Source organism: Cydia pomonella, chromosome 3, assembly GCF_033807575.1.
Source record: "Cydia pomonella isolate Wapato2018A chromosome 3, ilCydPomo1, whole genome shotgun sequence".
Taxonomy (NCBI): Eukaryota; Metazoa; Arthropoda; class Insecta; order Lepidoptera; family Tortricidae; genus Cydia; species Cydia pomonella.
The window spans coordinates 6,850,097-6,994,275 of NC_084705.1; the positions used below are offsets into that span (position 1 = coordinate 6,850,097).

General features: G+C 37.3%; 10 protein-coding genes across 13 annotated transcripts; 2 read left to right on the forward strand and 8 right to left on the reverse strand.

The window, feature by feature from the left end:
* Window positions 1–660: 660 nt before the first annotated feature.
* On the reverse strand, window positions 661–21,069 carry LOC133515944 (tetraspanin-5). Of its 4 annotated transcripts, XM_061848593.1 has the most exons (9): window positions 20,626–21,065; window positions 18,241–18,361; window positions 16,984–17,057; window positions 16,415–16,489; window positions 15,676–15,774; window positions 9,152–9,331; window positions 7,521–7,634; window positions 6,099–6,215; window positions 661–4,440 (listed from the first exon to the last, which is right to left on the reverse strand). In XM_061848593.1, the coding sequence occupies exons 1-9, from the start codon at window positions 20,713–20,715 to the stop codon at window positions 4,372–4,374; spliced, it is 939 nt and encodes a 312-aa protein (XP_061704577.1). In that variant the 5' UTR covers window positions 20,716–21,065; the 3' UTR covers window positions 661–4,371. The 4 variants fall into 4 exon arrangements, 2 of the variants coding, with proteins under 2 accessions (XP_061704577.1, XP_061704578.1); XR_009799142.1 differs by lacking the exon at window positions 7,521–7,634 and having other exon boundaries at window positions 8,352–9,331; window positions 20,626–21,069; XR_009799143.1 differs by lacking the exons at window positions 7,521–7,634; window positions 20,626–21,065 and adding an exon at window positions 18,438–19,481 and having other exon boundaries at window positions 8,352–9,331.
* A 2,091-nt stretch (window positions 21,070–23,160) lies between these two features.
* Window positions 23,161–38,841, reverse strand: LOC133515952 (plasminogen-like). The gene is made up of 13 exons (XM_061848603.1): window positions 38,621–38,841; window positions 38,305–38,335; window positions 37,435–37,600; window positions 35,648–35,853; window positions 34,568–34,770; window positions 33,804–33,870; window positions 33,365–33,409; window positions 30,921–31,092; window positions 25,475–25,683; window positions 24,466–24,659; window positions 23,876–23,933; window positions 23,345–23,389; window positions 23,161–23,271 (listed from the first exon to the last, which is right to left on the reverse strand). Exons 1-13 carry the CDS (start codon window positions 38,663–38,665, stop codon window positions 23,198–23,200), a joined length of 1,515 nt encoding a protein of 504 aa, XP_061704587.1. The 5' UTR covers window positions 38,666–38,841; the 3' UTR covers window positions 23,161–23,197.
* A 3,098-nt stretch (window positions 38,842–41,939) lies between these two features.
* On the forward strand, window positions 41,940–45,521 carry LOC133515940 (acyl-CoA Delta-9 desaturase-like). Its single transcript, XM_061848588.1, has 6 exons — window positions 41,940–42,641; window positions 42,845–42,975; window positions 43,337–43,542; window positions 44,023–44,208; window positions 44,617–44,812; window positions 45,180–45,521. The coding sequence occupies exons 1-6, from the start codon at window positions 42,368–42,370 to the stop codon at window positions 45,408–45,410; spliced, it is 1,224 nt and encodes a 407-aa protein (XP_061704572.1). The 5' UTR covers window positions 41,940–42,367; the 3' UTR covers window positions 45,411–45,521.
* Window positions 45,522–45,725: 204 nt separating this feature from the next.
* Window positions 45,726–48,441, reverse strand: LOC133516620 (chymotrypsin-like protease CTRL-1). The gene is made up of 5 exons (XM_061849633.1): window positions 48,276–48,441; window positions 48,050–48,230; window positions 47,261–47,469; window positions 46,841–47,037; window positions 45,726–46,294 (listed from the first exon to the last, which is right to left on the reverse strand). The coding sequence occupies exons 1-5, from the start codon at window positions 48,439–48,441 to the stop codon at window positions 46,124–46,126; spliced, it is 924 nt and encodes a 307-aa protein (XP_061705617.1). The 3' UTR covers window positions 45,726–46,123.
* A 634-nt stretch (window positions 48,442–49,075) lies between these two features.
* On the reverse strand, window positions 49,076–91,544 carry LOC133516621 (vitamin K-dependent protein C-like). The gene is made up of 15 exons (XM_061849635.1): window positions 88,501–91,544; window positions 70,885–71,047; window positions 64,680–64,885; window positions 63,992–64,197; window positions 59,876–59,933; window positions 59,412–59,532; window positions 57,960–58,297; window positions 57,191–57,198; window positions 56,230–56,271; window positions 55,417–55,492; window positions 54,067–54,229; window positions 52,456–52,661; window positions 51,674–51,879; window positions 50,939–50,996; window positions 49,076–49,414 (listed from the first exon to the last, which is right to left on the reverse strand). Exons 2-15 carry the CDS (start codon window positions 70,992–70,994, stop codon window positions 49,293–49,295), a joined length of 1,920 nt encoding a protein of 639 aa, XP_061705619.1. The 5' UTR covers window positions 70,995–71,047; window positions 88,501–91,544; the 3' UTR covers window positions 49,076–49,292.
* LOC133515942 (uncharacterized) lies at window positions 68,545–70,328 on the reverse strand. Its single transcript, XM_061848590.1, has one exon. The coding sequence runs from the start codon at window positions 69,873–69,875 to the stop codon at window positions 68,850–68,852; it is 1,026 nt and encodes a 341-aa protein (XP_061704574.1). The 5' UTR covers window positions 69,876–70,328; the 3' UTR covers window positions 68,545–68,849.
* Window positions 72,561–77,704, reverse strand: LOC133515951 (uncharacterized). Its single transcript, XM_061848601.1, has 2 exons — window positions 77,078–77,704; window positions 72,561–72,724 (listed from the first exon to the last, which is right to left on the reverse strand). The coding sequence occupies exons 1-2, from the start codon at window positions 77,562–77,564 to the stop codon at window positions 72,681–72,683; spliced, it is 531 nt and encodes a 176-aa protein (XP_061704585.1). The 5' UTR covers window positions 77,565–77,704; the 3' UTR covers window positions 72,561–72,680.
* Window positions 80,095–82,495, reverse strand: LOC133515947 (15-hydroxyprostaglandin dehydrogenase [NAD(+)]-like). The gene has a single exon (XM_061848598.1). It carries the CDS (start codon window positions 81,785–81,787, stop codon window positions 81,038–81,040), a length of 750 nt encoding a protein of 249 aa, XP_061704582.1. The 5' UTR covers window positions 81,788–82,495; the 3' UTR covers window positions 80,095–81,037.
* On the forward strand, window positions 84,186–85,703 carry LOC133515949 (15-hydroxyprostaglandin dehydrogenase [NAD(+)]-like). Its single transcript, XM_061848599.1, has one exon. It carries the CDS (start codon window positions 84,906–84,908, stop codon window positions 85,653–85,655), a length of 750 nt encoding a protein of 249 aa, XP_061704583.1. The 5' UTR covers window positions 84,186–84,905; the 3' UTR covers window positions 85,656–85,703.
* Window positions 91,545–93,461: 1,917 nt separating the features above from the next.
* LOC133516622 (transmembrane protease serine 9-like) lies at window positions 93,462–140,425 on the reverse strand. The gene is made up of 15 exons (XM_061849636.1): window positions 134,616–140,425; window positions 123,396–123,522; window positions 122,598–122,633; window positions 115,587–115,749; window positions 111,637–111,845; window positions 110,380–110,540; window positions 109,797–109,887; window positions 109,506–109,624; window positions 103,856–104,089; window positions 103,043–103,157; window positions 102,349–102,505; window positions 97,992–98,197; window positions 97,257–97,462; window positions 96,776–96,845; window positions 93,462–96,361 (listed from the first exon to the last, which is right to left on the reverse strand). The coding sequence occupies exons 1-15, from the start codon at window positions 134,712–134,714 to the stop codon at window positions 96,240–96,242; spliced, it is 2,115 nt and encodes a 704-aa protein (XP_061705620.1). The 5' UTR covers window positions 134,715–140,425; the 3' UTR covers window positions 93,462–96,239.
* Between the last annotated feature and the right edge of the window lie 3,754 nt (window positions 140,426–144,179).

Genomic DNA, 144,179 nt, shown 5'->3' on the forward strand with positions numbered 1-144,179 from the left:
CCCCTCGTTGCACAATGTACTATTGGTTTACAAGGGGGTAAAATTTTTGTTTAACCGCTCGTGCTCATATTGATACCATTTGTTTGAAGACACGAGGGTTAAACAAACTTTGCCTCCGAGCGAAACAAAAAATTTCCCCACACCAACGCGAGGAAAATACTAACTATGAAATACCAAACAAATCAGATCCAAATAACGTAATATAAAAATTATCATTCAAAATCACCATTTGAATTAAATTCTACCGGCTAACATAGGAAACAACTCAAAATTTGCATCTGATTACTTTGCCCCACATGTGGATAAAACGCAACTTATTCGTTTCTTCGCTATATAATATAAGCAAATTTTCATGTCCAAGTTGATACAAACAAACTTGCAAGTTTTTAATATTATTAGATTCTATGTTACTTAGTTAATTTACGCATGTAAAAACTATCCATGTAAGATAGATAGATAGATAGAATACTCTTTATTGGCACACCTCAGTAAAAATATACAAGAAAAATAAACAATTGATTAAATTTAGAGGCAGACAACAGGCGGTCTTATCGCTAAAAAGAGATCTCTTCCAGACAACCTTTGGGTAGCGGAAATAGAGAAGTTAATCGAAAAAGTAGGTGTTGCTGTAAGTATGTAGGTAAGGATAAATGAAACATGTTTGTCATTCATAATAATAAACACTATATTTGCGTATAAAATATTTAACATTACTGTACGTCTTTGAAAAGCAATATAAAATCCTACATCTACATACAAATACTGTTATATTTAGCTGCCTAATTATCAATTCATCATTTTTTGTTTGATTTCAGTAAAATTATGAGGTATGTACCTAGATTTTTTGATTTTGAAACAGGAAAAATAATATTTATCAGGAAGTAAATAATTTCGATTAATAAATCCCAAAGCGATGAATTATGCAACATAAAATCATTGATGCACAGCAAATTGTCAGTCGATTGCCAAGAGCATGGAATTCCGAAAATTCTTCGAAGAAGAATATCTTCGTTGTTGACTTACGTTAATAGGAATGTCAGACTTAGACATACAAGAATTTAGATAGTTGAAGCTCTCGGTAGACCCGCGTTTTCATGTTGTGTACAATGTACAACTTTTGCATAATTATACTCAAGGCATAATTGTTTAGACCAGCTAATAAGTTAACCTAGTTGACTTCAATAAAATATTACTTTCGATCTTTAGGACGAGAAATTAGATAGTTAACACTATAAAGTTTATGGTCCTGAAGGGTCCTTTTCTATTAGAAATACATATTTGTTTAGCGTTTCACAAACGAATACTTGGCGGTCTTGGTGGATCTGTCAACTAGGCGATTTTACTTTTTAGTTTTATAATTATCAGTAATTAATTACAACACTAAAGCATAAACAAATATTTAGATTATATAGCATGCACCTTACTATTTACAATATACTGAATTAATGTACTGTACCTATTTATCAAATATATAAGTTTGTCAATAACGGCAATTAGGAAGCAAATGTACGGAGATCAGATAGCACAAGTCGCTTATCTTATTGAACTTTATTCGTAATTCAGGCACGCACATCACTATTGGTAAGCATTGAGAAGGGGTCAAATTAAATAATTAATATGCTAATTCATACAATATTAAACACTTTGTTATAAATCTTCATTGAAAGTATGAGTCATTTTAAAATTTATGGTGTGTTATTAACAAATGAAATTTAATGTACACACCGTGTATATTTTATATCATCACAAATTGCAAGGAAAATTTGTTGAAACTAATGGACAGTATAATTTCATGATATAATAATAAGAAACTACTTTTTTTCCTTAAAAAATTATAAGTATTTTCTGACGCGACGTCAAATCTCACACATATATTTCCGCTCAAACAAAAAAAATACGCCTAGGGACTCTTCTAATCAAATCAAAATATATCGAATTTTGTACAAAATATGATACATGACATGAAATACGTCTTGTGAAAATTTGTGGTTACCTATGTCAAAAATACACGCTGAATTAATAATACGAGAATCAAACAACACTAGAAATATCTTGTAGGTACCTACTGCTCATTATGCATGTCCAAGGTAAAACATAATTGTAAACTCCTAGTTTAAATGTACAACAAAACCACTACAGAAATCCTACCACTAGACACTACTACAATACAATAATAAATATTTTGTGCAAAAAATTGAGATTTTTTGTCAAGATCGAATCACAACATATTGTCTTAAATATAATACTATTTTTGAGATATAACAAAAAAAATTAAAATGAATTTAAATACTTATAAAATCGTTTGTTAACTTAAAGCAATGAGTATTACTTATCCTAAGATTCGTCAGTTAATCTTATAAATGTATAGATAAGTCCTCTAATTCTTATAATACTAGTTTCAGCCATTATTCTCCTGGGCCTCCTCTGACCCCATGCACCGACGACAGGTCACCTAAAGCACTTTATAAAGCATTTTACAAGGCAATTACAATATTATGCGATCTCATGTAAAGTATTACCCACTAATACTATCAATATAAACGAAAATTACACTTGTTAAAAATATGTCATTAAAATTTTAGTCGAAAATTACTGATGTATTTATCAGAGCCCGGAACCGGAATTGAAATACCTGTTAATATCGTTCCAAAACCGTTATATTATTTTGTTTAATAAAAACCGGTTGATTGATGGAACGTGAACTAATAAATTACGTTCTCTCTCCTAACAATTTTATGGTTCGCGGGGAACGATATAATATAATACTGGTTATTTCCGGCTTTCAGGGACCCTCGGTTAAACTCGTTGTCATTCTTAAAAGAGGCAACAATACTTTACTCGTTCCATCTCGATATTCAATTAAATTTAACCGGATAATTTCGTTCCATAAAACGGAGGGCGAACGAATTTGGCATAAACCGGTATCTCAATAGAACAGTTCTTTAACCGGTAACTGTAACCGTTAACGAAATCCTTTTCGTTCCTGGGTCAATAACGAAACCGGTTTGAAAAATAAAACGGTTTCCGAGCCCTGCTATTTATTATAATTGATGAATACATTTCGCAACATATCATATCTGTATACTACATAACTTCCGCGAATACTTTTCACTTTCACTCTAAAATTATTTCGATACTTATATTTTCACAGCTCTTTTAAGGCTAGTACAGTACAGTTGGCCAATATGAACACATCTTTAGAGTGCAGACAATTTCCTATCTAGTTTATTCTCAAATTATAAGATCTTTTGTAATGATATTCAATGGTTATATGGCATGCTACTAGATAAACCTTATGGAGTAATATAAAGTAATGCTGTATTCGATGGTTAGATGCCTTAATTACATTGATTTCAACGCAATCTAGTGTGACCGTTATTGTGATATGTCACGGTGTTGCCAGATCATGTATTTTGGTTAGTTATCTCTGTAGAAGCTGTCTGCACTTTGAACTTAGGTCAATTACACACTGGATAATTCTTATGACGACATCAACATTTATTTATAAACTTTATCACCGTCGAGATAACTTGAACATTCAGGAAAGAAGTGAAAGTGAGTGATTTAAGGATTCGTTGTGAAAAGCTGTTAAGTAAGAGTTTGGGAAAAGCTACGTCAATACGATAGTACATAGGTAAGGTAGTAACTATTAGGTGTTAACAAAAGATTTAGAGCAAAAAGATCGTTATATATTATAGCCAGACAATATTGTCAGTAGCGCCATGCAAATCATACCCTGGTAAACCTCAAAGAAATAGTCAAGTCTATATTAAATACCAGATTTTATTAATTGACGAGTAGTATCAAAATAAAAAGATACTCTTTAGCGGGAAAAAACTTTGATAATATTTAGGTTAAACAGTTAAGCGGTAAAGCTTCACCCAAAGTAAGAACTCAATTCGCTGGGTGTAAAAACAACAAGGAACAATATAACCCTCGTTATCATTAGGTTCTTGCCTATCTACATATAATTCGTTCTACTTAAAACATTTAGTGTTTGATTTTCGCTTCATTCTCTACTGACACTATTGGCTGACTATTGAATACATACAACAATGCATTCACAAGTCTTATATTAATTCTAAATCCGATTTAAGTGAACAACAGCGCCATCTATCCTAACCTTAGGTAAGTAGCAAGCATCGGCGACGTGGTCCCTGCGGGGCTACAACCGCGAAAATCGAAGTTTGTCAATTGCGGGCATTTTTCTCTGTCACTCTAATTACGTCTTAATGCGAGTAAAAGAGAAATATCCCCGCAATTTGCGAAATTCGGTTTTATCGGTAGGCCCCCAGGCGCGGGCGGCGCTAGGGGCCGGGCGCGCGGCGCGCGGCGCGGGGCGCGTCACACGGCCGCAGGAGGGGCTGATTGTCAGTGCCATTTCGCTTTCTGGGCGAATATGTCCGCGCGCAGGTTTTGGGCGAAACATATTCCGAGGATCTATTGGGAAAATAAAAGGTTAATAAGTAAATTCATAAATTGTTTTCTTTCGTGTTTGTTCGTCAATGGAATAAAGGCTTCCATAGTAACGCAATTAGTTTAAATTACAACGCCATCTAGCGACTTACTGAAGGTAGGTAGCCTCGTAAGCGGAAGAGCTTCTATAGAACACCTTGAAAAGTACACGGGATAGAATTTTTACGAGCATTTAAAGCAAATTCTTAAAGTATATGCAAATAACAGGACTGACGAATCAGATCGTAAATCATTGGAATCATGATATTTCTTTCTCACTTGCAAGGTCCCGCCACAGTAGTTCAGGTTTCGTTTTTTAGCATTAGAAAAAAGGTAAACAATCTTGACGCGACTTTTTAATTTATTTATTTTTGTTTTTCAAAAGTGGATTTCAATAAAAATACACGTCAAAGTCGCTTATCATCTTTCTAATGCTAAAAAACGAAGTAATCCGCATGAATGGTATGCACGGTACCTGATTTCAATTGCCCAACTCATCACATGGTACTGCGGCAAGTATAGAATATTAACGTCAATGCGTATAGTTCGTGTCACCCACGATGACGCGCAGATTTGTCAAATCTAACCTTTAATAACATGACAATACGAGTCAAGCCACGCGTCGTCGTGAATGACACGATCCATAATAGTGCGTCCCAATCGAGCGAATGTGTCACGAGTGCGCACGCTGGTTATCTATGGATAGCCCGCATTATTTGAGCATTGCGCCAATTACGCACTCAATCTGAAGTACACATTCGCTTGATCTGGACACACTTTAATCATAAATCAAGACGATGTATGATTATTTAATAGTAACAGATTTCAGTTAAAACTGAGTCGACCGTCCAGTGGCCTCATAAGGGGATTATGTTTTCTACTCTTCTTCTTAGTCGTATACTCTTGTCAGAGTAGTCGTGGTGATTGCGGTCGTTGTATGACCTTTTTCGCTGTTTCCCGCCATGATTCTCTATTTATTGCCTGCCGCACGCACAGATTCAAAGGTGACCCGGCAAGAGCTTTTACTTGGTCGGTCCATCGCACTGAGGGCCGCAATCTGGGTCTTGTGCCATGCACTCTGCCCTGAACAACCAGCCTCTCCATGGCGTCGTCTTCCCTGCGCGTGACGTGACCGTAGTAGCTAAGGATGCGAGACTGAACGATTGTCGAAAGTCTTTGTGTAACCTTGAGCTCCTGGAGAATTTATATATTAGTGTGACGCTGAGTCCACGATATCCGCAGCATCCTTCTCCAGCACCACATTTCCAAAGCATCAACGCGTTTTCGTTCGCTCTCTCTTACTGTCCACGTTTCAATGTGGGCGCCACTGGACGGTCGACTCAGCCTTAAGAAAAATAACTAAATGCAAGCCATTATATACGTTCGCAAAACTACTACAAATTCATGCCAAAAGTCAAACAATGCGCTTTGGATCTACTACCAAACTCAGGCGGTAGGTAAGGTGTACTCAGTGCGTATCCCAGTAGAATGTAGCATAGTTACGAAATAAATCTAATTCAAATATTTTATTTTTATTTAATCGAATAAATATTACCAATCCTTAGTCAAACCAACGCCACAAGTTAAGTGGTAGATCTATAGTAACAGACAATATGCAAGTGCACCAACATACAAACACTTACGTGTGCAAAAGTAGTACAAACAGCGGTCGTAGCGACCACCAGCAAGTTACGGTCAAACCACTCCTCGGCCGCCTCTAGGCAGCCTTTCTCATGTATTATCTTAGCAATATCATAATTCTAGAAAGAAAGAGAAAAAAAATAAAACAAATGCAAACACAAACTCCTTTACACTAATATAAAATGAAAAAAAGATAGTAGCTTGCACTGATTATCAAATTGGAAATCGAATTTAAAATTAATCAGCTTTCAAGCAACTATCTTGTTATAGTTAACATGAACACTTAAGAAATGCAAACTTGTCACTAACAACTTTTTACTTTAGTAGTATTAGTTCTGTAAATATTATGGGACAAACTTTTGCATTCCTCGTCTAAACATGAGTAAGCATAGCTAACTCCATACATCAGTTTTTTTTACCAAAACGCGAGTTATTTCGCAATCGACTTCTATCGTCAAGTAGTGGATTTATCCGTATTGCTACTTGAAAATAGATGTCGCGACGAAAGAAAAGTCTAATGCAAAACAATTTTCAGGTAATATTAATATTACAGCCGGATTAACCGGAACTCTATTTTCAACTCCTGCTTGTAATATTAGTTGTAAATTGTAGAGATAATACATTTTTAGTCAGTCGCGACACTCTTGCGTGACATCTAGTGTCAAGTAGCGGTACTGATACATGTCGACTTTGAAATAACCCACGTTTTGGCAAACAAAAAACTGATGTAGGTATGGAGTTAGCACTCAATGCTTGCTTATTTTTCTAAGGTCTAAAGTCTAAACATAACAAACGTAGGTTCGTTACGAATATTCTACCATGCGATAAATGCCACGCTCTATATATCCTTTATACATATATATATCTACTCCTATTGTAAAAGCTAAATTAACAATAAAGTTTATATGCAGACTTCATTCGTTTGTGTAAATGCAATAGAATTCTACTCAACGCCAGATTTATCAAACCAAACAAACTTTTTGAAGGCACTTCGTGCAAGTATCCGTTGACGTAGTTTTAGCGCCTTTGCGATCCTAGTTTTGTGTTGTATCTTTTAAGTTTTTGTGTCGTTTTAAGTGATACATTTCCATATCGGTCAATGAGGAATTTGCTCGTTTGAAATAAGCGAGTAATTTGCTCGCTTGAAATAAGCGAGCAAATTAATCATCTAAATCTTTTGTAACTATGCCGCTCGGTAAGTATCCACGATTTTACTAGTCACGATTTCATTGCAACTTTTCTTTTAATTTAGATCACGAAAAAAGTAACACACTAATGGTAAATCCAGTTACTCTTACCGTGGAATGACTCCACAGACAAAAGATTGTGATCACACTCAAGCCTCTGAATCCTCTAAAATAATGTAACTGGAGCTTAAAGGAACGTCAACGGAGACTAGCCCCGTCCCTCAGTAGGGTTAGAACCTTGAGCGCGATGGGCCCCAGGAAGGCGGCGGCCACGGCGGCGAAGCGCCGCTGCAGCCAGTCCTCGCCCGCCGCCAGGCAGCCGCGCTCGTGGATCACGCGCTCGCTCATTTGCTGCCGTTTGTAACAACAATTTACTTCTTTCTATATAACTTTCCCATTACGTACCTATACTCACAATATTATTGTATTATTCATAACTGATATCGCAATCATATTGTACGCAGATTTATAGGAAACGCGCGTCCTTTTGACCAATTCATTCCCGTAGTTCGCATGGTATCAATTCAGCATTGTCAACTGGACTGTTTCGAGTGGAAACTGTCAGAGAGCGAGCGAGGGAAAAATTTACCAACTTGCAGTTTTGTGATTGCACGATCGAGCGATTGCATAAGTAGTTCCAGTAATCTCTTTGAGCACTGATGTAGTAAGTAAAATATCATCAGTACGCCCGAGTCGACAGCGCCGCTGCAGCAGTTGAAGTAGCGTCGTAGACAAGACAAGTCCTCATATAGGTCGGCTTGCGGACGTCGTAGCCGCAGTGCTTATTGCGGATTATGTCCTGCGGCTTGTTGCGGCAGCAGCTGAATGGGACTCCGCACGCCTCTAGTGAACCAACGGCGTCGCTCGAACAGTTGAAGTAACGTTGTGGTCTCGGTACAAGTACTCACATAGGTCGGCTTGCGGACGTCGTAGCCGCACTGCTTGTTGTGGATGATGTCCTGCGGCTTGTTGCGGCAGCAGCTGAATGGGACTCCGCAGGTCTCGCGTGAACCGACGGCGTCGCTCGAACAGTTGAAGTAACGTTGTGGTCTCGGTACAAGTACTCACATAGGTCGGCTTGCGGACGTCGTAGCCGCACTGCTTGTTGCGGATGATGTCCTGCGGCTTGTTGCGGCAGCAGCTGAATGGGACTCCGCAGGCCTCGCGTGAACCGACGGCGTCGCTCGAACAGTTGAAGTAACGTTATGGTCTCGGTACAAGTACTCACATAGGTCGGCTTGCGGACGTCGTAGCCGCACTGCTTGTTGCGGATGATGTCCTGCGGCTTGTTGCGGCAGCAGCTGAATGGGACTCCGCAGGCCTCGCGTGAACCGACGGCGTCGCTCGAACAGTTGAAGTAACGTTATGGTCTCGGTACAAGTACTCACATAGGTCGGCTTGCGGACGTCGTAGCCGCACTGCTTGTTGCGGATGATGTCCTGCGGCTTGTTGCGGCAGCAGCTGAATGGGACTCCGCAGGCCTCGCGTGAACCGACGGCGTCGCTCGAACAGTTGAAGTAACGTTATGGTCTCGGTACAAGTACTCACATAGGTCGGCTTGCGGACGTCGTAGCCGCACTGCTTGTTGCGGATGATGTCCTGCGGCTTGTTGCGGCAGCAGCTGAATGGGACTCCGCAGGCCTCGCGTGAACCGACGGCGTCGCTCGAACAGTTGAAGTAACGTTATGGTCTCGGTACAAGTACTCACATAGGTCGGCTTGCGGACGTCGTAGCCGCACTGCTTGTTGCGGATGATGTCCTGCGGCTTGTTGCGGCAGCAGCTGAATGGGACTCCGCAGGCCTCGCGTGAACCGACGGCGTCGCTCGAACAGTTGAAGTAACGTTATGGTCTCGGTACAAGTACTCACATAGGTCGGCTTGCGGACGTCGTAGCCGCACTGCTTGTTGCGGATGATGTCCTGCGGCTTGTTGCGGCAGCAGCTGAATGGGACTCCGCAGGCCTCGCGTGAACCGACGGCGCCACTCGAACAGTTGAAGTATGCGTTGCGGTCCCAGTCACGGGGGCCTTCTACTCCGCAGCATTGGAGCTGGAAAGATATAGAGTTCAATAATAGTTTATGTGACTGAAATGAGGGCTACCATTTTTGTGTTCGCCAGTTGGGTAAGGTCCGAAGTATAAATGTCAGTCATTGTTATTATGGGCGCGACAAAGTTTTTAATTTCAAATCATATATTACATATATATTACCTACATACATACCATAGCACCATACTAACTACTATAAGTTGCTCCTTCGACCCTGCTTAGTCTTGCACCTTTTTTTTGTTAACTCTGCTTTTAAGTACTGACACTCCTCATTGAGCTGTAACTCATATTTTCAATAAATGATCCGAGACATATCAAAAAGTTCACAAAACCATTATAAATGTAATAAACGCGCTTAACCTACCTAGAAACAGTGACAATTGACATTTCTGAGACCTTAAGAGCCCTTATTCCTTGGAGCGTTCTCCGATTTCACGAAATAACGCTCGATAGATGGCGTTGGCGCTCGGTACGCGAGCGCCGGCAACGCGACGCGCGTTTCAATGCAGGCTAGAATAATCTTGATAGTTTTCAATATAATGTCAAGCAACATTAATTTTAGTGTTATATGATATCATATGGGCACACTTTATTTTATTTTATATGCACAGTAGTTTTTTTTTATGTACACTACTACTAAGTGTACAGACTACAGAGTGTACTATAACCCTTGCTCTTTATTCTGTCTCTTTCACACCAATGGAAAATGAAAAAGTTAGTAAATAACTGCAGGTATAAATAAAGTATATTAGTGCGATAGAGAGACAGTGTTTCGTTGTCGTGACGTAAAAGATTGTCATGTTGGCTATGCACCCATGGCGCCTAGCCAACATGACAATCGTTTGCGCATGTTAGTGCTATAGAGAGACAGTAGTGTTTCGTTGTCGTATCATAAACGATTGGCATGTTGGCTACGCACCCATGATACCTAGCCAAGAAGCCAATCGATTGCACATATTAGTGCGATAGAGAGACAGATAGTGTTTCCTTGTCGTATCGTAAACGTTTGGCATGGTGGCTACGCACCCATGCTGCCTAGTCAAGATGCCAATCGTTTGCGCACATTAGTGCTATAGAGTTTCAGTTTTATTTGAAATCACGTTAGGGTTTGTATTATTATTTTTGACCCGAATGAAGTCCATCCAGGTTCTCATGATGGAGTCAGGAGTTGGTCACCAGGAGGCCTACCGCGAACCACGTTCGACGTGTTGCCTCTCTGTCGCACTTGTAAATTCGTACGTAAGTGTGATAGGGAGGTAACTTGTCGAACGTGGTTCGCGGTAGGCCCTCTGAACTCCTAATCTATTCATTATAATTCCATCGTGTTTGGGCTCAAAAGATTTGCCCTGACGAACACCATCGATCTAGATGAGGTCCAGGGTCACATGACGGAGTCAGGAGTTGGTCACCAGAACTCCCCAGAACTCCTAATCTACTCATCATAACTCCATCGTGTTTGGGCTCAATAGATTTGCCCTGATGAGCACCATCAATCTAGATGAAGTTCAGGGTCTCATGATGGAGTCAGGAGTTGATCACTAGAACTCCTAATCTACTAATTATAATTCCATCGTGTTTGGGCTCAATAGATTTACCCTGACGAGTACCATCGATCTAAATGAAGTCCAGGGTCTCATGATGGAGTCAGGAGTTGGTCACCAGAACTCCTAATGTTCTCATTATAATTCCATCGTGTTTGGGCTCAATAGATTTGCCCTGACGAGTACCATCGATCTAAATGAGGTTCAGGGTCTTATGATGGAGTCAGGAGTTGGTCACCATAATTCCTAATCTACTCATCATAACTCCATCGTGTTTGGGCTCAATAGAGTTGCCCTGACGAGCACCATCAATCTAGATGAGGTCCAGGGTCTCATGATGGAGTCAGGAGTTGGTACTAGAACTCCTAATCTACTCATTATAATTCCATCGTGTTTGGGCTCCATAGATTTGCCCTGACAAGCACTATCGACCTATCTTCGATCTATCGAAATCTTTTGAGCCCAAACACGATGTAATTATAATGAGTAGATTAGGAGTTCTGGTGACCAACTCCTGACTCCATCATGAGACCCTGGACCTCATCTAGGTCGATGGTGTTCGTCAGGGCAAATCTTTTGAGCCCAAACACGACGGAGTTATGATGAGTAGATTAGGAGTTCTGGTGACCAACTCCTGACTCCAGCATGAGACCCCGGACCTCATCTAGATCGATGGTGCTCGTCAGGGCAAATCTTTTGAGCCCAAACACGATGGAATTATAATGAGTAGATTAGGAGTTCTAGTGACCAACTCCTGACTCCATCATGAGACCCTGGACTTTATCTAGATTGATGGTGCTCGTCAGGGCAAATCTATTGAGCCCAAACACGATGTAATTATAATGAGTAGATTAGGAGTTCTGGTGACCAACTCCTGACTCCATCATGAGACCCTGGACCTCATCTAGGTCGATGGTGTTCGTCAGGGCAAATCTTTTGAGCCCAAACACGATGGAGTTATGATGAGTAGATTAGGAGTTCTGGTGACCAACTCCTGACTCCAGCATGAGACCCCGGACCTCATCTAGATCGATGGTGCTCGTCAGGGCAAATCTTTTGAGCCCAAACACGATGGAATTATAATGAGTAGATTAGGAGTTCTAGTGACCAACTCCTGACTCCATCATGAGACCCTGGACTTTATCTAGATTGATGGTGCTCGTCAGGGCAAATCTATTGAGCCCAAACACGATGAGGTTATGATGAGTAGTTTAGGAGTTCTGATGACCAACTCCTGACTCCATCATGAGACCCTGGACCTCATCTAGGTTGATGGTGTTCGTCAGGGCAAATCTTTTGAGCCCAAACACGATGGAGTTATGATGAGTAGATTAGGAGTTCTGGTGACCAACTCCTGACTCCAGCATGAGACCCCGGACCTCATCTAGATCGATGGTGCTCGTCAAGGCAAATCTTTTGAGCCCAAACACGATGGAATTATAATGAGTAGATTAGGAGTTCTAGTGACCAACTCCTGACTCCATCATGAGACCCTGGACTTTATCTAGATTGATGGTGCTCGTCAGGGCAAATCTATTGAGCCCAAACACGATGAGGTTATGATGAGTAGTTTAGTAGTTCTGGTGACCAACTCCTGACTCCATCATGAGACCCTGGACCTCATCTAGATCTATGGTGCTCGTCAGGGCAAATATTTTGAGCCCAAACACGATGGAATTATAATGAGTAGATTAGGAGTTCTAGTGACCAACTCCTTACTCCATCATGAGACCCTGGACTTTTGATGGTGCTCGTCAGGGCAAATCTATTGAGCCCAAACACGATGGAGTTATGATAAGTAGATTAAGAGTCCTGGTGACCAACTCCTGACTCCATCATGAGACCCTGGACCTCATCTAGATCGATGGTGTTCGTCAGGGCAAATCTTTTGAGCCCAAACACGATGGGATTATAATGAGTAGATTAGGAGTTCTGGTGAGTGGTGACCAACTCCTGACTCCATCATGAGAACTTGGACTTCATCCGGGTCAAAAATAATAATGCAAACCCTAACGTAATTTCAAGTAAAATTGCGTTTTTTCAGAATATCGCCGCCAAATAACACTAGACCCTACTCATAGTGTTGTGTTCCTGCCGGTGAGTAAGGTTGCCAGAGCTCAACGAGGGTCGGGAGGGGGTTAGGGTCGGCAACGCGCATGTAACTCCTCTGGAGTTGCAGGCATACATAGGCTACGGATACTGCTTACCATCAGGCGGGCCGTAAGCTTGTTTGCCACCGACGTAGTATAAATAAAAGGACCACTGAAAATCCATCGATAAGCGAGAGTCTGTTGTTAAGCATAGTGTAAAAAATGAACTTTTATTAAGATTTTCTAATCGCAGTATATAGCACTTCTCGGAACTCCGTAGCTGATTACGAACGTAACGAATGCCTTACAATCGAGCACAGGTCCGTCCTCTAAGCGCGCTCCGCGCAGAATGAGAGCGTGGCGTCAATGCTGCGTGATTTATACGTGTTTTAAAAAAATATAAATTTACGGCAATGTAGGTCCCATAGTTATGATTTTTTTTTTTATAGGTTAACATAAAGTTACAGTTTGCTATAATATTATTTTTAAAGCAAAATATGCGTACAATTTGCGGAAAAAATATATAATAAAACCCTGTTTTCGCCAAAAAAATGAAGAAAACTCGGAAGGTATTTTATCAGTTTTTTCAAATGAATCTTCGATTGTTCATCATTCCAGCCCCTCGTACGAGATATGTTGAATCAAATTGTAGTCATTCATGTACCAAATGATTCTTGTTTACAGCAAAATTGAGAACCGAAACGCCACATCTCACTGCAAAATTTGGAAAAGACTCCCAAAAAAACTCATTAAAAAAGAGGTTTAAAAGAGAAAATGAAAATTTGAACTGTTGGAGCCGCTAGTTTAGGAAACGATTATTTAAGTACGTTACCAGTTTTTGAATAAATACTAATAGTTACGTCGTAATCTTGAATGAAAAAGGAACCATTTTACAAAATACGCTCATCTGTAGGAATAAGGACTCTTAAGCTACACTAGCGCCTCTAGCGACGAATTCATATACGGTAGCCCTCTTTGGTGCTTTAGTAACTTTAGTTTATAAACAATAAAACAAACTAATTAAAACATAAACTGAACGTTAAACGGCGGTTAATGAAAACTTTTTCACGCAAGTCACGCAATCGGTTTTTTTTTAATGCAGATACAAACTGTCTGCCCCAACTGTCAAATAAATTTGTTTGCAACTGAAGCGCTGGTGGCCTAGCGGTAAGAGCGTGCGACTTGCAATCCGAAGGTCGCAGGTTCAAACCCCGGCTCGTACCAATGAGTTTTTCGGAACTTATGTACGAAATATCATTTGATATTTACCAGTCGCTTTTCGGTGAAGGAAAACATCATGAGGAAACCGGACTAATCCCAACAAGGCTTAGTTTACCCTCTGGGTTGGAAGGTCAGATGGCAGTCGCTTTCGTAAAAACTAGTGCCTACACCAAAATCTTGGGATTAGTTGTCAAGCGGACCCCAGGCTCCTATGAGCCGTGGCAAAATGCCAGGACAACGCGAGGAAGAAGAAGAGAAATTTGTTTTGTTTGCAACTGTCACTATTTTTGCAATTTGTACACGAAAGGTAGTTGATGTGGCATAGATACAGCCATAGAAAGCAAAAGCGGAACTAAAATGGCAACCGTACGAAAGTTAGCCCACTTTCCGTACACCTAAACCAGTTTTCATTGAAGTGCCAACGTTTGACTTCAACTAGCTACAAAACAAGATTTATTAGAAGTTAAAACCTAGCATTAAACTATTATTATTAGATTCAATTTTTCAACTTGTTATCCATATAACTCAATGAAACCTAGTATAAATTTAGTGCATTTACTTCGTAACCAACCATGCACCATGTTTAAGATTTTAGAACTTTTTACCTTTATATCAAATGAAAATGACACATGCCTAAAGCAATTTAGAATAAAGGACCATGGGAAACTTTGTATGGAGCCAAATCCAAAACAAATGAGAGTTAGGTAATTAGATAGGTATTACTATGTACTTCATTTCGTTCTCGCACCAACCGGAATTGCATTGCAGAACTGCGATATTGGCATTTTTGTCAAAATGTCATCACCCTTATTACCTACGCAATAAAGTCGAAGTAAGTAAATGAATTGCTACAGGACAGACGTTCGCGCATTAAAACTTGATCATTTGATTTATGCTGTCCATATAATTATGTGTAGATAGATAAAGACCCATTAAATGTGATAACTCGGAACTCTGTAGGTTTTTGGACCCTTTTGATGCATAGTCCCTTGTAACTTTTTATTAATTGACGTAGGTTGATTTTGAATTTCACAGTGGTATAATTTTCTTCTACATTCCAAGTACATTTAACTCATTTTTAACGGATATTAGATTACTAATAAGCGCCACAAAGAAACAAACTCTTCTTCCTCGCGTTGTCCCGGCATTTTGCCACGGCTCATGGGAGCCTGGGGTCCGCTTGACAACTAATCCCAAGATTTGGCGTATGCGCTAGTTTTTACGAAAACGACTGCCATCTGACCTTCCAACCCAGAGGGTAAACTAGGCCTTGTTGGGATTAGTCCGGCTTCCTCTCGATGTTTTCCTTCACCGAAAAGCGACTGGTAAATATCAAATGATATTTCGTACATAAGTTGTGAAAAACTCATTGGCACGAGCCGGTTTGAACCCGCGACCTCCGGATTAAAAGTCACACGCTCTTACCGCCAGACCACCAGCGCTTCCACAAAAAAACAAACTAAAACAGTTAATAACAATAAGTGCATATTTACCCATTCTTCTTGAATCCAGTCGATCAGGTTCTGCTGGTCTGGGTCTTCTCTGTAATGCGTAATGAAGGTCTGGAAACCAGTCGTCGCCTGCTGTTTTATCTGTAAGTTGCATTATAATGGTTACATTAGTTACTTGGATTAACGACGACAGTTTTTATTGTATACAACTAAACCCGCTCCAAAAAGCAGATCTGAAGTTACGCTCCTATTACGGGTGCATCGTAAAAATTAGCTTTTGAAAGACGCGAATAAGTTAACCATACAATAATAACTGTTCTAAATTTTAAGTATCTACGTCATACGGTCTCTGAGAAACACGCATTTAACCGATTTGCGAGACCGAAGTGATTCCATAAGAGCTCCGTCAACAAAGTTTTGTACGGAGCACTATAAATTGACCCCATAAACATCTTACCTATTAATTAAGCCATTTTAATGTACTATTGACGCTACCTGTTGCAAACACTTCAAATATTTACATTATTGGCAGCACTATAACGGCTTGTTGTTGTTATTGCGAAACATTGTTATTATTAAGTAGGAATGAGTAAAAAAGATAGAAGTTGCCAAACCTATCTTCACCCACTCACCGACCTATAATTGATTATGACTGTCGAAACGACAGGTCAACCGTAAAATAATTGACCGATCGACGATGATCGACCGTTATCAGATTCGATCCGCGAGAGGAGATATTTCCAAAATGAATAATTTTGAGAATTAATAAAGTTTAACCTACCCAGTCTTTGAACACAAAGAACAGGATTCCTGTCGTCATCTCAGACAGCAACAACAGCGCCAAAAACACCGCATACTGAAACAAACACAATTAACATCTTTATTGGCCAAAGCAAATAAATATACTAAGCAGTTTTATAATTACTGATTTCGATCATTGTGTGAAATATCAGGCCAAACACTTTACACAGCTCATTAAGAACTATAATCAATTAGATCAACAACAAAGCAAGTACCTATACTTTAAAGATATATTTCAAAATTAGGACCTTATTACATTGGAATAAGGTAAAAAGTACATTGTATCTTTGACACCGACTGTACAATCGGAGCGGCAAAGGTGTTCTCAAATATCTGAACAAAGCCTCTATTATCAAGACCTTAAAGTGCATGTTCAGATATTTTTGAGCAATTTAGTCTTTCCAATATATCTAATGGTGACTGTGCCAACTATAGACTTATGTAAGCGACCATTGAGAAACCTTAACCCTTTGCAATAAGGTTTAAGACTGATCTGTTGACTGCATCATAGTGCGATTGTTTAAATTGATGTTAGCGTTAATTACTCACGCAGGCCAGTAAGCAGGTGTTCTCACGCAACGCTCCGACGCAGCCCGTGAAGCCTATTATAAATGTGATAGCACCTGAAACGAGGACCATTTAAATATGATTAGACGAAATAATTTGATTGAGAGAGGCATTCTAGAATCAAACCAAAATAAGTTGGTAGCGATTTTGATAGCCCATACGGTGCACGGGTTATTTTAAACAGTTCTATGAAATTATGACGTTTACTTGACGTTTATCTGACTATATCTTCCTGGATCAAAGGGTTGTTTAGTGACAGTTAAAAATCGCCAGGTGACAAGCAAAACTCGCTATTTGGAATTTGTCCTTTATAAGGACCTTTGGGACTCAGGACGATATTCGCTCCATGCATGACTGTGGCGCCACGGCGCCCTAGTGGGCGTGAGACATGTTGCTTGTTTGACAGTTGGCAGCTGCCAAACAGTATGAAGATGTCGTCCCACGAAGGTTCATATTTTCACCACGTCCTGCGTTGGCGTCGCTTGTATAACCCCCACCACCAACTTCGCACATAGCCAATAGGTTTTTTCACGAAAGCTGGCGCAGTTATTATATGAGAATTAAAACAGTTCAGTACAAATATTGCGTAAGCTCTTATGAATCAAGTTTTAAGTCATTAAAAAAAATCCTTAAACAATAGTGCTTTTAAGGGGCCCACTGATTACCAGTTCACCGGATGATATCGGCCTGTCAGCTATTCGCAAAAACGGACATTCGCGAATAACTGACAGGCGATATCGCGAACTGGTAATCAGTGGGCCCCTTTAAAATATTACAACAGCACAGATTTTTAGAACTGTATCTTAGTATCATATATACACAACAATCTAAGAACAAATATTATGACAACAATACTCTTTTAATAGATAACAAAAACAAACAATGCCATTATGTAGGTGTATGATAGTATTGATAGTCATTAAAGCACCTGATTAATCGTAACATTGTTTAACATAATGACATTTTGTGCACTTCATACAAAAACATGATACAAAGATATTTATAATTAAATAGCGGTACTTATTTTAAAAAATTGTAACACAGATGTCACATAGACAAGAAAAAAGCAAAATGAAAAAATACATATATTACCATTGCTGCACTTGTAAATTCTGACAAATGCAACCCGGAATACATTACATATGGTTTTCTTTCCTAAAAAACTGAAAGATGACATACTTAATGGAATTTACAAACGCAACAACATTATCTAGTTTACATGTATGTTTGCCCACTTACCAGCACACATCAATATGAAAGCTGGATCCAGTGCTATATTGGTCAGCTGCGATAGGTTGTTGAAGGTGTCCTTTTCCGTCCATGCCCACACACCCACAGCCAGAACTATAAGACCCAAGAACTGCAAAAAGAAAAAAAGTGAACAGGCTGCCAGTAATAAATCCCTAGACAAATATAAGTGCCTTAAAAATTTCTACCTTCTTTTTTCTTATTCATTGTTTCCTCATGACTAAGGGTCGCGACCACAGGTGGTTATTGTTTTGTGCACTTAGGCTCTCCATTCTGCATGATTTTCCACCTAATACTAGGCACCAGTGGAGATCTCTGACAGGCCTTCTTTAGTATATATCTACCTGGGTAGTAGTACTGGCACTACTTTTATTATTTTGCTATATCTACTTTTATTATTTTGCTATACACTTTGAATGCAGGATAGGCATGATATTTTAATCTAAATCAGTTCAGCGGTTATTGATTCCCAATCAAAACTTCCACCCCACTTTTCACCCCCCTAAGGGATGATGATGATAAAAAGTACCATACATCAAATTTCAAGTAAATCCACCAATTTCAATCAACCGATGAACCCATCGGTTTGGTGTCAAGAGGTGACAGACAGACAGACACACTTTCGTTTTTTAGGGTTCCGTAGTCAACTAGGAACCCTTATAGTTTCGCCATGTCCGTCTGTCTGTCTGTCTGTCTGTCCGAGGCTTTGCTCCGTGGTCGTTAGTGCTAGAAAGCTGAAATTTGGCATGGATATATAAATCAATAAAGCCGACAAAGTCGTACAATAAAATCTAAAAATTTAATTTTTTTTAGGGTACCTCCCCTACACGTAAAGTGGGGTGAATTTTTTTTTTCGCTTCAACCCTAGAGTGTGGGATATCGTTGGAAAGGTCTTTCAAAACTAATAGGGGTTTTCAAGAAACATTTTTTGATAAAGTGAATATATTCGGAGATAATCGCTCCGAAAGAAAAAAACATGTGTCCCCCCCTCTAACTTTTGAACCATAGGTCCAAAAAATATGAAAAAAATCGTGGAAGTAGAGCTTAAGAAAGACATTAAATGAAAACTATAGCGGACATGATCAGTTTAGCTGTTTTTGAGTTATCGCAAAAAGTTTTCCCTTCATAGTAAAAAGACTTACTTTAATTAGGTACTGATTATGCAAATTTGCCTATTTGTTTAACTCGGGTGAAAGGTACCGTTTCATCCCTTGGTTAACAATTTACTATACCTTAAGCTCCAGTTTAGCTTATTGTGACGGAAGAATAACTACGGAAACCTACACTGAGCGTGGCCCGACATGCTCTTGGCCGGTTATTTAAATATTAGTATAGATTTCTGACTGATCTAAATATATTTGTAAAATAACTTTAACTTTAAAAATAAGGAAAGTTTAAACTGGTCTACAGGAAGAAAGCTTTATCAAAATTCATGATTCATACAACAACCTGCCAGAAACTAGTTCCTTACAGTAATACTTTGTGTTATTTAATGTACATGTGTAATATATAGTTTTAAAATATTCTATTATCTTAGCTTTGCTTGGGCAGCTAAACTTATTTGAAATCTCTGAGAACCATAGCTTATCCTTGGTCAGAAAACTTTGCAGCCTTTAAATCTAAATTATTTTTAGTGGTGCTCAGGTGTAGTTTTTTTACTTGTTATTGTAGGTATCTTTGTTTAAAGATAAATGTCTGATAATAAAACCCCATTTAATCACTCTTTATACAGGTAATGATAATGACAAGTATTAGAAAAATTTTGCTAAATATATAAGTAATAATATACAAGCATTGTAATTTTATACATTTCCAGAGGAAGTCACATAGTCATTGCCAAGTTCACTGTACAATCTACACCAATCTTGTTTGATTAGCACAACACATTTCTGACATCATGGCAGGATCATACCTATTGTTTTCAATTGACATAAATTTTGCTAAAACACATACTTTAAAGCATATTTTTCCAGATTCTTCCAGACAATCATTAGTCAAAAATCAGTTTTAATACCCTACACTCATATTCAAATTCGCGATCGTAAAGAGGATGTGTAATGTCAAGTACTGTTACAATAAATTGAGGTGGCCTCAATTTAATACACCTAAACAAATGAAAATACTGACACACTGGTTGGCTAATATTTTCGTAAATATGGAAATTCAGCTGTTCCAAATACGTAAGAATGGCTAACTCGTTTGTTTTTTGTTTATTCTAGCCTTGAACTGCACTTGTTTGTAAGGCGTTTACACTAACACTAAGAAAAGTAATGTAACTACGTTACTTTTACTTGGTCAAACGGATACTTATCAGTTATTCAAACAATTTTAACTTACCTGGAGTCTTTTTAATTAAATATGATGAAGAGTACTTACCCAAAACAACACATTTACACCAAAAATAACATATTTCAAACAACAGCTGACTTCGCTAGTATCGCGTCGATATTTTCTTATTCCAGGCATTTTGATTGTACAAAATTAATTCGTGTCACTTAAATAAAATTACTTAATTAATTGTCACATAGAAATAACTTAATTCGACCTACATTTAGATAGAAAACTAAATATCTGAAGATTTAACTAAATTATCGAGCGCAACCAAGCGCATTCTACTCTACACCACAACGAAACGAACAACGAAACAAATCACAACGGGAACGGGTGGGGGAAGCACGACTCAATGACAGCAGGATAGCAATATAGCATTAACTAAGGTGAAACAGAGATGTTATGAAAGGGAAAGAAAATGACGCCCTCGGAGCAATTTCGGAAAGTTCGGAAGCGCTTCGGCTTCGGCTTTAAAGGGCGCAAACGATTTTGATTCATTGTGGCATTTGATCATGAATCTAGTATAACTGGATCAGGCGTGAGCGGAGAGGGGAATGGCTGAACGGGATAGTTTTATGAATCTTTCAATAAGAGTAGCAGAGAAAGCTGTATTATTGTTTGTCATTGTCAGTTTTGTTTTTTTTTCCTCACCGTAAATTTTAGTATGGTTTATGGTGGGCAACAAATAACCCGACCAAATTACGTAGGTTGTTTTGGTATGTTTACAGGAATGTTAAAACGTGTTTTTAATTTTAATGGCGTATGTTCTTTCCCTCACGGGTTGTATGCGGTATAGCACATTTATCTATACGATCCTACCATCTATCTATGATAGGATCCTACCATCTATGCATTTGAATCAAGTTTGAATCGATGAAATGGGGGCCAGCGTATTTTCCCACCGTGAGGTCACGTCAATATTCAACAGTAAGGAGTTTGTATGGCACGAAACCAATTAAGCCTCAATTACATTCACACTTCCCGATAACGGGCCCGAAATCAGAGGGACTACCGCGAAAACTGAAATTCGCAAATAGCGGGGATCTTTCTCTTTTACTCCCACTAAGACGTAATTAAAGTGACAGAGAAAAATGCCCGCAATTGACGAACTTAGATTTTCGCGGTTATAGCCCAGTCCCGATTTCGGCCCTGATAATCGTTTTCCGTTTCACGGACAGTACAAACAATATTTGAAATGTAACAAACACCTTCTCTAATTGCCAAAAATGTTCAATTTTAGATATTTTCATGCATATGAACAATTTTTTTTACATTGTAAATATTTTAAACGATGTGCTGATATTTGGTGAAACGAAAAAATATTATTTCTCGGGCCCTAAATCGGGTCTGATATCTGGCCCATAACCGCGAAAATCGAATTTCGTCAATTGCGGGCATTTTTCTCTGTCACTCTAATTACGTCTTAGTGAGAGTAAAAGAGAGAGATCCCCGCAATTTGCGAATTTCGAGTTTCGCGGTAGGCCCCCAGGCCTGATAAAGTGTGAATGTAATTGGCACTTTAGCATGAATGAATTAAGAATTTTTTTTTTTACTAAATATTTTTCAATGTAATGTAGACTTCGTAAAAAAGATATACAATGGATTTCTGAAAGATGAACCGTACCTAAAATAATTAAGTAGTATTATTATATGGTCTGTGTTGATAATTATACGTAATTATTAATATTAACTTTAGCGCCAATTACATCCACACTTCCCGATAACGGGCCCGAAATTAGTCCCGATTTTGGGCCTTATAATCGTTTTCCGTTTCACGGAATATCAGCACATCGTTAACAATATTTGAAATGTAAAAAAATACTTTGTCTCTAATTGCCAAAACTGTTCAATGTTTGATATTATTGCATATGAACTATTTTTTTACATTTCAAATATTGTAAACGATGTGCTGATATTTGGTAAAACGGAAAAATATTATTACTCGGGCCCGAAATCGGGTCTGATATCAGGCCTGATAAAGTGTGGATGTAATAGGCACTTTTCCCGTAAAATCCCATTGAAAAATATAATGATGTTAGACAATAATACGTTCAGTTATCACAAACGATCGATGGCCACGACGATGGCAACGGGAAACGGCCGACTCCGGCCGGATTAAAAATCAGTCCGGTTTGCAATCCCTCACTATGGACAATGGTATTTCACCGTATCGTTCTATTCTTTGAGTAGGTACGTATATTTTGTTGTACTACTATCTATTCTTTACTATTCGAGAGATTCGTGAGCCGATACTTACCACCACTTACAACAATCTTGAAAGGAAACTCCATGGAAATCATGGTACCTATGTCACCTATATGCGTTCCTTGTTTTATATTACGAGTACCTAAATTAACGCTTGCAAGTTGAACTTGAAATTTATAGCAATCATTCTACAAATAAGTAAGAATATATTATAGCCGTTCAAACAAATTTGTCAGTAGAAGGCGCGAATTTCAAATCATCCATGGAACGATAGCCCTTCGCGCCTACATGTTCTAAATTTGCTGCTTTCATCTACTGACGGAAATGGCTTGGCAGACTATACTTATCATAGTGTCAAGAATATGCAATAAAACATTGTTAAAATTGTATACTAGGTATTATTTATAATTATTTATTTGCACGTTTTTCCATCTTCAGAGTTTTTCTGTATCCAGTCAATATAGTTGCTAACCTTCGTGTAGACTCCTAAAACAAAATTATGTTAAATTGAAATCATATTTAAAAAGCTTTTTTGCAGTACAGTTCATAGTTCCATTACCTGGGTATCGTGGATCAGCACATCCAATGCCCCAAGATACAACGCCTGAAAAAGGTCAAAATACCCACGGTTAAGTAGCATTGAGGATAATATTGCTTTGCTACTATTTTTTTTATCAGGCGTATATAGCTGTTTTTTCATTAAACAGGTGTCGCGTTCAATACGATGGATCAAACGAAGGCCCATGATATATGATATGCATGACATTCAAAATAATTTTTACCCAAGACGAAGACGCTTTGCTTCCGCTTCGCACTCGTTTGGTCAATAAGTGGGTAGTAGGTAGTACGATTTAACTGAAAACTGTTCAACGAATACAGCCTAATTTCGATAATTTCTTTAAAATTATTAATTTTCTTTCAGATTGCATGGTGGACAAATGACATTCTTCTTAAGGAGCTCTATCATTGGCCATCCTTTGATTCGTTATTGAATGTGGCACCGTGTATTTAGATACGCTTTGCTTTGCTTATTTAATTTTTGCAACAATTTTGTGGAACATCATGAAAAAAATGTTTTGTTGTAACTCGCCTGCTTGTACGTATCTTCCTGAAGTTTCAAATACCAGAAATGGCCCGCCGCTGTCACCCTGAAATGTAAGTAATAGGTACACTGAGTTTCTTTTAAAATTTGTACCACGGGGTAGGGTTATTTGACTTATTTGGAATCTTGCTTTGCTCTTTGGGTTGCTCTGATTGCACATTATATTTAAAAAAAAACAAACTCATATGTTACGATGATTGATAGATCGACTTAAGTTTTAGATTTTGAATGATTATCGACACTATGATTGTCTAAATTCCAAATAAGCCTAGGAGATAGTGTTTGCTACCGATTATCGTTGATGAGTTAAAACCAAACGCATGAACGCTTTGCTTCCAACTTTGTTATGCGAACGGCTAAGGGGTGGAACTTACTTCCTGCTTATCAATTCCCGGCCCACTATAACTTGGGAGTTTTTCAAATCGTGAGTGAATAGAAATCTCTTAGGTAAGTACCTATGCTTCATTAAAGAACACAGCGGCGGCACTTACCATCAAGTGTGATTGTGGTCAAATGCTTGCCTTTTTCCAATACAAAAAATCGTTAAAATCTGCTAAATTCAACCATTTTGATCATACCTGACAGCCATCCTTTCCCTTTGAGAAAGCGCACATCATAGTCGGCTTCAGATGTTGCGACAGCTTGGAATGCATGCACTCCTCGTCGCTCAGGATCTTGAGGGTGGCCTTCAGGAGGACTTTAGATGCCGAGGCCTCTGGTGCAATCCGCCCCCATCCCACTATGGTGCCCACTCGGTGGCTGAAATCTTTTCCTGTAAGTAGATATATAGGTTTAAATAAGTCTGAGCTATACTTCAAAGACATTTATATATACCTATATATAACTAAATTTTGACCAAAGTGTCGCTTGACGGGCTTTGCCTTCCACCGATATTACTTATACTTAGAGAATTTAATGAAAAATGTATTGTTTGATTGAAGTTATTGGCAGTTTGCCTTGAGAAATAGATCTGTTGTTGAGTTGATCGCGTGGTGGAATCAGTTATACCAAGTCTCTTATGCAAGTATAATGCTTTAATTATTATAACATTTTTTTTTAATATTAACAAGAATCTTGGTATTCTGAAGCGTATATTACACCAAGGTACACATAATCAAAGCACACAACATAGCACACTTTCATAGGTTATATAAAAAAATTACGACTTTTATTTTTTCATACAAAATAATGCAGCAAGCAATGTATGTAATGTACTTTGTTTTAACTCAAATCGTCTCATTAATGACGCGAGGTCACAACTGTCACAAGTGATCATGATATTCATAAAATGAATTATTCTCTGGTAGTGAAAGCTAGACTAGACAAATCTTTCAGAATTGTTTTACTGCACTAAAACCGACGTCTAGTTTAAGTTTGAGGTTATATCAAAAATGCACACTGTATATCCACGCCGCGATCAGCATCAGCAACCAGTACCCTAGCTAGTTGTGAGCGTGAGCTGTGGGGATAATGGCTCGCAAAGCCAAAATACTTGAACTTAATTCTTGAACACTTGATTGTATGAGCTTTAACAAAACAAGTACCTAAGTTTTTCCCTAAGTACTCCAGGTATCGACTGTTTCTTACCAGGTTCCGGCAAGCATATAGGAATGATGGTAGGTCCAAAGGTCACGGGTGAGTTAAGCGTAGCGATCGCGATGTCGTTTTCGTCCCTCACTGCAGTCGAAGTGAAGTTCTCGTGAATGTTCACTCGGGAAATGTTCCTCTTCTCCACTTGTTTTAAGTCGTCTAAGTTGTCCAAGCCGATGAGGACGTGCATGTCTTTGTGGTCGTCCCTTAATGAAATATTGTATATTTTTAGTTTAGTTAAAACCATCAGCCGCGGCCGCGATACCTGTTACCTATGTGTGATGTGATGGTGGATCGAAAAGCGTACAATCTGCTTGAATTCTGTAGGCCCAATTTTTTTACAGATATCAAATATACCTACTTGTTGAGTATGAAAATGTAAGTTACATTTTATACACTCACTGAAAGTAACATTTTTGCCACACCGAGTGCAATTGTCGCATTTATTAGTTTCCCTAACACTTTCTTCGCGCATTATAGGCAATAAGTAAGTACGTATTTGCAGGCGTAGTAATGTAAAATATGTAACCAATTTAATTTTACGCGTTTACTGAGGTTATTTTCAGATTTTAGATAATGGATCCTGCACTTTTACTATGGTATCTTCTACATTGGCCATTTTTCCCAACTACTTTTTTTAGGTTTGGTAATTTGTATGTTGTTTCTACTCAGAATCACGAGCTTTTTCTTTCCTATGATTTTGGAGAAAAAAGTTCTAAGATTATTGTTCTCATTCCAATACCACCTCATAGATTTTATATGACGGTAGGTAACGGAATGGAAGGAACGAAACATGTATGGACATTTTGGAATCCTTTCTTTCTCCTATTAAAAGGAAAGGGGACAGCCGTTTTTCCATACAAACCAGTCCCCATTTTCCTCTCTAAATATTGGCCTTGTGGAGAATATATTAACATAATTTGATGTACTTATATTAACCATAGCTATGCCCCTATGTGTGACTTTTTTAGATTTTTTTTATTCAAAAAATTAGGAGCGAAAAGCACATTTCATACAAATTTTTAATTATTATATATGCTTCTAAATCTTTTAATAATTAAACATTGGAAAGAAAATCAAACGTAGCTGTGGTTGATATACAACAAATTGTGACAAACTAATATTACAATAATGTTAATATCCAGAGAGGAAAATGAGGACTACATTTGTATGAAAAGGAGATTTCGCGCGGGTCCTCCACATGTCGGGCCATGCTCAAAGTAGGGTTCCGTAGTTACTCTTCCGTCACAATAAGCTAAACTGGAGCTTAAAGTATGGTAGATTGTTAACCAAGGTATGAACTGTGGGTGTATGTCTTTTTACTATAAAGGGGAAACTTTTTGCGATAACTCAAAAACAGCTAAACTGATCATATCTTCTATAGTTTTCATTTAATGTCTTTCTTAAGCTCTACTTCCAAGATTATTTTCATATTTTTTAGACCTATGGTTCAAAAGTTAGAGGGGGGGACACATTTTTTTTTTCTTTCGGAGCAATTATCTCCGAATATATTCACTTTATCAAGAAATGTTTGTTGAAGACCCCTATTAGTTTTGAAAGACCTTTCCAACGATATCCCACACTGTAGGTTTGAAGCAAACAAAAAAATTCACCCCCACTTTACGTGTAGGGGAGGTACCCTAAAAAAATTAAATTTTTAGATTTTATTGTACGACTTTGTCGGCTTTATTGATTTATATATCCATGCCAAATTTCAGCTTTCTAGCACTAACGACCACAGAGCAAAGCCTCGGACAGACAGACAGACAGACGGACATGGCGCAACTATAAGGGTTCCTCGTTGACTACGGAACCCTAAAAAAGGTGATGATTCTGGATAGAAATAATATACGTATTTCCAAATCTAAAATAAAAGCAGTACTGTAGTGCACTTTAAATAAAAGCAAGGTACCTATCCAAGAGGGATGCACTGAGTACCTATTATTTATGAAATGTTGATATATTATATATGGTATTATTAGAAATATGGTAGGTACGCCTCCCATATAGGTAACTGTATAGTTTCATAAGATACTGTGCGGTGAGTTCACAATAGTAGTTTATGTGACTGCTACATAATGAAAGGCATTATGTGAATTAATTATGTACAGTTACATACACTGTTTTATCTACATCAATATCATAAGCTTCAACAATAGTTATTTGTTTAACAAGGGGGCAAAGTTGTTTTTTTAACCGCTCATGCTAGAGTCGGGGCCGACTGCCATATCGTTCAAGTAACATGCGAAATTTGTCAAAATGGTTTGCAACGGACACTTCGTTTCTAATAAAACGTCATCTCGACTGATGTTAGATTAGAGGCCACATTTCTTTGTTTTCCCAAAGATGTTCTAAATTTGAATCTAATTATGGTATCGGTTATGGATAAAGTCAAGTTAAAATTACGATGCACCTACAGATACAGGTTTGTTAGTATAGGCTGTTAGTTTATCGTTTCTAAGTATATTATAGATAATATAGATGTAGATAAACATATTTAAAGGCCAACGTAACGTAACGCGTGTGACGAGCGGGGTAAGTGAAATTTTGGAGACGAGGGTGGTAATTCACGACAGCCGCAGGCTGGAGAGATTTAAAGACCTGAGTTTGCAATTTTCTTGCCCCGGAGTTACACACAATGTTTTTCATCACACTTGAGAACGAAAAAAACTAAATTTTAAGCGAAATAATTCTTTATATACGGTGACATATCAAATATTTGTCTGCCATATTGTCATTTCTTGACGGGTTAGGCACGGGAGGTACAGACCTATTTGGCATACAAATAAAATAATAATAATAATAATTTTGGCTAATATTTTTACATAATTATGTAAAAATATTTTAAACGGCTATTAAGTTAATCAAATTAAATATTATTAAACATAAACAAAAATATTAAATTATAAACGTCAGTATTTTAAAAGTAAAACTCATTTACGCTACTTGGCTTGTGTGAATTACTGACATAATAAAAAAAAATCCCCAGAGATTTATAGCTTTTTAGGGTTCCGTAGCCAAACGGAAAAAAACGGAACCCTTACGGATTCGTCATGTCTGTCTGTCTGTCCGTCCGTCCGTATGTCACAGCCACTTTTTTCCGAAACTATAAGAACTATACTGTTGAAACTTGGTAAAGTAGATGTATTCTGTGAACCGAATTAAGATTTTCACACAAAAATAGAAAAAAAATATTTTGGGGGTTCCCCAACTGAAACTCAAAAAAATTTTTTTCATCAAACCCATACTTGTGAGGTATATAGATAGAGACACTTCCAAAGTGGTAAAATGTGTCCCCCCCCCCCTTTAACTTCTAAAATAAGAGAATGATAAAAGTAAAAAAAAAATATTAGGTCATTACCTATTAAATTAAATAAATCATCAAATCATCAGTCATTAAATTGGGGTTTTGTATGAAGAACTTTAACGAAATTTGATTTTTCATACAATGAATTTTGCGGATTATTTTGTGATGGCATTTTCCAACCAAACAAATTTATGCCAGTAATCTGAGACATTTTTAAGGCACATTTTCTATCTCATATTTTTTTTTAATCTGTCCCGTCAGAAAAATATAAGTCATTTAAATACTCGAGCCGGCAGCACATGAAAAGAGCTGTTTTCAGGGCGGTGTTCTGAATACATAAAACAATAAAAGTAGCAAATAATTGTATGTAAAAAATACCTACTGCGAAGTTACTATTAAAATAAATAAACTATGACATGACTAATACTTATGAACAAAAACGCCAATTTCATAGGTATGTAATGACCCAATATATGATGTACATTACCATGCAAACTTCCACCGAAAATTGGTTTGAATGAGATCTAGTAAGTTTTTTTAATACGTCATAAATGATACGGAACCCTTCATGGGCGAGTCCAACTCGCACTTGACCGCTTTTTCACAATTTCTAACTTTCGCGGGAACAATAAAGGCCTTTATCCTTCAGTAAAAATATTTTCGAGCAAGTGTGATGAAAAATATATTTACACGACCTAAATGCCAGAGACGGGTGTACATTTTATATATTTTTGGAACGTTGTCTTGTGAAGATGTTTCTGAACTCGACCGCACAGTATCTTATGTAACGTCAAGTTACAGGTATTTCAAAGCCTGTCATTACTCCGTTATCGCTTTCACACGTATACCGTTGATTCATTGATTTGTGAGTCGCAAACATTTTTATTTATACGAAAAATCTTTGGCTCATAAACTAGCTTACTGCTGATGATGAACAGATGCTCATAATTCAGTGTCGCTGACAGAGCAAAAACCTTTTGAAAAACTGAAAAATATAATACTTTTTTATATTTTCACGCTACATCACAGCATCTTATAAAACAAGCTTCTGTCAGTATGTCTGAATTTTTGCGATAAATTCACTTAACAGCTATCAAGGTTTAGGTGTATAATTTGTTAACCTGTGTGTGACCGGGGCGGGTCGCTAGTTTACTATGTATGTTGTCCTAAAAGTGACATTTAGATAGCAACGGCAGCAGCATACACTGTTGCAACGTTCGTGCTACAGCTTGACGCGGGCGTCGTCACTGTCAAAGTGACATTTGGATGGCAATTGCAGCTACATGACTGGTGCGGCATTACTGCTCCGACGTTGACGCAGGCGTTGTCACTGTCTGTGTCTGTGTTTCTATTTATATTAGAAAATGAGTGACGATTGAACGTTCCAATCGCGGCAGTAATGCGGCTACGAACGTCACTTATTTCATCAAGAAAATTTACAGTGACTACGCCCGCCATGGCCGCAGCAGTGATGTCGTAACAGTAATGCAGCTGCAGTTGCCGTCAGTTTTAATTTCCTTTAATGAATCACTTTCGTTGCCATATTACAGCTGCGATTAGAACGTTTAATACGTCACATTTATCACATAAATGAACAGTGACATCACCCGCGTCAACAGTAGCAATAACGCGGCAACAGTAAATGATGCTGCAGTCGTCACCGGAATGTCACCTGTCTTCCTTTTTCGTTCACTATGACAAACTAAATATGAGCAAGATGAGTAAAAAGGGGGCGGAAGGCTTGATCAGTAACTGTGGTAGAGACACAGCCCAACGGTCGGTTTAACTTTAATCATCCATATTTCTGTTACCCTTACCTATCTAATTAAGGGGGTATGTCATTGATATCTCTAATGTCTAATGATACTAATGGCGCCTCTACTACGATTTGATAATTTTTCGTCCACCTATCCGCATGGATGCAACCTATATTGTGCCAGAAAATACTTACTGCTTAAAACAGTGCCTTGCACTGTCAATACCTGTCGTATCTGTTTTTTTACGAACTTTTTTTTTATTCTATTACTCTTGACGAACGAAACGTGGTTCACATAAGGCTTGCTTGTCTGCCAACTACCCGCTCTACTCCCACTATTCGCATAGTCAAAGTTGCAAACTATCCAAAGGTACACTCACCACTTGAAGCAGTGACCGGCACTTAGCACGTGTCTGTCTGTAATGATAGCGCCCCCGCAGTGCATTCTATCACTTTTGATAATCGCCACCGTCCATGGAAATGAGTAAGGCTCTGCCCGTCTCCCGCCCACTATTCGCTGGGACACTATTGTATCGGACGGTACGCCACATTCTGAAAAAGTCCATGGTTCCCTATTAAAAAACCACATATAGGTCAATCTTATTCCCTTTGTGCCACAATTAAAGGTTTATTTAAAACTAAATCAACCTCAATGTATCCAATGTAATATGGAAAACTTAATAAAACTATTGAAATATAATAATTCACCAAATGTAATCAAGTTAGAAGGTTTTATATATATTTAATTAAATACCATTTACGGTTAATTATTGTATATAAATAGTTAGCTACGATTATTTTTATAATTAAGTGTTTGTTTTTCTTTTTTTTTTGTATGGAGAAGGTCAGAAGGGTTTAAACTGGAGATCTTTGTTATTAAAAATAGGTAAATAGGAATATTATTAAATTAATAGTTACGTCTCACCGCACTGTAGTCCATATGATGGCACGACCTAAAATATTAAAATAAAATCTTACGGGAAGTTGCATTCGGAGAGTTCTAGTTTATGAAGGTAAACAAACAAGAAATATTTTTGCCAACCTTAATATACCCAAAGAGCACTATTACACTAAAAATTGTTTGAAACATAACGTATCCGTCTCACCACACGATTAACACAAGAACCAACACCACTTCGACTGGTCTGTCGCACTTATTTACGCACCACGAAGAAATTATGCACGCGATAATAATGGTCCTTTTAAATTCACCATGCCACAAGTCATAAATTAGAATAAGTATGACCAATTCAGTTCTACACTACACTATTACGCTATCAGTTTTTTATAAACAAATTAACAAACACGTTCTATAGACCAGCCTACTCTTCGAAGACATTGTTGCAAAACGTGTGACTGGCCGAATAGAAAATTGAATTCCGTTTTTTAGACGATAATAAAACTATGACTTAGTGGAAAACATATTTCCTTATCATTGAATTTCACGCAAGTTATTACAAAACAAGAAACGGATACATATCTTTGCGTCAATTAAATTCATTGCATTTTGCGTTGTAGCTAAGTCGAGGTACTGATAGATACATATACGAATTATTTTAATGAACGAACGAATAAAATATAATTGGGTAGGCATTTATTATATAAAATGTACTTATTTCTTCTCTTTTCTGATATGTTGAAGTCCATAGATTTTTGTAATAGGTAGCCTTGTTAATGTTCCAACGCTGGGCATAGACCTTCCCCCTTTTTCTCTACTCCAGATATTATAAAACTTTTATACACAATATTGCCCGTCTTTGCTTTCATTGTGGATCCAATCGATATACTTCGAAACGACCGTGTAGACACCTGCAGAAATAGTGGAATTATACATTAATTATTAATTAAGTATTACCGTAAATTCAACTAACTTTAGTCCACAACTTACAACTATGGTACAAAATCACGTTCGTTTAAAATTATTTATATATATATCGAAATTATATGGATAATGTTATATAGAAAGAGAACTAGTATATCTAAGCTAAAATGTCCCTAAATAGTATAAGTACTTAAAGATCGTTAATAATCAACGTTAAAAATTGGACCATATTGATTATTGGACTAAAGTTACCTGAGTTTACGGTACTTAGTTGCTTTTGCTAGGTACCGTAAACTCAGCTAACTTTAGTCCACAACTTATGGTCCAAATTCAAGTTCCAGTAAAATACGTATAAATTATATATACGTATAATTATATTTGTCAAACTGTGTTGAGTATACAATAAAGAAATGCATTAGTATATCTTAACCTCCAAAATATATGTAACAAGTACAAATGAAAAAGGCTCTTTAATAATCAACGTTAAAAACTGGACCATAGTTGTATTATAGGACTATAGTTACCTGAATTTACTGTAACTGTAGTTATCCCTAGGGCCTAGGGGGTCCATTGAAAGTTTTTGCAGTTACATGTACTGATTACATATTTGATAGATATACATATTAGATATGTATAGATAATATTTCCAGGCTGTTAACGATTATCGTGTACCTATTGATTCTTATATGTTTTTCTTTAATTGCAGGAGTTTGCGTAAAACTAGCCTCGAAAATTATTGGATAAGATATAGGCATTGCGCTTGGTACTGGGCTTCTATAGCTTCCTGGGAACTTAGCCAAAATGCCAATCGTTCCTAAAAACGCCAATGAAAACTTAATGTATGGAAATATTCATGTGGCTTTTCGTAGCATGTGTCATCCTGATACAATTTTTCTTTTTATTTGTCTTCGTCGATGTACGATTGTCATCTTGGTTAGGCCCCCAGGAAAGAAAGTGGTGAGAAGAGTAGATATCTAAGAATAATTGCTGTAAGTAATTTACCTGGGTAATCCGGCATTGCACAATCAATACCCCATGACACGATTCCTAAAAGGTAAGTTTTGAATGAATGTAGTGACAAAACTCCGGTTTATTTAGGTGAGATTAGGCCCTTCCAATGTGGCACGCGAAATGAAGGTGGAATTCGACCCTTGCTAGTAGAACGTATGTTAAGTTTCTGCTTGCTGGCTCCGACGAGACGAGTAAATCACCTATGTACCTAATTAAAAGATGTCGGTGAATTTTGAACAAATCAGAGGGCTCAAAATGCCCTTTTCCTTATTTGAAAATCAGCTCTGCTGCATTATTCCGAAATTTCTTTCAAATGTATTAAATTTACTGTTGGTACCTTGACATAGAAGGCCAAGACCAAGAATTGGTCAATTGGAGTTTATTATCTGGAATGGAAGAATGATTTAAAAAACAATAGAAATAAGCTAACCAACATGATACCACTTTCTGTTATGAGTGCTTGAATGAGTAGAAAACAGTGGTCCACCACTATCCCCCTGTTGATAAAAAAACAATGAATGATTAGTCTATAGTATCGCATTTAATACCTTACTTAAAAATACAATATCCAGACCAAAAAAGGTGGACAAATCAAAATGTATTTTTATCTATTTATATAAGTTAATATTTAAGGTTATCATGGAACCTAAATTATATTGAATAGCTATATTACTAGGTTTATATGGCCAAGGATAGCCAAGTATCACCCGCGGGTCAACTCCACCTCGCAAAGGTTCAACCCAGTCCGACTAAACTATGTTATAAACCAGAAATACTACTTTCCTAAAAATCAGTTCTGTAATTTTTATGCAGATCTAGGCTTTATTGCCTATTGTAAAAAAATCTAAAGTTTACTTATTTAAGTTTCAAATGCTGACACTGTATTGATTTATGGGAAAAATACCTAGTATTAATTGCGCACCTTTCATTAAAGTGTTAAAAAGAGTAGATAATTAACTCATGCTGCACGTAACTCCCTTTTTCCTGAGATAAGTAGAATTTACATATGCTATTAGGGCCACCCCACACTAGCGTCTTTTGAGCGTCAGCTTGGACAGCGTGCAGCGTGTAGTCGGCGCTATGGAAAATGTCGTCGCTGCGTAGTTGCGCCAACGTTGTGTCGAGCAGCTGCCATAGGGTTGACTAGTCCCCGACGCTCGCGAGACGCTAGAGTGGGGTGGCTATTATTCTCACCTGGCAAGCGTCTTTTCCATAAGCGTACGCGCACATCATTGTGTTGCTAACGAGGTTATCTTTATAAATTTGCGTTTTTGTACATTTTTCTTCCGGAACAATCTTCACTTTGGTTTCCAATAGGTGTCTTGAAGATGTTAAGGCTCCTTGTCTTATCTTGCCCCAACCAGCAACAGTTAAGGGAAGATTGTCAAATTCCATGTCTGGAAATTAAGCTAACTTTCTAGAGTTGATTTAACCTAACAATTTAACATTCGGATACATGAGATACCTACCCAAATTATTGTACGAAATATATTTTTTATCACAACGTTTCATGCAGGTAGGACTTTACACCTCCAAATTTTATTAGTATTAGTACTCTGACATTGGGGACCTTTTACATCTCCAGATTTAATGTGTTTTTAACCATAGAGACTATACATCTCTATTGTATTGTATTAATTATTTATTTTAAGATTATTATAATGTAATGTTTACCCAGGTATTGGCTGTTGTATTTATAAATGTTGTTATGTATTTTTCATGTCACTATATGATGTTACTATAAATGTTGTATTGACTTGTAAAAGAGCCCTTGAGGCCTACTTGCAGAATAAATTTTTGAATTTTGAATTTGAATTTTGAAGGTATACTGAAGGAGAAATACCTATATTGATCTCCCGGAAGTTATGAATTGTGAAAAAATATAGCTTTTTTTTAATTATATATGTCATTAATTAATACGAACCAAGTATAAATGAGTTTTACTTTTAAAATATTGACGTTTATTTTTTTGTGTAGGTAAGTTTATAAATATTTCATTTGCATAATGTAATAGGCATAAAATATTATTATACAATTTTAAATCATGGCCGAATCTTGCCTTCGATGCCTAACCTGTCAAAAATTACAATATGGCGGACGAATATTTGCAATGTCACGACCGTTAAAATTTAGTTTTTTCTTCGCCAGTACCGTACACATGAAAAACAATGTACCGTAAACATTATGGTGTGTATTGTTACCGGGTGTAAGAATATTGCAAACTCGGGTCTTTAGTTCCCTCCAGCTTGCGGCTGTCGGAAATTAAGTTAGTACCTTCATCCGGCAAACAAATAGGCCGAACTTTATCGTCGAACTTTATTCTCCTGTCAAGAGTTAGCACAGCCAGGTCGTTGATGTCCCGCACGGCGTTCGAGGTGAACCTGGGATGTTTGACGCCATTGCTTACTCTCCTAATTTCGAAGGTGTTGTCCAAGCGATCGTGCATGCCTACGTGAACTTTAAGATCTCGATAATGAACCCTGAAATTTAAATATACATTTTAATATTTTAAGGGACTTCGGGTAGCTTTTGGAAATGTGATCATGCAGTGTGTACACACAGGGTTCGCCTTTGTTGTATTTAATTTACTCTGTAACTGACATAACTGTGTTTCTCGTGTTTTTATTTCTATGTACAATAAAGTATATACATACATTACGGAGCTATGACACTTTAATAATTTAAAGTGCTTTACACGAAACTTTCAAACTGGCTGATGCCAGTTCTAAACAGTTTCTTATGTTCTTTAGAAACGGCACTGCAATCGAATCTTTATCGATGGCAGCCGACTGCCGAAACATGTTAAATAACCGGCCAAGAGCATGTCGGGCCACGCTCAGTGTAGGGTTCCGTAGTTACTCTTCCGTCACAATTAGCTAAACTGGAGCTTAAAGTATAGTAAATTGTTAACCAAGGGATGAAACGGTACCTTTCACCCGAGTTAAACAAATAGGCAAATTTGCATAATCAGTACGTAATTAAAGTAAGTCTTTTTACTATGAATGGGAAACTTTTTGCGATAACTCAAAAACAGCTAAACTGATCATGCCCTCTATAGTTTTCATTTAATGTCTTTCTTAAGCTCTACTTCCACGATTTTTTTCATATTTTTTGGACCTATGGTTCAAAAGTTAGAGGGGGGGGACACATGTTTTTTTTCTTTCGGAGCGATTATCTCCGAATATATTTAGTTTATCAAAAAATGTTTGTTAAAGACCCCTATTAGTTTTAAAAGACCTTTCCAAGGATACCCCACACTGTAGAGTTGAAGCAAAAAAAAAAAACACCCCCACTTTACGTGTAGGGGAGGTACCCTCAAAAAAATTAAATTTTTAGATTTTATTGTACGACTTTGTCGGCTTTATTGATTTATATATCCATGCCGAATTTCAGCTTTCTAGCACTAACGACCACGGAGCAAAGCCTCGGACAGACAGACAGACAGACAGACAGACAGACAGACAGACGAACATGGCGAAACTATAAGGGTTGACTACGGAACCCTAAAAAGGTTGCTCATTATAGAACCGTTAAACTTAAGTACTCGTAGCAATGGTCACAATATTCACATAACTGATTTTTTTTAACATTTATATAAGCCATGGAATGGTAAAATATTGGACCACAGGAAGCTGAAATACTACTGATATCGGATTGAACAACGTACAGAATACATTTCCCGTCCAAAAGTTACAAATAGTTACCTACCGCTAAATACATAATAATAGTAGATTTATCAGTAGGTAATCTAGTAATCTGTGGACAATGTTGTTGGTCTCACACTTTATTATTCTCTGTATTCTATTTCTGTGTCTAACTAAACCTGTGTGTTACTGTTTTTTGTTCCAAAAAAATTTATAACTTCCTGTGATAGACTAGAGTATTTTACGATAGGGTTATCGCACCTGACCGTAGTTTGGAAAGAATTGCAAACTTCTACAAAAGTTGTAGGAGTACTTTAGATCCTAGGATCGCAATCAATCCGATTATTGTGGTGATCCTTGGGACCTTAAAGCGTGGGTATGCAGATAGCAACGAGAATTAATCGTAGACTATGTTACCCAAACGTAATGCAGTGACCAGCTGTAAGGATATGCAGGTCAGAGATGATGGCACCGCCACAGTGCAGCTTGGAGCCCAACATAAGTGCCACCAGCCAGGGGTATTGGTGCGGCTGAGCTGTGGTGCCGCCCACTATGCGACGGTTTGTGCCCGCAATTCCGCATTCTGTCAACATATTGTTCAGTTGGTTAACAGCGATCGGACAAGTTTTCCGAAAGTCCGCAAGTTCGAGTTTTGCCGGAACCGGGGTTTTTTCTATTTTACCTTTAACATAATTTAGTATCGCGCGTACATGCTTGATAAAAGAATAGTTTGACATATTGACCGTCTTGAATAATGCCTTTTTCGTGTAATGTTAGCAGGATTCACGTTTTTCAGTATATGTATAAGTATAAATTATCCAGCCAAAAACCGATACGTAAATAAAAAAGCTTTATCCTTTTGTAGTAACCCGATTTATACTTTAATGTACCTATGTACTTGCTTTGAAAAAAATATGGTAGGTGTCACCTATTGTGTGGATGGAAGTGTAAGATCGATTTCAGAAAAAAAGTCGTTAAGTCATTTCCAGCTACAGTATTGTTAATCACAGGCAAACAAGTTTATTTTCAAGATGCTTAACATACACGTATAATACAAAAAATAGGTACCTACATTATACATTACGTTTAGATATTTTAAGCACACCGAACCAATTATAGTGTAAACCTATACATCTTGGGCAGAATTGAACTGATTTGTTGGTCAATTACTTCTTAGAATGGTAAGTCGAAATTATCACGCATTAATTTTATATATGTGAAAAAAAATGATATTTGGCTGACATATTTATGTGTGAAGAAGATAGTGTACTGTAGTAATATATTTACCACATGAAGAGTTATATTTCTGCCCGTAAGCCTAGAAAAAAACATGAAACAGTGATTGATTATGTGTAACTTATTGGTAGATCTATAAAAAGATGTGGCGGAAATACGAGTATTAACTGTCAACGGGTAAGTCTGGGTAAGTTAGTTGGAGAGCGGCGGGCTGGTTTCCCGGAGTCACGAGTTCGAGTCTCGGCTATATTTTATTTCTAAGCATTGATCTCATCATTACTCCGAAAATCCCGTCCGTCACGACAAGGACGTGAAAATTCACTAAGGAGCGACAGGTGAAGAGCATAAGATGCAATAAGTAACTTACTAACTCTACGGAGAAGCAAATTATAAACAGTTTATACGAAAACATTGGACCACGTTACTGCTTGAGGGGCAAATAGACCAGTTCGGCATCACTGCAAACGATTCATAGCAATAAAGTGAACGGAGGTAAGTTTTAATTAAAAATTGAAATTATTTTAGACTCGTGTATTGTAATTTGGTGTTAGTTCCTTTGTTTGTATGGTCATGAATTATTTACACGTTGTTGAAAAAAAACATTAATATCAATGTCATATCAATAGCGGGGAACCGCGATTCAAAGTAATAACCGCAGTTTAGGGTATCGCCTACCGATGTCTACTCGCCGAACCGTTGGGTCCTATCCTTTATTTGGGTTAACTCCTTTCAATATAGAACACTTTTTACCCTACAGTACTTTTATACATGCAGTTATAGATCGTGTCACGAAGTCGCGTGCGCTTGACTCGAATTGTCATGTTATTAAAAGGTTACATTTGACAAATCTGCGCGTCACCGTGGTTGACACGGTTAAACTTAGTAGATTATTCATTTCAGCCCATCAACGAGCAAACTTGGTAGGTATATGCGTTACTAGTTAACTAGTTATATGCGTTTATAAACTAGTAAGTAAGAGGTATTATATTTCCGCGTATAGACACAAATGTTCCCATTTATGTCCAAAGCCGATTGTCCAATCTACCCCTTGAAATAATTGGTAATAGGTATATACGCGATGATTTTTAGGATTGATGATAAAGTAGAAAATTAGATGCTAAATAGAGGATCGCTATTTAGTTTGCCTCTATAAATATTTCTGGAGGCGTCTGAATTTTATTGAACGTAGATATTTATCATTCGGTAAACAAAAAAATTGTTAAGTGAATTACCGAATCATACATTTAAGATGGTTCAGATACCAGTTGAGCTCGCTTGTTCAAACATTGTAGTTGTCCCTAAGTATAACACATTGTGCTTATATAAAACAGCGATTGAGCGCATAATGTACGAGGTACGGAACCTTACGCAAAAAAATCACGTTTGTTGTGATTTCAGAAAAAAATTTAACCGTTTTGCCTTAATCATCCTTAATTTTCCATACAAAATTTCTTAGTCAGTTTTGTAACTGTCCATACAACATGTATGATTAATTGCGGTACAAAACAGACAATTGAAAGTTCTGACTTTAAATAACCAAAAAAAAAGTAAAGGGTACACTTTTTTCTGAAAATGCCTATGGGCATCGACAAAAAATCACTTTGTTCTGTTCGAGTCGGTTCGGTGCAATGTCAGCCTAGACCGATTCTAAGCACCTTGGTAATCGTACACGAAACACTTTCATTGCCTTCATTGGCAACGTAAAATGTTTTCTAATTGTATGTTAATCAATCAATCAATCCATATTTTTATTTGTTTAACATAGGTACATACGTGTTACAATTTATTACTTAGTATCACTATGGCTTACCAGCATTAGGTGTTTTTTTTTTTGTGTTAGTAAGTTTAACAATTGCATGCATAAATCAAATGTTTTTGTACGCATTGACTCACAATAATTAAGTATAAGTAGGTACTATAATTTGAATACAAAGTTGTTTTTAGGGATCTTATTGTTATAAAGGCACAATTGAGAATATAGGTACCTACATTACTTTTTAGGAAGATGTTAATCGATTCTATCTCCCATGACATTGAACAGTCCCTAAAATAAACCTTTATGCACACAAATAAAACTGTTAATAATTACTTTTCACTCTTACGCTACGCAAAAAAGAAAAATAAATGAATATACACTTACATATATGGGTCAATTTCACCAAACGAGCATTTTTGTCTAATTCCCATGGAATTTTGAAATACCAACATTACACGAAAAAAATAATGCTGATAATTTGATAAAAAATACAATAAACATTAATTTTCTTATGTGGTAACAATATTCGTAAAACAATAAAAGTTATTGCAATTTAAAATTTTGGTCTCGGCACGGGAATTTTCGTGTCCATGGGAATTAGATTATACTAGCACGGAAATTGCAACATGGCACGGGATTTTTTTTTTTCTTACTTATTCTGGTAGTTCAAACTAATATTTATATATTATTATATTTTAATCTACAATAATATACTGCAACAATATTGAAGCGGCATTGAACATATTTACCTTCTTTAAAATTAGTTTCGGGCGACAAACCAACGAAAGTATGATACACTAAAATCTACTTATTTAACTAATCGTTTCCTTTATTTTAATGGCAACTAATATTTCTTTCCTAGTGAAATGTATTTCAAAGCAATACTTTGCGTAATTATGTAAACTAGTCCGGCTTGCCTACATACAAAACTATTCTTTAAAAAGTATCATTATGTTTCTGCATGTAGATACAAGGTATATAGGAAATATGGCCGTATAGGAAATTGTACTAAGAAATAAATATGGGCACAGTGAGAAGAAGTTATTGTGTAAGTTGGTCTGAAGAAATCGAATATCCTGCTTTTTCGGCGCCATTCTAAATAATTAAAATTGTGCTTAGTACTCGTAATGTAATAAAAAATAAACCTTCATACTCCTTAGCTTACAATCTATAAAAAATAGGTTATGCTAAGTAAAAAAAAATGTATAACTCTGTAACTTTATTATAATAAACAGTTTTTTTTTAATTAACATAATATAAAACAGCACAAAAATATTTTTGTACAGTTCGTATCTTCGGTTACAGACTCGGAATCCTATAAATGTGAAGCCATTGAATTGATACACTTTGTTTTGATTTAATTTTACCCCTTCACAGCTACCCACTATTCCAGTACAATTTCTATCCTATCTAAACGCAAAAATAAATACCTACTTAATTATTTATTCTTTAATCGTTTGTGGTAACTGTTACGTAAAGTGTGGCGTATATTTGATCACTTATTAAAACTTACATGCTTTTCGATAATTCTTCTGTAGAATGGAAAGAAATCCGTTTGTATGCGTATGTTTGTAAACACTTTTTGGCTTTCTCCATTAGTTTACCCGTTTTAAACCTTCCTCTTCTGATTTTGATATCCTATTTGCCCCAGCTAACCTTATCTTCCCCCTCAATAAAAAAAAGTGTTTAATTTACTTCTTGACCAACTAATTTTCTTAGATATTCATACATTTTTCATACCGGTTTGACAAAAAAAAATCTCACCAGTTAAATGCAACATAAATACCTGAGATTGTGACAATGTAGCACTTGATTTAAAATTTCGAGATTTTCCCGAGGGAGTGCAGCATGAGCTTCTTCAAATAGAAACATACAAATGCACAGGTTTTCTAAAGTTAGGCAACACACATAGAACACCGCTGACGTAGCAGCCGTCCATAGGCTACGGTACGGCTTGGTACTTATAAAAAACCTATTACATAATAGTAAGGTACCTACTGACTGTAATAACGTCACGCACATCAAAAATACGGCAACTGATTCAAAGAAAAAAAAATGTCATAGGTGAAGTCTCGTAGAGTGATTTTCTCAATAATTGTAATAGTCTCGAATTTAGTCAATCTAATTAGTTATTTACTACGAACAAGTTCACGAAATCAATTGTCTTTTGTTTTACTTTGCTAACCTTGCCACCGTGGTTCAAGTTCTAACTGCGCTTGCACCATTGTAATCGATATATAAAATCGTGCGTGATGTGAGTTTGTCACTACAATCATCATCGTAGAGCAGTCTACACGCATCATTAATATTGTCGATTTTTTTGTGGGCATTTTCTAACATAGAAAACGAATATTGGTCATGACTGCTTCAGATAATTTAGTATCTGCGCCAAATGCTGAAACGGATATATTTTCAAGTGTTGAAGAAATTTGCAACTCCCCTCGTGATAAAATGAGTAATGGAAGTGACAAGAAAACTCTTCAATTTTCTAAAACTATCGGAACGGATTATTCTTACAAACATGAAATAGTTTGGAAGAATGCAATTGGATTCCTAATACTACACATTTTTGCTGTGTGGGGTATTATCATTTTGTTTACTGGCGGTGTAAGCTTGCCAACTTTATTATGGAGTAAGTATGTTTCATTAATATTTCACAGTTGCATCGATATTATTTACTTAGTTTGAGTTGTTTAACATTTGTCAGTAAATTAACAAAGGTATTTGTTTAAGGACATTTTTAAGAAATCCAGAAAATAACGGTTTTCTTTCAAATACATATTTGACATCGTTATATTTTTTTGTAATGATATGTTATTTATTAATATTTTTTAGCTCTTTTCATTGGGTATATAAGCACCGAAGGAGTTACGATTGGTGCACATAGACTTTACACACATAAATCTTTCAAAGCAACGCCGTTCCTGCGAGCTATGCTTATTTTGGCCCAAACTATAGCTGGACAAGTAAGTAATCTCTCTTATACCACTCGAGATACATACGGTAGCCTCAAAATGTTCTGAAAAAAGACCTTATCATTTGTTAGCAGTTAAATTTAATTTCAAGCTCCGAGTCTGAATTACTTACTGATCTATCTAACTATTGCCTACTGATCATTCTTATTTTCGGAGTATAAAAGTGAGCGCAATATTTAGAACAGTTCGTGTCATCCACGATGACACGCCGATTTGTCAAATCCAACCTTTAATAACATAACATTACGAGTCAAGCCACGCGTCTTCGTGAATGACACGATCTACAAATGTACCTACGAAATCGTAGAAATTATAAGTTCCTTAAGAAGTAAGCTGACATACAATGGTTTAGAATTCGATGTTCATCTGGGTGCGTGACCATCGCCTCCACCATCGGTACTCGGACACGGACGCCGACCCTCACAACTCCAAGCGCGGCTTCTTCTTCTGCCACATCGGCTGGCTCATGAGCAAGAAACACCCTTACGTCATTGAACTCGGTAGAAAGATCGACATGAGCGATCTTGAAGCTGATTGGATGGTCATGTATCAGAAGAAGTAAGTCCTTAATCGCTATAGAGTTATGTCTAATAATGGTCAAATTATCTTACAGGACATGAAAGAGTAGAAATAAAATAAAATGGTACTAAATAATTTCCATACAAAATTATTGCCATGTTTAATAATTTTACGTCAAATAATGTGATAGTTAGGAAGAAAGTGGCGCCTTCATTTATTTCATACTGTTTTATGTCGCACTGTAGACTATTTTTGCTTTTGACAGCCAACAAATTTAATTCGACTATTTAAGTCTAAAGATAGGCCCTAATAGGTTATTGATTCAAAGTCTAAGATTTATCCCTGATTAGGGAGCTCTCGGTATTGAATTTATGAGGTGAAAACCGGGAATTCCCGGCTTAAGTGGCGTTTTTGCACATCCAACTATTACAAAGAGCACAATCTGTCACTGACGCAGGGTTCTTAATTAATATATATATGTAATAATCTTTTGCCTTAACTTCCCCGATGATATTTCAGATATTACTACCTATTGTACTTCCTGCTCGCAGTCTTCATCCCCGCCTGGGTCCCAGTACAGTATTTTGGAGAGTCCTGGGGGGATTCCCTTCTAGTATGCTACTTCGCCCGGTATATGATACAAATTAATGGAACCTGGCTGGTTAACAGTGCTGCACATCTTTGGGGTACCAGGCCTTATGACCAGTAAGTTTTTAACATATTGTTATGTGACCATCCCTTAAACCGCCACCACCACCACTACAGCCACCGCCGCGTTGTCTTATATACATATTTGCACTAACTGTGACATGCAATGTAATTATGTTATGTAATTATTAATTTGAAAAACAGATATACTATTTATTAAAAATACATATGCTCTCACTGTCATTTTATGTTTAGTCTATATTTAATTGTATTGTATTTTGTATATGGTACCTTATCAACTCTTTTAGATAGGATTTTATCTATATTATGTGTAGTATTCATTATCTAGCATACAAAGACACTTTGGCATTTATCATCCTCTCTAGCAACACAATATATGTATTATTTACTAAATTTGTAATCTATTTAAGTAGACTTATTATCTTACTCACCTAAAATTTTTAGGGGTCTGCAACCTGTAGAGTCCTGGTTTGTCTCCTGTATAAGCTTAGGCGAAGGATGGCACAACTACCACCACGCCTTCCCTTGGGACTACAAAGCTGCCGAATTGTCGTCCAGGTTCAACCAATCCGCAAGAATCATTAAATATTTTGAAGAAATCGGACTAGCTTACGACTTGAAAACTGCATCTCCAGAAATGGTTTGTTAAAGTATTAATTTATTTATTATAACATAATTTAACATAATACCAAGACGATATGCGTATGTGTTTGTTAATATGCGTGCATTACTTTTAAGGCCAGTCTACAAAAGGAAGTCTGCAGATATCGCACAGATAGAATAGGCCTTTTTATTGGTACCTGGAGAATTCATAAAATTTGAATAAATATATATTAAATGACCTAGAATGGCATATACAGATACACCTCTCAATTCTTATCTAAGCGTTACTCTTTAGCTGCATTTTCAAAACTGTGAGGGGTCTGCTTGTCTCCTGCGCACAGTCTATAACATCCACTTAATTTAAACTGCCGTTTGATATGTTATTAGTTATGAATCAATTTCAGGTGTCAAACCGAATCATTCGTACCGGTGACGGAACGCACAGCGAACTCGGCAACGATAAGGCCAGAGCTGCTGTTGTAGCACCAGGCATCCTCCACCCCCTGAACCCCTTCTACAACGTCACATACGACCCGCCGAGCGGCGCGCTCAAGCATGAGGGTTTGCCACTGTTCCATGAGAAGGATGTCTTCAATGTAAATGGCAGCCTAAGAAACAGAAGTGCTAGGGCTTAAAAGAAACGGTACGATGATCTCGATGTAATAGAAAATATTCGAAGACTTTAGTTAGGTAGATAATTAAGTGATATGATGGAGGATGGATGATATATGGATGGTAAATCGAATTTTGGCGACGAACTATCGAGGAAAACTTATGATATTAATTTGATGGACGAGTATAGAAACAATTTGTGAACAAAGTTAATTACATGTAAATAATTAATTAATTAAGGCACACCCATAATAGTTATGGACATCGTGTGACATTATTGACATGAAATAAAGCGGTTGCTATCCGCTCATTATAGACATTACTAATTAGCATAAAACTAGGTAGGTAAGTAAGTAGATGATATGTAAAATAAACAAAAAGTCAAAAAGTACTTACTTGTGGTCTTATTTATAATATTGAATTATAAAGTATTGAATGAAAACTAGACAATTCGCTTAATTAATTTACTTAAATTAAGAAGCCATCCATCCGCAAAGGTACATAAGTGACACATTGAATTAAACCCTAAAACTTCTTTTTTTTTTTCAAAACGGTACCTAGGCTACCCGTTATAACTTTATTACTTATTACTTGACTTCCCGAAGTCATTTAACATTTTTATATTAAAACTGGACATATATTATATGCATTGTATATACACCCGAAAATGCTTGCACTTGGGTCTATGTACAATATATATATATTTTAGATTTTTGTTAGTATTCATGCAAAAAAGTTAAAGACATTGACAATCACTATGGGTATGCTGATATATCCAGCCAGCGTGGTCTATTATCCTCGTGTAGAGCGGACTGGCGACGCGGTCACACGATGACGACGAAACGACGCCCGCCAGCCGGAATGAGAAGCCGGGGTGTCGCTGCATGATAGGGGCCCCAACATCTGCCTAAAATCAAAAGCTGGGTTAATAAGGGAAGGTGTTTATCTAACAAGAAACTGCGAACATAAGCTCTATGAACAAATGCGTTTTTATATTTGAGTAGGTATTGTTTTAAATACCTTTGCATCATTATGCTCTTAACCATCCTTCTTTTTGTTAGATTCTTCAAAACAACAGCAAAATGGCATACGTAACTGAAGTGCGTGAAAATATCAATAAATCAATATTTGCTATATGGTTACTCGTATTGACCATTAATTACATATCTAAATTGTGGAAAATGTAATTGTCCCTATAACGTAAAAAAGAGAAAATGCCAAATAACACCTCAGTAAGTTTTCTTTTTTTTTTTTGAAATTTTGTTACTCATTTTCAAATCCAAGGCTTTTCGTGATTTTTATATTCTATAACTCAAACTGAAAAAAAAACGTATCCCACTCATAGAGTTATATAGACTTAAAATCATCAATCAATCTTATAAGGATCGTAATAATGTACGGAGACATTCCTTACCTATGAGACTGATGATCAAAATAATTATAATCCTCGTACCTCGCAAATAACATTCCGTACACCCAAAGGTCCAAGGCAACCTTTGTCGGGGGTCACTAAATTAGAGTCCACAGAGACCTTCAAACAGGATCTTGTAGGAAGAATAGGAAGAGTGGCGACTCTTGGTGTACAGGACTCATTGTTAGCCGTGCCAGACCATGCCACTGTCCAAGCCACCTGTCCGGATTCCGGCGCTCCTGATATTAAAATAAGTAAAATAATAGGTTTACGAGTATTTTTTTTAATGGGTCATGTAGCCAATTTATTACTAGTCTCATTACCCTTACAATAAAGAGCTCTAAGCTTTAACGTCTGGGCAAAATTTCTTCTTTATTGGATATTTTCTTTAGATTTTCCAAATTATAAAGAAAGGATATTCTTCATGTCTTGAATCTACTAGGGCTAAAGTTAAGAACCAACCGTAATGAGGCATGCATATCGGTGAAATAAATCGTCCAAATGACACCACATGCCTTAGCCTCAGCAAGGCAATATCGTTATCCCGATTCGTCGGCGAAAAACTGGGATGTATGATAATATCTGACACACTGGTGTTCAGAACCGGGTCACTGCCATTACCGCAGCGGTCGTGAACTCCCAGAGTCACGCTGACTTCGTTGAATGATTTTCTGAAAAATATTGATAGTTGTATTTCCGCCTAACCTTTTATTTTGAGCAACACAGCTCTGTGGTCCAAACTTTCATAGGCTACTGACCTGGTAGTAAAATATTTGATTACCATTATTAACATTACTATGTAGGTAAGCTGTGTAAAACTAACCGATAACTAGTTATAGGGATATGTTTTGTTTCTATCGTGTTTTTGATCTGTCTTATTTTAGTCAGAATTCCTTAGCCTTAGACCGACAAGATCAAGTATGTAAAGCATTTTTTCATTAGTATTTCTTGCCATGAATAGCAGGCTTCTTTTTTCTTGTAAAATTATTCAATAGAACAACAAGATGGAGATCAAGTAAGATAAAAGATAAAAAATTATTTAAAAGTTTTCAAACAACTTTTTGTGATCATAAAATTAATATCAGTTTACTGTTATAAAATGAAATACCTGTGCCAATGGTCAACCAGACTAAGATAGCTAAAATTTGGTACCTATTGGACGGTTTCGGTCTTGAGACCGAAGTGACCCCATAAGTGTTCCGAGAACAAAGTTTTGTACGGAACACTAAAAATCACCAAAAATGTTCTCACCCGTACAATGGCGATGCGGCGGTAACAACATGCCTATCAGATATCAGGGAACCACCTATGCTTCGAGAGGCGACGTTCACTGCAGCGACCCATGGGAATTGATGGGCGGTGATAGTCTCACCGCCTAGAAGACGGCCTGTTCTAGAATACTCTGACAGGTACCTGTGAGGAACGCCACATCCTGAAAATTGCAGTTATTTAAATAGAACCAGAAAGGATTAAGTACCATGTATTACCATTGGTTCCCGTCCGATGTGTGAGGGGCGGGCACAAATGGGCTCGCTTCGTTCCCATCTGTGATTAATCGTTCCCAAATAGAAGATCTCGCGCTTGGGACGGGGATAAATGGGAATATACCCCGACCACGAGACCAGATTATCGACCAGACGCATTTTTGTTAGAAAGCATTTTTAAAATAAATACAGGCTTAATTAATACTACTGAATAATAAAAATAAATTAGTGACTTACTGCAGAGACAAATCTTCTGGAATCCAAAAACATATCCAAATAATCCACCTGATATGTGAAGAGCCCCCTACAGAATTCAAAGCAGTTGTGTTAAGATTAAAATTTTCTTAGCATTATGTATGTTCGATAAGTATTTGTGGTCTTTACCGGGGTATACTTACCACGAGATGAACAAAATATGCACCAAATAACAAAGGGAAGATAAACATAATTATTTTCTTACAACTGCAAGTTTTGAAAGTTAAATAAACTAGACCCACTAGTCATAAGTTTCAATTGTGTTAAACTGAAGCAAATGTAGGCATTAAACAAACGCAAAACAAACTTTCCATTTTATATGCGGGTCCTTTATTTTATTTATTGACATACTGATACGTTACAAGTACGTGAATATCACACACTATTCTTTTCTAACATACATTCTAACACATTGACACATTTTACGAGTTAACATTTACATATTTATGTCTTTTATTAACATGTTTATGCAAGCCCCCTTAAAACACACGGGACCGATTTAAAGAAGTATTTTTGTCATTTTTTATTGTTTTTATTATAATGTGTAGATATAAGATTTCGATTATAAATACTATTAGAAAAGGAAGGGGTATTTACCATGTGTAATGTTTTTGTACTTAAATGAGAATGCAGACGATAGTAGTATTGTGTACAAGCGAATCCAAAAAATAGTAGAGCTATGTCGTGTGGGAAGAGATGGAATGTGCAACTTCTTCTCGCTAAAATCAATATACGTGGTAAATATATATAAATGATTAATCTGAGCAGAAACATCCTTGCCGTGCATTATGTCGGATCCAGTACAGGTACTTGGTGACCCGCGTGTACACTCCAGGGTAACCGGAGCGCCCGCATCCGATACCCCACGAAACCACTCCTGAAATTGATGCAGAAAGAGTCTGTCGTCACTAATATTTCGTAAGCATGTAAAGTATATGATTATATATATATATATATATGTAGTAAGTATATGATTATACAAAATTTCAGACAGAAATAAGTATATTTAAATCCATCCGAGTTCAAATCGAATAGAATACTTAAGAATCAAAAGGAAATAGGACTGATCAGGCCTTCTGTTGAAAACACGTTCGTCTGTGTGACGTCCAATTGGTGTTTATGCGTGTTAAGGTATATGGCATGGCCGAGTCGGTTCGGTCCATGGGGTCTAATTCCCCGAATGTCTAGTCGAGTTGCGTCAATTCCCCGAATGTCTAGTAGTCATACGTCCATTTACTGAAACGACGAGTGTCTACAAGCCTAATTCCCCGAATGTCTAGTCGTCATACGTCAATTCCCTGAACGTCTAGTCAGTCTAGAATAGCTGTTAGTGTTGAAATAAAAGTTGTTTTTTTTAATCGCTTCTCCATGATTTATTACCCGTTTAGCAATACCAGTAATAAGGTAACGGCACCTATTACCGTGGTATTTTCTCAAGCAAATTCTCAATTAACTTAAAGAAAAGATAGGTGTATTACCTCTTTTATTAGTACAGTCAGCCAAAAATGAGGATTACCACATATAATGGTTGACCTTTATTTATAGTAAAGCCGCTTGAGGAAAAGTAGCCGCAGCGTAGCAGCTTTTTGGACTAATTTTAGCTTATTATATTCGATAAAACCATTATTAAATAATTATCAATAACCGTCTTACCTATGGGCAGGCTATATAGCTTGAAAAACCGATAACCGTTGGGCCAGAAAAGTCCAAGAGTGGCGGGTTAAATGGAGACAACTGTCGGGCAGCCACAGGCCAGGTGGACAGGGCCATAACCACGAAGTTCGAAATCCGAAAAATTGCTATTTGCATCCCTTTTGCGAGTGTGATAGGGAGGGAGATAGCAAATTTCCATGTATTGTACTTCGCGGTACGGGTTGGGTCTCTGGGACCCCGTGGGTGCAGTGTGTAAATACGTATTCCCTGAAATGGACGTTCGCAGAAAGAGGCATTGGAACTAGACATTCGGGGAAATAGACACTCGTGGAAATGGACGTTCGCAGAAAGAGGCATTGGAACTAGACATTCAGGGAAATAGACACTCGTGGAACTAGACGATCAGGAAAATAGACATACGTGGAAATAGACAATCAGGGAAATAGACATTCGTGGAAACAGACATTTAGGGAATTAGACCCCATGGACCGAACCGGTCCGAGTTACTGTACCTTGGTTTTTAATTTTATTATATTCCTATAAATATTGCTTAAGGTTGCTTTTTTTTGTTGTTCTGTATAATCGGAGACTTCGGAGAGCTGCATTGCGCGAATATGCAAGAGCCATAGAGAGATATACTCGTATAGCAATTTTGTATTTTTTTAATGTTGGCGGTAGGCCCTCTAATAAAAAAAAATCATACGTGATGTGTTTATAATAGTGGAAGTGTTGAATTTGGCCTTTTTACCTAAAAGCTCGTAGCGTTTGTCTTTCCTTTCGGCTGCCAACGGTCCACCGCTGTCACCCTGGAATATATAATGTAACTTTAAGTAATCCGGTCGGACCCGGGTATGTCCTTAAAACTACGTCCAAAAGAGAGGTATGAGCACTGTGAATGTCATCTCGCTTTGTGTGGTAGGGCACATCACAGAAGATGTCATTCCGGATCTAGAACAGAGCCCAACTGGGGAAGTACCTCCACCTTAGAGAACACCGCAGCCTTATAACCATACTCATAGTTTTATGTTCTTTCCTGCCGGTGAGTAAGGTTGTTAGAGCTTAACGAGGGTGCGGAGTGTTAAGGTCGGGAGGGCGCATGTAACTCCTCCGGAGTTGCAGGCGTACATAGGCTACGGAGACTGCTTTACCATCAGGCGGGCCGTGTGCTTATTTGCCACCGACTTAGTATATTAAAAAATAGTATATAAAATGGGTAATTGTAGTCTTTCAGCCATAAATTACCTAGTATCTATGGAACATTACTCTCAGTAGGTACTAATATTATGTACCGTCTGTGACTTATTAAAATGTCCTTCAGCTTTTGGAAATAAATGTGACAGGAATTCCGTCACTATGTGACTGGAATTGGACCTTCGAAAAATATTTAACGACTCACATGTGCATGGAATTCGGCTTATGGGGTCGCGTTGACCAAGGACATTTAAGGCTGAACTGCTTTCCTACTTGTAGATCTAAATCTCACCTGACAAGTATCCTTCATTCCTTGATCAGGAAAGCCGGCGCACAACATTTCGTCAGCTATCATGGCTTCCTCGTACTTGGATTTCTTGCAGACGTCGTTGCTGAGGACGGGCAGCTCCACGTCGTTCAGCACGCAGGAGTGGTTCTTCTGCTCGGTTACTGAACCCCAGCCCGCTGCTATGGCCTTCACTCCTACGTATGTGTCATCTGTCAAGTACATTGTTTTTGGTAAAGATTAAACAATGCGTTTTGAACAAAATTGAAAATTAGTTGTTATTAGTTTTTACTTGGATAGACATTTTTTGTACGCTCATCTCTGCCTTAAAACCTATCAGCCCGATTAAGATTTAAAAACTTGTAAAATTTTTAGAGTTCCGTCCAAAACTTTATTCACGGAGCACTTATGAAATCACTTCGGGATTCAAAACGGTTAAATGCGTTTTTAATCTTATTTTGATAGGCCCTAAAAGAAGCCTCACGCTGATAGGTGCAAGCGAAATCAGTGAAAGTTGTGCGTGTGATGGATCGGGTGCCAGACCAAACTTGCGATTTTTGTCACGGCGCTCTATTGGCAACTCGACGAGTCAACCAACTGCATCCATTCTATATTTTGCATTTTCATCAAAACTTACAGGTCTTCAAAACTACGGGTTTTACAGGTCCTTACAAATAAACACTTTATATAGTGAAATCGTAAAAGCGCGTTAAAAAGCGCGATGTGTCGGGTCAAAATATAACGTATATATACTTATAGAAGTTAAGTACGTCAGATTCAGATATTACCGTCACTATGTGGCAGACAGATAGGTTTGATCGTATCAGTAATATTGACAGGCTGGTTGAGACGGAGCAGCGCGATGTCGTGTCGAAAAGTGGCATATGTAAAGTTGTGAGCGACGATCCTCGTCACGAAGCGCGTCTCGGGGCGCGAGGTCTCGTTGCAGCGGTTGTGTTCGCCCAGGGTCACTTTTATCATAAACCACATCAGCCTGAAAATAAGATTTATACCGTGAATACCCTAGTGGGTAAATTACCCCAACCAATATCTATGAATAGCTTCAAGCTTAAAAATTACAATTTTCAATCACAAAGGATTTTAACTAAATATTTTTTAGGTCCTGTGTTATCTGCAAGTCAGTCACGTTACTGTCAGGCTTAATTAAATCTTACCTAATATTTAAATTAGCTTTGTATTCACTTTAATATAGGTACGGGAATAAAATTAAAATTCAGAGCCTACGGCGAAATCAATTAAATAAATGACGAAATGGTAGGTCAACAATTTATTTTGAAAAGTTATAGACCTCGTAAAATAAAAAGGGCATAAGTTTGTTCATCAAATCAAATTAATTGCATAAACGTCGATAAAATATAACGTTATAAATATAGATCTCGTTGCCATAAGTATTAAATACCTAGACATAAGAAATATTGAAATATTGAGAATGGACGAAGATCGGAACGTGAAAAGAGCGTACCTGGGTCGCCTAGCAGGAAGACGTCCTATCGGACGCCCTAGGTATCGCTGGAGCGACATGGTGGAGGCGGATCTGCGCGAGCTTCGAGTCGACAATTGGCGAGAGGTCGCACAGGACCGAGAAAAGTGGCGCTGTCTTGTGTCGGAGGCCAAGTCTCATTTTGGGTCGCTGAGCCAACGGAGTAGTGGTAGTAAGAAATATTGAGTGCCCTTACAGAGTGTCATGTACCTACACCATCTTCAAATTGTAACACCTAATGTATAATGAGCATGACTGCAATACAATAAAGAATAATAAAAACAGGTTGCAATATCATGGATTGTGCAAAGGACTTGAAGGATTGTGAAAATCATAAATGACGACCCATTTTCTAAGTAACTATTTTCACAAGCCAAAGGCGAGTATTGAAGTGCCACATGAAGAACTGAATTTACATTTTTAAATAATTACACTAGAAGAACGACCTCACGCGCTTTCGAGAATTTAATGCAATGTTAAGATGGAAGTATAGTTTTCCAATCCAAACGAAATAACGGTACTTCCTTTATGAAATTCTATTTCGGGAAGTAACGGTTTCCACTAACTAAATCTTTACAAATCACTTTGATTTTAATGTCGATCGCTTCAGCATAATATAGAGCTATATGATCCGCTTTTTTGAAAAAAAAAATTGTGTTGTAAATTTTGAAAAACAAGGACAACCTATAAACCTAGTTTTTCATACTAAAAAAACATTTAGAAGTGGAAAAACATTTTCTGTTTTTGTATAGACGATCACGCTATACTTGTAAGTACATTGAGTGGATATTGCCCTGCCATGTTATGGGACTGTGGGACGCACGCAGAGGCAGCACCAACCATGGTGTAATTATTACTATTTTATTTTTTTATCTTACTCATTAGTAGGTGGTAGTACCCTTTAGTGCAGTGCGCAGCAGTAAGCACATAGCGGTCGTTGATGAGTATGCCACCGCAGTAGAACTTCTTAAAATACGTCAATCGCGCCATCCAGGGGAACTCATTCACCATCGTCTCAACGCCACCCACTATTCGGGAAGCTTCGTTGCGTTCACCACATCCTTAAAATACATATCGTATTTATTATCAAAATATACGAAACTTTGTGGAAAGTTTTTTTGATTAATGTTTTGTTTATTAGTTTAGTGGTTTGATGTTACAACTAATTTATTTAGATATTTTCATACCGTTATTGCGCAATATAGAAGAAGTATCTCTTAACTCATTTGTTTTCTATTTTTATAAGTAGGTACTCATTACTATGTAAAATCTTGATAGTAAATACCGGCCAAGAGCATGACAGGTTTTGCCGAGTGCAGGGTTCCGTAGTTACCCTTCTGTCACGGGGGCTATTAGTAAGTATCATGAACACCGCCAAACTGTTAGCTTCCATTAGTCAGAAATACTATTAGCTTAGCACCTTTGCATACAAATATCTATGCAGGGGGATGCCTATTGTCTGCAGCTGACTGTACATGACAAGTTCACAAGCAAAAGGGACTAATTCGCTGCGCTTTGTATCTACGTCTTTTTCTACGTAGTCATCTAAAAAGGGAAGACTTTTGACGATAACTCAAAAATACCTTAACCGATCAAATTCACTAAAGTTTTTACTGAATATCTTTATTAAGCTTTACTTTCAGAATGATTACATTTTTCTTGGACCCATGGTGAAAAAATTAAAATTACGAAAATATTGAACTACTTTATTTAAAAAAAGTTTCTGAAAAACATTTTCGTTTAGAAAGACTTATCCAACGACACCCCAAACCATAGATTTGAAGCAAAAAAAATCATCCACAGGTACGTGTAGGGGAGGTAGTTAGCCGAAAAAAATGTTTTATAGTTTTTATTATACTACTTTATCAGCATGATTGATTTACATACTTATCCATGCCAAATGTCAGCTTTCTACTCATAGCACTAATGATCCCGTGATCGTGAGCAACGCCGCGGACGGACAGACAGACGGAAATGGTGAAACAACAAGGGTTCCTAGTTGACTACGAAACCCTAAAAACTGGCAATAACTTAAATTTGTTGGACATTTATTGCATTGTCACGGTCTTGTGTTTCTTTCAAATGAAACATAATAATGATGCATGGAAAACGGTATAACATGTTACAAATTATTAATTTTCCTAACTTACAACTACAATAAGTGTTACATATTTATATTATATATGTCAGTAATATTTTATTCGAATAAAATATGTATACTATAACAAATAAGAAAATATCTACTTACGACAATTGCATTTAGGTATCTTTTCATAATCTTCATCGTCTTGAATTTTCTTTAATAATTCTTCATCAGCCTTTATCTATTTCAAAGAAAATTTTAATTATTATATGACATGTGTGTATTTGCCGAGTATAAAAGCCATGATTAACAGGATGTGAAAACATTTGAAAGCATTTCGTTAGTAGTCCCTAACCCTGGCTCTGGGATTTCCTTTCAATCATAAGGAGTAGGTGTTAAGGGGCTCCCAGCGGTTTTCATCGATTTTTGACTAGTTTTGAGTCGTTACTCCTACATTTGCACTATAGATATAACTATAAGACAAATGTCTATCGGTTGTTCAATTTTCTATCTCCATTCTGGTCTGCCGGATCTTAGAGAAATGAACACTTATTTTTTTTATATATTTTTTAAACATTGTCTACAAAAACACTTTTTTCGTTACTAGATTGCTGTGAAGGATTTTACATATACGAAATCTACACATTTGAGTTCGTCTTTGACGTCTCTAAAAACTGATCAGGGATTTTAATTTTATACTAATTAACACAAAAGTTATGACCAGTAAACCAGTTTTTTTGGCCTAAAATTGTTCAAATTTGATGCCAAATATCTCGAAGACAGTGAACTTTGAAGTAAATATGGTATACTATATTGCTTACAGCCGTTGCTGTTAATATGATAAGCTACAAAAACATTAGAAAACTGGGATTAAGATCGAAGGTCATTGGCGTTAGGGACCCCCTTAAAATCCATACATTTATCTGGTCAGTAACTTTAAATTTCATAAAAAAATAACAAAAACTAAAAATTACTTACTGTGAATGCTAAAACAAATGCACTTAAGAAAATAAATTTCCACTTTAACATATTGAAAATGAGCTAGCAGCGATTTAAATAGGTATTATAAACTTTTCACACCGAAAATCTCAATTTACTAATGTCACTTTAGTGATAATTATTATTATCGAACGCTAATCCTGCCTGCTGCTTTTGCCTGTTATTCGAAACTCATTCACTGTCACGAAAAGAACCATACACTACTAGGTATTTCACAACAGACACTTATGAAAACTCAAATTAAATTAGATTAACTAATAATTTCGAGAGGTTTGTGTATTTTCCAAGAGATCTGTTGAGAAGACGCGCACGCATCCCAAAGGGAAACTGAGTCCTGCGTCTGCTGCGGTCTAGGTGGAGGTCATTGCTCCCTGCACTTAATATGCAACAGTAGAGACTAGTAAATATTCAAGAAGAAAAACTCCCATACAGCACCGTGTTCCTCGCGCGGCCTTTTATTATTTTTTAATTTTATGTAGAAACGTATTAAAGCCATATACAATTTGTCACCTACTACATATTATGACCTATAAACGTAGAATCCGACTTCACTGGCCACTATCGTATGCACAAAAGTACAATCAAAGCACAGTAAAGGCATTTTAGGTATATTATTATTAAATGGCGTAATCTAGTTTCAAGATTTTTAAGCCTTTTCTGAGGGCTCAAAATGCTTTAAATGTACGGTCGAGGAAATTGATTATTCAGCAGTTTACTGTTCACTTTATATTGGACAGCTCTTAGCATAAGTATATAACAACCAGATTTACATGAACCACAAATTGATAAAAAATCAATTTCCTCGACAGTACTTTTGTAAATAGTACTATTATTTATTCTGTGCTTTTGTGTCTGAAACTGCGACCAGTCAAGTCCAATTTAACGTTTTGAAATTATAAATTGCCATAGGGTTCTCATATGTACTAGTTCTCATATGTACGGAATTAACTAAAATTTAAAATAATATTTAATTCATCAATATAGTCGATTATCACGGCATTTTATTGGGGCTGTCAGTCTTCTTTATTTACCAGACTCTGGCAAGAGCCTTTTCTAAGCAGGTCAAGCAAGTAAGATGCTTAGCGACTAGTTATGCAGGGCTCTAAAATAGATGTATGCAACTAAAAAGACATTTACATACAAATACGTGAGTTGTAAACGATTTATTTATCTTTTAAATATAAGCGATATAGCTATTCATATCAGATATCAGTTATTAAATATTTATTTCGAGTAACATGACTATACAATTTGTAGAATACACTATAAAACTTAAAACCTAAATCTAAAAATAAATAATACTAAACTTAAAATAAAATACTAAAAAATATCCCCCTGCGGCATGGTGCCGTAGATACTGGCAGCATTTCCTCGCTGTATTGCAAGACTAATTCTTTGAGCGAGGAAGCTGCCAGCTCTGCGGTCGCCGGTGACCTCTGCTAACCTTTTTGAAAGGTCCTTAAAGAGCTTAAGGGCACTTGGACCCCACGGGCCAAGGGTCTCGACGCCAAAAGGTATGAAATTGTATTCGGCGCCGAGACCCCTATATTTGGTCATTTTTAAATTTTCGGCTGCTTCTGCCGCTGCGCCGACCTTAGCAGATGTGCCGTGGAGATGAGACGGGGCTAGGGTGTCTACACAAGTGGCGTCCCATACCAGCACCCGTCCCATCTTCCACGGAATTAGTGTCATTCCGTCCGGTCTCTTACCATCGTCTCTTAAAATGCCGGCGGGCTCAAGTAGAGCTGGCACGTTGACGCTGGCGAGAGACCGGCGGAGAATATCTTTGAGCGCGGCGTGTCGGGAGAAGCGGCCGGCGCTCCTTTGGCAAGAGAGCCCGTGGTGTCCAAGGACGTCGACGTTAGTGCCGCAGGGGCACCTATGTGGGGCACAGACCCGGACGCCGAGTCGCAGGCAGGCAGCAACGCGCAGAGTGTGCGGTTCCAGGAAGGTACCGGTATGTACCGACGGGAAGGCGTGTAGCCAGGCGCCGGATTCCCTAGCACCTGCTGCTAATAGTCTGGCGCGTGCTGAACCTGTACTGCGGCTTAAGAGAGAGTCGTAAATGATTTTACATTGTATGTCATCCCAGGTCCTTTGCGAATTTAGATTTTCGGGGAAATCCTTACCCGGGCAGACAATGGACCAGGCGTTTTTAGAGTCCGTTAAGCCAGCAATCTCGTAGTTTGAAGGACAGGCCCTTAGGATTTTACCTACAAGAGTTGCTGAGCTATGGACGGAGGATAAAAACGCCGGGGTAGAGACACTTGAAATTTTGCGGATCCCTAACCCACCGTGACGAATGGGAAGGGATGCCTGGGTCCAGGACTCTTCGCTAAACTGCAAGTTCAAAATAGATTCTAAATTGCTTTTGATCAAGTCGTCAAGTGGTGTTAATAAATTTTGAAATTTTGAAAAAGGGCAGCAGCGAAGTACGTACATTAATTTTGGAACAAAGAGGCAGAATTTAATTATAGATAAAGCGAAATGAGGGCTAATTTCGAGAAGACTACTTTTGTAATTTTGAAATTTAGAAGTAGTATCGGAAATGAAATTTGGATAGGATTCTTCAAAGATGGGGGACCCTAGGAGGCAAAGAGAGCTTTTGTCTATTATTTTAATATTTGGCGTAAGTAGGTCAAATTTTGGTTTTATAACCGAAAAATTTAAGGAGGCGTTGTTAACAAAAAGTTCGCATTTGCTGTAGTTTAGCTCTAGCCCAATTGCTTGAAATTTTAATTTTATCGTCGAGAGATCTGACAGTACGGAATCGAGGTCGCCTCCGAGGGTTCCATCGTCTAAATACCAGACATTAAATTTTGATTTTAAATTTTGAATAATCGGATTAATTTATAGTTATTTTAAAATTACACGAGGCTGCTTTATATTTGCGATCAATTCGTTTTTTAGCAAAAACTAACTAAGTTATTAAAATTTTATAATAAAATGCAATATATGTAAGTCTCAACTAAAAATATATTGTCGTTTAGAATACATAACTATTTTTTTACTATAACTAAGCTATGAAAGTAATTTACAACTACTATCCAATGAAACTCCAATGAGTTTCAACATCCAAAGCGAGGTCTGATCTGATGTTCCAAAAGAACACTATTGGTCTCCACTGAGGTTTTATAAGACGTCCCAAAGGGAGACTCTACTGATCCCTACAGTAACAGGCATCGTCGGTGTTGTTTCTGATCCAGTCCAGATATTTTGTGACCCTCGTGTAGACACCCGGATACCCAAGCCTCGCACAACCGTAGCCCCAGGAAACGATACCTGTGAAAAAATTGTTTTAATTACCTTTAAAATAATTATAATACAATTAATGATATTTTATAATATTATATTCCATATGCTTATCGATATATTGTATTTTTTTAAAGTAGGTTTAAGTGAAGAAAAGCTGTAACTTCTGAGATATGATTATTTCAATTATTGGTAAAAGGATATAGTTTGCGGGACTAACCATATCTTCTGCATAATATGAGGGCTGTCCTATATAATTCGGTCGATATAATTGTGAAAACGCGAGTAGGTGAACTGCTCCCAACATCCATAAAAATATATAAATAAATGTACTTACCTACAGTTTATAAATAGTAGGTAATATAAAACTCACCTATAAGTTCATAGACGTGGTCTGAATTTTCGGTTATAAGAGGTCCACCGCTGTCACCCTGCAAAAAACAGAAAAGGTCTTTGGGGAACGTCAAAAATTAGTCGTGAGGTGAGGTTATTACACAAAACGATTATAACGTGTACAGTGACAAATTGATGATTGATTTTGAATGGCTAAAATGACAAACCTAGGCAACAACAATAAATTTTGTGACTTTTATTGTTCATTAGTATGCATATCAAAACAGAAATCCATATCAAATCGAACAATTTACAAGATTAAATGCAAATAAGTAGGTACGAGACTAAGGTCCGCACCAAATTGGATGACAGATTTATTCAGGACTCCGTTTTCTTCCCTTATGCAAGGTATTGTACATTGTGCAACGAGGGTAGGGTTCCCAACCGTACTATATTATATAGTATTGTACTATATTTTGGCTCTCTGTACTATATACTGTTGAAAAAATATATAGTACGCAAAAATACTATATTTCCGACATTCTTCTAATTTGTTCAAGATCGATTATCAATTTAATTCTTATGAAATAAAATTATTTCAAGTATGAAGACAAAATGGCGTGAGGAATGCAACAGGACTGACATAAATTTAATAAAAAGTGAGCTATTAAATTGTCATAAATATTCAGTATGAATGTACTTGTGTCATTTTATTAAAAATTAGACATTAGGTACTAAAAAAGTGTACAAAGCTCAATAAAAAATATAAATTTAAACTTTAAATAAATATTGTTATTAAAAAGATTTTTTTTACTCTTTATTATTACTGGGCGTATGAGATAACGAGTGAGCAGTTTTACATATATGACTAACTGATGGCATGATAGCTAGAGTCTAGGAATAGGATGATTTTGACAACAGAGAGTGGTCTACACAAAAGGAATAGTTAAGAGGCTGTTATCGATTTTAGTCGCAACAATGTCAAATTCACAGATTAGTCGATGAAGTTGTACAACTTCTGCTAACTATTAGAAATAACAAGTACTGGTTTCTATTAGCGCGTCCTGTTATCTTTAATTTTTTTTAATAGACTCATTTAATTAGTAATGATTGTTTTTCTGATGGACGTTTAGGTAAACGCGCGTAAAGCACTGATTTTGTTGATCTTATTTGTAAATTTCGTAAAGTTTGGACTGCTAAAAATGGTAATTTTATATTACACATATCCTGTACTTCAACTTTAATAAACTACATTTTTTTATTATAAATTTGAATTTAGTTATTTGAATGAAAGTTAGACGCAATCAATTTTCTCCAGAACTTACTTCAAAACAAGTGACAATTTCTCTGAAAATCGACTTAGTTCAACGTAATTTTGATACTTAAACAATCTACAACATTTGCTAAAACTGTTCTTATACATCATTTTGTATAATTTACTACCATAGTTTTTTGATGAATTTTTAAAATCTGTCCCTTCTCGTCGCATATTACCGGGGACGCACGCTTGCGACCTCATTATTAAAAGGCAAGATGAGAAGACGTGCTAATAGAAACCAATACTTGTTATTTAGATATTACGTAACAAAAGGAGTACAATTTCAACGACTAAATCTATCAATTTTACATTTTTGCTCTAAAATCGTAACCATAACTAATCTTAACAGAGTGCTAGTAAGTATAATTAAACGTATAATTAACTTATGTTAACCATTTTATGTAAAAGTACTATATTTTTTGAAATGTACTATATTTTTAATGCCTTATTCTGGAAAATACTATATTCCACCAAAAAATAGTTGGCAACCCTAAACGAGGGGTAAATGAAATTATGGAGGCGAGGGTAGTAATTCCCGACAGCGGCAGGCTGGAGGGAATTAAAGACCCGAGTTTGCCATATCCTTACTCCCGGAGTTACACACAATGTTTTTCATCACACTTGCGAAGAAAAAACTAAATTTTAAACGAGATTATTCTTAAATATCTACGGTGACATATCAATTATTAGGCTGCCTCTTCGACGTAGAAGGGGGCCTTTGATAAGGCAACTTTCGGGGCCGTAGTAGAAAGCCTAAAGAGAGATGGTATCCGACCGAAAATAGCGCAATGGATAGAGAGAATGCTCAAAGGCCGATCCATAACGGTGGAGTTGGGAGGAGTATCAAAGACGATCAATCCAAGAGGGTTTCCACAGGGGGGTGTCTGTCCCCCCTGATGTGGTGCCTACTACTAGACTCAATGGTAAAAGAGCTCAACAGAGGGGGTATGTACTTGCAGGCCTATTCTAATGATGGAGTGCTACTAGTAAGAGGGACGGTCCTTAGCGTCATGAGAGACAAAATGATAAGAGGTCTCAGACAGGTACTGGGATGGTGTAGAGAGAGAGGACTGGATCTTAATCCGTCGAAAACAAAGCTTGTGTTATTAGAAGGATAAAAGAGGTGAAACCAATAAAGATACAAGGCATAGAGCTAGAAATGGTGAATGAGATAAAATATCTGGGTTTTACTCTAGAGAGTACACTCAGATACAAAACTCACATCAAGGAGCAGACGGCAAAAGCCATAAGAAGACTGTGTCAATGTAAAAGGGCAGTGGGAAAGAACTGGGGTTTGTAGCCGGGAATGATCTACTGAATCTACAAGGCGGTAATACTATCCAGGGTTATATGGGGCCGTGATATGGTGGCACAGGGCCCATATTAGAGAATACAAAAAAGATCTAACCAAAGTGCAGAGATTAGCATGCCTCATGATGACAGGGGCTATGAGAACGACCCCGACACATGCAATGGAGGTATTGCTAGGTTTGAAGTCATTCTGGATTGAGATGGAGAAAAAAGCTACTGAATAGTGGTATAGAATGAAAGCATGTAAGGAATGGAGAGGAAGCTGCGTGGACAAGAGACACGCATTGATACAAAGAGAGGCACTATCAAAATTTGAGATGCTGATGGCCAATAACGACCTTATAAAAAGGCAGGAAATATTTGATAAGAAATACAGAGTACATATAGGAGAGAGATAACTGGAAGGTGGAAGTCAGACACCCAACGACTATCTGCTTTACGGATGGCTTAAGAGCTCTACGAAACTAGCAGGAGCGGGCATAGTGATCCCTAAACTGGGAGAGAAAGTATCAATATCACTGGGCAGATATGTTAGCGTGTTCCACGCAGAGATATGTGCAATAGCGAACTGTGCACGTATAGTCAAAGAATGTCTGCAGCAAGAGGGCGCTGTCGTAATATACAGAGATAGTCAGGCAGCGCTGAAAGCACTAAAGAAAATATCGGTCACCTCCTCTCTCGTGAGAGAATGTCGAGAGGAGCCTAACTCGATAGGCAAGCAAAGAAGTGTTACGGTGGCATGGGTACCGGGACACCAGGGAGTGACAGGAAAAGAGAAGGCGGACGAGCTGGCGAGGTTAGGGGCAGAGATGGAATATATGAGTCCGGAACCGGCTCTGCCAATGTCAGCGGATGTCACAAAGGGAGTTATAGAGAAGGTAAAAGAAATGGAAGCACAGAGAGAATGGGAGGAAGAGACTGGTTGCAGGCAGTCGAAGATGATGATTAAAGGTACCAATAGGAGAACCAGGTATCTTTTGAAACTAGGTAAGAGCAGTCTGAGACTACTGACGGGTATCATTATTGGTCACAACACTCTCAATAGACATCTTAAGATAATGAAAATCAGTAGAGACTCCTCCTGTCCACACTGTGATCAGGAGGAGACTAGCCTACACTTACTAGCGAATTGAATTATGTATGCGGCACCGCGATATAATACATTCGGTAGAGACACACTGAAAGAAAACGAACTAGAGGATATAGAACTCAAAGATGTCCTTCTGTTCTGCAGGAAAACGTGAAGATTTGAGGAGAATAGTGTGGGAATGCCGCCGGGACAGTAACCTGCAGCTCCAACTTCAGGGAATTGGGCTGAATGAACGCGACAAGTGATCGACAGCCCGCCTGTTTCCGGCCGGGCGTCCCTACACTACATCTACATCTACAGTTACGAACCTGGAGTAACGATATCCAAATACCATCAGGAAGGTCGCTTACCACCAGTGGTATAAGAAATACTAAACGCAATCACTAAACAGAACATGAATATCAATATTTATCGCAGCTTGTATTATAGATACTTACAGTACAAGCATCTTTATGTGCCGTCTTCGGGAACCCGGCGCAGAGCATCGCCTCCTGGATCCTGGAGGCGTTGTACTTAGTGTTCCTGCACTCCTGGTTACTAAGAACAGGTAACTCGGCCTCTAGGAGTGTGCATGACCAGTTTTTGGTCTCGCCAGTTGCGCCCCAGCCAGATACTGTTGCGATTGAGTTTTCGTAGGATCTTCCTGTAAACACGAAATAAAAGCGTTATATGTCCACAATTGTAAACATTGTATCTATCATGGTATATACATTAATTTAATCATAATGATAAGTTCACTGTTAACTGGTCAATAATCTTATCAATATAATAATTTGTTCGGTACTACCTATATATGTTTTTTTTTTTGTTAACTGGCAACAATGAGACCTCGCAAGATCGATTTCTTACTTAACCGCTACATGTACCTGCCTCAATACACTCAATCTATATACAGCCTTCGTAAAATTATTCTCATTCAATTCGTACAGGCGTTTTTTTACTTTGAAACATTTAATGGCTAATACCAATAACCGACTTAAAACTTGTTCTGTACTTATAGCATATGATAGGATCTGGAATTCAGCATTATAAGCTGTGTCTCTTTGTGTCCTGTCAAATAGACACAATCGAACAACTTTGATACATCTATTCCTTTTGGGCTATAATTCTACGAGTCAAATTTACCTTGATACTTCGGCAAGCACACGGGGCGTACAGCGTGGGAGTACGTAACCGGTGAACTGATCTTCAGCAGGGCGATATCATTGCTCAGGTCGGAGAGGGAAAAGTTGTGGGCGACCACTTTAGTGACGTAACGGGTGATAGGTCTCGTACTCTTGTCGCAGCGGTCGTGCTCGCCGAAAGTCACTCGGAACATGAACCACATGAAACTGAAAATAAGATATTTTCTCTTACTTAAAATGAGTGTACCAAGAGCGAATAGTTGGTTCTTATTGGGATTGGGAGTGCTGATTTTGAAACCCGTGCAAGCAAAACGATCCAATGATGGAATCACCAGTAAAACACAATAAGTTGATAATAACCATCTGTGTTCTACATATTTGCATATTTAATGTCAAACATACCTTCGTATGTATAATATACATGTATAGTATGAAATTTAAGCATTTTTTTATAGAAATATATTTTCGTTTTCCACATTGATCCTTTTAAAAATGCGCCGCGGACACGATATAGCGGCAGCGGGTGGGCCCTGTAACAGGAGCAGTAAATTAAACTGTAAGCTGTCTCCTCAAACTGACCAATATTTGTTCTGCTACTTTAAAGTTTATTCTTTTTTTTTTTTCTTTTTATTGGAGAAACAACAGAAGTATGCGACAGGATAATAGGTTACATTGTTAGGTACAAACAATATAGAGATGAACACTTACTTCCTTAAACGCTCTCACTAAAACATACATAAAATAAACGGACTTAACTAAACGGTATGTTAACATACAAGTTTACCAAGTGTTATAGACCAAGCTTATGTATATTATAATTTAGGTACTAAATTCAAATGGAGAAGAAAATAAAATCAGCAAAAAGTCGAAATTAGGTACTGATAACCAATTTGTGCAATATATTATTAAGTACATTGACAGTACCGATACTAGCAATGATGACGACACACTACTGATGAACATTATGTTGGCCGTTGAGAATATTGCGTATTTGATAACGGAATTTGGGCCTAGTGACATTGAATATATCGATGGAAGTAAATTCTTTATTGTAAGTGTTACAAATACGACGTAAGGGGGCTCGCAAACCGGCGTTACTAGAGGTGGTGGGAACCGAGAACAAAGCATTAGAGCGCGAGCTGAATCGAGCTGGGACTCTGAAACATATCCGCTCCAGCAGTTCCATACTGTTAAAATGCCCTTTGCATATTTTATAGAGAGTAATTGCGTCACAGCATTTGCGTCTGGTCTCTAATGAATGCAACTTATAATACTGCAACAGATCAACGTATGGTAGTCGTTTCCCTGTCAAACGTCTGTGTAATGCCCGCAAGAACTTTTTTTGAACCATTTCTATTGCATTTGCATATTTTCTATATAGTGGATTCCAGATTACTGAGCCATATTCCAAATGGGGTCTAACCAGTGATTTATACAGCAAAAGATAACTTGAAGATTTTTTAAAAACCTTTGCTGTCCTCAGAACGAAACCTAGCATTTGATACGCTTTTGAAATGATACGCTCTATGTGCAACTGGAAGTCTATTTTATCATCGAATAGGATTCCTAGATCACGTGAGGTTGACACTTTTTTGATATACTCATTGTTACCTATTTTATATTTCGAGTTGATAACTCTTTTTTTATTTTTTGTAAAGGTCATCTGCAAGCATTTATTACTTGCCAATTGCAGCTTATTTTTAGAACAGTATTCAAAAAAAACGTTCACATCATTTTGCAGTAGATTACTGTCGTCAATAGACTCGACGGTTTTAAATATTTTTAGATCGTCAGCGAACATAAGAAAATGGCTATTCTTAAAACACTGTTTCATATCGTTAATAAACAGTGTATACAGTAGTGGGCCTAATATGGATCCCTGGATTACCCCTGATGTGACTAATTTGCGCTCCGATGCAAAACCATTGACGACAACAATTTGAGACCTATTTGAGAGGTACGAAATAAACCATCGCAGAAGGTTGCCGCGGATACCATTGAACGCGAGCTTTTTAAGAAGAAGCAGATGGTCAACTTTATCGAACGCTTTCCTAAAATCAGTAAATATTACATCTACCTGCTGTCTTTTATCCATAGACTCGAACAATAAGTTAGTGTATGGTAGAAGGTTTGTTATTGTCGACCTGTTTCTCATGAATCCATGTTGCTCCGACAAGATGGAAGTTTCAAGAGCAGCAAACATTTGGTCACGAATAAGCGCCTCAAATATCTTTGGAATACATGACTGCACAGAAATCGGGCGGTAGTTGGTTATTTGGGAGCGCGAACCAGATTTGTGAATTGGGGTGATATGAGATACTTTCCACTTCTCAGGAAAAGTTCCCGAATTCAAACATTTATTAAAGATAATATATAGCGGGATCACTAGAGCGGTGGCAGTGTTTTTAATAAAAAAAGGGCTCACCTTGTCTGGCCCAACTCCCTTATTAACATCAATATTTATAAGTTTCTTTAGAATATCTGTCTTGCGAACGTGTAAGTTAGAAATATTTGGGGCGCTTTCTGGAGTTGGGAGAGCTAATAGGTCATTCAATTGAACATTCTCTTTATGCTCAAAAACTGAATAGAAAAACCTTGAAAAAGTATTGGCAATTTGTTCACCTCCAAAAAATGGCCCGTCTTCGTAGAACATTGTAGCAGGATAGCCCGAGGCATTCTTTTTAAGAGATGACACGTAAGACCAAAAAGATTTTATATTCTGTTTTAAGGATATCTCTGTGTTATGGGTAAAACTATTGAAACATTCTACGAGGAGAGTTTTGCAACGTGAGCGAAGTAAAGCGAATTCACGATAATCAGCTAAAGCCTTATAGGTGTTCCACTTCCGCCATACCTTCATTTTCCTTTTAAGGGCATTTATAAGCGCAGGAGAAAACCACTTGGGATATTTAGAAACTTTGACTCTTTTTAAGGGTACATAGTCGTCAATAATATTCAAAATTAAGCAATAAAAGCGTTCAACGGCCTCGTTCGTTAGGTTGCAATTTAACTAATTCTAATTCCCAGTTAACTTTATTCAACTCAGTAGATATACGCGAGTAATCAGCTTTTCTGAAATTAAACGATGGTAACCAGTTTAAAGGGATAGGCGGAGGTAACTCTAAGTCGATATTGAATTTGACTGCTGGATGATGTCTATCTATGTTTGATAGTACAGTATCCGGTGATGAGACTTCACATTTGTCATCATAGAAAATTAAATCTAAAATTCGGTCGTTAATGTTAAGGAATTTATTATATTGTTTCAGACCTAATAAGTTAGTAGTGTTTAAAACAAGCTTTCCTATCCGACATAGTTCGCCGCCAGAGGGCGCGAGCTCCTGGGTTGCCGAATTGAGCTCCCAATTGATAGAAGGTAGGTTGAAATCACCCATCAAACAAATATTTGTCTCTTGGAAATGATTATTAATTTTTTCTAATTTGTTGCAATAGGACTGAAAAACGCTGAAGGTTGATTTTGGAGGAAGATAGACGCCACTTATTATAAGCATACGCTAGTTAATGGTAAGGACAACAAAAACATCTTCGACGTTAGTTGACTCCCACTCAGTTTTGCGGGTCGCGAGGAGGCTAGACTTTACAGCAACAAGAACCCCTCCGCCGCCTTTTTTCGCAGTTCCCACCAGGTCTCTATCACGCCGGAATACATTGTACTTATTATCGAATAACTCGGCACTATTTACTCCAGAATTAAACCATGTTTCAGTCAACACTATGACGTCATAATCGCATTGCAAAATATTAAGACGAACATCAATTAATTTAGACTTAAGGCCACCACAATTTTGATAATAAAATGATATATTTTTATTTGATAAAATCACGGGCAGAATAAAATGAAATAATTCAGCAAAATGTTATATTTGTTGTGAAGATTATTATGACAATAAAATGTGTTTCTAGCATTTAGGTGAGAGTGTGATATTTTCAAAACAACAGTTAAATGTGGGGCCCTTGCAAACGCAAATATTTTAGTAGACTTTATCGTGCAGAATGTTAACCTAACTTTTATTGGTGTCAATATCATAGTAGCATCTAAAGCAATGATAGCAAAATATAATCGTATATAATAATAATACAGCATGCAAACCCTAACTAAGACATGAAGTAGTTCTAGTAATAGTTCAACAATACAATATACACAAAACCTTCATAACTTGATCAAATCGCTTTCCTTCCGTATACGTATTATAGCTGATGAATCGTCTCTTCTAACAAGAATAGCGGCGTTTTTTATCCAGACAAATTTATAGTTCTTTTCGGCTACGGCCTTACGTGTTTTAGAGTATAAAATTTTATTTTTCAGCGTCAGGTGCTCATTAATGAAAATAGGTCTTGATTCCGCTTTTTGTTGGTCAGCGGACCCACTGCTAGGGGTCGCCGCGGCTTCAAGCAGCTGGCCGACGGTGACACCGCGGCGAGCGCGCGCGGCTGCTATCACGTCGTCGCGGAGTCGGCGAGAACATAGCTCTACGATTATATTTTTCGGACGATCACTTTGGATATTAGGAGCCACTCTGTGCACTGCTTTTATGGATTCGACCGTTAAAGGGACGTTCAATACCTTACCCAGGGCAAGAGTCACATGGATTAGGTTTTCAGAAGGTTTAGCAGGTAAATTTTGTATCTCAATGTTACACTGCCTGGCTTTTTGCTCTTGCTCGTCGAGGTTTTGCTGGATCACATTTAACTGACTACGGAGGGCCGTATTTTCTTCTGTAACGGCAGCAACTTCGGCTCGAACGTTCGTAACGGTCTCTTCTAGCTCTTGAAATTTACTGGCCCAACCATTGATGCTGGCACTCAGTTGGTCTAATCTTCCGTTGACGCTAGTCTTAAGGCCCTCCATATCCATTGACAACTGCTGAAACTGGCTGTTCATACTCTTTAATAAAATATCGGTGTCAATGCTGACTATTGATGGCAAGTTCGCAACGTTATCATCTGACCTTCCATTAATGATCAGCGGTGACTTAGGCTCGGTGGTCGTTGGTGTGGTCGGTTTCTTTGGTTGCTTACAAGAGGGACATTTCCACTTTTTTAGGTTCATCGAAAGGATTTTTTTGAACTCCACCTCTGAGAGCCCAACACAGAAGTAGTGTAGCGTATGTTGACATGCACTACATTTTAGCATTTCATTTGATGCTAGATCGAGGCTGCAGTTATTGCACTTCATTTTACTTGACTTAATAAATTTTCACAATAAAATCAATATTAGGCCGTAAAGGGAATATCGACGTTCAGGTGGATTATTATAAGGTACAATATCAAATGTGTTTATAAATCAGCACACTTATCGATCTTGGAGTGCTGCGTCAACCTAAAAGACTTAAGCGCCGTGCACGCACAAACAATTCCTGCGTTTTGTCACTGGAGTCAGATCGCAGCTTATTTCAAGATAACTGACGGTATCTCTGTAGTTAGGTTGGATTTAACTGTTATTTAATTTAGTTAATTTATACACTTGTCGTATGTTTTAGTCACAACACGTCATAACACTTGTGAAACTTGATAGTTCAGGTCACTTTTTCGAACACAGACACTACTTTGACACTCGTAAATACTTTGTTTACTAATTAATTACAAAGAGCGCTTGGTCGATGTGCTGACTCGGAACGTCCGCCATGATGAAGTTAAGACGCAATGCTGTTTCTAAGACGCAATGTATTGCGAATTTCGTTGTGTTTAACGCGTGACAAGCAAAGTCAATTACAATGATGTTAGCGTATATTGAAGATAATAATTAATTTGTATGAAAAATAAGAAATCTTAAGATTTCATAATTTTTGAAAATTGTAAACAAAAGTTTTTTCGTTTGAATTTGAATGTACTCCATTATTTGCTCGTGTTAAAGGGCCCACCGGGTATTTTAACTTTTTTATAAGCTTTCATTTATAAGTACTTTCACCTGTCCCGTTGCCTGTATGTCTGTAATCAAATCTTGCTAGCAAAATTAGACCCACTTCCCATTATGCGATTGAGTGGAAATGTAAATACATAATTATTTAATGCTTTATTATGGTACCATCGAGCTGATCTAATAGTGGTGATAAAACAACGCAAGCTCATTGTGTTTAGGTTTGTTAGAATTGTCGCAATGAGTAATAATTGACTGTTTGAAGACAAGTAGATAGAGTCAGCGAGAAACGCTTGTTTTAAAAATGAAATTTCTCTTCCACACTGACCCTTTCAAACAATGCGCAGCGGACACGACGTATTTGTCATTGATGAGGGAAGCTCCGCAGCCGAAGGAGTTGTGGTAGATGAGCCGCGCCAGCCACGGGAAGGCGTTCATGCTGGCCGCGGAGCCGCCCACGATGCGAGGCTCCTCATTACGTTCGCCGCAGCCTGAAATATATTATCACAAATATAAGCTTATGACGAAAGCAAACACGTGATGTCATGGTCCTATTTCCACCGTATATTATAAATTTTATCGGAGTTTTTATCGCAAGGACATAAACGTTAACGAGTTTACAGACGATCCTTTAATTTTGTCTTTGAATATATAAATATTATAAATAAGAATAAGGACCATTTTTGTATTGATTAAAATTATTATTTTATGATTTTCGGGGGCCTTGTGGATATACTTCGAACCATAGGGATCTGTTGTGTTAACCCCCTTAGGAAAGATTATATTACGAAATATCTAATAAAAGATATGGATACTAAAAGAGGTAAAAATAATATGAACAAACACTTAAATCGACCGGGATATAAACCGTGATTACCTTTTATATTGTTTTTATTGAGCTCCCTATATTTCGACGATTTAAGTGTAGTGAAACTAACCGTGAATCATTAAAAACTGTTAATATGAATAAAAATTATAAATAAAATGGTCATTCATTATTCTTATTTGTGATATTTATGCCCTGAAAGACAAAATTAAAGGGTCGTTTACAAACTCCTTAACATTCTTGTCCATGATTATAAAATTAAAACCACTAATTAAATAAATGAATGACTATGAGTATACTCGTATAGAGTTGAATTTTATTGCTAATGTGAATTTTATTGATAATGCCATAGCTCGCTAACGCCTTACCGTGCGATAAAAACTCCGATGCTCACATAATCTTCAATTCTTCATCGTCATTTTGCAATGTATGAATATTCAGTATTCATTTATTTCTTGCTTCCATGGTACATTTTTAGGTAGTAGTTACACATTTCTTACGGTATCACATGGACCCTGAATAGGGTGTAGCAAATACAAAACAATTTAAGCAACTTACAAAGTTATTTAACATAATATAGTGGATTTTAAAAACTTATAACTAACATAACCTATACATGTATCACAAGCTCATTGCTAATAACAACATTCATTATATATGTAGCAATTATTATGTAGTATTCCCTGAGATCCGTTCGGATACCTTATCCCAAGATTTGGCACAGGCGCTAGTTTTTTAGAACGCGACTTCCCACCCAAAGCGGAAACTAACCTTATTTAGAATAGCCCGGTTTTCTTACGATGTTTTCAATTTAAACATACCCACATAAGTTCCAAGAAAATCATTAGTACCGGAAACTTCTATACAACTACTATGGCTATTTGGTTACTTAAGTTGGGGCACCGACCGTACCTACGAGCCGGGGTCCGAAATGTTCGAATCCGCAACCTTCGGTTTAAACCGTCTAGACGACGTAAGCATTACCAAACCATAATACCTCAAGCAAGGGCTTAACAGTCAGGGGTTTTCGCGTGACCACATTCTAATCGGATTCCCAATGGCCTTAACAACTTAAAATTAATATTATACTCTTATTACATGTCAGTTAAGGTCATTGGGATACAAATGTTAAAAATAGTTGATGACTAAAGTTATTTGGTGTTTATTTTTGTGACAATGTCATAACCAGTAACATAAATCACTTTCACTTTCACTCTTTTGTCTATGGCTACCGCGCAGTTAAGCACAATTCTGCCAAAAACGAGTATCGAGCTTCACACGGCTGACATGAGGGAAGATCATAAGAAGTCCAACATAAGGATATCGGTAATTTGTGTAATACCTGGAACAAATTACAACGAACACAATTTAACATAAACCACCACCAATTTTGAACCATTTGATCGAAAAATGAGACATTTAAAGCACATGGAGCATTAATAATAATAAACATAAAGTGTGCATATGTATTTATAGTTTTATGTTGTTATTAGTCATGAATTTGCTTACGGCGCACATAATTTTTTTGCTATCAGTTAGATATAAAAGTGAGGCCATATTAGCGGGTAACGGTACGTTAAGTCTTGGCAGACATGAATACAGGGGGTTTGTTATTAATCGGACAATTAAAGAAAATATGATCGATATTGCCTACTTCGTTTCCACAATCGCACATGGGAGAATCTTTCTTTTTAAAAATATATAATTGCTCAGATGAGCAGACGCGGCCCAATCTAAGTCTAATGATGATACTGGTGTGCCTTTTAGAGAGTGATCTATTTTTGAAAAACCATGGACGAGATGGAATGGTTGACTGAATTTCTGAATAGAAACATTTCTTTGCTCGGGACCAGCGGACAGACCATTTTTTCCTCATGAAATTAAAAGGAAGGCTCAGAGCATCTGGTTGGAATATTTTATAAAAAGAGTCATCGCAATCAAGAATAGCCTCTTTGGCCGCTTTGTCCGCCCTCTCATTACCTACTATGCCAGAGTGGCTAGGGATCCAAACAAAAACAACCTCCAACCCCGCTGAATGGCATTTGTACGACAAGTGTTTTAGTTGGCAGGTAAGGTATTTGCATGCAAAATTCTTAAAAGGGCGCAAAGAAATGGATTGAAGTGCGCTGAGACAGTCTGAGAAAATAACTGATTTGGAGAGTTTATGGGTATAAATATATTCTAGAGCTTTTAAGAGGGCCAAGCATTCACCAGAAAATACAGACGCTTCGGGGGGAAGTTTGAATTTAGCCATGATATGTGAGTTAGCAAGGAGAAAGGCCGCTCCCACGCATCCTTGATCCGTTAATTTGGACGCATCAGTAAAAAAGAGCCGGTAAGAGGGGAAGTGATTGATAACAAATTTAGAGAAAATTGAGTTAGCCAACGGAGATCCCTTATCGATACCAATATTAGTTATTACCTTGGAAGAATGTGTGAGGGCCTCGAAAGGAACGGAATAAATAGGAAGAGAAGAAGATTTCATAATAGGGGGCCTGAGAGCGGCTAGTCTCTCCAGGCTGTTGACTAATCTAGGTTTTTCTTTATTGCGCCAGTAAGCTTTACTGGACGAGTATAATTGAAGAAGTCGAATTTTTGGAAGTAATGGGTGGGACGATAGGGCAGAGATTCCAAATAAAAAGCGATCAGCAAGTAGTTGCCGTCTCAGATCTAGTGGCGGGTCTACTTGAACGGCTCTGTTTGGGGACGGTCTCATGGCCCCGGTGACTATTCTAAGAGCCCTCACTTGGATGCGTTCTAATACGGTAAGCGCTGCCTTATTACATGGTTCAAAGATAAAAGTGCCGAAGTCTAAAAGGCTACGAATAAAAGCGTATGGATGGGCTCCCCACCAAGAGCCCGAGAGAGCCTTTAGGATATTTAAATTCCTTTCGCATTTTTTAGCGATGTATAAGAGATGAGAGGATCCCACGAATCGACGATCAAAGAATACCCCAAGAAATTTTACGGAATCTACAATGGGAATGGGTTCCTCGTTAAAAACTATACGGCATGGTGGAGCAGTAAGACTTCTAGAAAACACAATGGCCGAGCTTTTAGCAGAAGATAGGGAGAGACCATGAACGTTTAACCACGACCCTAATGATGTTAAGGCTCCGTTGACCATATCCGCAGCCCGGAGTGGGCTTTTGTCAGTGCAGTAGATTGCCACATCGTCCGCATATTGTAGCGTTCTGCAAGCCCAATTTACAGACTTATCCAAGTCAAAAGAATAAATATTAAAAAGAATTGGACTCAGGACTGATCCCTGAGGGAGGCCCCTCCAAATGTGCCGGATGGCCCGCACTTCGCCCTGCCATCTCACGCGAATGGTTCTGAACATCAGCAAATTAGAGATGAAGTTAACTACCTTACTAGAGATACTCAGTTGTGACATTTTGTCTCTGAGCACTGAAAGGAGAACGTTATCATATGCGGCCGAAATGTCCAGAAAAACTGCAACCATTGACTCTCCCCTAGAGAATGCCAAGCGTATGTCGGTGGAAAGGATGCTATGACTGTCAGTGATGCTTTTCCCTTTCCGGAATCCAAATTGGAAACGCGGAAGGATACCTCGACTTTCCAAAAACCAATCCAAACGATTTTTTAGCAGGTGTTCCATAACTTTACAGAGAGTAGACGAAAGGGCTATAGGTCGGTATGATGCTCCAAGGTTGGAGTCCTTACCTGGTTTTGGAATTGGGATCACAAATTGTTCCTTCCAAGAATCTGGAACCAGACCGGAGCTATAGAAAGTGTTAATAAGATCCAGGTAATAGGAGAGAGCCGCCGGACTGGATCTGATTAAAAAGGAATAAACAATACCATCCGGGCCGGGAGAAGAATCTGAAAGAGAGTCCATGACAAGACGCAATTCGGAAATAAGGAAAGGAGAAGAAAGAAAGTCGTTATTTTCAGGGTGATTAGTAAGGTAAGACGGAAGTTCGGACAGATTAGGCACATAAGGAGGAGCCAATCTGTCCGAAAATTCCTCCATCCAAGAAGGTGAATTAGAAGAAGATGAGGGCGGAGACGTCGAGGAGCAGGCATTTCGAAAAGTTTTAATATTTCGCCATACAACAGAAGGATGAGTTGAAGGGGAAATTGACTCACAGAATTTTGTCCATCCATCCCGTTTTTTAGAAAGTAGTGTTTTTTTAGTTTTAGCCTGTACCTTTTTCAAATTTAAGTAGTTCTCCATGGTCATTTCAGAAGAAAACGCCCTTTCGGCCGCTTTCCTATCCTTCACGAGGGAGGTACAGTCGGAATCCCACCAGGGTAGAGAAGGTCGACGGTTAGCAGAAATGTTTTTAAGGGGAATGGCCAGTTCTGCTGATTCCAATAGAGTCCGGCAAAATATATTGTAACATTGGAGGCAGTTGGACTGCGAGACAGATGGTAGAGATTTAATTTTATCTTCTGTGGTAAGAGAGAAAAGGGGCCAGTCTGCTTTGGTTAACTTAAACTTTTGGAGAGGAGTGGGAGCCGAACGGGGTTTAAAGCCAGAAGAGTAAGAAAGAATTATAGGCAAGTGGTCACTGCCAAAATTGTAAGGCAGGGTGCTCCAAGAAAGAAGAGAAGACAAAGAAGGAGAGCAAATGGAAATGTCAACTGCTGAGGGATTCTGTGATGGAGCAGTACGACGGGTGGGGCGACCATCGTTCAACACACACAAATTAAGAGAATCCATTATCTCAAGCATTTTACGACCTGAAGCATTGTTTTGGTGAGAACCCCATAGTGTATGGTGGCAATTGAAATCACCTAGAATAAGATAAGGGCCGGGGACATTCTCTAAAACGGACCAGAAGTCCTTGATAATTCTGGAAGAGGGGTGAGGAATATATGCAGAGATTACTGTATAGCCTAAAATTTTACTAGCTACAATATAAAACGAAGGGTGAGAAGGAGAATTTATCACAGAATAGTCTATATCCTTTCTAATCAAAAGGGCGCAGCCATCGTGACCTTTTGGATTGTCTTGTCTTAGACAGATATAGTTAGGACAATTGAAAATAGAATCAGGTTTTAGCCAGGTTTCAGAAATAGCTAAACAGATAGGGTTGTATTTCTGAATGACATACAGGAGATCAGCCTTATTGCGACTGATGCTCCTGATGTTCCATTGAATGAAGTTGAGAGCCATATTCATAAGGCCCAAGAAGAGGGCCACCAGAAAGGAAGGGAGATAGATTCCTTAGATTGTTGGCAACGTTGGACGGTAGATTGACAGCATTTTGCTGAAGAGTTGATACTAGGGATGAGATAACCGAATTAATCATGGGCAAAAGATGAAGGAGAGAAATCATCTGAGTGTGCGCTGGAGTGACTGAAGGAGAACTAGGGGGACGGGTTGCGGTGTTCCTAAACATTACGCCGTTGGCAGGTTGGGGGGCGTTGTAATCTGAGATTAGGGCCTTATGGGCTATTTGGTCATACCCGTGGGGGTTAGAAGGGGCAGGGGTTTTTCTTTGAGTGTACGTAGTTTTTTTATAAGAGACTGTCTGAGCTGCTTCATTATAAGGCTTGCGGGCCCTAGGTACCTTTTTTTCGGCCTCCTGGTATGAAATGCTTTCGTCGCCCATAATCCTCTTGATATGTTGCTGCCTTGTGTATTCCGTGCAGGCTTTGTCTGTGGCCTTGTGTTCACCAGAACAGTTAAGACAGGTAGGAGGAGTAGCTGAACATTCGTTACCTTCGTGTGGTTGAGCGCATTTAAAACAGCGAGGGCGGGAACGGCATTGGGCCCGTACGTGGCCAAATCGGCAGCATTTGTAGCACTGGACAGTTGGGTAATAATATGGGACCACCTCTAACGCGCAATTAAAAAGGAATACCTTGTCAGGAAGGATTTGGCCGTCAAACGTCAACACCACCGTCTCTGACGGGGCCCATTGGGTAGTGTTGTCAGCTTGGTTCCTTTTCTTGAAATTTAATCGTCTCGCCTTCACAACCTTACCGCAGCCATATGGAGTCCTTATTAAATTTGGGAGATCGTCATTTGAAAAATCTGTTGGGATATTTCTGGCAATTCCAGTCTTCGTTATGTGGTAGGAGGGAATAAACTTTTTACAGCTTTTGGTGGCCAGAGAGCTGGAGAGAAATTGATTAGCACCAGCAGCAGACCTGAATTCAATACTAAGCCTATTTCGACCTATCTTTTTTATACCACCATCCTTCATATTAGTCACGCCATTTGTGTACAGCAGTTGGCCAAATTTAACCGGATGCAAGTAAGCTCCGGAGTCGGCCTCCGTAGCTTCGCGGGCCACATGTACAATGAAAGGACCTTTATCAGAGTCTAGATACGCATTTCGTGTTTGAAACTGGGAGGGGGGGGGGTAAGGGCAGTATCTTGGGAGTTTGGTTGAGAGGGTGGACTTTCATTATTCTCCACACCTGTGTTCTGGGCTCCTTGTGTCAGGGTTGATGACTGTTTAGCAGGGGGGGCTGGATTAGACAGCTGGGAGGATGCGTTTATCTGATGCGGGGTGCCATGAGCAGGTGTCATATTAGCCAGTAAATAATGCTCTGTACGGGGGATTTTAGAAACATCGTCCTGGTTGTTCAAATTAGAGCCTCCAGAAATAACTGCAGCAATTTCTCTTTTTTTGGAAATTTTGTTAATTTTGAGGGTATTGCTCGGGGTAGTTAATGACAAGTTTGAATTAGTAGGGGCATTTGGAGCGAAAATTTGATCCAGGGAAACCGCAGCCGGAGTTTCCTCAATTTCCATGTGGTAAGCTGGTGAAGGTGGGTTTTCAATGAATCCAGGGATCCCTGGATCAAATTGGTCGGACTCCATTTTGCAGAGCCTAGGAGAAGGGGGCACCTGACTCACATGCGAGTAGTTGCCACCTCCTCCTTTTAACGTAAATACTTACAATACAATCACAAAACGGACAGTACACAACACAGATGGACAAAAACACACACAAATAGGTATTACACTCCGAAACAACAACTTTTTTCTCAAAAAGGCAAACCAAGCAATTCCGCGCACGTGCACCACTTAAACGCCCTTAGCAGAATCCCCCCCGGTGAACATAAATGATAACCTTCAAAATAGGGGTGACTTTTGGAAAAAATGAGAGATCTTTGATGAGTAGTTTTCAAATGGCGACAAAATTAGCATTATTCTCCATTTGCTCGAACTGTTCATATGTAAGTTATTATTCAAACTCGACGCTGACAGATGTCATCTCAATACAATATTGCGATATTTGGCGTTTTTGAGTTATAACTTATATGAAAATGACACCTGTCACTCTACCCATCGAGTTTGAAAAAATACTATAGGTTAAGATATATGGATTTTAGTTTACTGCGTACTATCAAAAAATCCTGCACAAAACAATATTATGCCTTAAAACTGAAATATAAGTCACCCCTGCATTTCAAAGCCACCCCGCTTTCGGCCATAAATAATTTCGAACAGTTTAAAGTACTTTTACCTAACTGGCGAACAAGAGAACAAGAATGTAGTCTTTATCTACAAATCAAGCGTCTGTAATTGAAACAGTGATATTTGGTGAAACAGAATTGCTAATTTAGATTTGGCGATTGATGAGCAACTAACAACTTACGCTCATAAAAGTGCTTGAGTTATTTCTTTGCAAAGATGTGACTTTTTTAAAATATTTAAAATACAAATACAAAATGCAAAATACCTGTTTTATTTTTAAATATCTTTTGAAGAAAACTATTTTGTATTTTATTTGAAATAGTTTTTGGGACCTATTTTCTATTTTCCAAATACAAAATACTTTTAAGTAGGTAAAGTAGGTACGAGTTTCTATCTCTTCTGACGTTACAATCCTCGCAACTATCTCATTCTTTTAAAATGGAACTTGTGAATCTGTTTAGTAACGCCGCACATGACCAGAAGCTTAGCGAGTGGTTAAAAATGTGGAATAATGAGCGTTACGAGGGTTACCCGGCACGAGAGGTGAACAAATTATTCTGTCCTGGTTAAACACAAGCAAGACGTTTTCATTTTCACCAACCAACGACAGGCATACATTAGCCGTAAAACATTACAAATTTAAATAAATGCTTTAAATTTTTTCCATTAAAACCATCACATAAAAGTCCATTCAACTGGTTAACATGAGGAAACAACACAACATTTGCAGTCTAAAGTACTATTTGACACACTGTTTTTAAAGAATAAAGAGAGCCTTTACAACTTGGAAATTCCGAGTAAATACTTTTTGATTCAGACTATTGAGGTATTCACTATTCAAGAGTACTTTTTATCGTAAAGTATTTGTATTTTATAAATGCTTCATTCATCTCAGATTTTTTGTAAAGTCGGTTTTTATGTTAAAGATTAAGAAGCTTACAATAATGGTCTACTATCAAATCTGGCCCATTGCAATGAGACAATTTTGACTTTTTATTGGTTTATACCTATGCACTACCTAGATTCATCTAAGTAGCATTAAAAATGTGTTATGTTTGGAAAATAGTGATGACGATAGTACCCATATATTATAAATTAATTTTATTAGTCACTAGAAAGAAGATTTCAATTGATTCAGAGCAGATCGGTGCAGTGTGAGTCGCGGGGACTTGGCCGCCATTAATAATAACTGTGTCGTCATAGAGTTTATTCAAGGATAAAGGCGTAGGTAACGTGTATGATAGGCCGAAGGATTTTACAAAATACCTAATTAAAAGGTAGGTAACAACCAAAAATGAATACAGCGATTTTTGCTTGCCCATGTATATTTATTTCTGATTATAAGATCCCTAGTGGTTACTTCTTCAACGATGACTGAATATAAATAATAATAAAAATCCCTAAGAACGTAATCTAGACATGCGGTAGTTCAAAGAAAAAGGAACTGGCGACGCAGCAACCGTGTGTAATATTACACGAACCATTTCGAGCTACTTTTGACCCCTCACAACTTGAAACCTATTTAACCTACACACATGAAATTTGCCACATTTATTCATATCCCTTAGTTTGTCTAAAATACAAAATTTCATATACATAGCTTAAACAGTTATTGATAAATTAACGTGTAAAAACCGGCATTTTTGTGACTGATTGATCTATAAGATCAAAAACTTAACCCACTTCCAGATGACCTAGAAACTTGAAATTTGGCACCAAGGTAGGCTATTAGGTGTATATAGGGGAAAAAATCTGAAAACAGAAAATTATTGAAAATTCCATTGAAAAAAAACATATATTGATATAGATAAAAAACCTAACCCACTTCCAGATGACATTTCCCATTTATGATTTTGTTGGGTTTCTATTAACGCATAGAATGTCCACAAACTCCATAAAAATGAGAAAAAACTAAACCATATAAGAATAAAGTAAACATACTAACGTTTGCCCAAGACTTCGTCCGAATAAAATTAGTTCTTTCACGTCCCACGTCCATTTAAACCCCCATCTTTACGTTCCCTCAAATTATAATTTCTGCAATACGAGTATCATACTTATGTATTTTCCCGAGACAAACAATTTCCATAAAAAACTCACCTAAATTGGTGAAGCGGTTTAAACATAACAGAAGTATCAGACAAACATATAAAGTTTCTCATTTAAAATATTATAGTAGGGATAGTATTACTAATATTACTAAGTATATAACAACAAATCCATAATATATAAACATCGAAAATCAACTTTTTACACTTCAGAAATAGGTTCTCTGCCTTGTATTAACCACGCTGTTCCACTATCAGCCTTCTGAAACACGTCTGCAGCCCCCTGTCCCACCCTGTTAGCATCCTGCCACGGCATCCCATCGAACATTGCTACGAAGTCCTCTTGATTCTCCTCAGTTTCCCAAGTTTTATAATCAGTGACAAGATTCGTAGACGTAATTCCTGGACAGATGGCAAAGATTCTCACGCCTGTTTTATTGAAATTATACACATGCCCTTTACTTTTCGTAAAACCTAGGACGCCAAATTTAGAAGCTTTATACGCAGTTAAATATGGATCCACCATAAAACCGTATATTGACGACATGTTGATTATAGTGCCGCCTTTTCCACCACGGTCAATTCTCATAATTTCCAAGTATTTCAATGACCACTCTATGACCGCGGTTAGGTTTATTTCGATCACCTTCCTCGGGTTCCTTTCGTTTACAATACCAGCACTGTTCACCAATACGTCTACCGTTTTGTACGTGTCTAAAATTACCTTCGTAACTTTGTCTAAGTCTTTAGTCACGTCACATTGAATGTACTTAGCCTTGTTTCCGTGCTTGGCGTTTAAACTTGTGGTAGCCTGGTCCGCCTGCTGAGTGTTGAGGTCGAGAAGGATGACGCGGTGGGCGCCGTGCTGAAGGAACGCGTCGGCGATCGCGAATCCGATGCCGCTCGCGCCGCCGGTCACTACTACGGTAGTTCCTTGTATATCTTTCGACATTGCCACGTCTTTATATAACGAAACCTAGAAAAATACTGACACAACTCGCTTAACATCAATATCTTTATAACTACTAATAATCCTAAAATGAGTATACTATGTTTGATTGTTTTTTTAGGGTTCCGTAGCCAAATGGCAAAAAACGGAACCCTTATAGATTCGTCATGTCCGTCTGTCTGTCCGATTATGTCACAGCCACTTTTTCTGAAACTATAAGAGCTATACTATTCAAACTTGGTATGTAGATGTATTTTATGTACCGCATTAACATTTTTACACTAAAATAGAAAAAAACAATAAATTTTGGGGGTTCCCCATACTTAGAACTGAAACTCAAAAAATCTTTTTTCATCAAACCCATACGTGTGGGGTATCTATTATGGATAGGTCTTTAATAGTACATTACGATACAAGTGCGAAAAATAGGAAATTCGAAACGAGTGGCGATAAATTAAAACACGACCGAAGGGAGAGTTTTAAATCGACACGAGTTGCGAATTACCTATTCGCACATGTATCGTACAACGTTTTACAGTACATATGGCCCTTTAAATATTCGACACAGTAACGTAATATGCTACTTCTCGCACTAGTGCTATAAAGTAGCCCCATATGTACTGTAAAAATAATATTGAGGTTTCTAATATCATTTTTTTCTAAACTGAATAGTTTGCGCGAGAGACACTTCCAAAGTGGTAAACTGTGTCCCCCCCCCCCCCCCCTGTACCTTCTAAAATAACAGAATGAAAAATCTAAAAAAAATATATGAGATACATTGCCGCATGGCAAGTTTGCATAAACTTCCACCGAAAATTGGTTTGAACGAGATCTAGTAAGTAGTTTTTTTAATACGTCATAAAATTAAAAAAAAAAATTTTTCATCAAACCTATACGTGTGGGGTATCTATGGATAGGTCTTCAAAAATGATATTTAGGTTTCTAATATCATTGTTAGGGTTCCGTAGCCAAATGGCAAAAAACGGAACCCTTATAGATTCGTCATGTCCGTCTGTCTGTTCGTTTATGTCACAGCCACTTTTTTCCAAAGCTATAAGAGCTATACTGTTCAAACTTGGTAAGTAGATGTATTCTATGAATCGCATTAAGATTTTTATACAAAAATAGAAAAAAAAACAATAAATTTTGGGGTTCCCCATACTTAGAACTGAAACTCAAAAAATCTTTTTTCATCAAACCCATACGTGTGGGGTATCTATGGATAGGTCTTTAAAAATGATATTTCTAAAATAACAGAATGAAAAATCTAAAAAAAATATATGATATACATTGCCATGCAAACTTCCACCGAAAATTGGTTTGAACGAGATCTAGTAAGTAGTTTTTTTTTTAATACGTCATAAAATTTAAAAAAATATATTTTTTTCATGAAACCCATACGTGTGGTGTATCTATGGATAGGTCTTCAAAAATGATATTTAGGTTTCCAATATCATTTTTTTCTAAACTGAATAGTTTGCGCGAGAGACACTTCCAAAGTGAAAAAATGTGTGTCCCCCCCCCCCCCTGTAACTTCTAAGATAACAGAATGAAAAATCTAAAAAAAAATATATGATATACATTACCATGCAAACTTCCACCGAAAATTGGTTTGAGCGAGATCTAGTAAGTAGTTTTTTTAATACGTCATAAATGGTACGGAACCCTTCATGGGCGAGTCCGACTCGCACTTGGCCGCTTTTTTTCTTTAATGCTAAAGTCAAACTGGACAAAGCTATTTTACTTTTTATTGCGGCTCATAAATTGTGTTAATGAGCGATTATTTACAGACTGTGTCGAAGTGATCCAGCTATTCTATTTATAAGTAATCTAAGTTGGTAAACATTGCTAATAAGCTTAAATCAAACTTAGACTCAGCAATTTCGATATGAGAAGAGCGCCCTGGGTTATTTGTTTGTTTAAACTTTATTCCACAAATTTACAAAAAGAGTACAAATGGCGAACTTAACGCCTTGAGACATTCTCTACCAGTCAACCATTGGGCTAAACAGAAAGTAGGTCTGTGCTTCGAGTAAAGTTTTCAATCAGGAACTCTGCAACGAATGGATCGATTGGTGTCAAAATAAATCCCTGGACTGTTATAACACACCATAGTAGGTTATAGTTATTATAATAACCTATACGCGGTAAGTAGCTTGAATCGGTTTCAGTTTTCAATGATGAACAGCGAGGTCTATTCGGATAACAGAATCGTCCGCATGTAGATTGCATTTTTAAAATGGAATATCATCGTATAAATCTAGATAAGAGGTGTTTACTATAAGAGACCCCTCACACTAGCGTCTTTCGAGCGAGCAGCGGCGCGAGATTCACGCAACAGCGCTGCGATGGCACCACTGGCACCAGTGGCATTTTTCTAGCGTCATCAGCTTTTTATCGGCACCCGTGGATTCCATTTCCACATGTATAATTGTGTATGCATGCATCCGTTAATTTAGGTCACTTCATATAGCTTCCATAAGCACAGATGATGTTCAAATGATGCGTCGACGCTCGCTCGAAAGGCGCTAGTGTGAGGGGTCTTTTAAATATAACTTTTCACTGCGATTCTGTTTGCATCCTATCCACCTTTGATAAAACGTATAATGTGTAGGTACTCGAATTATTTTAGCCAAGGGTGACCGGCTCATATATCTGTTCTATTTCAAGTTTAAGATCAAATAAAAAAGCTGGCAGTACCAAAACTGTCATCGTAGACGTTGAAATTGACACGGCAATGAGGGACACAGCTTCGTTCACCTGGCCCGGTAACTTCATGCAAACCTAAGGTTACCGGGATTACTACTCCTATTATATATATATAGTTTGTATTGCAATTCTCAATCATGTACGTAACGATCATTAAATTGCCCGAAAAGAGAGGCCACTTGAAAGCGACCAATCAAGATTAATCCGAGAATACAATCAACAAAATCCCACGGAAATACGTTTTCCTATCCGAACATTTCCGTAGGTTAGAAAATATAATTGTACAGACAAACTTTTTTCCTTAAGTATTTTTATCATTCTATTAATGACGTAGATTACTGTGAAATGAAAGTATAACATGAAGCGATTCGTTTCAGTACCCGAATATATTTATTTGGGTTAAGACGTGACTATGTTGAAAGATATACAAGGAACTACCATAGTAGTGACCGGCGGCGGAAGCGGCATCGGTCTCGCGATCGCCGACGCGTTTCTCCAGCACGGCGCCCACCACGTTATTCTCCTCGACCTCAACGCAGAACAGGCGGACCAAGCTACTGCAACTCTAAACGCAAAGTACGAAAACAAGGCTACGTTCATTCTATGCGACGTTACTAAAGACCTGGATCAAGTTACGAAGGTTATTATAGACACATACAAAACTGTGGAAGTATTGGTAAACAGTGCTGGTATTGTTAACGAAAGGAATCCTAAGAAAGTGATTGAAATAAACCTAACGGCGGTCATAGAATGGTCATTGAGATACTTGGAAATTATGAGGACTGACCGTGGTGGAAAAGGCGGCACTATTATCAACATATCCTCGATGTACGGGTTTATGGTAGATCCATATTTACCTACGTATAAAGCTTCTAAATATGGCGTCCTTGGTTTTACGAAGAGTAAAGGCCATGAATATAATTTCAAGAAAACAGGCGTAAGACTGCTTGCCATCTGTCCAGGAGTCACAAAGACGAATCTCCTCGCTGATTACAAGAATTTTGAAGAAAAAGAGAATCAAGAGGACTTTGTGGCAACGTTTGACAGTTTTCCGTGGGCAGAGGTCACGAGGGTGGGGCAGGCTGTTGTCGAAGTGTTCAGAAAAGCAGAAAGTGGGACGGCATGGGCAATCCAGGGCGACGAACCCGTGTTTGAGGCTTAAATTTGAATATAAATTAAAAAGATTTATGGAATACTTGATTATGAAAAATGTATTTTTGTTTTACATGGGTGTGTAATAAAGCGGGTAAATAGTGGGTAACAGTAGTTACAGTAGGTAGTTGCAATATTGGAGTGATAGAGATGGAAATTCTTGTTAGGTCCAAGAAGTATTTAGGTCAGTAAAGGTCGTCTCATCCTTACGCTTCATGCAGTGTCCTTGCCATGTGTTTAAGCAGCCATACATCAGTATGTACGCGTACATCTCACGCGTACAAGATGTACTACGAACGAGTTGATGATGTCGCCGTCCTCAGCTGATATGATTCTGGCTTCAAAAAGTGACATATATTTTTTTTTAGCGTTAGTGACGCGACAAGGGTAACCTTTGATTGCTTAGTATAGCATGATGGCTTTCTTTGTGTATGGTTTTTCTGCACGCTTATACGATTCTATTAAATATTCTCTTAATGAGCGTAAAGCAACAAGTAACAGATAATAAGCCATAAAGTAAACAGATAAGATTAGGTTACATAGTTCTATGAAAAGAACGCGTAAATCAAGCAATTTATCTCTCATTACCTATTTAAAACGTTGGTAGGTATTATATTATCTGTATAAATATATTTTATTTATAAATAATTGAACATCAACGTCACATAAAATAAAAACCGGTCAAGTGCGAGTTCGGTTTACTCGCGCACCGAGGGTTCCGTACAAACTTTGAATTATCTCGTGTAACTATAAAGGCAGAAGACTTCTGAACAGAAGTACCTATACTAAGTATGATTATGTACAGCGCCATCTATTGGCAAATCGTCTAACTAATTTGCGCGGTGTAATGCACGTATGTTGGTTTTTCGAGGATAATTGTATATTATGTGAACCGATTTCAAAAATTGATCTTTTCTCTTAGAAATTTCAGGTATAATAAACATACGTAAAGTTGGTTAAATTGCAAACTGAATTTGGAAAGGTTTTTAGATAAAAAAAAAGTTACAAAGGTAGAGGTCTGATTACATTTTTCCTGCAAAATATATAGTAATGTTAATATTATTTTAAAAAATCATAATTTTTTGTCGGTAAACTTAGGAGATAAGGAGGGGGGGAGGGAATATTTTATTTTCACAATTTCCATCATAAATATACAAAAAAGATCTGAAATGTACAATTTGAGCTCTTTCAAATGATATTCCACTTGACCTAGTCACTATATAGACTTTGAAATTTTGCCCCCTCTTCATATTGGGCATTTTCCATAGTTAATAAAAAAAAAATACTTAATATATTGTTTGGGTTAGCGTTGTTTATAACTATTCCAAATTTCAAATCGATAGCTTAAGTAGCTCTCGAAATATTTAGCGATGTGACAGACAGACAGACAGACGGACGGACGGACAGAGTCGCACCATAAGGGTTCCTTTTGTACCTTTTTGGTACGAAACCCTAAAAACACTAAACAAAACTTAAAACTAATAATTACTAGTTAAACCTAAACACACTATAACTCAATACAAAAAAAAACTAAAACAATAAAAACTAAATGTAGAAAATCTCCCTTAAATCACCCGCTTCCGGAAATCTCCACAAAATACTGGTGACATTCCCCCTCTGAATCGCTAGGCCTAGAGCGCCCGCTCCACTCGCTCTACCCTAGATCCGGCCCTGCACGCATACGTCAGGAATTTCCCCTGAAATGTTAGGATTTTGGTCCTTTGTCAGGATTACGAACAGTCTTGGCCAGTGTCAGCGTTTTTTTTAGAATACTCAACTTCCTACTAGAAACTATCTAAAAGTTTGATAAAATACCTACTACGCGGAGCGACTTGAGTTTCAAAAACATACCTAGACGTTGAACAGGCAAAAAAATGCTTAATAAATTAAAATAAGATAGAATTAAAATAAGATAGAGAAACAGAAGTGTAATTAAAGAGCCATCGGGAGGTTTGGAGAAATGGCCGTCCACATTCGTGTATCGGAGTGTCAGGATATTTGAGGTACCGTCCGAAGTTTTGTCGGGATATTCTATCATTTCATATATAATATACTCTCATTGTACTGATATTTTTCGTGCGAACAAGAGGCACTACTAGCACGATAACGCTGGCGATAAGAAGTAAAGAAAGTGACGCCATCAACGATTATGATTGTGGTAAATTCACGATAAGGATTATGGTGTCTCTGTCTTCTCATTAGTGACACAATATGGGTGAATGGGTGACCTTTCATTTTTAAGTTTTTTAATGAGCGTAAAGCAAACAGTACCCCTAGTGTAAATATTTTCGACAGCGAAACGTGACGTACGCGTTTGCGTTAAGTGTCATTTTGTATGATATTTTTGACTTTCCAAAACGTCCCGCTTGGCGCGCTGTTCAAAAACCCATACAAAATGAGACTTAACGCAAACGCGTACGTCACGTTTCGGTATCGACTAAATTTACACTAGGGGTACAGTAACAAATGGTAATCCATAGACAGATTAGACTAGGTTACGTGCCGCGTACTCTATTAAATTAGAATGTGTAAATCAACAGGCTATAAAGAAACCAATGATGTTTAAATGAAGGTAAAATATGGTTTTATTTAAAAAATATATTCCACCCCAACTACCCTAAGGGAGTCAACCTTAAGGGATGAATTTTCAATAACGTACCGTTTGAGGTCGCACACTACTGGCTCATTGATTAGTGTTAAGTGAATGTGAATTCATAAGTTTACTTGCTAGTCTTGCTACTAAATGCAAGTAGCATTTGCTACTAAATTTGTATGAAGTCTCACTTGGCACTAAAAACTTATCAACTTATCAACTGATTTATCATAACCTATTGTTTTATGCAAATATTACTTACTGCATTGACTGCATGGGGGCAGGTACCGCTGTCTCGGCCGGGCCCGCACGTTTACATATGCTTCGTCCGAAACGGACAATGATTCCGTCGAGGATTGGGACTCGGTAACTATGTCCGACTCGTAAACTATTTGCTGGTCCTGCAAACGCAATAGTTAATTGTGCAACAAAGTTCGTCATTTCTTCGAGTGCTTATACTAACTTTTCATTTCTCATGCTCTAAAGGTGGGTCATTGTTAACTAAAAAGTGTGCAGAAAACTTTTATATTACGATAACAATTGAAATTTGATATTAAATGTATCTGTAATGCAATTGCCATTCTGATATATAACTCCCCATTTCATGAATCACGATACTTTTACTTGAATTGTTAATTGAAAATTTACTTTTTACCTAAATTGTCACCAAATACTATAAAAGTTTATACTTAGTCATGTTTTTAAATACACATGTATTTTATTTTCTTCATATTCAAAATGAAAAGTAGAGTGTTTAACTCGGGTGACCGGCACCGTTTCTGTCTCGGACTATTAAACTACCTCGACTGAAATAAGTGGGTTTTATCTCTTGGTTATCAATCTACTGTGATCTCGTGTAGGACATACGACGTTTCACTTTAAGTAAAAGGAAAAATACGGCATGTACTTAAACATGTAATTCTTGTTCATCACTTTTTCACTCATGTTTTCTAAAGGCATTCTTATAATTAAGTTTAATTATCGTAATAAAACAAACAAGTTTCCGAAATTCAGAAATTAGAAATTCTACAATTTCGCATATACAAACTTCCTAGAACATGGGTATCTGATAATACCTTAACGTAAATGTAACATAGTACATACTAAGATACATATGTAGGAAAGTAGCTCCACATTTTATTTTAGTTTTTGACAGAGTTATTTTAGACATACAACACCAAACAAGAACAATGTTACTAATGTTTCTTTAAAATGAGATTTGGCCTCAAATTCTACTAAATCCGTTCCACAAATAAATAATTACACTCACCTGAGGTAGAGTACTTCCGAGACACAAAACTATGAAAAATATTGTAATACGACACCACATTTTACTCGCGTTGAAATATTTTTATTAATAATTGTTTATGTACCACGCGATCATGTGGTCAGGTTTAAAGTGTACTAAGTCGTTCTTTGATCTCTCGGTATGGACACTAACGGAGGTTAAAATGTTGCTTTTGAATGGACCAGAGAGAGATAGGCCGAGTTTTACAAGCTTTTATGTTTGCTTGTCGAATTTCTTGCAATGTCTGTTTGTAAAATATTTTGTCTATAGATTGTGTCATTCACGAGGACGCGTGTCTTGGCTCCAAATGTCATGTTATTCAAGTTTAGATTTGACAAATCTGCGCGTCATTGTGGATGACACGAGCTATACATTACATTAGTCATCTAAAAATGTGTGATAAAACAGACTTTGAGTCAACTTTAGTTACCCGGTTAAATAGAAAAACATTATAACAGCTTCTGTTATAAACAAACATGCATATTTTAATTTTTAGACGGACCTTTTCTTGGCATTTTCCTTGACCTCATGGAGAAAAGGAACTCGGAATTTTGCCCCGGTATGCTTATCAATATTTTTTGCACAGCCACTGCTACTATCCAGGTAAGTTAATATATCTACAAGCTGATAAACCCCACTACCCAATATTATTAATTAATAAGCGATGCTTAACTATAATTTTGCTAATTCACGAGTGAGCGTCATTTTAGGTCCCCAGGAGGCTGTACGACATGTTTATTTGGCAATGACCTCGCGGATCAATGAACTCTCATCGACTCTCGATCTGCAATCGATACACTAGCCAATACCAACCTTATTCAACTATATCTTAGAGGCTAATATTGGAAAACAACAATCTTAACTTTAGGAAATGTTAATTTTTGGATTTACGATTTCAGTAAAGGTATCGAGAAACTTTAATGAGTTCAATGTATGATGTTCGTGTGACTAATCACTTAGTAATGCACGTTTGTTATTCCTTAACGGAAATGTATTTCTTTTCTAACAAAATATAGCTTAAGAGGAAAGTGGACGTCCGTTTCTCCATAAAAATTAATACCCGTTTGGTACTATAACTCAACACCATGCGCGTGGCAACCTGTTTGCGGCTGGGTGTCCGTGTTTGTGCTCCTCATCGGTGCCCCTGTGGAGTTGATGTCGATGTGCGCGGCCACCACGGGCTTTCGTGTCAAAGGAGTGCTGGGCGTTTTTCCAGGCACTGGGCTCTCAACGACATCTTGCAACGCGCGCTCGCCAGCGGCGCTAACGTGCCGGCTTTGCTCGAGCCCTCCGGCGTCCTCAGGGACGATGGTAAAAGGCCGAACGGAATGTCATTGATTCCGTGGGAGATGGGACGGGTGTTGGTGTGGGACGCTACATGCGTGGACACACTAGCCCCATCCCATCTTCATGGCACTTCCGTCTCACCGGGTGCAGCGGCGGATGCGGCTGAGCGAAAAAAAAGATTAGCTCTAGTACAGCCGCATCGGCCAAGAATATAGTTTTACCCCTTTTGGTGTGGAAACACTTGGCCCGTGGGGTCCCGGTGCACTGAATTTTTTTGGGGCTTTGTCAAAGAGGCTTGTGGATGCGACTGGGGACCGTAGGGCTGGCAGCTTCTTCGCACAGCGCATTAGTATTGCAATCCAGCGGGGTAATGCTGCCAGCATCTACAGCACCCTGCCGAGGGGTGAATTTTTATTTTAGTTTAGGTTTTACTAAAAAAATGTATTATGTTGTATTGTATATTGTAATTACATAAATAAATATATTATAATATTGTATACCCGTTTTCCTCTTTGAAAACTGACATGGAAAATATAATTTTTTTTTAATATATGTAATTTGGTGTATATTACTTATTTATAACGTATGCATGTCCCTTAGTTTTGTTATATATTTCATGAATACTATTGGAACGGTTATTATTATATTCACCGTTAAATATTGGTATTTTAAACTAAAACTAAAACTAAAACTAAAACTAAAACTAAAACTAAAACTAAAACTAAAACTAAAACTAAAACTAAAACTAAAACTAAAACTAAAACTAAAACTAAAACTAAAACTAAAACTAAAACTAAAACTAAAACTAAAACTAAAACTAAAACTAAAACTAAAAATAAAACTAAAACTAAAACTAAAACTAAAACTAAAACTAAAACTAAAACTAAAACTAAAACTAAAACTAAAACTAAAACTAAAACTAAAACTAAAACTAAAACTAAAACTAAAACTAAAACTAAAACTAAAACTAAAACTAAAACTAAAACTAAAACTAAACTAAAACTAAAACTAAAACTAAAACTAAAACTAAAACTAAAACTAAAACTAAAACTAAAACTAAAACTAAAACTAAAACTAAAACTAAAACTAAAACTAAAACTAAAACTAAAACTAAAACTAAAACTAAAACTAAAACTAAAACTAAAACTAAAACTAAAACTAAAACTAAAACTAAAACTAAAACTAAAACTAAAACTAAAACTAAAACTAAAACTAAAACTAAAACTAAAACTAAAACTAAAACTAAAACTAAAACTAAAACTAAAACTAAAACTAAAACTAAAACTAAAACTAAAACTAAAACTAAAACTAAAACTAAAACTAAAACTAAAACTAAAACTAAAACTTAAACTAAAATTAAAATTAAAACGCCAAGGGCCCTATTGCTAGACAAAAATACGTGAACAAGTAATTTATACCTATATAAAACTTTAATTTTAATTATTTGAGCACCTACTTTAATGTGAACGCAGACTATAAAGGCATGTATTCTCCCTATAGCTAGCAAGTAATTTTAGTTTTTATATAAGCAAAGAGATAGATACGGGCTGAAAAACAGCGCTGTGCAGTCACCAAACTCGCGGCAAAAGCTGAGTCCCGAGCCCATTGTCGCACTTAAGAGTTTGAATGTAAACAATAGTTCTATATGGTATATTATCATAGTTCTCAAAAGCTGTGTACTTATTGCTAGTATTGCTACTGTGCTGTAATTAATGCTTATAGGGTGGTTGATTGTTTAGTCGAATCAAGTTGCTCAGTCAAAACGATGCCCAGTTCACATTATTCCAGTCCAGTGATCCAGCGGGCTAATCCAGTCCAGTGCTGGACTGGAGCATATCGTTCACATTATTCCAGTCTTTTAAGAGTAGCTGGATTGGTAACACATTGGTGACAATGATTTCTAAAAAGAAACTCAAAAATTGTTTAAAAACTGCTCATTTACTACTGTTACAAGAAGTAAATGATTTAGTAGAAGAATTTAAACGGGGCAATAGGATTTGGATGAGAAATTGGATAAGCGAGAGAAACGTAAAAGGAGGCTCAACAATGCTTTTGGGACAGCTGGCGTCAGAAGATCCCTCAGAATACAGATTGGCAATGAGAATGACTCAACAAGACTTTGAAGAGTTGTTATCATTAATTTCTAACAATATCCAGCGAAGTGATACATTATTCAGAGTTGCATTCTATTTGCATTTATTCGCGAATTTTTTGGAGGGCAGATTGGCGCATATCTCGGTTTTTATAAAAATCCGACGTGATGTCCCAGAGACATGCATGTTCTCTGTACAAAGAGACAAAATGAAGAGTTTGGTCCTCACTCAATTTCATTATTAATCAAAATTTGGAACTTGTCCCCAAAAACAATAATCTCGTATTCACCGTTCAACGTTCAATCCAATACTGGAATGCAACTGGAATGGCTGTTCACACTATTCCAGTGGTGCTGGATTGGGTTAGCTGGAATGAAAAGTTGACGGTCTCTCCAGTCACTGGACTGGAATGCTCACTGGAATGGGTACATTCCAGTGCATTCCAGTGTCGGTTCACATTATTCCAGTAGCATTCCAGCACTGGATTGGATTGCTGGACTGGAATGCTACTGGAATAATGTGAACCGACCATAGTCAATCATGTTTGCTGCTGCTTGCTGTATGTACTATTTATTTATTTTTTGCGACAATAAATGACTTTTTATTTTTTAACACTGATTGACCGACATTAAAATCTGAATATTCTGAATCCCATTTCGACATTACTTAGAAAACTATAATTTGGTATGTATACAGATGAACTAAGTAGGATTAAGTATGCATAAAATATTTAAACATTTTATATCGCCTGTTTGTGAATTTCGAAGTTACAGGTAAAAGCAAAACTTTACTTATGACGTTTGAATAATCAAATAAAATCTTTTCGTAAACCGCGAAATAACAAGATAATTAATTGCTTGCTTGCTTACCAAGCCTTATCTTGAGCTTCATTTAATTTATCTTGTGTTATATCAATATTATTGTGGCAAGGCCTGGCATCCATTTTCACATTTATGTTTTCATGGGATTTTAATCTAAAAAGGATGTTCACTGTAGGTTATAATTTATTATATCACAATTTAGCAGAAATCTAGAAGAATCTAGACAGCGATCATTTTGTAAATCGAATTTTCATTTTTAAATTGTAGTTAAATTGTAACTACTTTGGAAAATACATAACGACGACGTACTGCTACGAAACGTTTCATAAAATAATCGATTATATTTAGTTCCTAAAGGAATATTTAAAATAATAAAACAACATTTTTATAATGTTCAGTTTTACTTTTAATATAAATTATTCTCATAGTCATTACAAGTAAATTAACTTACGAGTAGTCTTTTCCAAACATATCATTTATAATTAAATAATCATGGCAATGCCACCCTGTGATATCATTACAAACACAATTTCTAAATATATTTTTAATCATTACCTTCAGTACTTAATAGTTCTGAATTAAATACTTAACATAATTATAACTTAGTTTATGTAGAGTTCGTTTAAGTCTATGGCGATTTTATATTATGGATCGTGTCATTCACGAAGACGCGTGTCTTGACTCGTTTTGTCATATTATTAAAGGTTAGATTTGACAAATCTGCGTGTCATCGTGGATGACACGAACTATAGTTTGGTAACACCAGCCTAAACATACCCTACTGCATGCTTAAATTAAAGGTGACATTCTTACAGTAATGTCACAACAGCTGCACAACAGTAATGCAGCTTCTGTTGCCATTCAAATGTCACCTTTAACTAAACGAAATCTACTACACTAGTACCCAAGCATTTAGGTACACATAGTGTAAATAATCCGTTGCACGTATGGCCCATTGATTAGTGTTAAGCACGAGTTCATACATCTGCTACTTGCGTTTAGTAGCAAATGTATAAACTCGCACTTAACATTAATCAATGTAGAAACAAATTTAATGTGTATGTATAACTAGTGCATAAGTAGCATACCTACTTAAGTACGTACAGAGTCAATCCGGGTAAATTTAATTTTCTGTTAATATGGAACGGTGGCTTAGAATTCAATACAAAACTATCACATCGATCTGATTGATCAAGAGATCTAAATATTAAGTAATTATTATTTTATGTGAACGTCTTCTAAAACAATTTAAATGGTGTACTGTCTAGATCTATTCAATGTCTATGTCAGCCATGTATACAAAGTTACCCGGAAGGACTACCTTCTAGTCAGGTATTTTAAACAAAAATTTGATGTTAGGCGTTAGGCTACGTATATTAATGGAGACTACCGCAAGTGATATGAGCCGCTAGGGGCGGCATAAATGTCTTTTCAAATCTCACTTTCAGTAACATTTCTCACGAATGTTCGTGTTTTTGTGCAATTTTCAATACCTAATGAAATCAATAAATGTTAAGTATGGGTCTGAACTGAAAGAAGGTTTTCCTACTAAGGAAGTACAAAATTACTTAGGTTAGGTTACATAATATATTTTGAGGTTAGTGCGGCTAAATGTGTCGTAAAATGTTAATATTTTCGAGTTCCGAATTATAATAGTTTCAAGTTCCGAGTCTTTTAAAAATTGTAATCCTTGGAAATAATACAAACATCTCATCTCATTTTTAGTTATCATCGCGTTGTAGTTCTTGTTAGTGGTGATTAAACGTTATACAGCAATTAGGTATCTAATATTATTAAATGACGCAAGATTTTTTTTTATCATGCATAAGTAATACAGACCTACCCATCTGCTATCACTTAATTGCTTTGGGCATTATTTATCTCTCAGGAACACATCGCTATTGCACGAGTCTGAGTCGAGAGCGGTACATAAAAAAATAATTAAATTAAGTCAATGCGAATTGTGGTTTCACATCGTATAAATCCATACTATTGAAATTTTAAGTGACCTGGCACTGCCTGGCGAGCCAAAAAAAGATAGTCCGTAACTGTAATGTCTCCATTATGGCATATTTTATGGCCTAAATCTTTCAAAAAATTACGGTCGTCAAACTTGAAAGACTGTAGTAAAACCTGAAATGGGACGTCCTTACATACATCCGTCCGTACATTTTTCTACATAAATATTCCTGATCATCAACCAATAATCATTTCAGACGCTATTTCAAAAAATTAAAGTCACGTAATGGCACTGGGCCTTATTTCTGGAACGGTATTTATAAATATGGCATGTTTTCTATTGTTCCAAAAACGGGCCCCTGGTTTTCTTTGCGCGGTTGACCTAAACAAACCCATGACTCGACCACGAATAAAATACTCTGAATGAATTTTATGTTAATCGACTCTTACGGTGCAGTATTTTTATTGTTCAAAAACTACCGTGCTACCAGTGTCGGGTAAATTCGTCGGTGCTTATTTTCGTGGCCCTTAGGTTAGGTTTTGGGCTCATGAACTAATCGGAGCAGTAGCACGCGTCCTTTGTGTTTTCGCGGATCCATCCAAGATAGTTGGTGACGCGCGTGTACACGCCCGGGTAACCAGGGCGCGCACATCCGTTGCCCCATGACACCACACCTGGAAATCAATCAGATTCTGTGTTGCAAGATTTTTTCTCAGGCAATATTTTCTAAGGCTGGTTTATTTAATGCAATACAGAATGTCATTTGCAATGTAGCAATGTAGTTTCTCGTAGCCAAGTATATATATGTTTCCCATTAAAACAACTACCTAAGGGTGGAGGCACATGCTCGAAGAATGCATTTTTTTTAGGTGTCTAAAAATATCCTGTTTTTTAGTAGGTAAAGATAGATCTTCTTAGTGTAACCCATTAAAAAAACATCCTAAAATCGACATCAAAGCTCCGGCGGTACATCCTCTGTCTCCAACGTCATATTGCGCGTAATCTTTGACGTCGACCATAATAATAGGTAGCTTGGGCCATTAGGTAAATACTTGTCGGAGGAAGGAGACGGATATATAAATATTTACCAATCAACTCGTAGCGTTTCTCTTGCGACGCGGTCGTCTTCTCCGTGATAAGTGGTCCACCGCTGTCACCCTGAAAAATGGGCGAAAGTGCTTTTAATACCTAAAACTTTCTTTTTAATGACATCCAAACAGCGAGTATAACGTACATTAAAACTGGATTCACTTGTTTTGATATAATTTTATCGGCATTTTGATAAACTTAAATGTCTCCTAATTTATGGGCTGAGGAAAAATGCTAATAACCTACCACAATATTTATTACTTATGCTTGCTAAGTTCCATTAAGATACTTTTAGATTCTAAGAAAATAAAGCAAACATATTAATTATACGCTTACTGCCACGAATAAACTAGGTACATACCTAACTACTTCTTGTAGTGACGACTTTAACTAGTAAAAATGTAATTGGATACGTAATTTTTTAGTCGAATCAATTTTAAAAATTGAGCAAATAATTATTACAAAAGTTTGAATATTAACCTGGCAAGAGTCCTTCTGTCCAGTAGCCGGGTACCCGGCACACAGCATGTTGTCAGTGATCATAGACGCGGTGTACTTGGTCTTGCGACAGTCCTGGTTACTTATCACGGGTAATTCCACCTCCTGCAGAGTACACGACACCTTGCCTTCCTCCGTCAGGGTACCCCAGCCGGTAGCGACGGCCTTCACTCCGACGTAGAGCTCTTCTGTTCACGAGAAACATAAGGAGATGAATTACTTGACAGTACTTGATCCTTTTTCGAATAGTGAATTAAGGCACACATGACGAACATTTTTATAACTAAACTGCTCATATATAGGTATGAGAGTTTAAGTTTTAAGCCCGGGCGTGTAGTTTTATATAAGCCATTTTAAACTCCAGAATAAAACAATCTGTAATCTCATTTAAAGTCGGATAATAATCCTTGCTCACAGTCAAGATTTGACACGACACAAAATATATAGACGTCTTTCTTGTTATGTTAATAAAGTACCAAATTAGGTTTCATTGGTCGTATTTATAACATAAACCATGAGAGGTATTTAACCCTTCAAGGTGAAAAAAAATCTCTCAAGGTGTTTTTCAGCTCTTATAGCGTTTTGATTGATACCAATTTTATAATATTTAGTGTCTTTTTAGATACTTATCAGAGTCTTATTTTCCGGATCACTAAGGATAACCGAATTCGATTCACGTTAGTCCGATTGAAAATAATATTCATGACCATCACTTACTATCATTAGCAGGCAAACAGATAGGCTTGATAGCCTCCGACAGAGGCACGCGCTCGTTGAGCCGCAGCAGGGCGATGTCGTTGTCGAAGTTGGTGAGGCTGAACTTGTTCACGATGGCGCGCAGCACGAAGCGAGTCTCGGGCCGCGTCGTGGCGTTGCAGCGGTCGTGCTCTCCAAACGTCACCTTTATCATGAACCACATGAAGCTGGAATTAGAATGCACGGTATAATTAGTTCCTTGAATAAAAAAGTTAAAAAGCAAGGGATTCATTTTCTAGGTTTTCGGGCGTACATTCCGTGATGTTCTAGCGGTGTCGAATTTTGGTTTGATGTATGATTATTTGATTGATCAATTAACACTACAAGTTGATTTCACAAATATAATGTATACAAAGTGTTATGGTCCCTTTGAAATCCATTTCACTTATTTTTTTATGGAATTCAGGGAGTAACAGAAATAGTACCTACCTACTCTGTATTTAATAATTTTTGACCGGCTTACTAGATAGGTACCGAATGTTCAGCGAAAGCGAACAGCATTTCGGACATGAATACTATAATGTCTCATTATTTACCTACGCTTTCACTTACTGTACGAGTGTAGGTACGCATTATGTGTCATCGTTATTTACACGTTTTTACGATGCACTTGGACATTACTCTTTTTTTAACGCTAGTGTACGATCTATAGAATACGATAGATATTAGTACAAACTACCAAAATAATTTAAAAAATAAAATCTGAAATATTTACCTACTAGATATTTATGATGTTTTCTGGCAAAAGACAGCACTGTTGGCTGGCAGTAAGAACGATTGTACATGATTTATAAAGTTACGTCCGACACCAAACCAACCAAAACGACAAACTGGTGTGTTTTGCTAGAAAATAACTTTAGGCACTTCTCAGTCTTTTATATCTCTTTTGATTTTCAGACTCATACCGCCTGCTATTAGAAAAGAGAAGGCCAAAGTCTAACAGCCTTGTTTTTTCAATAGTCGACTGTATACTTATAAATTAAGATTGAAGGTGGCAACTATTGGAGCAGTCGTGTCAACCACTTATGGACATATTGACGTTATATCCGCCGATGATATATGACTCATAACCCAATTTCAATTTGTACATTAATTGCTTCATGGTTTAAGATAGTTTTTTTTTTCTTTTCTAAATTATTGTGAAATCTAACTTGAAGAGATAACAATGACGTACAAGGCGGAGTATATTATTGCCAAACTTAGTGTCAACAATACATATCGAGATATCGACCACATTTCGGGTATGTTGAACCGTTGCCGCTGGCGCCTCCAGGCCGGTTTAAGGTGAATGTCCTGAGCTATAGGTACTGAGAGGAATTCACAAATTTGGATCCGACCAATTTATTGTGGAGTCGTTTCGTCCTCGGGTTATCGGACTTTGGATGCCCAGTCCATAGGATTATACTTATACACAAATTATAATATATGTCACTAATATAATGGAAACATGAACCCTGAAAACATTAGAGTCCTTTTTTGGGCAGCCGTATAAAAAGACATTGCCCTGCAATTTACGTAAAATTTATATTTATAAATAACTTATGAACTATTTATGCGTCGTTCGACAAGAATTTATTGTTCTTACTGATTCGATCATACTTAGTTACAAGGTGCCTTAAAAATATGTTGAATTTTTTTTATGTGTTGATAATTTTACCAAAGCTTCGCATTTGTGTATCAAAGATCAAAGACATCATTATTGTAGGTTTATTTTTAAACACATTTTGTAAGTAAATTATTCCATTATTTACAGCGTAGTTTTGAGCCATTCAGACATGCATACCCACAATAAATAGGTTTATATGCATTGTTCATACATAACTTTAGATTATGCAAATACCTTGACCTCTGATCACTTTGCGTACTAAATCTAGGGGAAACAAAAATCCCTCCGTTTTATTCCTTCATAAAAAAATTGGAGCCAGTCGTTAATGTCTCGTTAACCCACATAAAGTTCACGGTAGTGTGGATATTCCGTAATTAATTTTAAGTCGTATTCGAATTTCGTTTTAATGGCGATTCGCATTATCTTAATTAGGTATAGGTGCCTAAGATTCAAAAGGGTTGTGATTACTTTTGTTATATAAACAACTCTATATGTAATATATCACACATGTTATAAAAACACAAACGTATTTAATTACCAAAATCATTAAGACTTAACACAGAGAAGCAAAATTTTCCAAATGATTTCGTAATGCCTAAGAAACAATTTCTATTTGTTTTTAAATGAAGAATGTGATATGTAGATATTGATTATGTACTTAGATGATTCTATTTCAATAAACCTTAACCTACTATAATAACTTTAACAATCTTATTTTATCTTTAGACACATAATTCCCGTTCCCGTTCTTGAATGAAAAAAAAGTAACGAATTTTTTTTTTGAAAATACTAATTCTGGAGTACCTAAATCAGCTTAAAACGTAGACTACTTACGGGTACTTGTAAAAATTAAGAGAAAATTGTTTCAGTTTTTTGGGCAATGACGCCAAGAAACTCGTCCAAACATAAAAAAAACATTGACTTGAGATATTTTTTTTAGATAAATGGTCCAAAGGTGCGCTGTACGAATCGTCCACGATCCCAAACTCACAAGCGGTATTGAAACTTTAAGTCTAAGGAGAGACTTTACCTCCTGATGTACGTTCTACCGCTTGTACAATGGGCTGTGCTCGGAAGAATTGTTTGACATGATGCCAACGGCCGCTTTCTCTCACCGCACCGCTCGCCATCGGCAGGGTGTTCTTCATCCTCACGCCTCGCCTCTCGCTCTTCGTTCTTTCACCTAAATGGTCGCATACTATGCAGCTTAAGAGGAATTTCCTCCCGCGGACTCTTCGGATGTGGAATGAGCTCCCTGCCGAGGTTTTCCCGAGGGGATACGGTATGGGCTTCTCCAAAAAAGGAGTATACAGGTTTTTAAAGGGTCACCGATGCGCATCTAATATCTCTGGTGTTGCAGGCGTCCATTGGCTACGGTGACTGCTTACCATCAGGCGTGGCGTATGCTTGCTTGCCACCGACGTGGTATAAAAAAAAACACTTACTACACATTATTCCTGAGCGTATCGCATAGGAATCCTAACGCAAGTTGCGTTGTTACTTGCAGAGTTACATAAGATGTGTAAAATGGCTTGTTGAGTCAATAAGTAGCTAGCAGATGGTGACAATATCTCGTAACTGAGTGGCAATGCAAATCGAGGAGGTAAACACGTCTTTAAACACTCAGTGATGCATTAACACTAGGTACTTAGCAACACGTCTTGTGTAGTTGAATATTAACCGTGTACCTACTTACTACAAAGGTTATCATTATCATCTCATGCGAAGGCGAAACGAAGAAGCGAACTTATTTGCAAGCGTTTTATGCAGGTAATTCTTTAATTAAATTAGCTACAATCTCCAAGCTGTTTCGTGCTAAATCACTCAAACACTTAAAAACAGGACAAAATACAATGCCCGCTGGCAGTTGAAAGATATTTATTTTTCGAATACTTATAAAGATCCCTGAAGATAATTTTTTACTAGTTTTTAGGGTTCCGTACCCAAAGGGTAAAACGGGACCCTATCACTAAGACTCCGCTGACCGTCCGTCTGTCAACAGGCTGTATCTCATGAACCATGATAGTTATACAGTTGAAATTTTCACAGATGATACATTTTTGTTGCCCAACAGCAAACACTAAAAAACAGAGTACGATAAATATTTAAGGGGGCTCCCATACAAGAAACCTGATTTGGGCGCCGTTTAACAGTCCAGACGCGGTTTATTTATTTAGTAGGTATACATTTTATTTTGACACTTGGAGAGACTTTACACCTCCAAATTTTATTAGTATTAGTACTCTGACATTGGGGACCTTTTACATCTCCAGATTTAATGTGTTTTTAACCATAGAGACTATACATCTCTATTGTATTGTAGTAATTATTTATTTTAAGATTATTATAATGTAATGTTTACCCAGGTATTGGCTGTTGTATTTATAAATGTTGTTTTGTCACTATATGATGTTACTATAAATGTTGTATTGACTTGTAAAAGAGCCCTTGAGGCCTACTTGCAGAATAAATATTTGAATTTAGATTTTTTTTGAAATTTTGTTTCTAAGACCAATCGTGCGCGAGTCCGACTCGCACTTGGCCGTTTTTATTTTTTATTTAAAACGGTGACGGAAAACGGGTAAACGCATTTAATTGCGAGTGTAAATAAGTACCTACACTACCTACAACGTTTACGTGAATCTAGATTAGTTTACCATCTACGCTGTACATCCTAGGTACCCCTTACGATAACAAAAATAAACAACTTACCCCTTAACGCAATGGGCAGCGGTGAGCACGTAACGGTCATTGATGAGCATGCCCCCGCAGTAGAATCTCTTGATGTAGGTCAGCTTGGCCATCCAGGGGAACTCGCCAGCTTCCCTGCCGCCCACAATGCGGCCTGCCTCATTCCGTTCTCCACATTCTGAAGTAAGAACAGTAAAACTCAACAACGTAGGTAGTGTAAGATATTTTCAATTAGCTTTACATATCGAGCGCTTGAAAGATATCGTCAACACCTTTAGGTGAATATACGTTTGCTTTAAAAGTAAGCACGAGTAAAAATTATGTCGCTAACGATAGTAACGACCCTTCACAATTTTTAGATTTTTACTAAAAGTATTTGGCTACATTACATATATACTTAGCTCGGGCTGCTCCACATACCTCCAGAATGCTTCGTGAACACTCTTTTAGACTTGAAACGTAACAAGGAGACTTACCTATTTACGGTCGGAAAAGGTGATTCTTTGCTAGTTCAGTATCGACATGGACACAGTAAGACTGTCAATCCACAATTGTAAGATAAGATCTTAACGAGGGTGCAGAGTGTTAGGGTCGGTGACGCGCATGTAACACCTCTGGAGTTGTAGGCGTCTATAGGCTACGGAGACTGCTTCCCATCAGATGGTCCGTATGCTTGTTTGCCACCGACGTAGTATTAAAAAAAAAAGAAACTTACTGCAAGTGCAGATGGCTCTAGGCTGATTGACCTCCATGAGGGGTGGACGGTTGCCCCACACGCCGCCAAAGAAGTTCTTCGTGAACACTCCTCGAGCATCGCGCGAAACTTCATTCTGTGTTCAATAGTTAATTAAAATTAATGATTATTATTGGCTCTTTTTACGAAATATCCAACAGACTCGGTCATTATTATCTTATTTTTGCCCACACCAGCTCTTCAAAAAAGTGGCGGTGACATAATCGGACAGACAGACGGACATGACGAATCTATAAGGGTTCCGTTTTTTGCCATTTGGCTACGGAACCCTAAAAACAGATAATAAAGTTGTATTTATCTTTTAGAAAGGTGTAATTTGGTGTAATTTTTTGTTGTTTCTCCACGTTGGCTAGTAGGATGGGCTTAGGTAGAAGTGATATTTTGAATAACAAATATTCACACATTAATTTAGACGGATTCGATTTATAATGTTTTACTTATAGTTATTTTGCTCACGTTGAGATATTTGGAATGTTAGAGATTTTTTTATAAGTTACTTGTTATAATCTCCTTTTTGTTCGCCAAAACGAATTGTTGCTCAATTTTAAATTTTTTGATAATATTTACTGGCCTGAAATCAACCTACGCGCTTCCTGAAGACAATGTGCGTAAAAACTCATAGTTAACGCATGTTGATCAATCTTTTAAACGGACAAAATGTAGTAAAAATAATATACGTTATTCTGATTTTTGGATAAACGAAAATTCAAAACATATTAAGGCAGAAACGGACAAAAACATCCATAAATTATCATAAATTCATGACATCCTCACCTCAGAATAAGTGAAAGCGGCAGCACACACTAAAAGGAAAATATACTTCCACATGTTGGCACTTGAAACAAAAGACTCGAAAGAAAAAGAAAAATTCAAATTTGGAATAAAATATTCGCGCTCTGTGGGCGCCTCTGTTCTTGAACTTGGCGCTGTCGCCCGTCGAGGGACACTGAGCGCGCATCCAACGTGTTTTGGGTACGGCAGTGTAAACAGCCCCACTAATTTTTGTCTCTACGAGATAAATAAACAATCAGTATCATGTTATTTATTATGAAGCCAATTAAATGATTGGATAATATTGAACCTATAATTTTGAACTTACTGTTTCCTATTTAACGTGGGAAAATTATCATGAAAATTATTACACTGACCGGAAAACTAATTTTTTTTATGAAATACAAACTGAACTTACATAACATTGTTATAAATGCATTAAAAATTACACACAGACTCTATGTGAAATATGGTAAAAAATGTAGTGGAACTTAGTCATAATAGTTAGGGTAAACCATCTCCTAAATTCTAACTACTTATGTGTAAAGGCCTACTTAGGTGGCTTTCTATCACGGTCGTTATGGTTTTACGCACTATTTTGACTAGGCTAACAAGCTAATGTCACAAATGCTTCAATACATCCTCAACAGTAGACAAGACATGTGTGCGTCCTTTGGGCGACCGGTTACGATGGAAAGTGCCACTTTCCAACGTGCCGCGCGTAATCTATGCAATTCCTGCATTTTTGTCACTCACATGACCGAGAGTTGAGAGAATAGTAATTGGACTATTGGTAAGTTACATACTTAATTAATTATGCTGTCTCGCTATGCTTGTTCGTAAACCGAATAGAGCAGAAAAGGGACAGGGGACGATTTTAGCTCCATACAACAGTCCAATGCAGCGTTTCGTAGGTATGCCACAATTTTAACGATCCGTCTGGCCTAGTGGATAGTGACCCTGCCTATGAAGCCGATGGTCCCAGGTTCGAATCCCTGTAAGGGCATTTATTTGTGTGATGATTGATCATGGGTGTTTTCTATGTATATAAGTATGTTATTTATCTATATCGTCACCTAGTACCTACCCATAGTTTGATGCTAGGTCGATCTGTGTAAGACTGTCCCCAAATTTTTATTTAATTTCCTTGCTCAAATATTATGAAAAGATAATATGATATATTTTTATCGAACATCACTTTGACTATCTAGTTCTCGTAGTAGTAGCGTTCTCGTAAATAGTGCGATTTTGCCACGTCGTTTTGACTATTCGATCTAATATCACACAACCATTTTAATCATGCGTCTATGCGACTTGGAGGTATGGGCTTTTTAAAATCTTTAACAACTATTCGGACAAACCAAATTCAGTTTTATATCAGTAGTAAAATTCTTCATACGTATTCTGAGTTTCGCGTCTTTTTCTACTACCAAATTGTTTTGCCACATTGCATAGATGGTAGGATCCTATAGATGTGCTATACACGTGCACCCGTGAGGGACAGAATATACGCAAAACAAAAGAACCTACATACTTTGGTCGGGTTATTTGTTGCCCAGCATAAACCATACTACTTAATATTTACGGTGGGGAATTAAAAAAAATAGACTGTGACAAAGACAAACAAGGTGTAGGTGTCACAGACAATCCCCTATGCCGAGGATGCACGGAGACAGAAGAAACAGCCTCTCACGTGGTGCTGTGGCCCCTGGTTTGAAAGGATTCCTCGAGGCGTGGGGCTGGCAAGAGTAGCCAACCCCCCAAGTTTTGTTGTTTGGAAAATCCTACCTTGTAGTGTTGCAATTCGAAAATAAAAATGCTAATAAATATTATTTGTATAATTTTATTTCCAACATTCCACAAGAACAAAAGCAGCAGCAGTCAAATTATAAATATAAAAAATATAAATAGCACCAACTTGTAAAACAACAACATTATAATTAAGCTATATAACAAATGTAAACGATTTAACATGCAAACACAACAATAACTTTCATTGTACAAGGTACGCGCGCATCAATTTTCAGTAAATATACTTAAATTGACATATTTTTTTATTGTAATCTATACTTACTACTTGTAGATCTGAAGAAATCTACTATACTTACCTATATAACCTTTGTAGCTTATTTGCCTGCCCTTTTTTCCAAAATAATACATAAAACTATCAAAAAAGAATTTTGCAATTTTGATACTTAGATTTGAGACTCTCTGAAAAGTCGATTACAATACACTTTCTTAATATTATATAATAAATATGAACTCGAACAGAAAGCCAAGAACCAATCCAGCCAATTAGTTTCATATTTTTAGTGATTATATGATGTGGAATTTGCTTTTGTTAATAGAATCTAAAACTATACACATAAACTAATTTTAAATAGAGTATTAGACATTTAATCAAATTTGTCACGTAAGAAGAGATTATTTCTACATGGACAAAGATTTCAAATTATATCCAAAATTTCTCTCTTTGGTGAATTTCGTGAGGAAAGTAGTAGCATGAATACTTTTTGAGCTCTTTGCCCGTCTAGACGCTAGCTACTACTTTGTAAAAAAACAACTAGTTATAACAAATTTTATCGTGATAGGGATATCACAGGTACAGCCTAAAGAGCTTTTCTGTTCTTAAATCTAAACATTGTACAAATGGTCACTGCTGACAATGCTCAATTTAATCACCTGTTTCAGAAACGTAATCGATTGTGTAAACCGAGTAAAAAAATATTAATGATCCTGGCATATTTATATATGACCGGTTTGGCCAAGTGGGTAGTGACCCTGACTACGAAGCTGATGGTCCCGGGTTCAAATCCTGGTAAGGGCATTTATTCGTGTGATGAGCATGGATATTTCTTCCTGAGTATGGGTGTTTTCTATGTATTTAAGTGTTAATAAATATTTAATTATTATATATATCGTTGTCTAAGTACCCTCAACACAAGCCTTATTGAGCTTACTGTGGGACTTACTCAATTTGGGTAATAATGTCATATAATATTTATTTATTTATGTACATGCAAATCAGGAAACTCAAAGTGATCAATTAAAGTAGAAATTGAATTATGTGAATGACTACTAGGTAAATATGTGAATACTTGCAGTAGTGAACTTTTGTACAGCGGGCTTTTTTAACCAAAAGATCTATATCTAACTGATAAGGGAGATTTGAATATTTGCCTTCTAGTTTTATTTGATTATTCGTGTCGAGCACAATACCGTTTGCATAGTGGTCAGCACTTATGTTTGTACCCACGTTAATTATAATGTAAGTTTTAAAGTTTTAAGCTAAGTAAAACTTTAACGTGTTTACTTCAAATTTGAATAGGTAACCAAATTTTTTTTGTATTGTTGTTAGACGAAATTTATAGTAGGCAGTTAAGAATTTTCACTAAATATCTAGTTAACAATGAAGTATTACATTATGTCTAGCTACTGACCTATACATATATTGTACAATAAATAAAAATAAATTAGAAAATATAAAACAATGTTCCAATACAATATGTATGTACAAATAATCCAATGAACACTTAGGTAGTAGTTTCTCTTATTACTATTGGTAATCTGCACCACCGGCCTTTTCGTAATTAATATCATTAATACTAAACTAAGACTGTTAGTAATTTACACCTTTATATTAATTAAAATCTATACAGGTTGCCATTAGATTAGTTTTATCTTACAAATTCGAATATGAAAGTATCTACGAAATTTGAATGAATTTTACCACTAACTACAAAAAAAGTCCTGTTTATACTAAAATAGAGTTATTATAAGATGTTCTTAATACGATGAGCATTAATTCAATATATGTACTTAATAATAGTATGATAGCTGAATAAATTATCTAGATGTTTATTAATGTTTTGTTTACCGTGCATAATTTGACTGCGGAGTAAAATATTTTTGTAATTTCTAACACTGATCACATTTGAAGAATATGTAGATAGATGACGCTTTAAGTGAACAATGCAAGTACCAAAGTATTTGAAAAGCAAGCGAATGAGATGCATGCAATGATGTATGCGGTATGTTTATCAAAATAATTTAAATAACTTAATACAATATAAACTGCATAATATTAATATTTACAAACATTACAATCATTTCATTAACAGTCTAATATGTATGAGTAAACTATATACAAAAGGCTTAAAAACAAGCGAAAAATACGTACACACACCGATTCATTCAAGTATAGGTACTTACAATTAACTAGTCGAAGACATGTAGGAGGTATATGTAATTTTCAACTGCTTTTTATTGCTATATGTCTTTTTAAAACTATTGAGTATTAACTACATTACATCAGTATTTAAACAGAACAAAACAAAATTACCTATAAATTAATGCCACCCAACTTGATGAAAAAGTGGCAACTTAATATTTATTGCTTCCCAAATGACTTTCTTTTATCTTGTTACCTGAGCGTTTCTTTTGTGTTTTGCCACTATTTTTATGTGACCTTTTTTACCACTTTTGCGTTATTTCTAGTCAGGACCGCGAGCCCTTTACATCTTTATAGAAAAAAAAGTGTCCCAAAAATACCATATATTTTTCAAACTTTCCTCTTTGTTACCGCCATATAAAGTATATAGAAATGGTAACACAATAGAATAAAAAACTCTAGGACATTTTTTTATCCCACTAGGATCGAATCGTGATTCTAAGTAGAAAAAAATACAAAATTTATGAAAAAATAAAAAATAAATATGAGTGCCTTTTTTAAAGAAATGCTTACTTACTTGTACAGCGTTTATTTTATACAAATGGTTGGCTGTTTTCGATATATGACTTTCTGCTTATTCTAATCGTAATTGGACTCACATTTGCATGTACGTTATGTCGTAATTAGTTGGATTTTACCCTTTTAAAGTCATTTTAAAGCTTCTACAGTACAGTGTGGAAAAATGAATGGGCCCTGGAAGAAAAATGTCTTAGAACCTTAAGTTAAAAATAAAATAATGTTTCCTTTAAGTAAAATGAGCTATCTTAAGATTTTAAGGAACTTTCCCACGAGAGTGCATTAATTGTTTCCACCCTGTATATTCTATAGGCCTGCCATTTAAATCATGCGGTTGATAAGAAGTTATTATGGTCAGCTACGGGCTCGTTGGAGGCTCGGCTGTACGCTGATTTGATTTTGCAGAGTAAATAAATATAGAATGGCAGGTAAAACCCAACAGATTTTAACCGTGCATTCCTGAGATCATAAGGAGCATAAATGTTATATGAGTTATGTTAAAAAAAACCGGAACTAATGCGTTTTCTGCACATGACACATTATTTCTTTTTATATCTTGGCGAAACTAAACATTACAACGAATAACTAGGCTGTTTTTTTAATTACGATAATAATTGTGAGTTTCCTTTAAAACTAAACCAAGTCACATAGTGGCAGCAACGCAGCCAAAAAGGCGTTTTTCACTTTAGTTAATATAAAAATAAATTTTCACAAGAATTTATCTCTAAAACAAGATCGATTTCAGAAAACTTTGTATGCCATTTTAGTTTCTAAATGCGGTCAAGAATACACCATAAAAATCTGTTGGGTTTTGCCAGCCTCTAGTCCTAAACCACAGCTACTTTCTACGAAAATCACCGCGCAACTTAACCAACCGTCTCAGATAAATGGTAGATCTACAAATCAGTTCCCGCAGAGACAGGAATCCCGTAAGTTGGCTCGAAGCCAGGGCAGGAAGCGAGTGACTCTCGTGTAGACTCCTGGGTACCCCGGCCGTCCGCAACCAACGCCCCACGACACTATGCCTGAAAATTAGTTGAACAAGTTTAATGCTTAAATCTTTGATGAAACGAATTGGTTTATAAGTTTTATAATTAATTATTTTTCCTTAGATGAAATGATGTTTGAAGTTTTTATAGTAAAATACATATGTATATGAAAACACACATCTGGGAGAATGTTTTTACTGTTTCTTACCAACAATCTGGAATTTGTCTCCCTTTTGTAAAAGTAGAGGCCCACCACTGTCGCCCTGGCAAGAATCGGTAGACGCTCGACCGGCACACAGCTGAAAAAATATTATTATTTGAATAGAAAATAATTACAAGAAGCAATAACAGACATTGTTGAAACCTGAGAAGCGTATTTGAATTATGGAAATATGATACTGATTCAATATATTATTTTTAAAATCGAATAGGTACGATTGTTCTAGTCAAAAGTCAATAAAAAATGTAACTAAAGATCTCCTTGTATTTCCCGCCTTCTGGCGTGTTACTATAACCCCCTAGATGCCCTTTTTCTGAGGGATATATACCTCATTTCATTTACCATGGCGGGATTCCACTTGAGACCGTCATTAGGCGTAAACAATACAAGTTGTGACAACAATAGATACCCGCTTTTTGCGGCGTCGTGCCTTACATGTAACTGTCCAGTTTATATCATTTTGTGTAATTATTTGAACACACGATGGCTTTGAAGCGCAAAATTTCTTTTTGTGCAGTTTCAAGTGGAATCCCGCCATGTTAAATGAAATGGGGTTATACCAAATACCAACCATGTTGTTAGTGATCCGGGAAGCTCGGTACTTCATCCCGCGACACTGCGATAGCGACAGGATGGGCACGCGCACCTCCTGCACCACAGCCGGCAGCTGCCCGCCTTCTGACGTGCGACCCCAGCCAACCACGATGCCTTCTTTACCGGAGGGATCTATACCTGAAAACAATGGTTAACAATGTCTTCATTGCCTCTAAATTGGAGAAGCTTTTAGAGAAAAATCTGTGAGACAGGACAAAGTGGCGTATAAAATATTTGCATATAGATAATTATGATTTTGTTTAAACATCGTTGGCATGGAATATGGAACAAAGCCAAAGCTTTAGGCGCAAAAAGTCATATCAAAAAATAATCAAAACCAATACAATAAATAAAGTTGAATAGGAATTTGATCTACTTATGCACTATTTCGCACGAAATGGTACAGAAATCAAATTCCTTGACCGTACTTTTAAAAAAATCTTTAGTATTGTTTTCTTTTCGTTTGGTAGGTAGTTAATTATTTACTATGGCTTCGGTAACAAGTGTGCTGTTATCCAACTTTGTTGCTCAGTAACTAATTAACTCGGACGCTCCACACTTTCATTAATTTCCAGTCGAATGATAACTGACTCGTCGTTGGCAGGAAATCGGAGTGTTAGCATTTGAATGAAAAGGTTGTTTGTGTCGCGTTGTTCTATATCGTTTAAATCGTTCAAGGATGTGTTATGTCGTAGTTCACATTGAAGCTGCACTGTCGTACGATGGCGGCAACAGATACACCCCAGGCCAAAAGTATGGATGCAACGTTGGTTTCTTGAAAAAATTGGTTTCTACTATTATTATTACCTATTGTATATTGTATCGGTAACCAAATTATATTAGGCAACCCCAAAATATTAAAAATATACCCGAAGTATTAAAACATCCTAATACCTATATCGTAAAAAGGTTACAAAATATAATTTTGTAGGTAAAAGTTACGTATAAAGGCGCAAAATTCATTTCTTTTATGGGAGGACAACCTTCCGCGCCTATTTTTTTTATAATTTGCCACCTTTTTCTACTGACGGAAATGGCTCGCAAAATTATAGGTACCGCCCTTTTTAATTTCTTTACAAAATGTTGTACTGGCAAATGTTATATTATCATTTCTTTTTTCTAATTGGCAATGAGTAGTATAAAAATCACAGGTGTTTTATTGCTATACATATAAGCTTGTTTCCATCCTTTTGGCTCGGGGTGTATTTTGAAGCTTTCAAGTGATGTTACTTACTAGCTGGTGGCAGACAGATGGGTTTTATGATCTTGGAGAAAGTGACCGGCTTGCGCAGCTTGAGCAGCGCTATGTCGTTGTTGTAGGAGTCCGCGTCGAAGCTCCGGTGCCGCACGATGGAGGTGACAGCGCGCATGATGGCCGCACTCTCCGTCGTGATCGTCTGGTCGTGATCGCCGAGGATCACACGGATCTTCGAACGTTTAAGCCTGAAATAGAGAGAGCAAAACATAAGACAACTACATAAAATTTTTAGTGAAAAGCTGTGGCAAATCTGCTCCAGCACGTAAAACAATCAGTACCGAAAATTCACTACTTTGGGAACACTAAAGACGCCGGTTCGAATCCGGAAGGATTATGTCAAAGATTGTAAGTATCGCCAAGTGCCTGCTAAATCAGCTATCACAAACTCGTACTCGTAAAACAAAACGATACATATGACGGTTGTTAGTAATGGGCCATTACCAATGGCCTATCGTCATGACACCACCTTAATTAGGGAAGTATACTACGTGAACGTCCATACAAAAAGAGAAAATGGTATTGAGAAGAAAAGTATTTCATGTCTTTTAATTTCATTCTCTGTAGGTACCGCTTACTACTTATATATATATATATATATATATATATATATATATATATATATATATACTTAATGGAACCCAATGTGTGGGAGGCCAATTCGAACGTAAGCTTCGAAATCTAAATCATGTGAATCAATCCTTGTATTAGGTTTCAAGTAAATAAAGATTTATTTATGTCAGTTATTACCTAGTTAACATTCTCGCGTGGACGTTTTCAGAAAAAAATTAGGGTCCTATGACTTTAGTATATTTTATTCTTCATGAAATACTGTACTAAGCTATATATACCTTTTAAATATAAAAATTATAAAACATCTCATTAGCTACTCATTCATTGTAAGCTAGAGGGGGGCCGAATATAGCGATTGCCGAATACAAATATTCGGTCGAATGTACGGTTCAGATCTTACCGAACCGAATATTCGGTTCACCGTATGTATGTACTTGTGTACATGTGTGATGTTTATCTGTAAAAACATAGAACAAGTGAATTTACTAAATTCAAAACTCGTGAATCATTTGCATTTTGTATCAAATAGTAGGTATTAGGAGTATTACCGGTTTAGAGTATGCACTTATGAAATGCACTTATCACAACTAAAATTAGACCTTAATTCGAAGGAATTAAGCGTCAACATGTGTCCACTTAAAATCATGTATATGCACGTATTATTATTCTACCGTAAAATACAAAGCATGCGATACGTTTGCGTGTCGGTTTGCGATGATTTATCATTACGTTCTGCTGTTTTGCATCTTACGACTAAATTACTAGTTCACTTCTTCAAGATTAATACAGTGGTACAAAGTGTCGAGATGTTGATTTATTCGTACTACTAAATATTTATTGAAGATAACACTTAATTACACAACAACGTAATACATGTAAAACTTAAAATCTAAATCTAAAAATAAATAAAACTAATCTTAAAATAAATAATTAAAAACTATCCCCCTGCGGCATGGTGCCGTAGATGCTGGCAGCATTTCCTCGTTGTATCGCAATACTTATTCTCTGTGCGAGGAAGCTGCCAGCTCTACGATCACCGGTAGCGTCTGCAATTTTTTTGGCTAATTCCTTAAATAGTGTAGATGCATTCGGACCCCACGGGCCAAGGGTCTCGACGCCAAAAGGTAAGAAATCGTATTCGGGGCCGAGACCCCGATATTTGATTTTTTTTTTTCGTACTACTTATCATGTAATTATGTTTACAGTACATATGGTGCTACTTTATAGCACTAGTGCGAAAATAAGCATATTACGTTACTGTGTCGAGCATTTAAAGGGCCATATGTACTGTAAAACGTTGTACGATGCATGTGCGAATAGGTAATTCGCAACTCGTGTCGAAAACACTCTATTCGGTAGTGTTTTAATTTCTCCCTACTTGTTGCAAACTTCCTATTTTTCGCAACATATCGATATTGATTTGGATTTGAAAATAAAGATATTGATAATGTCTTTCTTTTTGTTCAATGGTTTTATTACTTTAAATACAGGGTGTTTATTTAGTCACCTGCAATAATCTACGGGGTGAATATATATATAGGTCATACTCAGCAACTTTTACTATGGGACCAACCCAGAAATCGCGAAAAAAATTTGGCTGTTTCATACATTTTGGCTGTCTGACCTTACACTTAATTGTATATGCGGTATTGTTTTAATACTTATTTAAGTAGTATGTAGTATGTGTGTTTCTGTTTGATAGTCTCCATATTTAGCTCCTTACACTACCTGTTGACTTTTGTATGAGTTCTGCATATCCCGCTACCTAAAGGTTGTCTGGAAGAGATCGCTTTTTAGCGATAAAACCGCCTGTTATTACCTGGTTCTATTTTCCTGTAAAATTTATTTATAGTTTAACATGTATGTGAAATGTATAATTGTTGGTGCAATAAGGAATATTTACTTAACAGATCGCTAGGCGGAATGCACATCACATATTAAGTATGTGTTGAGTAGTTCTATTATTACTCGTATGTACAATATTGTACACATTAACATGCAACATTGCGTTGCTATAGCTAGTCCTACCTAATGCAAATTATTTTAACTGCAATTTGCACTCCTGACGGGTTTTTTTTCGGATGTGAGAAGGTAAATTTCGGAAGTAAGATGAAGAAAATCAACTACTATTCAGATCAGATTATAAGAAAGATATTGGATCCTCTTATTATTGGAGATACAAAAGTATTGATAAACAAACGTATTATACAAAAGTATTGATACCTTCAACGTTTTGATACCTAAATGATGTCCTTTAGGCTCCAATTATATCAACACTTCCCGATATTGGGCCCGAAATCAGTCCCTGATATCAGACCTGATAAAATTTACCCAAGAAAGAGTATTTTTCCGTTTCACGTCCCGCTCGCGTCATCCAAAAATTCTAGTAGGTATTTGAAAATGTAACACTTTCCTTCAGAAATAGGCAACAATTTGCACGTTTTGGGTGTTCTGATTTAGATTTGCATTCTTCTGTAACAATGAATGAGTAGATGCGATACAAATGAGAGTTCTGAGATTGAAATTAGTATGGGTCACATTTTTTTTGGCATCTTGTTGGGTAGATGAAACATAATATTCAGACATTTTATGTTAATAGAAACACATTTCTTTTATTTTATACTTAACACTTGATTGATAATGCGTTAACATTTACCGTCAACATTATTCTACCTGCCTAGAGTGCCTAGGTCTTCTTAATAAACCGTAATAAGGAAATCCTGAGGCAGCGAGCGTGTATCATTATTTCGCTCTCACTCCGGCCTGAGAACCTGATAGTCTATACGTTTACCTACTGCCGTGATCACTTCCTAAAGCAGAACACTTTTACTTTTCACTACAACTAGCATTTTTAAATTATATGTAGTCCTTTCAAATTCAGTTATAATATTTGTAACATTTTCATATTTTTATTTTCCAATTATTCATTTACTAATAAAAAGTTTCAAATACATTGTACAAATTGTTGTAAATTACGAGTATTTCCGATACCATTTTTAAGACGCCTCACACCATCATCTAAACAATTCTGCTCATTTTAGATCTACAAAGTTATATTTATCTATTAAGTTTCAGAAACATCGGAAAAACTTTGCTTACCAAAGTTATCGTAACTTTCAAAAATCAAAATGAACACACCAACTAGTTGATTATAATATCTTCAGTTTCAGAGATATCCTGAACCAAAATGTCAGCGGTAACAATGATTAAATTGGTCACGTTTATGGTTTGCGGATTTTCGTTTTCAGTTGTTTTCAAAGTCACAATATAGATCAAATTTCATTAGTAAAACAACTATCGTGTTAAAATTGTCACATATATATATTAAGAAATGTGAAGTCATCCATATAACTTACTTCCTCACGCAATGCGCAGCCGTTAGCACATACTCCTTGGTAAGCAGCGACGCTCCACAGTGGAACTGTCCATCGTAGACGATCCTGGCCATCCACGGGTAGCGATTAGCCCCTGCCGGCACGCCGCCCACGATGCGGTTCTCCTGGTTTGATCCGCCGCACTCTGTGAAAGCGAAAGCAGTTTGTTGAACCCTAACATAGTAGATATCTAGATGGAGCCCTTGACAAACTGGCTCGGCCGCTTTGAGACCGGGAAATTGCTTTATACGGTGGCGGTTGTGGATATCAGCTTAAGGAAGTGGATTCGTGTGAACTGTGTGGAATACTCTGATGATTGTTTTGTGACAAAACAAAGTGTGGAAGTATGTTTATATTATAAACATCAAATTTGCTTAGAGTCTGTGCGGAAAGAGAAGAGTCGTGGAAAGTATGGGGCGCAAAACATTCCACGACTCTTCTCTTTCCGCACACACTCTATAAATTTTGCCCCGACGTATGAATGATGCATTAAAAAAATGCGACAAAATCAGAATAATGACATTGATTAAACTTTAAAGTTTATAGCGATGGTTGTTATGATGAAATGAGCCTTAATATCGTATGATAATCCCATAAAGCCCAAAACAGCTAAAACTTCTTCATTATTACTTATTTTACATCGTAAAGTGGATTATATTTTATTTTAATCGTCGCTTAATCTCAATTCTTATATGGCACCATATATCAACTATTTCAAGCCTACCTGGCGATACCTTTGCGATCGTTTTCCTGTCATTTAAAAGCTAGCAGTTGAACGGTTTGCGACCACCATACTTCACTTTCTCCGATGGCTGCAGTTCAATGCACATGGGGTCGTTCTATTCTTGTTAATGATTGTTTACATATTTCTTGCACTCTTTATAAGATTGCTGTGCTGTAACAAGACTTTGCTTTCGCAAGACGATTTTAAGTGTCATGTCTGCCTGGTTGTTAGTTTTTATTAGTCCATTGCTACAGTACAAAATGACTACCTCCATTGTTATTCAAACTTAAAAACATTAAGGAATACATTCACACATAACCAGGAGTTATACACATTATGCGGGGTTGTTAATATCTACATATTAATAATTTCATATTCATTGTGCTAAATACAAGAAAAGTTAAATTAAGTGCCATTAACTAATAGGTGTTTAACAAGTTGATATACTTTAATTAATAATGCAAAAAGGAAATGCGAGTTTTTCAAATTGTTTTCACTCATAACTTAAACTGAAACAGGACCTAATCGCGTGCACTTACTTTTATTAGTCTGTCGGCACTGGCAACGTAATGAATGATGCATTCGAAATGTCAGGCCAAATAATAAAATTAAGTTCAAGCGATTAAGTCCTTTTTGTTTCAGTTTACGTGCTGTATTTCTTAATTACCTACTACGAATAGGTATCTACATAATATTATAATTAGTAAGTGCCTGTTACACACGGAACAATATTAAACAAACGGTTTACAACATTCATTCACACAATATAAGTATATAATTAAGTATGACAATTTGACATACAACCTGAATAGAGTATGTGCTTACTACACGCACTTACTAAATAATAAATACATAATATGTATGTGTGAGCTGTTCAAAATATTTATGTTCATATAGGGTTGATCATTAACTTTTCCGCTGCACCTTTAGGGCGAAAGTTTCCAGGTAAAGAAATACATTTAGGGCCAGCCAAGAGTTGGAGTATCAACATTATTGTCATTGTAGTAAAGCCGTATGAATATATTTTAGGCGAATTGTGAGAAATAGAGATGAAGGGGGTGGCGTCCGACTAAGGGTTGCAGAAATAACACACGTCCGTTCGTTACAGTATTTAATCGAGACAAAGAAATCTAGTGCTACCCACTTATTTATTAGCTAATATATTTGGCTAAGTACCCACATACATCACACCTCCCCACTTAATCATGAACTACATATACACTATAGCATTTCTGTAATACTACAAGTACCTTAAACTAATTATAACTAATCTATCTCTAGTCTATGTCTACGACTTGGCAACGGCCTAAGCGCCACCGGCGATCGCGCTGGTAGCTGAGGACGTGGGGAAGGATTAGCCGTAACAATTTCATCTGACGTTTTACTAGGTACTTCCTCCTCTCTTACTGTCTCGGTCCCTTCCTCCCCCAGTTCCACCAAACCACCCTGTTGCACCTTGGGACTCTCTAATTGTTCAGCCTGCTCATCACCGTCGGCCCCCCGCTCCGTAGGACACGGAATGCTCGATAAAGCTGATCTACGCCTTATTTGGTCTACATGTCTAACTAGAAGTCGGCCGTCTCCGTTATCTAGGGTATACCGACGTGAACCCTCCTTGCCTACCACAGTACCTTTAATCCATTTATCGGCGCCGGTATAATTTCGCGCCCAAACGGTATCTCCCGTTGCCAAGTTCCGCTCCGAGATGGCGCTCTGAGCGGCCTGCACCTGGCGGCGCTGCGCGTCACGTACCCGGTCTTCCAGCCCGCGATCACTACGCAATAAGTCTAACCTCGACCGTAAATTTCGTTTTTGTAGCAGCATCGCTGGGGTTTCTCCCGTGGTACTATGCACGCTATTCCTGTACGCTAGCAGGTAAGTTTGTAATGCCATGTCTACATCTACCCCGTCTCTAAACGCTTTCTTTATCGCCCGTTTACACAACTTTACCGCTTGCTCCGCAGCTCCATTGGACGCCGGGTGGTACACGGGTGAAAAAGCCTGTTCAATCCCATTTTGAGTTAAGAATTGTTTGAACTCTGCGCTTGTAAAAGGCGGTCCTTGATCTGAAACCACGACTGACGGTAGTCCAAAGCGAGCGAAAGTTGCCCTCAGTTCCCTAATTACGGCGGACGAGTTTGTGCGTGACATCTCAAACACCTCGATCCATTTTGAGCTCGAGTCAGTGAGTATTAAATAAGTCCTACCTTTGTATTGTAAAAAATCTACATGAATCCTAGTCCAGGGCTGCGTAACGTACATCCATGGACTTGGCGTAGCCCGTGGCGGTGCGGCGGCCTCCGCTGCGCATGTCTCGCACGCCCTACACAACGCCTCCACATCCGCGTCTATGTTAGGCCACCATACATAACTACGCGCCTGTGATTTCATTTTAACAATACCCATATGACTAATATGCAACTGCTTAAGGATCTTTTCTCGCAACGCATTGGGAATAGTCATCCGATATCCCCACATCAAGCATCCGCGGTCAACATATAACTCGTGCCGTCTTATAAAGTACGGCTCCATCTCCTCGTCTGGGCAACTAGCCGGCCACCCCGACTGCGCGTATGTGATCACCCTACTCACTATCCTATCTTTGGCTGTCGAAACACGTACGTCATTATTAGTTACCGGTAGAAAGCTTTCCACGAAATTTACGTAAGTGACTTCCTCTTGTCTGTTCAATCCTCCCTCTTTTCCCTGAGGTAACCGCGATAGCGCGTCCGCACAGTTCTTTTTCGAGGCAACATATTCTATTTGATAGTCGTACCCGGATAAAAGAACCGCCCATCGTTGTATGCGCGAAGCTGCCATTACCGGGATCCCGACCTTATCTCCAAAAATGTACGTAAGCGGCTTGTGATCAGTCCGTAATATAAACTTGCGACCGTACAGGTACTGGTGAAATTTACGAATTCCGTAGACAATTGCTAGCGCCTCCCGGTCTATTTGTGCGTACGCGCGCTCCGCCGCTGAAAGCGTGCGCGAGGCATACGCCACGGGCCGCTCCCCGTGCTCCGTGGCGTGCGATATCACCGAGGCCACCCCTACTCCAGACGCATCACATGTCAAAATCAGTGGTAATTTTTCTGAATAATGCGTTAGCACTTGGCTCGACCCGAGCGCCCTCTTGATTTCTTGGAAAGCCGCCTGACACTCCCTATCCCACACGAATTTCACTCCACTTTTTAATAAATTATATAATGGTGCCATTATACTACTTACATTACCGACAAATTTCGCGTAATACATAACCATTCCTATAAAGGCCCTTAATTCGGATACATTACGTGGCGCCGGCGCGGCTTCGATGGCCTTTACTTTTTCTGGGCAAGTATGTATACCGTCTTCACTAATAACGTGCCCTAGATAATTAATCGATTTAGCAAAGAAAGCGCATTTATTTTTTTTTACTCGCAACCCGTAAGCTTGCAACCGCTCGAAAACCTTGACTAAATTGTCAATATGCGATTCCGTATCGCTGCCCGTGATAATCACGTCGTCGAGGAATACGCCTACGTGTGGCAAATCTGCAAACATTTGTTCCAAACGCCTCTGAAATATACCTGGGCTCGAGGACAATCCATACACAAGACGATTATAACGAAATAACCCCTTATGAGTATTAATCACGGTGTATTTCCGAGAATCGTCCAGTTCAAATTGTGCGTAGGCCTGGGATAAATCGATCTTACTAAATCGCTTCCCTCCGTACAGGCGCGCCAACAAATCTTCTACCCTAGGTAACGGATATCGATCGACTTCTAGCATTCTATTTAAAGTTAGTTTGTAATCAGCGCAAATTCTTACATTACCGTCCTTCTTTACAACCGGGACTATGGGGGTAGCCCAGTCGGAGCGGTCGACGGGGGTGAGTACGCCGTCGCGCACCAGCTGCTCTAGCGCGCGCTCCACCGGCGCGCGCAGCGCGTACGCCAGGGGCCGCGCGCGCAGGAACACCGGCCGCGCCCCTTCCCGCAGGTGGATGCTCACGCGACCGCCGGTAAACCGCCCCAGACCATCCGCGAACACGTCACAAAATCTGGAACTGAAATCCGCCAAGTTAAACTCATTGTCATTTACCTCAGTACTATTCACACTGCGCGGTCTGCATGGCGTAGGTATAGGTATATTTAATTCCGCCAGCCATTGTCTACCTATCAATATGGATTTAGCATTTTCGATTACATACATCTCCAAATATTCCTGCCTATCTTTATATTTTACCAGTGGTTTCACTACACCCACCGGTTTTACAAGCTCTCCAGTGTAATAACGTAATCTAACATTACTATCCTCTAGTATTAACTGAGAAAACAACTGTTCGTAAACTTTTTTGCTAACGCATGATATCGCACTGCCTGTATCACATTCCATATCAAGGTCAATGCCCTGCACAATTATTTTCATAAAAATGGGTTTGTAATCCGCTGCCCTTAAGTTATTAACATGTATGATAATTACCTCGTCACTCATGTCACTGTCCTCACTATATGTTTCCCGCTGACTGGCCATGTTCATCACGTCCACGCTGTGAGTATCCACCATTAATGGACACACCCGCTGTAAGTGTCCTTGCTTGTTGCACACCTTGCACACGTAACGGGTGAATCGGCAGGTTTCCGTGCCGTGCGTCCCGCCGCAAGCGTTACAGTGTGTGTCACGTCGCTTTCCCGCCGACGCCGCCGCCTGCCAGCCGCTGGCGCGAGCACCACGACCAGCGCTGGCGCCTCGCTCTGCGCCGCGCGGTTGCCATGCTCCCCGCGCCGCCTCGCTCCTGCGTCGTGACAAACTCGCCGATATCGCTTGACAAGACGCCGCCGCACTTGTCCCGTCGCTAGCAGGCTTTCGCGACCCCTCGACCATAGCGGCGTCCTTCTCAGCCGCTTCCATACTAACTGCCAGATTAAAAGCTTTAGTGAAATCTAGCTTATCTTCAGCAAAAAGCCTTTGTCGAATGGTCTCGCTCTGAATTCCACATACAAACTGATCCCTTAAACTTTCTTCGAGCCACGCCCCAAAATCACACGTCTTAGACATTCTTTTCAAAACTGCCACGTAATTAGACATCGATTCACTGTCTCCTTGTTTTCTATGCCTAAATTTATAACGTTCTGCAAGAACACTGGGTTTCGGTTGCAGATGTTTTTCTAAAATGGTAGTTAGTTCGGCGAATGTTTTTGAAGTAGGTTTATCCGGCGTACATAAGTTGACTAGGAGCTCATAACACTCGGCACCAATCACGGTCACTAACGTAGGCACTTGCAACTCAGCTTTAATGTTGTTACACAAGAAATACTGTTCAAGTCGTTCTACATATAACCGCCAATTGTCCGACGCGATCTTAAACTCGCCTATTTTGCCGATTGACATTGTTATTTATTTTTTTCACCAACACAACACGCACAGTACACGCACAAAAGGTCCGAACGACTCGTCGCCACTGAGAAATAGAGATGAAGGGGGTGGCGTCCGACTAAGGGTTGCAGAAATAACACACGTCCGTTCGTTACAGTATTTAATCGAGACAAAGAAATCTAGTGCTACCCACTTATTTATTAGCTAATATATTTGGCTAAGTACCCACATACATCACAACACTATTTTGTAAGCCAGTTTTATACTTCTAGTGGAACCCAGAAGGTATATGTATTATAACTAGGTGCAGTCAGCAAAACTATCAGCTTAGCACTCCTGTGTGTGCAGGATATATAATTATATTTCTATACAAAGATACATATGTAGGTATTATAGAGAAAGATTAGTCACACTTTTAAGGTGTTAATATTATCAGATTTCTAAATACATAGTTGTACCCACCTGTGCACTAAATGTACCTGTACATTGACTGTAGTAGGTTATAAACAAGCCTCATTTTTCCAAAAAATATAATATTCGAGTAGAATACGAATCATACGAATCAGAGCGCTTACCGCCAACATTGAAAAATGTTATCTGCCTCTCTAACACTCTTGCATATTTCGAGAGATACAGAGGCAGAGATAAAGAAATTTCATTCATCGCAGTAGGGCCTCAGACTACCAGTTTGAACATATTTACTTATAATACAATACCTAAGTCCTAATCTATATAAATACAAATATAAACATTTACAAATTAAGCATAGGTACAGTGCATGTTGTGGAATGTGCATAACTAAATTAACAATAGGTACTAGGATACTGCGGATACTAATTCTACTACTGGTAATATTAGATTATAGGTGCATTTCGGTAACGAGTGCTATTAATGACACAACTTACCTATTTTCCTAGGAAGAGGATTTGCTCTGCCGCACTCTAAAAAGTGAATTTGAATGCACAATTAGAACTGCATGTAAGCGCTAAAATTTGTGAATACATTTGGACCATGCAAATTTCAGTGTAGCATGAAAATTTGTGAATAGATTTGGACCATGCAAATTTCAGTGTAGCATGAAAATTTGTGAATTATAGATTTGTCCAGTGTATAATAAATATGTTTAGACGTTTGAGCAAGATTAAAAGACACCTGTTTGAGAACCAGCTACTTGCTGTAGTGTCTTATAATTACAATTTTGCAACAAAGGACATGCTGAACTGAACTAAGGTACGTGTGATATTTTTACATCGTATGTAACGTAAAACATATTGTAGGGCTCCTATTGTCACCCTTTGGATACGGAACCTTGAAATAACTCCATTAACCTGGCTAATATGCAAACAATAAAAGTTTAGACTTGTTAGCAACGTACCATCGGCCGTAAAAGTACATTGTGACTTTTTGAATTCATTCATAATTTCTTCATGCCAACTCGCAGCTCACTGTCCCGGTATTTCAAATAATTGGTTAACAAATCAAAAATATGTAAATATATCCAATAAGTAGAATTATACCTATAACACATAGGTACAAACACTTAGACAAAAGGAAAGATAAAATCTCAAATTGAGTCAAAGTAACAATTACTGAACTACAAGGTCTACAAAAGTGGATTGGTCCGACAAGAATATTGGCAGTAAGGTACAACTGGCTACATCAAAAGTGCCGCAATGGGAAGGTTGGTGAACGTGAATACTTGCCACATGAGCAGTTCTTGACCTGCGAGTCATCGTCTTCCTCCTCCACACTCTGCTCATCCAGGAGTGGCACCTCCAGTCCGAAGATGGCATCGAAGAGAAACCGCTGGCTTCTGTTACCTGATGACACCTGGAAGTTCAAAAGAACACATTACTTCCTACTACATATTTGTATTAACATCGTACTTGAATGTGTTTTGCTGGACAGGGACCCAGGGACATTATTTTTATATTTAAGACTAATAAAATCTGGCCATGCATGATATGATAAATCTTTTGCATTCGGTAAAAAGATATACCAGATCATGCATGGCCAGATTTTATCGGGTACAGATTTTTATATTACGTCGAGGGTCCTATAATTAACCGAGCGTTAGCGAAGGTCTCCATTTCAGCTTGGGCAAAAATGCTTTCGTATTTCCGGACTCCGGATGTTCTTCTCTGCAGACCGCAATTCACAACCGATTCTCTTGAAATTGTGTGAGTGGGTTAAATGATTAAATATATATTTTTTTAAGTTTTTGGCAATTTTTAAATGGCGGAATCATGGGGGTTCTCGAGTGGTACAGCTCACATTGTATTTATTGACTGAACACAGCGCAAATCTCCTGTGCAGCTTATTGGACTCTTTTTTTGTGTGTCCGGATCAGAGAGCGAAACTTTTGTGCCGTGACAGACGTATGACGTCAAGGTAAATACAGAGTGTTTTTATTTAGATTATAGATACTTACTCAAATAACAACTTATTAGCCTATTTAGTTTACTGATATTGAAACTTGAGTTAAGAGTTTTTATACGTACTGGCCACGTATAAAAACATAACTAACTGTTTCTCTCATGTTAAAAACAAGATTGGTGGAAAAGACATCCAATTTCTGTTTACTTATTTTTTTATTAGTAAATTGTAACAAAAATATTATTTTTTGAAGTCGGAATGGAATCTATTCAGCCGTATATGCGTTATTGACGGCCATCAATTTCTTTTGATGGCTGTCAACAACATTTGCTCCAGGTGTGTTTATAGGAATTATGACCAGTGCGACGCCAATTTTGTTAATTCAACAATTTTTTTTTGCCCTGAATAAACGTGTGAAATGTAAGTATATATCTAAATATTAAGGAAAAACTTTGTTGTGTTGTTTTATTCACTTACACAAGGAATAATATTTTTTTTTAATAACATTACATTCGAATTAGTCATTACCCAATAAAAAATGTTACTCGTATCGTTTTTTAATGTTTACATTATTTTTTGTGTAAATAACCAAGCATTTTTATAAATAAACAATTATATATATATATATATATATATATATATATATATATATATATATATATATATTATCATTATTAAGAATCATTGAGGTGTTACAATGTTGTTTTTAGAAAACATCCTATATGCGACTTAACTTCATAATGACGTCACCAGAACCAAAGTTTCGCTCTCTGGTCCGGATCTTCTCCTTTACAGCTCGTATTTCTCAACCGAATGTCGTGAGATTTATTGAGCAGGTTCGATACTATTGCATAATTTGGTCGATGCAGTTCTGCATTTCTTTTCAAAATGGCGTAGTTATGATACTTATGATATAGGGGTTCGTGAGGTCTACAGCGCACAGAGCCACTAGTTACATGTAGTTTTGTCAGTCAAAACAACACACCTACGATTACCGTTTACTTACATAACTATCTAAAATTTACGTGACCCATCACGCGACATCAGAAAGGCCATAAAACCAAAAACACAGATAAACTTGCCGAGATAGACCGTCCCAACGGAAATGCACTTACATAAGCATTGTTTAATGTTTATTTAAAGTTCACAGCAGCTTCGCTTTCGCAGCGCGCACGTGCATTACCGCACTTGCGCAATGGCAAAATAATTGGCCAGTAATGTCAATGTTGCTTTCACAATCTCAAAGCCATGTTCCGGTGATCTGATATGCCATTACTTTTTTCGTTTTGCCTAGTTTTTGTTACACTTTCATTCTCATCACATCTGACAGGCGGCGAATTGTGGAATGACTCAACAGGGGAAGTGCCACCACAATAAAGTCAGGTAACTAGGGAACAAATCAAATTATTTTATGAAACAGATTTTGATTTGTTTTTTAAGTAGTCACACTACTCACTAGTATACATAAATTAATTAAATTATAAACTGAAATAGATGTAATTCACCAAAGAAAAAAAAAGAACTCAAAATATGTTACCCAATTATTATTTTTTTTGTTTCCTAGTTCGATAGATCCATCTCTCTCGCTGTATCGTAATCCAGAATAAGGATTCGTATAGCAGGTGCAAGCACACACTGCTCGCCCTTAGAGTTGATCAGAGGCGCCTAACCTTTTCAAGATAGTACACCAGAGAATTTGGGACGGGTACCGCCGTGGCCGAGTGGTTTAGTGGTCAGGAAGGTAACTGCGTAAGCTGAAGACGCTGTCTCGGCCTCCGGTAGACTTGGTCACTTTTTCTTGCTGATTGTATGATATCTATTTCAGTTTATAAGCCAGGTAATACTTGGAGACGACGATGGTAAAATGGTTTTCATTTCTCATGCTCTGCAAGTGGCTCATCGTTTATCTATGAAGCAGGTTGAAAGTGATAGGTTTAGGCCCTAGGGCATTTACTTTCCAAATGCGTTCTTTTCTTTTTTTAACATGAGCAATGAAAAATCGGTTATGAATTGAAATACTGTACAGTCAGCATCAAAAGTAGTGGATCAAATAACGCTTCATAAGTATCTACCATTCTTTAACCGCTTAATAAAAACTGATGTCTTTAATATAGAACAACTGAGACTGTAAAAGATATACTTTGGAACGTGAATTTTAGAAATTTATCTATATTTGGAAAAGTTGTCTGAGATGTCAGATACTTTTGGCGCGTTGTTTCATCCGCTACTATTGATGCTGACTGTACAACTATATACTTAGTAATGTTTTGTAAAATACGCATGTATTTTACTTTCCTTGTATTGGAAATTAATAGTAGTGTTTAATTCAGGTGAAAATCACCCATTCCGGCTCAAGCTAAAGGCCATATTTCGCCTTTGATCCTTTCGTTAACAATCTACTATTCAGCATCATAGTGATTGCAACCAACTAACGTTCATTAATTAAATCTGCTAAATAATGTGGTACGTAATGTAGTACCTTCTGTAGCTATTTATTAAATAAAATTTTTCCATTTTGCATAATCATCATGGAAGTATTAGCCAGTGAATGCGATGAGATTTCATCAGTAAACTGTGTTATTTGGATGACCTATAGGATTAATTACCTACAACATAAATCGATTTCAGGATTTCCGTGATATTTTTAATCAGCAATGAATATTATAAATTAGTAACATAGTATTGTTTAGATTACATACTTTAAAATTCCTACTTTTCCTAAATGATTGCTTTTAACGAATGTTTATTTTTGTTCGCACTGTTAGCAGATGTCTCTTATCCCTTTTGTTATACTTGCAAATTCTTTCTGTTAAACTCAAACTCAACCCACTATCGTGGGCAATCTGTTGACACCTACCTATATTGTACAGTCACGTATGAAAATATCGATACGAAAAATGTGCCTAAAATATGTATACACTACCTTAATATATGTGCAATAAAGTCTTGTATACATATTTTTGGCACTTTTTTCGTACCGATATTTTCAGACGTGACCGTATTGTCAGTAGAACTTATTGTCAGGCTATAAGTTAAGTACTACGCAGAGATAAAGATAATTTTATTGTCAAAAACGGTGTACAAAGATATATAAATGACATGTTATATCTTTGTACACCATTTTTGACAATAAAATTATCTTTATCTCTGCGTAGTACAATTTTTTTACGTATTTACTTGTTATTTTTAATGTACATATTATTTATAATTTAAAACTTCGGAGCCTGACAATAAGTGCTATATATTTTCAGTCATATTTAACAAAACTTCCTTATATCAGTCGCATTCCTATGTTTACAATAATAATATGAGCAGCAACACACGTTCGCTTTCCCCGATATGTGTTCTGACGTAACGTCAGTGACGAAACGAGACGTCTTTCCATTACGTAACCCGTTATGGCACAAATAATGAGGCTAAGGTTGAAACTCTATCATGAATAAACTGTTACGCGTGATACTAAACAACTTGTAAACAATAATATATTAGTGTTATGGCTTTCGCTGAGCTATAATACTAATAAACAGCATTTACATTGTGCAATGCGCCGGGCATGTGTTATATTGCGCTAGGATAATAATGTTATTTTAATGAAAAATGAGAATAAGTAGAGGAATAAAAATAATAAATCTTTCTTTTACATGCGTTTAATGCATTTAATAAAACACTCTCATGATACTCAAACATATTATAGTATTTTATACAACCGTGATATAATAGAGAGCTTTATAGTCGAGTACAGTGTTTAGGCCACAAGGCGGTATACAATACTTTTTCAATGAGTCAACTAAATAATACTTTTTCGTAAAAATAATACTTTTATAGAACCTAAATAATTAAACAAAATGAGATGTATCTTAGTGGATAAAAAGATAGTACAAAAGACATCAACGCACTTCCTTCATTAAATAGTAGCGTGTTGATGTATTTTGTGTTTATTCTAGGCTTTGATGAATACATTACAGTTGACTAACGCGTTTCGTAAGAATTCTTTATAGTTGAGTCGGGATCCTATAGTGAAAAGTAGGTACATGCGATTACAGTTTGGTATATATACGAAGTCTTAATTAATTCAACCATTAATCAAGTAGGTTTGGTACCTGACTAACCGTCACCAACGAAAGTGCCTAGAGAATTAAAATAAAATAATCCAAAATTAAGTAACATAAATATCATTCGTGCGTCTTACACGTTTTTTGATCTTACGTCCTGAATATTATTTATTATTGTCATGCTTTTCATAATTAGAAAAAAAAACGGTCAATGTCTGATTCCGAGGCTGCCTGAAAGGTCAGCAAAAAATGAATTCTAGACAGTTCGAAGATCGCTCATCTGAATTGAAAACCCGTGACCCCATTAGTGATTTCGAAACCGAATCGAGTGAAATATCTAATACAATATAGATCGTTGGTCAGTCTGAAGTTCAATGTCTTCATGTCAGGGTCGATTGATTGTTTTGTTAACAATGCGTCGAAACAATACTATTTCCTCAGATACTATGCATACAATGAACTTTAGGTATTATGCAGATGGGTTATTTACTTAAATATATGTATGTATTTGTGTTTGGTATTTATGTTGTACAGGTTACGGTGGTTTGTGTAAGATGAGCACTATTTTTAAGTACTTTACTAAGATTTATTTATTTAAATATTATATCTATCGTTGTGTAAGTACCAACAACACAAACCTTAATTGAGCTTACTGTGGGACTAAGTCAATTTGTGTAATAATGTCCTTATAATATTAATTAGTCAGGTAGCACTTGTAGACGATGATGGTAAAATTTAAAATATCTATACATGTCATAATAGTGACTCATGAGATTTAAGACGAAAGTAGAGGACCCGTGCGAAATCGCCTTTTCATACAAACGTAGTCCTCATTCTCTCGCTACGCATCCTCGTATATCTCTGGTGGATACGCGGCCTTGAGATGGGAGAACGCTCGATACTTAGGTCATACTGGAAGTTCCTGGTTTTTTTTTTTAAATCTTTAAAAAACCCTGACATATAATTTTCATTCCATTCCTAAAATACTGTTCATCCCCGATCAAATTGTATCTAAAAATAGACAATAAATTATATTTTCAACAAATAAACATTTTCATTGCGTGACCTCTAACTGGCTCATTCCAGAAACTTTCAGTATCACGTATCATTTGTATCTGTTTTTTTTAATGCGTAAAAGGTTAAGCGATAGTACATACTTACTTTCCAAAGTATGATTGGGCTGCCTTTCACGAGGTAATTGTTGCTCTCGTTTTTGCGATCAAAATAATGCAAGAAAGTGTCTGGCGACTCTGGCGCCGCTTGCGTAACTCACAATTTGCGACTTTTATATACAATACATACAATATAAATACAGATACCTAATATTTAAGTTATAAAACTAGCAATCATTCATTCATTCATTCAATCCTTGCCATGCTACCAGCAAAGAAAGCACATAGATAAAGATAGATTTCCTAAAAGTGAATTTACGAGTATTTAGATAATTTGGATACTAAGCTGAAAGGGGACGGTCGTTTCTCCATACAAAGGTAGTCCCCATTTTCCTCTCTGGATATGAATATTATGGAAAATATTATAACATAATTTGATGTAAATTGACCATAGCTATGCAATGCCGCTACGTTTGACTTTTTTCGACTTTTTGATTATTGTAAAAATTCAGAACGAAAAACAGGTATCATACATTTTTTAAATGCTCCTAACTCTTATAATAATTAGAAATACGAAAAAACAAACTTAGGAGCATAGTGGGGGTTGATATACAACAAATTGTGTTAAAAGATTTTTAATAAAGTTAATACAGAGAGGAAAATGAGGACTACGTCGGTATGAAAAGGTGAATTCGCGAGCGCAAACTGCACGCAGAACGAGTTCGACATGAAGCCATTGCGATGTAGAGATATGGATAAAGACATATTGCCAGAAGAGCGTAGCTGACGGTCGCGAGAAATGCCGTAGAACTGAAAGAGGGACTTGAGGTTTTCAGGAGAGTGTGGATCGTTATACCCCCGACTCCTCGCTATCTCAAGGAGCGTTTTAACTATCTAAATTCTGTGAGGCTGTCGCGCATCTTCTTCTACAAAATTTTACATCACTTCATTTACTTTTCAAGCTGTCCGACTCTGGAACTTTTTACCCGTTGACGTTAGACGCGCTCAATCTCTTGCTGTGTTTAAAAAATCACTCGAAGAACATTATTTATCTCTCCCTTAGTGTTTATATAGTACATAGTTATTTTTACTCTGTGGCTGACATGCTACTGTCATATTTAGCTATTTTTCGGTTAATTTTAAATATATTTATATGTATATTTATGTATTTGTATTCCTTATATGTGTATGTTTATTCACTGTAATTGTGTGTGTGAAGGCTTCATAACGGTTTAGCAACACCTACTTTTTCGATTATCTTCTCTATTTCCGCTACTCGAAGGTTGTCCGGAAGAGATCGCTTTTTAGCGATAAGACCTGTTGTCTGCCTCTACATTTAATCAATTGTTTATTTTCTTGTATCTTTTTACTGAGGTGTGCCAATAAAGAGTATTCTATCTATCTATCTATCGTTGAGCACAGAGTATAAAGAGAAAAGCATGCGAACACTACGTTACAACTGCGTCGTTGCCAAATGGGATAGTTAATCAGAAGCTTTAAAAAGTTTTAAGTTGATTGTATCTCTTAGTGATGACATAATAATGAGAAACGAATGTGATGTAGTCATACCATACGAGTATATTCTAGACAAATTATACAGTTTTTATTATTTATTTATTCATAGGATTAACAACCCTCGCTAGATTCGCATCACTAAAATTATATTCATCAGTAGAAACGTATTAATGAACAAATGAGGTGATTACTAACTTAATTGCCGGCAAGTTATCAAATTCGTATACGTTACTAAGTAATTCCAGCACAAGTGCGGAAACACGCAAATTACGGATTACGCACACCCAAACTTGCATAACTGATCGTTTAGTGACCCAGCACGGCGGAAAAATAGTTCCTATTCGAACACATTGTATTGAACTACGTATTAGGTACACTAATGGCCTGGTAAGTGGGTAATAAACAAAGTAATGTCTATTTACGAATTAATTAGGTGAATGTATCGTAAAAAATTTGTTTCAAATGTATTAATTAGTCAATCAGGAGAAATAAAAATTGCTGGTTGAGTACGTAACTAATATTAGTTACACGATTGAAGTACCTACATATGTATAGGTATAGCTAGCGATATACGCACAGATGTGTAGGTATATTAAATTTGTCTGGTAAGGCGATGTGTAATAAACCCTCGTGGACGTCAGTGCCGCTCCGTTGGTGGGTTGAGGAACGGCAGCCACGGAAAACACGTAAAAAAATTTAGTCATCACAAACCGATAAAATTTAACCACTTCAAGTTAGTGTCCGGGATATGATCAACGACGAAATTCGCGCCAGGTCCGCGATATACACAGCACAGACACAAATCTCTGGCAGATAGACCCTGACTACGCAAACTTTTTTTATGATATAGGAGGCAAACGAGCAGACGGATCACCTGATGGTAAGCGATTACCGCCGCCCACGGACACCCGCAACACCAGGGGGAGATATCCCTATACGCTCTATAGCTTGCCGTAGCACTTGGCATGCTCACTATATTTGTGCCTTATTTCCGCCATATTTTGACCGTTGTATCCGTCAGAGACATTTATTAGACAGATCTGTCTGTATATTCCTAGCTTATACATGTCACTGGGAAATGATCAAAACAAAAGATTTGACCAAATCTCTAAGGAATATGATCAAGTGGCACAGGATGTTAAAATGGCGAATCCATTTTATCATTTACTTAGACTCGTTTTACCATTTCACTGGACATGTATGTCTTTACCTATTTATAGACATTTTATAGCTATCCCACTTCTGTGATGCATGGTGCAGTGAAGCAGTGCATACTTTTACTTACCATTGGACTATCAAAAAGAGATTAAATTATGTAGTATTGTTCTTTAAGTGAACATTATACATATACAGTTAGCAATTGGGTCCTATCACTTTGTGAGTTCGATGATTAATACCTACTCGTACTAATATCTCTCGATATTTCCGATTGATTCCATTGTCCTTGTGAAAAAATATCAAAGGCAATTAGTATCTTTATAATTACCTGCGTTTATGTTTTATTGGACTCGAAATCGATTATGATAACCTTAATTGCATTGTGTAGCCAAGGGTATTAAATTAAATTAAATTAAATTAAATATCATTTATTTTCAGGCAACTATGGCCCATATATACATACCTTACAGACTAACATACATATAATAATAAAAATCTTAAAATATAAATATCATTTTGACGACGCAGTTTTCGGTTGCGCCGCCTGTTCTGGTGCGGGATTCGGCAGATTCCCACGAAACCGCCGAAATATCACACCTTTCGGCCAGAAGTCTGCGCTCGCGATGCGGCGATTAATTAGAGGGCGTAGGTCGGTCCTAAACTCAATGCTAATATGCAAGGCTACTCGGTCACTATTTCGAGTTCGAGAACTATTAGCACGTGTTGTTATATAACAGTTGCACGTAACAGCGAAAGTGGTGCACATCCGCTTCATCTATCGGACCTAATTATTACCATTATTACGTCGATTTTGTTCAATCCATTAGGTATAACACTCATCGCTAGCACATTCTAATCCTACATCATCGGTTGTTAATTCATTTGTCTTTATCTATTCAACTCTATTCTTTAAGTCTTCAGATAGTATCTCGTTATAATCTTTAAGCATCGTAGGATAGCCTGGCATGGCAACGCTCTTGATGAAGGGTCAGCTAAGGTGGTGTGGGCATGTTTGGCGTATGAGTGATTGCAGATGCAGACTACCGAAAGCCATTTTGTATTCCCAGTTATCAGCTGGTAAACGGAAGCCAGGTGGGCAGCACCTACGTTATAAAGACGTGCTTAAGCGCCACCTAACGCTTCCCTTCCCTTCGGCCGGAATGGTGACGTTCTCGTGTTAAAACGAGCGTAATGATTTTTTAAGACGTTCGTTTCATTGACCTTGATGCGAAACGTCAGATACGTAAATGCTGGCCGAAACCTGCCTACAATGATTCTGGTCAACTTTCCTGCCCGATCTGCGATAGAGTTTTTAAAAATAAGGCATGGTATATCACGACCCATCACGGCATGGATAGCTGTAATCCCATAGGAGTAGATAGCATAGTTCCTGCCTTGCACAGTTAAACTGTGGAATGAACTGTCGCCAGCGGTATTTCCGGACCTTTAAACCTTCAAGAAAAGAATGTATTCCCATTTGAAGAAAAGAGTGTATCCCGGTAAGGCATTGCAACCCCTCTGATATTGCAGGTGTCAATCGGCAACGTTAATTGCAGCCATCAAGGATATCGCAGCTATGATTTTAAGGTTCCATTGTCAACAAGGAAAACTTACTAATTTCGCGAAGTCTGTAAACCCGTAGCTAGTACTTACATAATGAACAACGCCACGGTTTTTACAGGCTAAGTGGAAAAATTGAGTCCAACCACCTTGTGGGACGATTCATGGTTACGCAAACGGACGCTATACGAGTATGCAATGCTATTCACCGAGCAAGGCTTTTTATGGTTATGGCTACTTTTTACAGACGGTTAAGAATGTTTCTTTGAAAATATTGCCCAAAATATGTTATTTTGCACATACCTCAGCGTTAAATTTTATTTCTAAGTATCTTTATTAATTGTAAAAGGAATAAAGATAAATTGCTACCGATAGTTTATGATATAGCACTTAGCCTAAATTTATTGGAATATATGAAGCCTTCTAAAAAAAGCCAGTAGTTGCCCTAACCACAAGCTAAGTAACTACTTGTACCTTGCTCGACATGCGCTGTCTAGCGTCTTGTTCTCGTGATAACAAGGCAACAGCACTCAGCTGGCGGAAAGTAAAAGTGCACGTACGGTCAACGCACGCGCAGCCCGACCGACCGTGATAACGCTCCCAACGTAAACAACCGGGATTCCCAGGAAGAGGACGGATGATATGAATTACAAACTTGCACTTATTGCATTTGAGTGATACTCTCCAAGAAACCTAATCTTGACAAGATGATGACGCCCCAACGAATTAGGTAACACGAAACCAGAGGGGTGAAATCCGAAAAGAAGCGGAGGAACAGACGATGAGGAAGGGCATAACTTTTACTGTTGGTTTACATATGCAGTCCAATGTCAATGTTCACCTAGAGCATAATTAAATGAAATATTTGTAGCATATTTATCCACTGGCCACTACATACATACTCTAATCACCTTTCAACAAATTGGATGCAATTTTAGATACATTGCCGGCTAAGTAAGTTCAACGCATACAATTGATCGATCCAAAGCCGCATGAAGTATCAAAAATCACATGCGATTTGTTGCAAGGTGAATAAAGGTCTTTAGGGCTCTCCCTCTAGAGAGTCCATGTTTTCCTTATTGCACTACGAGTATTAAGTATTTTCAGAACGGTTTGTAATGTATATATAGGTACCTATGCTTAAACTCACATGGTTATCAAGCGCAGCGATATCCGGCGAGCTTATCTCCCTTGCAGCCCCGGAACAAACAAACACAAAAACAAGAGCCACTGTTGTCCATGGGCACATTGTCGCGGGTCCGGGGTTGGAAACGGTGGAGAACAAAATGCGCAACCATTTATTTGCACGGCATCTCGAGGATCACTGGCGAAGTCGGTGAAGGCGAGTGGCTGGCATTATTCGCGTACTGACGGCCGCGGCGGCGCAGCCGCAGTGCGGGGTCTTCGGCCACACCACCGCACTTTCACTCGCGCCAAAATCCCGGCGCCCCACCGTGTTAGCAGCTAGCGCAGCGCAGCTCAACCAGTTCCTATAGGTTAAATTGAGTAAGGTTGCTATCCTATAGGTTTTTAATCAGGATAGACAGCCGTCGAAGAGATAACTTAATTGTGTCAATAATGGCTAGTATAATAATTTTCCGAATATTATGTCTGACAGCCAATTTTTCATTTAAGTATCTGGTCAGGTTACAAAATCAAACTAACCTGAAATTTTACCTAACTGTTTCAACGTCAACAACAACATCTCAGCCATAAGACGTCCACTGCTGAACATAGGCCTCCCCCTTGAACCTCCACATATACCGGTTGGAAGGGAACCACATCCAGCGTCTTCCGGAGACCTTAATAAGGTCTGTCCATCTTGTGAGTGGACTTGCTACGCTGCGCTTGCTAGCCTAACTCTTTACCTACGAAAATAATAAAAAACGGAAAACAGATATGGATCTTATCGATAATGATGAGGCCTATTCCTAGGGTTGCCATACGTCCCCGTATATATGTATACTGTCGCCGTATTTAAGCAGAATATGCAGAAAACCTATATCCACCTTGTACCCTTACCTATGTTAGTTAAAGTTATGTGTATACGTATTTGCACTCCCCCCGTAATGCCGTTACTAACCCATTATCCCGTATCAGCTCCTTATAATTATGGCAACCCTGCCTATTCCCAAAACTGAACTACCATCTTCCGTTAACTAGGGTAACTTATAATCTTATGAAGGTAGTTGAATAAACAATGACCGAGACTGATTGTTCAGGAACACTCGAAACCCCTTTTGAGGAGTAGATAACAGGTTATCCCGTTGACATGTCAACCGCTTCTTTTTATTTACTTACATAAACGTGTTACTACTGAAACTGATCCTACGTGACTCGAGATAGCGAGTTAAAGATAACGAGGCTAGCGAGGCTAACAAGAGGTGACAATGGTAATAGAAAGAAGTTAAGGTAGTTAGTAGAAAAATACGTCACTTTCTTGACTCAAATAGAGCCCTTCTCCTGTGCATTTTTCACGATTTTTCTAGACGATGTTTGTTTACATAAATACATCCAAGAGTAAGTACCTACTTATCACATGTATGATAAGGCAAGTAGCTACCTATTTAGCTAAGCTTCCAAGGAATTTGATTCTCGAAAGTAAAGTTTACAACGGCTTATCTAAGAAAATAGGGAAGGATAAGTATTACGTTTACGCGACATATTTATTTTATTAGTCTTCTGTTTTTTTATACAACAACCAGGTGTTTTATATAACACAACTTAGTGAACACGTAAACCTCCAAAAAACGATGTTAAAATTTGTAGTTCCTAGGTAAATTGTACCGATCTACAATACGGATGAATAAAAAAATATAGCCACAACCGAATACAGAACCTCCTCCTTCTATGAAATTGAAGTCGGTTAAAAAGCGTAGCTAAAGCCCCACGTACTGATTGTGTGAGTCAAGTGTTCGGATAGACGCACCGTGTTTAAATTTGTGTAATAAAACTTACTCAGGTAAGAAGCTTGATAAATCCCATCCACTTATAATTTACTTCGTCTGCGTGGAATGATGATGATTATTGATAAAAACTATCATTTGCTCTGGCCTCAAACTATCTTCTTATCAAATTTCATTCGAATCCGCAAGCGGTTCATCGCAGAGATTTAAACGTGAAAAGGTAACAGACAGACAGGCAGGCAGGCGTCCTACGCCTAATTATGTAGAAAAGGAGGTAAAACAGTTTTTTTGTCACCCACTTTGACACATTTCAGATTTGCCCTATGGTTGACTGGTAAGATACCGGCAATAGGGTATTCGACTGTATTTAAAATAAATAATTTCACACCATGCATGAAATAAAGCACCAGACAGCAGTTATTTTTAAACACAAGTTCTATTTAATAAATAGGATAGGAATATAAATCCTTAACATTTGAGGAATTTCCTCGATTCCTCATAGATTCTACCATCAGATCTCGTGCTTGACAAAAAATTGTCTTGAAAACTTAATTTGCCTAACAAACATAACGAAGACGACAAATCGCCAAACGGAAACTATGCGTCGTTGAAGAAGTCGGAAAGGGACAAACGATTATAAGCGGCATCGTAACTTTAGTACACGTTTATGAATAAGGGAGGTTACTTTTTAACAATAATATTTTGAACATTTGATAATATTTCGTATAAAACACGTGTGCATTGGTCATTACACATATCGGCTTTCTTATTGCTCAGAATATCGCCTCTTCTGTAATGACCAACGTCGCACACTTGTGTTACAATATTACAAAACAATTTTGCTTTATGTGGGTCCCTACATAGGTATTCACACTTGTCAAAAAGTAGCAATCTCGTATAGAGAGCCATATGATAGTGTCACGTGCTGTCAGCAATGCATGTCGAATTGCTGTAGGTATCGTCACCGGGTCGTCAGGTAGTACCTACAGATTATTAATTTCCCACGGATCTAGCTGTGGGGTTTCCCAGGGTAAATGAAAGTGAAATCAGCGGAATAATGGATTTCCGCAATACAAGCGAAGGCGCGTAACGAGGTGTCTAATGGCTCCTCTACATGATGGCCCAGCGTAGGCCAGTCCTAGGGACGCATTTATGCGTTAGAGGGAGCAAGTGATATTGCTATCTCATTTCACCGCATAGCTGCGTCCCTTGGACTGGCCTACGCTGGGCCATCGTGTAGAGGAGCCCTAAGATTACAAAGGGTGTATTCGGAGTCATTTCAGAATAGTAAAATATGATATAATTTTGGCCTTTCAATGCGCCGCGCTCAAGTGTTAAGTATAATTATTATATCCGATACATACATTTACCTACATGTGTACGGGTCATTCCCATTAGTTAAGTGGTAACTACTGGGAAAAATAAATCCCAGCCAAAACCTAACCTAACCGAGTTGGTGGTATCAATATACGAAGTTATATACATAAATCTTTGGTGGTATCTAGTGGGTTTTTTTATCCCTATTTTTTAAAGTTACCTCCAAAATGTTGTTATGTTATAGACTGCTTTAATAAATAATTATAAGTGGATTAGTGTTTCATTTCAGTAACCTGCCCTAAAAGTTATAAAAAATATTTAAACCGGTGCAAGTGCAAAAATTAAATATGTCAATAAAGATAAATTAACGTTTGAATGAATTTTATCTTATTCATTGTACATAAATTGAATTAATTGTGACGTTATCTATGAAACCTGGATATTTTGTCGAGAGCGCTTATGCCGCACTGCGTAGCGCAGCGTTGTATTTATATATAGGAGCCTCGTTGCTAATAGCGTAAGCGCCATTGACAATAAGGTTCCTTTCAATAAATAACGTCTCAATTATACGAACGAACAAACATATCAGTCAAAGGCCGACTATTTTCATTTTATATTCTTATAATTAACTGATATGAAAAGTTTTCTTAATTTTTAGTTAATTGTTTAAATGTAAAGTACCATCTCTTAAAATATGTATCGGTAACTAATTTGTTAGCAGTTATCACCTTATAGTGTGTATTTTTAATATAACCGCAAATTTAAACTAGACGTAAGTAGGTTTTAGTGCTAGTTATAAGACAATTCGGTTTTTTTTTTAGTTTAGTCTTAACTACTAGAGCATACTTAATTTTTCAAGATTTCGAACGGCAACGTATTTCGTAAGTACATCATGGCCACTTGTGACAGTTGTGACGTCCAATGTTTCCGAGTTAAAACAAAGTAGTGATACATTGCCTGCTGAATTATATTATATGGGAAAAATAAAATTCGTCAAGGTTTTTATAAAACATATGAAAGTGTGCTCATTACAGCCTAAACTAACAACCCTTTGATTATGCGGTCGTATCAAAAATACACGCTGAATAAAGGTAGTTCCCTAGTTGGCTGCTCCGGTTTTGAATGAGATTTCGTTGAGCCTGCAATATGGCCTCTAAGATCTCTAGAAAGGTAGGTATTTAGAGACAGGCAGGCATCGGGGTCGTGTCCATGATCTTAATTGGTTAGTACTTTGATGCTTGTAGTAAATTACAGATTGACGGGAACTCACAGCAGGTAGGTAAAGCCTGACCAGTAATATATGATCACGCGCCATATTGCGTTTGTTGGAACTAAATTTTTCATACTAAACTGACCCTCACTCAATACAAGAGAATAACTAGTTACCACCAAGTTGTTACCCGTGGTAACTACTGGGAATTTTTTTCACAGTATTTACTACTGGTAAAAGATGGGAATTTTTATTCAGCGCCCTCATGACAATGATCATGTATTTCTGGTTGGGCTTTACAACCAATGCATTTGACGTTTTGACAGGACTAGTACTATTTTGCATTGGACCAAAGCTCGAACGTGCCAATAGGGTATTTTACTAGTCTGATCATTTTCTTCTTTAGACCTATCAAAACGATGCCAATAGGGACCGTGCGCGTTGGAGGGTCTGCCATCTTGTGACCTGAATCGGAAGCAAACACGTACATTAACACATCACGCCAAAGTGCTGCCATCTACCGTTCTCGTACGTTTTCTTGTGCATTATCATCTTGTGGGCTACAGTGGAAGCATAAACTTCACATTTAAAGTCAAACCAAGATAATTTGGCAGCGATTTTTATAGAGCCCAGACGGTGTACTGGTTATTTTAAACGTCAAACTTTCACCGTCTGGGCTATCAAAATTGCTGCCAACTTAGTCTGAATCTACAACTCGCGCCAAAAATCTGACTTATCTGACGTCTCCTGTGCTGCCCCCTTTTGTTTATGAACCCTCCCTATATGGTATTTATATGAAAACTAACATAATGACGTCACGGTCAAATCACCTACTTTCTTAGTTCTATCCGATTCAATCAATTGAAATTGTGTCAAATGAAGCGGTTTGTGATATTTTTTGGCACTAGGACGGTTTACTTTCCAAGTACGTTTTGTTTCATTGTTTTACGATTAGCAATGAAAATTCGGCTCTAAATGGATTCGATGTATAATTTCCATTAATATTTAAGTCGCCGATTCAATAAAATAACGAACCTTTAACCGAGGAAATTTATCTATTAGATACTTACAATGACATTTCTATGTTGGCATATAGCATGCGAAGCTACGACTCGACTATAGGTATAAGACAAACTTACGCGGTGGAATGATGGTCGAGGTACGGGCCAAACATGGAAACGCATCATAAGATATAATTATAATACAGGTATCTATGCACACTTTACTTCCTAGCAAACATTTAAGATGAATTCCAACGTTTTGGCCTTCTAGCTCCTACAGTATTCGAGTTAGCAAAAGTATCCGTCAAGAAAAGACGTTGCTCAAATGTTTGACAATGTATTCGAGTCTTGTCATGGACTATTTGATCTCTAACTTGTGAGTGCAAAAAGGAACAAGCAACTCTTGTTTTGCAGATTGTATTTTAATTTTAATTTCGTCTCTGCAAAAGATTTGATGATGATATTGATCTGTCGTGTAATGGTGTACCACGGAACCAAATACCTTTATCTCATCTAGGTAAAACTGTTTTTTAGGGTTCCGTAGCCAAATGGCATAAAACGGAACCCTTATAGTTTCGCCATGTCCGTCTGTCTGTCTGTCTGTCTGTCTGTCTGTCCGAGGCTTTGCTCCGTGGTCGTTAGTGCTAGTAAGCTGAAATTTGGCATGGATATATAAATCAATAAAGCCGACAAAGTCGTACAATAAAATCTAAAAATTTAATTTTTTTTAGGGTACCTCCCCTACACGTAAAGTGGGGGTGATTTTTTTTTTCGCTTCAACCCTAAAGTGTGGGGTATCGTTGGAAAGGTCTTCCAAAAGTAATAGGGGTTTTCAAGAAACATTTTTTGATAAAGTGAATATATTCGGAGAAAATAGCTCCTAAAGAAAAAAAAAATGTGTCCCCCCCCCTCTAACTTTTGAACCATAGGTCCAAAAAATATGAAAAAAATCGTGGAAGTAGAGCTTAAGAAAGACATTAAATGAAAACTATAGCGGACATGATCAGTTTAGCTGTTTTTGAGTTATCGAAAAAAGTTTTCCCTTCATAGTAAAAAGACTTACCTACTTTAATTAGGTACTGATTATGCAAAATTGCCTATTTGTTTAACTCGGGTGAAAGGTACCGTTTCATCCCTTGGTTAACAATTTATTATACTTTAAGCTCCAGTTTAGCTTATTGTGACGGAAGAGTAACTACGGAACCCTACACTGAGCGTGGCCCGACATGCTCTTGGCCGGTTATTTAATTCTCCATTTTGACTACAGGTGTAAATTCTTTGAATGTTTGAAACTTCAACTAAAATATTTCGTGTTTCGTCTGTAGATAGCACGACCACGGAATATTTTGTAAATTATTTTGCGGTACAGATTCACGAAAAAAAATGTATGTATTTTGCACCTGTATTTAAAAAAATTATACTCTCATATGGTTTTACCTAGGCACTAGGCACACTAGGAAATCCATCCCGAATTCCCGACTAACTGACCAGACATAGAAGTTCTTTTGGCAAAAGAAAGTGATTGACAAAATCAAATATCGACATGTACCTATATTATCGATGTTACCTTACCGTTATAGATATTTTTAACAATGTATAAAAAGATAGCTAGCGCGAAATACACAACACGTTAGAGATCTTCTTTGATACACCCATTGGTAGTTTTCGTTTTTATTTTTAAATACTTAATATACGTAATAAATAAATTATGGTCGGATTTGTAATCGATTTGCATAATTGAAATTTCCCGGTAAAGTACAGCAAGTAGAATTTACATCTTTTATCTATCACTGACTTATCGATGTTATTATTTGTCGATGTTTTATTTTCTCAAGCACTCGTTTTTGCCACCAAAACTTTTATGTCTGATCCTGACTCAACGTGATAAACGTATTAAACGTAACCATGTTTAACAGTCTTATTGAAATCAAATAAAGAAAGGAATGAGATTAGGGTAGCGGATTTAAAAAGAAAACACACATTTATTTTCAAACTTTTTATTATTATTATTTTAAAACAGGAAGGTAAAAGCAGGATGTTATCCATTCACCGTTTTTGTACCCCATTGTATTTTTATAACCAGACGAATACAGGTTGTGGCAAACTACTAGATTAACGGAAACGAGAGGTCATTTACCCTCCAACGGCGGTTATCACACTGGATGCGTCACTCCGATGTTTTAGCGAGACAACGACAACGTTATGCGCGTATTATAGTGACATCCCGCTCGCACATCGGAGCGATCTGCGAATCACATCCAGTCCAGTGTGACAACCGCCTTCGTCTGCACCGTTATAAATAAAATACATCAAGGTGGCCGTGATCGTGTAGGTACGTGTTGTGTTTCGACGCATATCAAACTTGAACTAATCCGACTTTTACTCCTTCTGAAATTACTCAAAAATTTATCGTCTTAATGCGTGCTTAAGTTTGATATGTGTCGACACGTATTGATGATTCAACCAGTAGAATTCCGTGGAAAAACAATACTCACCTGAAGATGATAGATCACTGGCCGATCGATATGACCCCAGTCCCTCCCGCAGTCCATGGAAAATAAAATTTAAAGAATTAGAAATAAAATAATAGGAAAAAACTCCTAACGCATGGCCGTTGTACCTACGTGTCGTTGAATACTGGTTTTGTCTGAGAAGCGATTTCCCCTATTCTTGTTTAATAGTGGTTCGTTTTATTTGTTTCCAAGTTCTGGACTGCATCGTCTATTTTACCTAAGGTGTGAGCGTAAAGACAACGAAATATTATTTCACTGCATAAATGTGCAAAAACAATCTATAATGATTAGCGGTCAAAATTTACACACAAAGGCTTCCCATAATCCCATCCCATTCACAAAGTAAGTTATTAGGTATACTAACAGCGCCGGGTCCAACCAAAGACTAGTGACTGCCAAAACTGAGCCAACCAACGAATTACCGTTAAATATGAATAACGGTTGGGTTAAGGTTAACAACTCGGCGTAACAATTTCAACATAAGATTCTCCCGCTCGTAATTCCATCCTCTAAATAAATGGTGAATAAAATGTAGGCCAGTGACAATTAAATATGTGGAATAAATCAGCACACATTCTATTTCTGAACTCGAAATGCGTTACCGCTCTAAAGAGTCAGACCAAGCTAAGTTGGCAGCGATTTTAATAGCCCAGCCTGTGCAAGTGCTAAGTAAACGTCATAATTTCATAGAATTTTGAGGTTTAAAATAACATTAGCACTGCCTGGGCTGTCAAAATCAATGAAAACTTGTCTTGGTCTGACTCAAAAGGCGAGGTATGTTCACGCGGACATGTTTTTTTTTAAATAATTGGCCTGAGATATACGTCCATTCGGTCATTACCTACAAAAGAGTAATTTACGCATGCGCCTAACCCGAATCTAATTGATTATATTTACAAGTTTCAGTGCGATTGCACTTTGCAGTGTAGAGCGGGACGCACTCAACCATTTACTGCATTTCATATAAAATAAACTTTAATGTCAATTATAACTGCCTATATATGGCTTCATGTGGTAAATCCTCGGTAAAGACTCGGTAGTGTAGTGTTCAATAGTTATTCCATGTTTGAATTCTGTAATTAATTTTTTTTCCCCCTTCCTCCCCATAACGAGTTTATCGTGTTTTAACAACGTTCCACGTATATTAATCAAATTAGCAAACCATGATATAAAATTGCTAGTATTGCTGCGTGGTAAGGAAAATCTAAAATTGTAAACGCATATGTTGAGATTTTTGGGCGCAAGTTTATAATTTCAGTTTGTCCGTCCGTAAGTCAGCCATTCTACTCAGGACTTGTTTATGGGATATGCCACTAGTTATTACCCCTCGTAAGTTTTATTTTTTTCACCAGTCCCAGTGGTAACAACTGAGAAAAACAAAACCCAGTAATTTTTATTCCCAGTTCTTACCACCAAAATAATTTAATGTTCTATACTGACAAAAGTATGTACATAAACACGCGGGTTTTTTTAGGCCTGTTAATTTCAAGGGTGCATTCCTGAGCTTTAATTATGTAACCTCAAAGAAACCGGTATTCCAATACCATTTTGGAGAAATGATTTATTTTTATCTAATAAGCCCCCAAAGAGCGCGTGCACTTGCTTTAGGGCCTGTTTACATATTGCTTAGTGTTAAGTTTGAGTTAATGCATTTGCTACTTAACGCATGTACAGTCAGCCAAGAAAGTGGTTTACCACTTTTCGACTCTATTACTTGACGAATAGAGTCGAAAAGAGGTAAACCACTTTCTTGGCTGACTGTACTAC

Excerpts from the sequence above, each read along its gene's own strand:
- LOC133515944 (XM_061848593.1), bottom strand. The coding sequence starts at position 20,715 with ATGCCTGGAATAAGAAAATATCGACGCGATACTAGCGAAGTCAGCTGT. Across the intron at positions 16,490-16,983 it reads ACACCTGCTTACTGGCCTGC|TATGCGGTGTTTTTGGCGCT; the intron begins GTGAGTAATTAA and ends TGTTTGTTTCAG. Across the intron at positions 6,216-7,520 it reads TGGGGCCCATCGCGCTCAAG|AATTATGATATTGCTAAGAT; the intron begins GTTCTAACCCTA and ends CTTTCTTTCTAG.
- LOC133515952 (XM_061848603.1), bottom strand. The coding sequence starts at position 38,665 with ATGTTTTCGTATAAACTGTTTATAATTTGCTTCTCCGTAGAGTTA. Across the intron at positions 35,854-37,434 it reads GGTCACTGCATTACGTTTGG|GGTTCATTATCGAGATCTTA; the intron begins GTAACATAGTCT and ends TTTAAATTTCAG. Across the intron at positions 23,934-24,465 it reads AGGGAAAGGATGGCTGTCAG|GGTGACAGCGGCGGGCCATT; the intron begins GTATGATCAAAA and ends CTTACATTTCAG.
- LOC133515940 (XM_061848588.1), top strand. The coding sequence starts at position 42,368 with ATGACTGCTTCAGATAATTTAGTATCTGCGCCAAATGCTGAAACGGAT. Across the intron at positions 42,642-42,844 it reads CTTGCCAACTTTATTATGGA|CTCTTTTCATTGGGTATATA; the intron begins GTAAGTATGTTT and ends AATATTTTTTAG. Across the intron at positions 44,813-45,179 it reads AAACTGCATCTCCAGAAATG|GTGTCAAACCGAATCATTCG; the intron begins GTTTGTTAAAGT and ends AATCAATTTCAG.
- LOC133516620 (XM_061849633.1), bottom strand. The coding sequence starts at position 48,441 with ATGCGTCTGGTCGATAATCTGGTCTCGTGGTCGGGGTATATTCCCATT. Across the intron at positions 47,470-48,049 it reads GCCGCATCGCCATTGTACGG|AAAATCATTCAACGAAGTCA; the intron begins GTGAGAACATTT and ends AATATTTTTCAG. Across the intron at positions 46,295-46,840 it reads TACGGAATGTTATTTGCGAG|GCAGATGTTGGGGCCCCTAT; the intron begins GTACGAGGATTA and ends TTTTGATTTTAG.
- LOC133515942 (XM_061848590.1), bottom strand. The coding sequence starts at position 69,875 with ATGAAGTGCAATAACTGCAGCCTCGATCTAGCATCAAATGAAATGCTA.
- LOC133516621 (XM_061849635.1), bottom strand. The coding sequence starts at position 70,994 with ATGAACGCCTTCCCGTGGCTGGCGCGGCTCATCTACCACAACTCCTTC. Across the intron at positions 59,934-63,991 it reads CACATAAAGATGCTTGTACT|GGTGACAGCGGTGGACCTCT; the intron begins GTAAGTATCTAT and ends TGTTTTTTGCAG. Across the intron at positions 58,298-59,411 it reads GCCTGTTACTGTAGGGATCA|CCGCAGTACAGGTTCAGCAC; the intron begins GTAGAGTCTCCC and ends CTCTCTCTTAAG.
- LOC133515951 (XM_061848601.1), bottom strand. The coding sequence starts at position 77,564 with ATGAAGGATGGTGGTATAAAAAAGATAGGTCGAAATAGGCTTAGTATT. Across the intron at positions 72,725-77,077 it reads ATGCGCTCAACCACACGAAG|GTATTACACAAATTACCGAT; the intron begins GTAACGAATGTT and ends AATTTGTTCCAG.
- LOC133515947 (XM_061848598.1), bottom strand. The coding sequence starts at position 81,787 with ATGTCGAAAGATATACAAGGAACTACCGTAGTAGTGACCGGCGGCGCG.
- LOC133515949 (XM_061848599.1), top strand. The coding sequence starts at position 84,906 with ATGTTGAAAGATATACAAGGAACTACCATAGTAGTGACCGGCGGCGGA.
- LOC133516622 (XM_061849636.1), bottom strand. The coding sequence starts at position 134,714 with ATGTGCCCATGGACAACAGTGGCTCTTGTTTTTGTGTTTGTTTGTTCC. Across the intron at positions 123,523-134,615 it reads TCGCTGCGCTTGATAACCAT|GTGTCATCAGGTAACAGAAG; the intron begins GTGAGTTTAAGC and ends TTGAACTTCCAG. Across the intron at positions 115,750-122,597 it reads TCCTCTTCCTAGGAAAATAG|AGTGCGGCGGATCAAACCAG; the intron begins GTAAGTTGTGTC and ends TCGCTTTCACAG.